At 38.8% G+C, this 144,179-nt stretch overlaps 1 protein-coding gene across 1 annotated transcript; it reads left to right on the forward strand.

Moving 5' to 3' along the window:
* Window positions 1-11,779: 11,779 nt before the first annotated feature.
* On the forward strand, window positions 11,780-102,253 carry LOC149146230 (ACT domain-containing protein ACR11-like). The gene is made up of 10 exons (XM_089447373.1): window positions 11,780-12,288; window positions 15,659-15,713; window positions 15,860-15,982; window positions 16,663-16,757; window positions 54,556-54,640; window positions 54,806-54,865; window positions 55,500-55,555; window positions 101,336-101,441; window positions 101,534-101,602; window positions 101,817-102,253. Exons 1-10 carry the CDS (start codon window positions 12,080-12,082, stop codon window positions 101,877-101,879), a joined length of 921 nt encoding a protein of 306 aa, XP_089303499.1. The 5' UTR covers window positions 11,780-12,079; the 3' UTR covers window positions 101,880-102,253.
* Window positions 102,254-144,179: the final 41,926 nt, after the last annotated feature.

The following is a 144,179-nucleotide window of genomic DNA, read 5'->3' on the forward strand; positions in this document are numbered from 1 at the left end:
TGTAATCCTTTTCTAAAATCCACTTCTATGCATAGTATTGCACATGCAAACATCCCTTCTTTTAGCTTTGCCCTATTTGTATATTTCCCTAAGTAATTGTCAATGTTTTTGAAGGTTTCATTATTCCTACAACAGAGAGGGAGATGAGGGAGTTTGACCTGGAATGGGATAGTCAAAGGAATACCATTTTTAGTGTTAAAATCATGACTCCATTTATTCAAATAGAGCCCTTGAACCCCCATGAATTAAGGTCCAATTATGAAGATTAAGTCTCCATCTTCCTTCTCTTTAAGGAGAAATGTAAAAATGCATCTTCCACATAATGTAGAGAAAGTTTACCTTTAATCAGGGGTCTACATTTTTTATTTATTTATTAATTTATTTATTTTTCCAGCCTAGTTTCCCAATGTATGGGGGGTGGAGGCCATATAATAGTAAATTGGTCTATGAGGTTACGTTCAGCTAGACTTAGAGCCATCAAGAAAGATTATGTTGCATGGAGTGCAACTTTGGGATTTCCTCGAAGCATTTAATGAATCTAGGTTCAACAAGTTTCACCGTTTTTGTTTGAGCTAAAAGAAAGGGTGTGAAAGTTATGATATCAAGGGGATGTGAGGGAGGTGGCAACGAGGAGGAGGCATGCTCCTCCTTATAAATGAACCATAGGGTCAAGGGAATAAGAGCTAGGGGTTTTGGAAGGATGTAAAAAACCAAGCAAACAGGCTACAAGGCACACACTTTTTCACACAAAATAAAATATGTTAATATAAATAAAATTTTAAGATAAAATATATTATTTGTTTTATAAAGAAGTGAAGTTTTAGTTAAATTATTGGAAAATAAGGAAATAATTTATTTAATAATGTTAAAACATCTAAATCTAAAGAAAATTGATTGTGTGATAAAGAATTAAAAAATCAAATAACATTAATATACTATAAGGAGGTGGTCAATTTTAATTTAAAAGATAAAACAAGTATCTCTTTATTTTGAGTAATGTAAGGATGAAATTCAACATTGCTAAAATAAAGACAAACTCTCTTGAGTTTCATAACGAAACTAGGTGTCAGAAGATTCCTAAAACATTGTGGGTTGAGATAATTTGTCATCTTTGTGACACTATGAGGGTTGAAAATAAAAATCACTTTCTCTTCAAGTGCTCTTCGTATACCTAATTTAAATCACACTTTCAAAATATTTGTCATAATACTAACCTTCCTAACTTTCTAAGTCATCAAAACTATGGTGATCTCGAAACATTTTCCTTAATGCTTTTTGAGGACCTAAATAACATTTTAAAGAAGTCTAAGTGATCTCTTACCTTTCTTAAGGTTAGACTAACCAATTCTAATCTCAATGGATGCTAATCATCATCATCAATGATTAATTAAATTTCTTAATAAAAGGTTAAAATGCCAGTAGAATTAATATTTGATTTCATGTATAGGATTAAAGATTACATGCTATTCAAAAATACATGACCTCACTAAAGGTTGCCTCAAGGATGACCATAGAGTATATTGACTTTCTTGCAAATATTGTCTAGGTCAGAATTGTCTTTTGATCATGGAGTAATGCTGAAATTGTCACTGATTTGCTAAGAGTTTGTCTTCCCTAGACGTAAGGAAATAGGTTAATGGCTTAAGATTCAAAGGCATCCAATAGAAGTGAAAATCCACTACCTACAAACCATCAATTGGTTATTTCGCATGGTGTGGTTTTCCTTAAATAATGACAATGAATTAGCCCACATTTATAAATAATAATCAATAATGTTTGTCGTCACTACTAATTAATAACTAAATTTTAAGAATTTTTGTCATTTTTTTTAATTACGTAAGTTAATTCTTGCATTAGATATTTCAAATAATTATAGCCTATTTGCTTGACTCTCTATCCCTGACTCACCACTTGGGAAACCAAACTAGAGACATAAGAGTATTGAGTCTAAGACAACATAACTAAACTACAAATTGCAACATGAGATAGGTTTATTGCGTATTTGTTGCCACACAATTAGGGAAACCAACAATAAAAATAAAAAAGTGTGGCTTTACAATTTCGCAATGTTTGAGAGAACGGGCTAATAAAACAAAACATAAACTCCAAGACAGGGTGTAAACATCCCCAAGGGATTAACATAAAAATCCAAAAATTGAAAAGCATGATTGATAGGAAACCTGAGCTTTCATGAGGATAGAGAGGCGTCTAGATTGATGGGCTATTCCTTAACCTTACATGCAAAGTAATTATAGAGTTGGGAGGTGGCCCCATCTCTAGCATGGCCAACCTTCTTTCCACGCTAACATGAGGTCCTTCAACTTGTCCACTTAGTTAATAAGATTCACCTGAGTTCGCCTTTTGTTAACCATTACCTTGCCCAACAACAACTTGACATGTCAATATAGGTCCACTATGTGAAGGTATTGGTTTTTCCTTCCTCGTGAGTTGCTTGTGTCAGGAACCCAAGGAGTGATACATGACATTATGTGAGAGTTCATAACTTCTTGCCTTTCTTGACAAATTTCCTCCCCCACTAGCCTAATTTCCTCTTGGATGTCGGGAGGGGTGTTCTCTTGAAAAATGTGAGGCAAAGACTCTACCTGAAACTGTGCCTTGGAGCTACCCATTGCTCCTCTTCCTGCTCCTCCTTTGCGGTAATGTATGCACTGCATGCCATTGTAGTTGGAGGCAATAAGATGCATTTAAGACCTAACCGAAGTGGACTTGGCAGTCGCAGGAGTCAATGCTGGAATAATTTAACCAGTAAATCATGTTAGAAGGGTTGGGTCATCAAAGGATTCTGGAAAAATCCCTCTTCGTTGAAAAAATCCACTAAAGATAGAGGGAAAGCCAAAAGGAGGTGGAAAGGACACCCACACTCGAGCTACTGCATAATGCTCTAGGGTCATGGTTGATGAAAGAAGTAGCAGGAGAAGGCAATGGAGGAGCGAGAGTAGAAAAATCAAGTTACCAAGAAAGGTAATGCCACGAAGCTTAACATAACGACATGCCTAAGAGCCTTTGCCACCCTCCTTGGAAAAAGAGAGCTCATTAATTAACCTTAGCATTGTGATGTTCGAGGAGTGAAACAGTAAGAGACTCTAGCTTATTAGTCCCTACCCCATCAAGACTACATTAAGACATACATTTTTCCATTTAAAATCACCTCAATCCTATCTTCAATCCTATTTTCTAAATATAAGAAAACAAAATTTAATTTTTTTTTTCTCTTATTTTACATAATAATTAATTTTAATTTAACCTACTCATCATACACAAAACATTTAAAAAACATGTTCACAAAATGTTACATATTTTATATAATATTTTAAATATTTTTATTAATATATCATCTTTTATCCAATACTCACCTAATCTATTAATGGTCTCAACCTTTCCCTCAATTTTCTTCGTCCACACAAACTATCCATCTATACTTTATTCTAGGGTACCTTATCTCCTTGTTTATTTTAATGGAACCCAAATTGACTTATGATGCCTCACCCCTTTATGGAGTTAATGACGCCTCACTCCATTTATGGAGTACACCATTATCTGCAACCGTTTGTAGCGTGGATATTCATCATCATATAAGAGGTATGGGAACTAACCATACATTAGCATTAATACTACTATGTATTCTTCTCTTTGATAGTGAGTGTAATATATAAATGTATAAGAGATATTTTTAATATATAAATGTATCTAGTAAAGTAAAAAATGAAGAAGATAATGTAAAATTTTTTATTATTGGATTATTTTATTTTATTAAATATATTTAAATTTTATTATAATGATGAGATATAAAAGTTTATAATTTTTTAATTTAATTTAGATGGTAATTTTTAATCTTATTTTATATTTCAATTTGAATTATTAAAGTAAGTGTTTTAAGTTTTCATTAAATTACAATTTAATAAATATAAATAAATTTGTGGTAAGTTTAAAAAGAAAATTTTGTTTTACATTTTTTTTATAGGATAATGTTAGGTGTGTAATTTAAAATATTAAGTATTCATGATGAATAAATTAATTGGTTTATGGGGAGATTAGTTTTTATTAAGTTATATTGGAAATTTTATGGAGAGAGGTTGAGGGTGGGAGTCATTTATAGGGAATAAAAATTATCTTGCGCTAGACTTGACTAAGCCTTTCACAATCCCAGTAACAACATTTTTTAAGCAAATAGATTATTCTTCTATCCAATATTAACGTTGATTATTACCTAAATTCAACTTAAATAAAAAATAAATTAAAATATTAAATAATTTATTAAAAAAATGTGAAAAAAAATTTAATGTAAAAAAAATTTTCCACATACATTAATGTCAGTTTTATATATATATATATAACTACTATTTTTAAAATTATATAACTATCTTAAAATACCATTTAAAACAATATTTAATATTAAAACTTAATTAAAAATATTAAAACCATTTCCTATATTATCATAAAATCTTACGCCTCAAATCACTATATACCTTATAACTAACTAACTATGTTAAAATGTGCAAAATATTATTAAACAACATTAATTCTAAATATTTGCTTGTTCAATGATAAAAAGATAATCATTTCTTATCATTAATTCTAAATGGTTTAATTTATACTTTCAATATCCACACCCAAAAGCATAATGAAAAAGATAATTAGCTTTTACTACCATGCCTTTTTGAATAGATTAATCAATAATTTGTTTAGCAATTCACTACCATTCCATGAATGCAAGAACTGAACGATACTCAAGTTAAATATAAAAAGAATAATGAGAGTTTCACTAAGTTGCTCATCTTCAAAGAATAGAGAGAATTTCGTTAAATTCGTTAAGGTGTGTTTAATGGTATATTAATAGAAGTTAGTTATGACTACTTTATGAATGTTTTTTCGAATTTTTAAATTAATATGTTATTTTTAATTAATATAAGAAAATTAAGAATTTAAATTTATTTATTTTATTATTAAATATTAATGTGAAATTAAATGTGTGGATACTTCTAATAATTACAAAATAAAATGACTTATAAATGATTAAGTTAAAACTATTTTAATGTTAGAGTTAGGGACATGATATATGATAATATGGGAATAAAGAGAATATGCTCGGGAATTAATTTTAAAATTTATTATTAAAATTTTCTGATCATGGTGTGAGTTGATAGTTGGGCATTGTTGGATCCCTGTCATGGTCATTGTTTTGATAAGAAAGGATGGTGGGCAGTCATGTTACGACCCTCACACACTTGCTTTCAACCACAAGGTGGCAACATGCATGCAAGATATTAATGGTGATTGGAGAGGACGAAGGGACATCTCCTTGTTGGGGTTTTATGCTATTAGCTCTGAATGATTACGAGGTATTGCTATTGGAATGGTTATAGGTTTGTTGGAAAGCTTTAAGACGCATGTGAAGGCTCTTCACGAGATCCACCACCCTAGTGCAGACGATCCCACCCTCTTCCCTGTGGTCGATGATAGCGGGTATGTTCTTTTAGTGTGTTTCTCTTATGCCTTTACCCTTGCGATTCAAGTCTATTTGATATTCCAATGGAGAAGAATCTCTGAGACGATGTATTGGGTTAGAAGGGCAATCTTCCGTGAAATTTGGGAGGAAAGTGTTGTTTTTTCTGACGGGCTGTCTGAATATTATAGAATTGTCTCTGTCTGTTATGGAAATTTACTTTCTCGGATGGGCATGTATGTGAGGTATGAGCACTGGATTTCAGTATGCATTTCCTGCATGGATGATTTTGTCTATTATCTTGTTTTTTCGATGTATCTGCCGACATTTAAGCGAAGGGGTCTCCTGCGTAAGGATACGCCCGAATGGATTCTATGTTTTGTCTCAAGATGGCTTGGGGAGCCCTTAGTTGATGTGTTCGGCCTCTCTCAGCAGACCCATTTCATATTCACAGGAAAAAGTTTGGTTGATTGCCTTACAACTCATAGTTATACGAAATTATGTTGTGGCATACTTACATGTTTAAATTCTCAGTGTGTGCACCGGGACCTTAATCTAGTCAAATGTCTTGAGTTTGAGGTCTTGGTTTTCTATTTTAGGGTTTCATATCATTTTTATGGTTGGCCAAATTGCAACATGGTGCGTCCTTCCTCTGGTAGAGGCACCTCGACAAGCGGAGGTTGGGGGTGTAATTGAAGTGTTGGTCAGTGACGGGGAAGCAACCAACACTAACCACATCCAAATCGGGATCTAGGTCGTAAATATACTTTGATCCTCGTTCGAGAATCTGCTTAGGCATACTAGACTGACATGTAACCTTAGATTCACCAATTAATCTCTGGTTGGGAAATCGAGTCAAACCAACAAGCAACTCGTGAGGACATGGATATGGAGGAATGGCGAGACCTAGTGCTGGATCTTGGACACTCTAGAGGTCGATCCTCTTGATACAAATAGACTATCTACCTTTACTGGTTGATGAAGACTATAATGGCAAGAGCCTTGGCGACTCCTTCAACTGGCCCTTCCAAGATTGATCCCATACTCCAGAAAATTCATAAGGAATTTCAGCTTATTCAATTCCAGATTCAACAATAGAATGCCCATCTCAGTCGCATAGAGAAACATATTCCATGTCTCCCTCAGACCGAATTACCCGGCTCGAGTGCGAAAACCCAACACCTGTGGAATCTTTGGATAAATAGTAGCATGTTTTGCTTAGTTTGACTTTAAATTTTTGCTCTGTATAGATGAAGGCTTTGCAGAGTTTGATATTATGTCTTAGTTATCTAGATACTAAGAGAATTAAGGATAATTAGACATATATAGCTTTGATAGATAGTCTCAAACTATTTTGTTTTTGGATGGCTTATAATGTGGTTAGGTGGCCAACAAGTTTCCCGATGGGCAGGTTAAGGCCACCTAACCCTCTGAATATGGATGTAACTTGCCTATTTTTTATGAAAATGAATGAAAAAGGTCTTGCCAAGCTTATATATATAAATAAAACAAGATAAAATTTTAATATAAAAATTATATATTTGTTATAATGAAAATATAACAAATATATAATCTTTATATTAAAATTTTATTTTGTTTTATATAATATATATATAATATATTATATATATTACATATTATATATATAATATATTATATATATTACATATTATATATATAATATTATATTATATATTATATATAATATATATATAATATAATATATATAATATAATATTATATATAATATATAATATTATATAATATATAATATTTTATTATATATAATATATAATATTATATTATATTATTATATATATTATATATATAACAAAATAAAATTTTAATATAAAGATTATATATTTGTTATATTTGCATTATAAGAAATATATAATAATTTAATCTTGTTTTATATATATATATATAAAGTTAGGCACTTTGCATTACATCAAATGAGAATTATATAATATATAATGAGAATTAATATATATATATATGCATTACATCAAATGAGAATTATAATATATAATGAGAATTTTATATATATAAAAAACAAAATAAAATTTTAATATAAAGATTATATATTTGTTATATTTGCATTATAATAAATATATAATCTTTATATTAAAATTTTATTTTGTTATATATATATATAAAGTTAGGCACTTTGCATTACATCAAATGAGAATTATATAGACAAAATTATTTGTGTTACTAGTATGCTTGAAGAGAAACCGTACCAGTAGACATAAGTTCAGAGTTTTGAGGTTGCTAAGATCTCATTTAACTAGAGCATCTTATTAATAAAAACTTATAAAAATAGACTAGTTGTGCGAGGCCTTGACATACATTGACATGAGAAGACAAAAAGGCCTACTAGTGCTGCAAGCAAAAAACTAGTGAGTGATAACCACTATTGGGCAAAATCTCTAGGTATCCGCATTGGCTGGTCACTATCCTCATCCAAGGAGAAGGAGATGTTGGTTGATCTCCTTGCTATAATGGCCAGCTTGATGTCCATACTATTGATTTTTTCCTCCAGCTTTGCCAATTTGAGAGAACTCTCCTGTTGAGTCCTCCTGTGCCTCCTTATGCCACTTGCAATATTCAAATGATGTTTAACCTTGTGTTGCTTTCATGCCATGATTAATGAAGTGATATGATGACATGCAATGCACTAAGTATAATAGGAGCCACAACCCCTTTTGTGTGAGTTGACATCATATTAAGGCGAGGGGAATGCTCACTCTTTAGCACAAGTTTATGATATAATTTTAGAAACTTTTCAATAACAAACATTTAATAATTTTTTTTTAAGCAAAACGGTTAGATTTCTATTATATAAACTAGATTACATGGCTAGAACCATTTACATATGCGACTTCAAAACTTGCTTCTATGATATCTGCGACTTCAACGTTCCAGTAAATCCATAACAAAGACTTTTTGCCTCTACATGCCCTTTGCACTACAGTCCTACATTGATACCTTCAGTAGACTCTGAAGAATTGACCCAAAAACAAAACAAATTTACAATACATTGACAAACAAAAATTTAAACGGTCTTTGAAGGCCCAACTTCATCAATTCCATACTAAATGACCTCCTTTCCTATATTCTTTTCGACACTTGATGTGGCATTCCCATCTCTCTCATGTTGCACCTCTGCACTAGGTCCAAAATTACCAAACATGAACTCCTAGACGTCTGCAAAGATATAGATGCCTCAAAACCTCCACTTTGCTGGAAAGAAGCTCTGCATCCAATCTTGCAAATTTTCTTTTGACTTTTGCTTCTAACCCATAGAATTTTTCCATTGCCAAACTGACTCTTGCCTCCCTCTCACTTTCCATGAGGTCCATTCTTCTTGAGGGAAGCTCCACCCTTCCCATCAGCAACTCGAACAATAACTCCACAGATTTCTTCCAACGAACTAGCTCTGGCTCTAGAGCTTGACCTTCTTTCAATGCCATTGCAAATCACTCCAATTTTGAACAGAGTTGATGAGTACACCTAGATAAAAGAGAAGGAGATGACCATATGCCAAAAGATGGTTTAGCCAGTCCTCACCATTTCTCTCGAGATTGAATGTTGTTGGCTCCATTAAAACCAGGTCTCCACTAATCCACGAGTCTGTTGCAAACATGAGCTTCACGAGGTTCCTGACCAACATTCCTTCATGTGTATTTAAGAATGACAAAGATAGGAAACATGTTTGGCTTTGCGACATTAATGAGCCCAAGTGAACTCCACTATAACCAAAACTCGAGGCCATTCATTTGTCCATGCTCCTAGGCTTAACAAACTTAGAATAGAGCACGAGGTACAACAAATTACCATGTAATTATCTAGATTTATTAACACCTCCAAGTGGACGATCCTTGATTATCATTACAAATCCCTTGTTCATGCAAAATTGGTCTGATGTAGACCATCTATTCATGAGGATGCCAACTATAATGGCCCTTCTTTCCATGTTTAAACGCATTGAATTAAGGCATGAGAGCGAATCCCTTACACTCGTCATTTATTTCAACAATTCTAGATTGAAGCTCCACTCCAAAATTTGCCATTTTGTCGACATCTCCATTTAGATGCCTTAGTATATGGAATAGGGAGACTTCTTACCACGTAATTATCTAGATTTATTAACACCTCCAAGTGGATGATCCGTGATTATCATTACAAATCCCTTGTTCATGCGAAATTGGTCTGATGTAGACCATCTATTCATGAGGATGCCAACTATAATGGCCCTTCTTTCCATGTTTAAACGCATTGAATCAAGGCATGAGAGCGAATCCCTTACACTCGTCATTTATTTCAACAATTCTAGATTGAAGCTCCACCCCTAAATTTGCCATTTTGTCGACATCTCCATTTAGATGCCTTAGTATATGGAATAGGGAGACTTCTTCAAAAAAATTCAATTGCAATGCAATTCTTCTCACTAGGGAAGGGAATGAAGAGTCACAAGATAATACCGCCTTAGAGATCATTCTAATAACAATCATCGAGTCACCAAGGATTTTAATCTTTCTCATTCTCTTACTTTTAGTGATCTCTAGGCCTTTCCACAATGTTAGAAATTCAACTCAATTGTTTAATGCTATACCTAGACCCCAAGCGAAATTAGTCTATTCATGTTCCTCGGGGCAATAAACTACCCTTCCTGCTCTTCCCACTCTTGCTTCCCAAACAAAACTTTAATAATAATAATAATATAATATCCATTTTTAAGGTCACAGCCAAGCCAAACACCAAATTGGTGTATGAGACCCCCTTGTTTGTGGGACAAGGGACCCACCTTCGCGCAGCGATTTGACTGCTAAGTTTACGAAGGCATACATACTCTACCCCCTCTGGTTTTGAACTTGTGACCTCTTAGGAGGAAACACATGCTCTTAACCATTAGGCCCAATATTGATAATATAATCTATTTATTTTTCACAATTATATATATGAATTATATACATTCATATTCAATAAATTAATTGAAAAAGATGAAATTAATGTAATTAATAAATTAGGATGAAAGTTGATTAATTAAAAAAGATGATATTAATGCAATGGATAAATTAAGATTAAAATAAAACAATTGTTGAGTGGAGAGACACTCTCCAACCTAGTACAGTAGAGATGTTGTAATGTCATGTTAAACATTTTGTAATGTTTTGTTACATATTTGGACTCCGTGAAAATAAAACAAAACAAAATTAAATAAACATAAAATAAAATAAAATAAAATGCATAAAATTCTCGAGCCTAGAGATTTGATCCCTCTAGACCCTGGATAAATCCAAAGTTAAAATAGATATAAATTGATATTACATGTAATTAGCCACTTTATTCAATTTGTATTAAAAGGATAGTTACAATGTAGATAATCAATGATGACATTATTAAATCACTATTCATATAAAATAATATCATTATTTAAAAAAATATTTTATTAAATAATGCTTTTAATTACAATGAAAAATTAGTCAAATATAGTCGTTTTTTTATGAAAATTATTTATTAATAATATATTTATTTAGTTAAATCTAACGGTTATAATATAACGGCTAATTTTTTTTGTTCTTTTCATCTATTTAACTTGATGCCAAGATCTTATTCTTCAACTTATCTTGATGAAGAACGTGTTGACAAAATTGACGAAGAACCACACTAGATGGTTCGAAGGGTGTTGACAACACTGAGGATGAACCAGAGTGGATGGTTCCAAGCACATTGACAAAACTTTGATGATGTGATTTTTACTAAATTTTTCTTACCTTTTATAATATGGATCAACTCTTTTTTTGATCCATACCTTTGAAACCGCTAAATTTTTTAATGATGAACTTTGGTAAAGATTCGAAACAAGTCGATCCACAAACTGATATGATTTATTGAAAATTTTACTTGATAATCATGAATTACATAAACCTCTATTCTAAAATAATAATTTTTATTTTATAAATTTAGATCAATTTAAAATAAATAAAATAATATAATTTTTAATACTTTGAAAAATTGTCCTTCGATTGTTACTCCATATAAATTACACAAATATACGAACCACAATAACTAATTAATATCTCACAGATCGGGAGTATACAAATTGACATGCTGCTGCAGTCAAAGAACCAGAAGAAAACCATGATGTGAAACCGAATCAACAGGCCGGTGAAAAACAAACTAGATGACGCCATGTCAAACCAACTCCACCGGATGACATCTTTGAGGTGGAAAAGCGGTAAATTATACTAAACCAGGTTTGTATTTCTTTAATCCAACGACATGGGAAGCTTACGAAAAAATAATCATGCCATGTCCCATCCAAATCACAAACCAATGGTGTGGTTGGATATAATAAAGTCATTAATATTTAAATTTGAGACTCTGAAGATGGAAATCCTGTGTGGATGGAAGCTGCACAAGCTATAAGTAATAATCTGAGTACAGGGAGAGCCGAGGTCACAGGTTCGAACCTTGAGGTCATCAACGCACAGGACACGCAACCCAAACCAAATTTAGACAATAATTTGCTTCTGAACCACTCAATCTTCATCCTAGCCTCTAATGGGGAAGATGATGTGAAAAAGAAAACAACAACTATCTTCGGCTGCCATGCTCTGTCAAATTGCGGTGTCCAGCTGGGTTGCGAACAAAATGGCCAATACGTCTGTCTGTGCAGTCGGGTTCGTTCCCGTGACGTCAAAAACCAGTGGGTATGCAGATCTGTGCATGCCCGCTTCCCGTTTGCATTGCGCCCTGGCTACCAAGCTTCGGTTTAATGGGTTTTCGGTGTCGCATGTTCGAATCCCATCGCATCACAGGTACGTGTACCCTGAAATCTAGATAATTTAGATTGCCTTGTATATCTTGTTTCAGGTTACAATTTAATGTGGGAATTTGCTATAAATGTGGAGCAGAGAGTTCAGCGTTCCAAGCTCCAATCTTGCTCAATGCTTCTTACGCGTGGCAGTCTCACCTTTAGTTTCAATGCCACTAGAATCCTTGGTCCCGTGTCCAGGGTTATTTTTATATTTGGATACCTTAAAATGGGGTGTTGTCTAATTATCAGATGTTTTGAAGTTTTTGTCGGAATTTGGCGATATATTTTTTTTTCAAATTTTGATTTGGGTGGTTTAAATTGGGTTTTTGATTACAAATATAGATTTAGTATTTAGTATTTTGAAAAATCCCTGAGGCTGTTAGATTATGAAGAGTTCATAACTCAACTCAAACTTATGACTTAGAGAAATCCCTCCAGATTTTAAGTATCCCCCAAATTTTAAGTAAATTAGACAGGAAAGTAGGCCAGAAAAAGCTACAAAATGTCGAACAGATGGACTACAGCCTCGACAGCCATCAAATTTGAAGACAGAGGACAACTCGATAAGTAGCCAGTCCAGCCTAAAACTGCCTTTTTGCTTCTCTACGCTCTGTTATTTATGCTATTTTAATTTCTTAGGGAAACATCCCCGACGGGCTCGTTGCCAGCATCGAAACAAGACTCTATAGTTCTGCCAGTACTCCGAGTTGGCTCTTCTCTTTGTGCTGGGCAGCCTATTCCAAATTCTGTCAAAACTTCTTGTCAAAATCGGTCAGACTTGGTTTTGGTCAATCGATTTTCGGAGTTTATGTTTCTTGATTAATTTTTGAGCATATGGTCTCTGATTTATTAATAAGTCAAGTTATTGCGAAGTTTTGCTGAGTCATTGAGTTGACTCTCTACTTTGTGTTTGCCAAGCCATTGCTGAGGCCAAGACAAGATATTTTGGGTGCAAGAGGAGTACCTGTTTTGTCAAAGACCTCATCCACTCTCATTCCATGCCAGTAGCACACTCCACAGCGAGAATAGAACCCCAGTTGATGGCATAGCACTTCATCAACCTTATACCAGCTCCATGTTGTGAGCTCTAAACTATTTTGGGAAGATGGTGTCTGTCCTTGTTTGTTTCCATGTGATCCTTGCTCTGATACAATAAAACTAAGTACCTGTGACTCTGCTCATGCTAGTGAAGGAGGGCTTACCTACTAGAGTAAGGTCACGTGGGATAAGTATATCCAACCATGGCCGGTAATAGTCATATTAACATGGAACGAAATCCTCATACTCATATTAACATGGAATGAAATTCTCAACAATGAATATGCACTTTAAATTTTTGTTAAGGCATCACAACGACACAATCACAAGGAAGGAACCACAAACATGCTCATGCTTGTTTGTTTCCATGTGATGCAATAAAACTAAGTTCCTCTGTGAATATGCTCATGCTAGTGAACCAGGGTTTAGCTACTGGAGTAAGGTCACATGGAATAAGTATATCCAATCATTGCCTGCAATAGTCATATTAACATGGAATGAAATCCTTCACAATGGATATCACGCTTTGAATTTTAATAAGGCATCATAAAGACACAATCACAAGGAAGGGAACCACAAACATGCTCACATAAAGGAGTGTCTGAGAAAAATGGGAGCTCTTACTTGAATGGGGGACTTGCTTTTCTTCCAGAAAATTGGTGAGATTTGACTTTTAGTGCCATTAGATATTTTTAAATCCGTGGAAATTTAAAGTGTGGAAAATTCTCTACTCAATGTTTTCTCGTTGTCCACATTACTAGCTTATAAACTAAAGTAATCCATGAGATGGTGTTTTCCTTTTTCCTCAATTGTGAGCTTCCGAAATTCAGGACTCAAACTTAACTTATGAGCCACCCATGATCTCACTATGTCATGGGCACAGCTGCTTGCAAGTTTTCAACCGTCATGAACTTACACCTAATCTCCTGAAGTTGTGGCGTTGACAGGCCGAGAAAAGGTAGCTTGGGCCTCTCTAATGTGATGGCCTTCTCATGCCTGTTGCTGCTCCTTCTAGGCTTATGGCTTCCCAAGTTTTTTTTTTTTAATATTTTCTCTATTATTATTATTTTTCTGGTCGAATTTGAAAATGAGTTGAGTCTTTACGCGTATTATACTTTCAAGTTTCATGATAAACTGCTGCATTGGATATGCTAAATATTTTTTTGCTTGTGCAAAATATTCAGGGCGGGTTCCCATGGAGGGGGTTATGATGTAACTTTATTAGGCGTTAATATTTCCATGCAAACACGAAAAGAGGTGCCTACAGATAGGAATTAGATCTGCTTCTTGGAAAAAAGGAGCCCCTACCGTTTACGGTGAGTCCTTTCCAGTCGTTGCAGGATGGGGGAAGCCTTTAGCTGCTTTAGTTAGGTGTTTTAGTCGAAAACAGAATTCTTTATCTTAATACATCCAAAGTTCCAAATTCTCCTTTTTGTCATGCAAATCAATTTCTCTTAGCAGCCAATATTGTGAAGATTTGTAAGCCATAGGACCAAGAATCGTTCTTAAATACAGGCACAGCTACAGTTCTGACAAGTTCTTAAACGAAGCGGATCCTACTGTGAAAAGGTTGAAGCCCCTGTATTGAACCCTGAGGCTAGTTTAATTTTCATCCTAGTTACAAATCTATATAAAAACATTGTACAAACTATGCGATTAGTTTGACTTGATTGTCAGCTTTAAGTTTTAACTATGTCGTATTTGGAAGACCTGTATACGATTAGTATACTCCAAAGGCTTACATCATTGGAAAAGAAGGATTTCTGACATTATTAACTGATGAGCATTGTCTTTGAATGGAGGTTGTTTCTCCAGCTGTACATGTTGTTGTTGAATTTCTGGTTTTCACCGCGGAAAGAATTTTTGAGCCAACACTTTTAAAGTGAACGCATCAACGGGGCTTATCCATATAATGTAGGAGAATATGCTTCTATTGATAGCCTTGATGACGAGTTCACTTGAAATGCATTGGCTCAAAATTTCTTTATGCAGTGAAAAGTTAGAACCATAATTCAACAGCAAGATGACTAGTGTTGTTTACATGTTTGTATCTTTTTTTGTATTTATATGCTTGCTTTCTGTGTTCTGGATTGTTTTGCTACTGTAGAACATAAGCAGTTCCTGAGCATAGAGTACTACATGTGCCTGTTGTGTGTGTTGAGATATGCTAAGTGTTCTTTACTTATCAGAGGATTGTGCTTTATGCAAAGAATGGTTGCGAGATACAATAGTTTTTTTTACAATAGCATCTGTCAATAGCATAGGATAATAAGGCATATTTTGCACATTACCTTAATTGACTAATGGCAGTTGCTATTTTGGTTTGATGCTAGATTATCATGTCATGCTGAAATAAACCCTTCCAGTGTGACAATGCCAACTTTGGAGGTATGGTTTTATGTTAGATTGAAGTTATGTTATCCATCATTGCCCCAACGTTCTGTAACTGATTTTAGACATTTAGAGTGTCTATAATTTGTTGGGCTATAAGTCTGACTTCAGATACATATGTTTGATGCCTTTCTTATGGACAGGGGGGCAGTAGTGACAGCAATGTTGAACCAATACCAAAAGTTGTGATAGATCAAGATTCAGATCCAAATGCAACAGTGGTCGATATCACTTTTGGAGATCGTCTGGGTGCTCTTCTTGATACAGTATTGCCAATATTCATATAAATCCTCAAAAATTTATAGTGGATGTAACTACAATATCAAATTTCATGAGAGTCTCTGCTCTAAGTATATCAATAGTTCTGTTGTTGTTTTCTGAAGGGAGTGAGCAGTATGATAAGATAATTTTATCAATGTCCAAAAAAAGACCACAAAAGTAGGTCAATGGGGACAAAAAAGTACACAGTGTCAACACAAAGTGGGAGTGCCAGGGCATCTCCTACAACAATGCTAAAAGCAGAAAAATAATAATGTCTAAAAGCTGGTTAAAGACTAGCCCCAACATGTCTAGCTAAAGAAAAGATAAAATCTAGAGAGAGTTAAGATGCCCCGATCAGGGTTGCATTGCCGAACAAATTGTTGTCTAATTATTTTATGGGCTGCTTTGTTTGGCAACTTAGTGCCATGAAATTATTCCTTTTTGAAGTAATGAAATATTGACTTTAGAAGTTCCTTCCTACAAAAGAAAATTTCTTTAATGCAACATTTTAATTTCTTATAGTTAAAAACATTTTGTTCTCAACATTGAACAATAGCTTTGAATTCATAGAATTGCAGTTTTATGTAGTTTGATTGACAAAATTGAGATAGTAATGAATGATATTTAGAAAATGCAGCTTTCAAATTATAGCAACTGTGAATAATTTTTTTTGTTCATAATACAGATGGCGGCCCTTAGAGATCTGGGTTTGAATGTTGTGAAAGCAAATGTGTTCTTGGACTCTTCTGGCAAGCACAACACATTCTCTATAACCCGAGCGTAAGCACTGGAATGCATTTTCACTTCGTTCATTTCTCGCTTTTTCTGGTCTATAGTTGTCCTTGTTATTTGTTCATCTTTGATCAATGTTGTTTTCTGCTTATCTTTTTATTTCTGAGCACATATACTCTCCAAAATTTAGAACATCCTTTTTTCTTTTGAGGGATATTTTTTTCCATAGATGGAGCTGCTCCAAAATCAATAAAGAGTACAATGTAATATTTTTTTACGAAATATGTGAGCCTTTGCTAAAATTGGGTTGTCCAAGGGTGGGTGTCCCCTAAAGGAATAGATTTTTAGGAGACTGAGGAAAGAGTGAAATAAGGATATTGAGATTTGACCCACCTCTAGGTGGCCTAAACCTTTCTGCGGTACTAGAAAATATGCTTGGCTGATTCATTTGCACTGCAGAAGGCACAGGGGGGGTACATGTGGGACCCAAATGAGATAAACAATGGCTTAAGGCCAACCCATCATAAATTAAGGACCAGGCAAAAGGGATTTTTTGGGTTTAATTAGGGTCTTCCAGATAGTCTCAAGTTTGTAACTACCGGTTGAGGGCTTGGACTTAAGTTTCCAGGCTTATTCAGTTTGGCATCAATTTGTTGAGTCGCCCTTGGCTGTTCATAAGCATTGGTTGGCCTATACTTTTGGAAAGGTTTGGAGTGTTTCCAACTTCCAATCCTTCCATGAATTGACTGGGGTCTTGATGCCAAGAGTGAAAGACAATGATTAGGGATGATTTGTGATGCTTTGAAGGATGACCTTATGTACATTAAATAGGATGGATTTAGCTTCAAATTTGTTTCACAATATACAGTCCCTCATTTGCTGGTAGTATAAGTCCTTGATTGTCTTAATGACCTTCATAAATAGCTGAGAAGTTGAGAACCTAGGAATGCCATCAGTAACCACCAAATTGAGTGATTAATGGAAGAAACTCTTTTGCTCTACACTATTTATCCTATCATCTTAAGTGTGACTTGGGTACTACCCAGGCCCTTCAAATGCTTTGTGCCACAAAAGTACCTCAGATCTTGATAGGAGCTGGAGTGAGAGCCAGGTCCTTAGAACTTGAGGCCTCCCTAGCACCTTTTGCCATACGTCTCACCTATTGTTAGACAAATATGCAAGAGGATCCTTGGAGGCTCTCTTTCTTCAATAGCTTGATAAGTCCATTTAACACAAAAAGCTTGAGCTTTTGATTACTCCCATCCCCTCTTTTCTCTTGGGGAGCAACAAGTGTTCTTGGCCATGTGAAAATTCCTAGATTTCACAATCTCTTGAGAACTTCTCACTTCAGAAAAATCGATTTCCTTGATCTCTTAGTGTGTTTTCCAAATGACCCTCAAGCCCATTCTTATATCTTCTTGTTAGACAACCAACGACTTAGATTAACTCCTAATCAAAGGCTCAGATCATTTTTACTTGATCTATATCTTCCTGTTAGACAACCAACGACTTAGATTAAATCCTAATCAAAGGCTTAGATCATTTTTACTTGATCTTTGTCTTTATCTAGAAGATTCACCCACAATTAGATTAATACCCATTGATATTTTAATTTTCCTAAGTTTAGATTTAGGAACTCCATTAAAAATATTAATTATTTTAATATAATCGTCTCTGGGTGGAATTTCCCAAAACGGTTTCTGGGTTTGTTGGAATGCATGTGCCCAAGCCTTCCTGCAAAATTTGAGGCTTAGAGCGCCTTTGATGCTACCCCAAATCAACACTCCCTCTTAGCGAGGAATGTGCTATAGCAATATATGTTGCAGCCTGTTGCATACTGCTCTGACTCTGAAGCGTCGTCCTTTGCACTGTTGATGTTTGACATGCTGTCCACCAATGACTGCGCTGTTGCTACTATTGTACTGTTGCCTTTGACACTGCCACTGCCACTGCTAATGCTACATCTGTACTACAACTCCCTCTCAAATGCTGCATCTGCTATGCTGCTAGCACTGCCACTGCTAACACTGCATCCATACTGCAACTCAGTTGCTAAGAGAAGCAACTGAAAACACCAAAAACTGGATAAGTATCTAGTGGATACACCTCGGTGCTGAAAGCCTGACTGCTGCTAGTCCCACGTTGTCTTCTGAAGCCACTGCGTTGCTGAAGCTCTGCACTGTGCCTGCACGCACTGCTGCCTCTTTGCTCTGCGTTGCTCATGTTCTAGCGCTACTAACTACTGCATTTGTCGAATCAACACTCCATGGCACCTCCTCCATCTCGCTACTACTGATCATGGGTTTCCGTAGCAAGGTGATGATCTAAGAGGTGGGTTCCTCAAGGATCTTGCCCATTTGTAGCTCTATCGAACTACAGTTCTATATCAGCTGATCTCCCTCTTGGGGGTATCTTGGTTGTCATGGTGAACTCCTCCTCCTGTTCAATCTTTGTGGTTGCAACCTTAGGATCATGCTTCTCATCCTTGCCCTTTTTCTTCAAAGGACGCTGGGATGCATAGTGGCCCATCTCGCCACATTTGAAACATTTCACCTTGGAGACGTCCTTCTTTTGTCTTTGTTGCCCCTGTTGTCCCTTTGATGCAAGGGCTGCATTATCCTCCTCCTCTACTTTGGGCTTCGACCCACTGCTGCTACTGCTTCCATCAAGTTTGACCTTGAGTAGGTCTCTCCTCAACTCTTCTTGTTTCAGAGCTACCCACATCTCGTCCCAATTTGGCAATGCTACTTTGCCCAGGATACTCTAGACAAAGAGTTGCCATTCATTTGAGATGGAATTTAGAGCCAGTCTCACTAACTCTGAATCCTGAGGTGTGTTCCCCGCAACTGACAACTCATCACAGGTCTCCTTCAGTTTCGTGAGGAATGGATCCACACACTCTCCCTTCTGCATCTGAGCAGATCTCAATTTTTGCTCTAAGTACATCTTCCGCTGCTCGGAATATCCCTGATACAATGTGGCCAAAGCATCCCACATGTCCTTAGCAGTCCCTTTGCTAGCAACATGGCACACCAGGTGATCCTTGACTCCATCCAGGATCATCCTCTTGGCCTTTGCCATGTCAGCTTTGTACTTCTTCAGCGGATTTGCATCCGCAGGGACAACTACCACACTATCAACATACATCTTGAAGGCATACTCATCTAGAAGGAAAGACATTCTAGCCTTCCAGATGACGTAGTTGAAAGCCTCGTCCAACTTGCCCTGATCCCTCAAGCCATTGGTTGCCATATCCTCCAAAAACTGTCGAACAACTCCCTCTTTCTCCCTACTGCATAGCTCCTAGGCTGGCTTATGCACTCCCTGATGGAGTTGGTAAGCTGCTGCTCCTCTGCTGCCCAGTAACTGAGAAACATTGATTTCCTTGGCAAGAAATCATTGAGTAAGTATTCCCTCACTATGCGATCTGCTTCCTCCTTCTGATGGATTTTTTGCCCAACACTCAGCTTGCAGAAAACTGCGTCCCTCTAGCTCTGCGCTAAGGCTCTGTGTGGCTCCCTCTACCTTGACAAATTCTCGATCTAGCAGTCTTACCTCTCTGTCGGCTCACTTAAAGAGAGACAACCTCGAAAATATAGCCCTCCTGGCTAGAATGCGCAATCCCTCAGGGGATTCGAATTGCTGCTTGCTACAACAAGCTGGTCCTTGCTTCAGTGCTAGATCTGCTCTTCTTGTTTCACATCAACAACTCTGATACCATGTGAATATTCCTAGATCTAACAATCTCAGGAATCCTATTGCAACCAGCTGAATCTACTTCACCTAGATCGTAAATTACATTACAAACTTATTTCAGATTTTTCTTATAACATTGAAGTAAATTACTGAAGCAGCCTACACCAAATTAAATATGATTCTGAAACATAGAAACTAATCAAGGAAAATAGAAACACATAGGACAATGTTATTTTTGGACAATAGTCCTCGGAAAAACCCAATGCGGGAAAACCGGTGCAGCAACTCTGAGGGTTTTATTATTATACAGGAGAAAATCTGAGTACAAGTCTAGGATGCTCAGCGAGCAATTCGATACAAAGAGAATACTGAACAAAAGACTGGTGAAATGATCTCATCTTGTCACAGGGAGAATCAGTCACTGATCCTGCTGAATTGGAGGCTCTGCGTCACCCTCTGCGTAGAACTGCATCACTGCCGACAGTTTTTGCGTCACCCCTCCTGGGTATTATGCTGCCCCTCTTCCGGATCCATTGCTGGATGAGAAAATCGATCTTCTGCCTCTCGGACTCACACCCCGACTCCTGACAACTGAATTTTGACTTCCCTTAGCAGGAAACTAGACTTCCCCTCAAGCACTGCGCTGCCTCTGCATCAGCACTGTGTGGGCTAGTGTCAGCCTTCCTTTGGACGTCTTTCTGTTCTCTCTCTGCCTTGTACTCTTTGGAAATTCCTTCTCCCGGATTCTCATTGCTCCTCTGTTGCAAGAAATCTCCTCAATCAATTTTTCCTCTTGAGAACTTCTCACTTCAGAAAAATCGATTTCCTTGATCTCTTAGTGTGTTTTCCAAATGACCCAACGGCCTAGGTTAACTCCTAATCAAAGGTTCAAATCATTTTGACTTGATCTCCGTCTTTATCTAGAAGATTCACCCACCCATTAATATTTTAATTTTCCTAAGTTTAGACTTAGGAACTCCATTAAAAATATTAAGTATTTTAATATAATCGTCTCTGGGTGGAATTTCCCAAAACGGTTTTTGGGTTCTTTGGAATGCATGTGCCCAAGCCTCCCTACAAAATTTGAGGCTTAGAGCACATTCGATGCTACCCCAAATCAATAGGCCACTCTAAGAAAACCTTTCCCATAAAACTGCACCCAAAGGAATGATTGGAGTACTTTAGTGAGTGGCCAAAGTCATAGGTAGGTCGATTGACCAACTGGTCAATGTTATAGGTAGGTAGATAAATACCTTTGATTTTTCCTTCGTTGATTTTCCATTCTGAAATGTCGCTGAGGCTTTTGCCTCTATAAGATATGAAAGGGTTGGGAGAGTGGGCATCCTTGTCTGATTCTTTTGAAAATTGATGTCTTCTATGTTCACTTTGTTAATGTCAAGGTAGAGCAAAGCATTTGTAGAGTTTTAATTGGTTTTGATAAATGATGATGTAAGGTTTTGATAAATGATGAAGCAAATTCTAGGACTTGAAGCATTGGGAGTATAAATTGTTGTTTGATTTGATCGCAAGACTTTTCAAAGCTGATTTTGGTAAATAATATATAAGTATATGCATCTTGCCTGTTACCCACCAAATGTGGGTGACCCCTTAGGCTTATGTTGCATATTATTTTATGATTATTTAGGGGCTTATAGGGTAAATAACATTTCGACCTCCTCATATAAGTAGAAGAGAGTCTCATTTGTAGAGGATCATCATCACTTCTTGGAATTTCGGCCTCCTTAGAGGAACTTGCACGTGATCTTTTGTGGATGTTTGGAGATCTATTGGATGCATTTTGTTGTTTGGAGCTGATTTTTAGATATTCTTTGGAGCTATTATTTGGCCAAATGGATGGAAATCTTGCTTGTTATCTTGTAATGTACTTACTTGTTGAATATCTATTTCTTGAATGTCTATGGAATTATTGATTCTAAGTTATGCTAAATTATGCCCTAATTTATTGAAGATCAATTTTGAATTGCTATCTAGATGAATATTGCATGCATTACTTGTGAAATTTCCACGATTACAATAAACTGGAGTTTAATCTTCTATCTACTAGAGATTATTTGTCTTCTATAATTAATTTCACAGTAAATAACGATTAAATCCTATTGCAATCTTCCCAAATAAAACGCCGCAGAATATAAAAATTGGAATTGAGAAAATATGCAAACACACATAAAAATATGACTCCGTTATTTTTGGACAATTGTCCCTAGAAAATCCACAAAGGGAAAACCAGCGCAGCGAATGAGGGTTTTATTATTATTCAACAATTTAGGAGAAATTACAAATGATTTCCTTTCATTGGCAAACCTTTGGCAAACAATGATCTCAACTGGCAAAATAATCTGGAGACTAATTGTCTCCCTTTGCAACTGGATCTTGCCTCTCTCCCGGCAACTCACGCTTCCTAGCTATTCACACTACTTGGTTGGAAATGCACACTGCTGCCTTCAGAAATTTGTTCAGCTTCTGGAACCTCCTTTCATCAAATCGTCCTGCCTCACATTGCCTCTGGAATCCACTCGCTCTGCCTACGGAAAATAGATCCGATGTCTGGCAACTGAAACGTGGTCTTTTCCGCAACACACATTGGGAAATCTGGCTACTCTCACTTGTTGATGCGGCCTCCTCTGCATATGAATTCGACCTCTTCCTGTCTCCCGGACACTGGAAAATATTGAGGAAATCTCCTCTGGACTCCTGCTCCCAAATCTTCGCTGAACCCCTGCTGTGATGCTTCCCTAGCTTCAACTATGCCCTTGCTGATTACTGCAACTGGGTATTATTATTTATTATTTATTTTTAATTTCTTTTTGACATTTTTTTTTTTTTCAAAAATCCTTTACTCTTTTTTTTTTATATTATATATAGCTTTTGTAAATGGCAAAGGGCCTAAATGGTGATACGAAGAAACTCCAAATCCTGTTAGCGAATGCTTCAACGACAATGATTTTGATAGTCAAAGACCTGGATCGGAGAACGTGGCTCTGTGTAGCGATTAAGCAGCCAGAGGATCGAACAACTCCGATACCAAATGGAACGAACAAAATTCATTCTTCAAGTTAAATACTCCAAAAGACTTGAAATATGTAGATCTCCATTGATATACAAGAATATATATATATATATATATATATATCAAAATGTATGAATGAGAATGATGTTACCAATGAGAATGAGGGTCTGCTTATATACCCCAGGCAGGTGGCTCTTCACGGATGGTCATGTCACATTTAGACATGCCTCTTCAGTACTAATTACTAATTAACTAATCATTATTACAATTATCATTATTTACATATATATTATGTATATATATTTTATTCATAACAAAAAGATCATATGCTTTTGGCGTCTCCACCCATTTGCCACACTCTTTATTGCTTCAAGACACCAAGACATTCAATCTCCCTTGGAAAAATTGAAACATCTGTACAATGGAAAGACAAAATACTCCAGGCAAAATTATAAGCGAGTTTCTATATTCCCCAACAAATGGCGAAGCCCTCCTTTATAGGAAGAGAGGCCTCCAATACCATCATTAAAAAACCACGAGCTATGGTGAAACCATAAGATAAGATAAGGTGATTTTATTAATGTCCTTGGGTGACCATAAGAGTAGGTCAATGGGACTAAAATATACATTTGGTGTAAATACAAGACATGTGGGAGTGCAATTCAACTCCATTGTAACTCCAAAGCAAAAGGCTAAAATATGACTAAATAAGACTAAAGTGAAATAAAGGTTCAATTAGAGAATGTATAAAATTGCATGGAGTGACCAAAAAAGAGAGATGCAAAGTATGTCGCTGATGCACTGTGTAACTTTAAAGAAGCAAAAATGGAGTTGAAGATGAGGCTAATGAGGTCAACATCTCCCAGATTTGATGGCCAATGGTGAGGGAGGCGAGCAAGGCAATCTCTCCCTGTCAGGGTCCTTCGGAACTGTCAGGAGATCCAACTGTATGATCTTGGGGGAAGTAGAGGAGTGAGAGTTACTCCTAACATCCGAGGCTGAAAGGAAGAAGCTGCTGATTATTCTTTGTCTATTGAGTTGTGGCTGGAAGGAGGTCTGGCAGGCGGGAGGTGCTCTGCGTTATCTCTGTCTCTAACCCTTCCCTCTTGTTGAATTTTGAGCAACTAGGAAGAAATTTCCCTAGAAACCACTTTATGTGGTTAACCCCTTTCACCCTTGAAGCGAATTATTTCTTAAGAGCAAATTATTTTTCATAAGAGCAAAAGTTATTTCAAAAGTATTTTATAATTAGACACATGCAAAATAAAATCACTTAAGTGATTCAATTAGACATGTGCAAAATAAAATCACTTAAGTTATCCAATTCAAATTGATCACTCTAGGAGCCTCCAAAACACTTAATTTGAGGTAGGGATTTTGCCTAAAAAATTTCTATATATTGTAAGGAAGGCATCATTGTGGTCATCGTCGGGTTCTTTCTCTCTCTCTCATATTGGTGCTCAAACTATATGGCTTTTGCGTTGGTGATTCATCTGGCTTCCTCATTGGTGATTTATCTCTCTCACGCATTGGTGATCAAGCTCCCGCATTTGTGATCAAGCCCTTACATTGATCTATTGTTTAGCAGATCTATTATTTGGCAGATCTACTGTTTGGCAGATCTATTATCTGGTAGATCTATTGTTTGGCAGATCTACTGTTTGGCAGATTTATTGTTTGATAGATCTACTGTTTGGTAGATCTATTATCTGGCAGATCTATTGTTTGGCAGATCTATTATTTGGCAAATCTATTGTCTGGCAGATCCACTGTTTGGTAGAACTATTATCTGGCAGATTTATCATTTGGCCTATCTATTGACAGATCTCAAAACTCTCAAGCTACAACTCTCGCACTTGGAGGATATTTCTCTCATAATTTTGGTTAGACCTCTTCCCATAGAGGCTTATTACTATTTTGAATCAGCTGACTGAAAGGATCTTATTACTCTCGTTTTGACGCTGGTTGATCTCTCACATTCAAGAGGTATCATTTCTCTTATATTGCTCTTGCATCAGAAGAATATTGCTCTCGTTCAGCTCTCACACCAGTGGTTTCTGCTCTTGCTATTTGCTGCTGTTAATGCTCTCTCTCCAGAGGTATATTGCACTAGTTTAATTCTCAGATCAAAGAGATATTCTAGTCTTGATATTGCTTTTGCACCAGAGTTTGAATGTTGGTATATTGCCCTCGCTTCTGTAGTATTCTGATGTTTCATTTGGAGAATATTGCTCTCAGTATTTAGCTCTCACACTTGTGCAGTTTGTTCATGCACTTGTGTCTACTGCTCTTGTTTTGGAAGCCTTTGGAGGCTTGTGGTGGTATTTTGAAGCTGTCATATTAAAAAGGGTTGTTACTATTGTTATTTGCAAAAGGGGTTTTGTACTTTATGTATTTCTGCTGAACATTTGAAGATGATCTAATAGAAGAGTATTTTAAAAGGGCTTTCCCCCATAGTGGGGTTTTTCCCTGGTCTTGGACTAAATATCTTGTCTTCTTGTTCACTGACTGTCTTCTATGGTTTGTGATCTCAAAAAATTAAATTTTAAATTGCAAAATTTAACATGGTATCACAGCTGAGGAGAAGACAAGTTCAAGGACAATGAGTTGAAGGCTATTATCTGCTAGAAGATTCAATTTATTGCTTTATACACATCAATTGATCAGTTCAGATGGCCACATCCTTTTTCAAGGATAGTGATAAATCGTTAGGGGCTTCAAACTATGCTGCCTAGAAACTCAGGCTGGACACAACTTGGATGGGGAAGATGTTTTGGAATATTTTCAAGGAGGTGTACCCCAGCCCCCAGAAAATGCACTTGCTATTGCTAAGGCTAAATACAAGAAAGGTGAGATCAAAGCCCGTAAAATTATCATTGACTCATTGAAAGATCATCTTCTTACCTGTATCTCTAAACTAAAGACATCCAAGGAAATGTATGATAAGATTGTGGGCATGTTTGAAGTTCAAAATCTAAATCATGTCCTTGATCTGAAGAAACAACTTAAAGATGTCATGTTGAATAAAGGGGAATCTATTGAGTCTTATTTTATAAGGATTACTGAGCTCAAAGACCAAATTTTGTCCGCTGGTGAGCCCCTGTCTGACAGGGAATTGGTACATTACTAATACTGCACTTGATGGTCTTCCTGTTGCTTGGGAAGTATTTATAACTACTGTTAGCAATAACAATGTTTTGCCAACCTTTGATGTATTGATTGGTACATGTAAGCAGGAGGAATAAAGAATGATCTCAAGGGGTGTTGATTTGGGGTAAGCATCGGATGTGCTTTAGCCACGAAAATGGGTGGAGAGGCTAAAGCACATGAGATCTCGAATACCCAGAAATGGTTTGCGCAGATTCTAAACAGTTTGGGAGATATTAAAATAATTAATATTTTTAATGGAGTCCCTAAGTCTAAACTTAGGGAAAATAAAATATTAATGTGTATTAATATGAATCTGTGTTAGAATGGTCCAAAAGACATGGATCAAGCCAAATTTAATTTTAGCTGTTGATTAGGGACTTAATCTCGGCCGTTGAGATGTCAACATGAAAAGTATAAGAGGAGGCTTGAGGGTCACTTGGAGAGCACACCAGAGTGATCGGTGATTCTATTCTTTAGAGCGGGGTTTGCTAAGAGAGGTAGAATCAGTGATCGGGAGAGAAGTTGAGGGGCATTGAGTACAGAGAAACAGAGAAGGCAGAGATTGTGTCGGGAGAGCAAAGTAGCAGCCAAGGAGAGTGACGCAGATCCAACAAGGGCTCACGCAGAGGCTGCCAAGTGCTGCGCAGAGCACCAGAGGGGCCAGCGTAGCTGACACAGAGGCTCCCAGAGCTGATGCAGGGCTCCTGGAGCTGACGCACCACGCAGAGGCAGCGAAGTGCTGTGCAGAGCACCAGAGGGGCCAGCGTAGCTGGCGCAAATGCTTCCAGAGCTGACGCAGGGCCTCCTGGAGCTGACGCAGGCCAAGGAAGGCTGACGCAGGGCCAACGCTGGGTTAAGAGAAACTGACGCAGTCTAGATTGGGCAGACGCTGGGGTTGCAGAGCAGTTTTGTGCTAAGGAATTGCCAGAAGGATTTTCCGGGGTTTCAGCCAGGAGATTTCTCTCAAACTGTGAGGTATAGCTGCTAAGGAAATTCTCCGTTGGGTAGGCTAGTTTCGGCATCCAGATTGTACTCTGATATTGCTTAATAAGAAAACCCTTAGATAGATGCACCGGTTTTCTCGCATTGGGTTTTTCTGGGGACATTGATCCAAAAATAACGGTGTCATGTGGTGTGTTTGTTCTTGTTTCTTTTAGTTGCTGATCTGTAATATGTTGAGCATGCGCTGATGTTTATTTTCAGTGATTAATTTGTAAATAACTTGTTAAAGAAAAATAACAAGTAGGTAGGAATAAATCAGAAAAAGTGCATGAAGGGTTTCTAAACTAAGTAAACTTAGAAACTTCAACATGGTATTAGAGCGTGATTATAGATCACAGGAGGATTAAAAGACATCAGCCGAGCAGAGCAATAGTAGCAGAAAACAGTTGTCCCGAGGTGACAAAAGCTGTTTCTAGGAGCGCAGAAGCCAAGAAGTGCGACGCAGAGCCAGCTAGAGCCACACAGAAGAAGTCGGGAGTTGCACAGAGCTCCAGAGAGGCTAGTATTGTTGATGTAGAGGGATAGAGGGCTGATGTAGAGGGACAAAGGGCTGATGCAGGACATCCCAGGGCTGATGCAGGACATCCCAGGGCTGACGTAGACCCATCTAGGGTGACACAGAGCCAACATGAGGCAGAGAGGGGCTGACGCAGTTCACAGAGAGGCAGTTGCTGGAGTCTAGAAGGCTGCAGAAATATTGCAGTGGCACTGGCGAGGTACTTTAGTCAGAATGGTACCTGGCAGAGCAGGGCCAGAGGAATTGTTACCGAGGGTTTCTAGCCGAGGAACCTGGATCAACAGTGCAGTTGCACAAGACAATCAGAGTAGGGGGCATCTCGACAAGCGGCAGAAGGATTTCCAGGAGGGAAATCAGGACTTAGAGGGGGTCCAGAAGAGAACTTCTCGACGGAAAGTAGAGACTCAGAGGAGTCGAACAGAGAACTTCCAGGAGGGAAGTAGGGGAGCATCATGGCACTACACGGGGTAAGAGACCAGGATAGACTGGATGGAGCATCGAAGTTCGCAGTCTGGAAGGCCATAATCTTATCAGTGCCCCATCTGGTGCTCTGCGCAGCACTTGGTTGCCTCTGCGTGGTGCGTCAGCTCCAGGGGGCCCTCTGTCCAGTCTATCCTAGTCTCTTACCCCGTGTAGTGCCATGATGCTCCTCTACTTCCCTCCTGGAAGTTCTTTGTTCGACTCCTCTGAGTCTCTACTTCCCGTCTGGAAGTTCTCTTTTGAAGAGGCTGGAAACAACAGTCAGTTGCATTGAGTTCAGCGGAGGCAAAGTATATGGCTACTAGTTTGGCTAGTTGTGAGGCCATATGGCTTCGTAAGATGTTGTTTGGTCTATTTGGTCAGGCATTGAGACCTTCAGTAATTTACTGTGATAATCAGAGTTGCATAAAACTCATGGAGAATTCAGTTTTTCATGACAGGTCAAAGCATATTGAGATCAAGTATCACTTCATTAGAGACTATGTCCAAAAGGGAGCTGTCAAGCTTGAGTACATTTCCACAAATGAGCAGGTAGCGGACATTTTCACCAAAGCCTTACCATGGGGCAAGCATGTCTACTTCAGAGACAAGATGGGAGTGGTGAGGAACACTTTTCTCGCCAAGAGGGAGTGTTAAAATTTGGGTATCAGAGAACAGGTGGTTCCTTAAGGCTTTGATCTTTGGCCTAGGAAAAAGTGTCCAAATTTATTTTTTACTTTTCTCCTAAAGTGACTTTATAAGTGGTAAAGTCAATTTAATTTAAAAGTGACTTTATAAGTGGTAAAGTTACATTCTAATTTAAAAGTGACTTTATAAGTGGTAAAGTTACATTCTAATTTAAAGGTGACTTTATTAAAGTGAATGAAGAATTAGAAAGTGAAAAAGTGACTATGGAAATAAAAGGCTAAGTGGGTCTTTATTTAAGTGGGTGAGTTAAAAAATAGAAAGTGAAAATTAAATGCACATTTATTCTCATCCCTAGATCTAAATGAATCTCAGCCATTAGATCTTAGGGTAACCCAAAAGGTCATTTAGAGAATAAAAGGAGAAGAGAAGAGGAAAAGATCAATTCATTCTTTCATGAGCATTTGAGAGAAAGAGAAGAGAGAGCAAGGAGAAAATTTCTGAGCAGTGAGGAAGTGAAAGAGAGTAGCAAGAAGACATTTCAGCAAATCTAGGCAGCAACATTTATTGGCACGCATCCCAAGGAAAAACCGTACAGCAGGAGAAAGGCACAAAAATCGAGGAAGAGGGACAGCAAGTTCTGAGCACATTTTTCGAGGTTGGCCGTACATCATTTAATGTTGTTTTATTGCTGTAATTTTTTTTGTTTTGGTTGTTTGCTGATTGGCACGATTTTCGAGGTGGAGTTCAAGCACGAAAATCGAGATAAGTTGTAATTTGTGGTTGCTGGAATTTTTACTGTGTATTTCAGTTTCTTTGTAAAAGCATTTTCAGAAATAAAGAAGAGCTCTCAAACTGGTTTTCCCCAAGAGTTGTAGGGGGTTTTTCTAGGGTCACATTGACAAAAAATCACTGTGTTATTTTCTGTGTGTGGCTGTCATAATTTTGTTGTGTTTTATTTCTGCAATTTCAGCAGTTGTGAAATCTCTAAATTTGTGTTTTCAGAAAAATATTATCATTTCCAGATTTTAGAATTTTTATCATGCTTGGATTTAAAACTAAATGCATGGAGTGATAAGGAAAACTGATAACCAGAGTGGGGGTTGAAATTTCTTCATGGTATCAGAGTTTGGTTGGCTGAAAAGTGCAGTTTGGGACAACAAAGTGAAAATTATAGCAAGCTGATTTTTACACAGAAAACAGAAACCTTTACCACAGATTTGAAAATTTCAGTTTGATAGGACAGTGAAACATGTCTTTGGGTTTGAGAGTTGAAGACAGGTTGGATGGGTAGAACAACTACAGTGCATGGAAGGAGAGAATCCAAAGCATCTTTGAGGAAGCAGAAGTCTGGGGCATTATGGTAAATACCACATAGAACCCAGTAGCAGTACCTACTGACCCTGTACAGTTGGCAGAGTTTAACAAAAAGAATGCTAAGGCAAAAAGATTGATTTTGGAAGGAATCAAAGACCATGTCATTCCTCATGTGAGAGGAAAGACTTATGCACATGAGATGTGGACAGCCTTGACCAGTCTTTACCAGAGCTCAAATGAAAACAAAAAAATGGTCCTAAAGGAGAAACTGAAGGCCATTAAAATGGCTAAGACTGACAGTGCTACAACATACCTCACAAAGATAACTTCTGTGAGAGATGAGTTGGCAGCCGTAGATGAGATCATTGCACCCACTAAGTTGGTGAGAATTGCTTTGAATGGTCTTCCCAAGGCTTGGGAGAATTTTGTGGATGGCATTGTTGCACGGGAAAACCTTCCCGATTAGGAGAGGTTGTGGGATGATTGCATTCAAAATGAGATAAGAAAGAACCATCTTGAGGCTGCCAAACAAGTGGAGGAGGATGACAATGTGGCATTGTTAGCAAGAGGCAAGAAGGGCAGAGCAAAGAAGCAAGCTTCCAACAGTGGAGGCAAAAGCAAAGGTAAAGACAAGCAACAGAACAAGGAGAAGGACTATTCCAAAGTCAAATATTGGAATTGTCAAAAGTTGGGACACTATGCTGTTGTGTGTCTGGAGAAGAAGAACAAGAAAGGGAAAGACAAACCCATGGCAGCTTCTGCAGAGATAGAGAGCTTCTCAGAGAGATTTGATCAGGAGTTTGGGTTCATAGCTTGTGAGGCCACTAGTGCAGGATCACCTGCCATACAGGTTCAGAGGGAGTGTGCCTTCCCCGCTACTAGCAGAGCATCTTCTAGCATTTGGTATGTTGACAGTGGCGCTTCCCGCCACATGACAGGAGTCAGAGAGTACTTCTCAGAGCTTTCAGAGGGTGATACTGATATGGAGGTAGTACTTGGTGATGACAGCATTGTTAGAGCAGTCGGTGTGGGGACATTGACATTTGATAGGGGACCCAAACCTCCCTTGAAAGTGTCAAATGTTCTATATGTGCCTGGAATGAAGAACTTGATATCCGTCTCAGCACTTGAGGATAGAGGGTATGATGTGTTGTTCAAGAGAGGGTAGGTACTTATATATCCTAGGGGAACTCCAGCTTCTTTAGCTAGAGAGATTGGTGTGCGCCATGCCAAGGTGTACAAGTTCTCATTCCAGCCCCTGATGGCATTGGGTAGCAGCACTCGAGACAGGACCAACAACAGATCTAGTAGTTCAGAGTTGTGTGAGATTTGGCACCGAAGGATGGGGCATATGTATCATGGTGCCTTGAGTACATTGCGGGAGATCACCAGTGGTGTGCTAGATTTCAATTCTGATCACCTTGATGTATGTAGAGGATGTGCTATGGGGAAGTTTTCCAGATCCCCTTTTCCCAGCAGTGACAGCAGATCGACCAGGATCCTTGACTTGATTCACACCGATGTGAGTGGTCAGATGTCTCATGTATCCTTGAGTGGCTATGAGTACTATGTTTTATTCATTGATGACCACTCCAGGAAGACCTGGATTTATTTCTTGAAGACCAAGAGTGAGGTCTTCAAGCGGTTTCAGGAGTTCAAAGCTCTTGTGGAGATCCAGATAGGTAGGAAGATCAAGGCCCTTAGGTCGGACAATGGAGGGGAGTATACCTTTGGTGAGTTTGTTGATTTTTGTGCCGAGGCAGGCATTAGGAGGGAGTTCATAGTTCCATAGTACCCCCAGCGGAATGGGGTTGCAGAGGGGAAGAACAGATCCATTGCAGGGGTTTCCAAAGCCATGCTTCATGATCAGGGGTTGCCTTTATTTTTGTGGGTAGAGGCCTGCAACACCGCTGTGTACTTGCAGAACAGGAGTCCACATCGTGCCTTGGGAAATGCGACTTTGGAGGAGGCTTTTTCTGGGAAGAACCCTGATGTTGGGCACTTTCGTATCTTTGGGTGCCTTAATATTCCTATGTCCCCAAGGAGAACAAGACCAAGCTAGAGCCCACTGCAGACAAAGGCATCTTTGTGGGTTATAGCGAGACCTCGAAAGCTTATCGGATTTATATTCCTACGCAGAGGAAAGTGGTTGTCAGGCGGGATGTGAAGTTCGAGGAGGAGAGAGCTTTCAGGAGGTCACGATAGTTAGAGTATCCAAAGTCACTTGACCCTCAGGAGCAGTTGAGTCAGTCATAGGGATCCAGTGGTCAGGGATCAAGAGGTACATCGATTATAGTGTCAGGTCCATCAGTGAGCAGTGGCTCTCAGAGTTAGGTGGGTGGTTCTTCGAGCAGCATGCAGGGCAATCCATAGAGTAGTTCACAGGGTAGTCCACTAATGGATAGTTCGCATGGTACTTCAACATCTACAGGCATAGATTCAGGCATGAGGTCAGTTGGCAGGCCTTCAGGAGTTCAGGCTTCTGATGATGATGAGGATTCTTTCACTCCGGTGGGAGAAATATGCTCAGGGAAGAGGAAGCCCAAGTGGCTTCAAGATACCTTGCACGAGGCCACATCAGTTGCTGGGCCAAAGAGACAGGTTAGAGAGAGTAAACCACTTGAGCGGTTTTGTAGTTACATGGCATTGGTAACAAGCATTGTTGACTTTGAGCCTTCTAGTTATGAGGAGGTAGCCAACCATCAGGTCTAGAGAGAGGCCATGATGGAGGTGTATTCTTCTATTATGAAGAACGATGTTTGGGAGGTAGTGCCGAGGCCTGAAGGTAAATCGGTTGTTACTTCCAGATGGATCTACAAGATAAAGTATGCTACATATGGTAGCATCGAGAAGTTCAAGGCTCGATTTGTGGCGAGAGGGTTCTCACAGGTAGAGGGAGTTGACTATGAGGAGACCTTCTCTCCTGTAGCTCGTTATACATCTATTTGCTCCATTATATTGATTGCAGCAGAGATGGGTTGGAAGATCCATCAGATGGATGTGAAGACCGCATTCCTCAATGGCTTCATTCAGGAGGAGGTTTATATTGAGCAGCCGCAGGGCTTTGAGGTGCATGGGAAGGAGTCCCATGTATGCAGATTGAAAAAAGCACTCTATGGCCTGAAGCAAGCTCCTAGAGCTTGGTACTCGAGGATTGATACATACTTGCAGCAGTTGGGTTTCACAAAGAGTGAGGCTGATCCGAACCTATACTTCGTTGTGGTGGGTGAGGAGCCTCTCATTTTGGTGTTGTATGTTGATGACTTGATCATCATTGGTGCAAAGAGACTCATTGAGGGCTGCAAGAGAGATCTTGCTTCAGAGTTTGAGATGAAGGATATCGGCTTGATGCATTATTTTATGGGATTTGAGGTGTGGCAGGAGGAGGGGCATTTCTTCCTGGGACAAGGGAAGAATATTGTGGATATTCTTAGCAGATTTCACATGGAGGATTGCAAACCCATGTCTACACCTATGATCACTAACTGGAAGAAGCTTCACGCTTCTGATTCCGAGTTGGTGGATCCTACTCTATACAGACAATTGATTGGTTGTTTGATGTATTTGGTGAACACTTGACCAGATATATGTTTTGCAGTTAACACTATGAGTCAGTCCATGTGTGAGCCCATGAGAGTGCACTGGGTGGCTGCAAAACACATTTTTCGTTACTTGCAGGGGACAATGGGTTTTGGTCTGGATTATAGACAGGGTGATGGAGTGACTGGCAGGGTACACGGATTCAGATTGGGCAGGTTGTGCTTCAGATAGGAAGAGTACTTCCGGGTGTTGTTTTGGGTTGGGTTCGGCAATTGTGTCGTGGATTAGCCGGAAACAACAATCAGTTGCATTGAGTTCAGCTGAGGCAGAGTATATGGCTGCTAGTTTGGCTAGTTGTGAGGCCATATGGCTTCGCAAGATGTTGTTTGGTCTATTTGGTCAGGCATTGAGACCTTCAGTAATTTACTGTGATAATCAGAGTTGCATAAAACTCACGGAGAATCCAGTTTTTCATGACAGGTCAAAGCATATTGAGATCAAGTATCACTTCATTAGAGACTATGTCTAAAAGGGCGCTGTCAAACTTGAGTACATTTCCACAAATGAGCAGGTAGCAGACATTTTCACCAAAGCCTTACCATGGGGCAAGCATGTATACTTCAGAGATAAGATGGGAATGGTGAGGAACACTTTCCTCGGTAAGAGGGAGTGTTAAAATTTGGGTACCAGAGGACAAGTGGTTCCCTAAGGCTTTGATCTTTGGCCTAGGGAAAAGTGTCCAAATTTATTTTTTACTTTTCTCCTAAAGTGACTTTATAAGTGGTAAAGTCAATTTAATTTAAAAGTGACTTTATAAGTGGTAAAGTTACATTCTAATTTAAAAGTGACTTTATAAGTGGTAAAGCTACATTCTAATTTAGAGGTGACTTTATTAAAGTGAATGAAGAATTAGAAAGTGAAAAAGTGACTATGGAAATAAAAGGCTAAGTGGGTCTTTATTTAAGTGGGTGAGTTAAAAAATAGAAAGTGAGAATTAAATGCACATTTATTATCATCCCTAGATCTAAATGAATCTCAGCCATTAGATCTCAGGGTAACCCAAAAGGTCATTTAGAGAATAAAAGGAGAAGAGAAGAGGAAAAGATCAATTCATTTTTTCATGAGCATTTGAGAGAAAGAGGAGAGAGCAAGGAGAAAATTTCTGAGCAATGAGGAAGTAAAGGAGAGCAGCAAGAAGACATTTCAGCAAATCTGGGCAGTAACTTTTATTGGCACGCATCCCAAGGAAAAACTGTACAGCAAGAGAAAGGCACAGAAATAGAGGAAGAGGGACATCAAGTTTTGGGCACATTTTTCGAGGTTGGCCGTACATCATTTAATGTTGTTTTATTGCTGTAAAATTTTTTGTTTTCGCTGTTTGCTAATTGGCATGATTTTCAAGGTGGAGTTCAAGCACAAAAATCGAGATAAGTTGTAATTTGTGGTTGCTGGAATTTTTACTGTGTATTTCAGTTTCTCTGTAAAAGCATTTTCAGAAATAAAGAAGAGCTCTCAAACTGGTTTTCCTCAAGAGTTGTAGGGGGTTTTTCTAGGGTCACATTGACAAAAAATCACTGTGTTATTTTCTGTGTGTGGCTGTCATAATTTTGCTTTGTTTTATTTTTGCAATTTCAGTGGTTGTGAAGTCTCTAAATTTGTGTTTTCAGAGAAATATTATCATTTCCAGATTTTAGAATTTTTATTATGCTTGGATTTAAAACTAAATGCATGGAGTGATAAGGAAAATTGATAACCGGAGTGGGGGTTGAAATTTCTTCAGTTAAGAACTTCGCGTTGAAGGTTATAGCTATCCCAGTCGACCCCAATGATAACGACAAGTACGAAGAGGAGATGGCGAGGGCCAAGTGCATTATCCTTGATGGGGTCAAGGATCATGTGGTACCACATATAGCCAAGAAGGAAACAGTAGTTGAGATGTGGGAGGCTCTCAAGAACCTATACTAACATACTTCTGTGCAGAGAAGAATGCTGCTCTAGAATCAGATGAAGTTGTATTATATGAAGAAGGGTCAATCGATTGACAACTTCCTTGGAGGACTGAATGAGATCCGAGACCAGTTGACTGGTATAGGAGCGACACCGGATCAAGAGCTTATGGTGAGGACAGCCTTGAACGCTGTCTCAGAAGATTGGGAAGTGTTTGTCCAGAGTATATTGGGCAGAGGGACTCTCCCACCTTGGGACGAAATGTGGGTAGCTCTTCGCCAAGAAGAGATTAGATGACAGTCGAAGACAGGTAGCAACAACAAAGGGATCAAGGTCAACCAAGAGGAGGAGGATGTGGCCCTAGCATCTGAGGGAAAGCAGGAGAAGCGGAAGAAGAAAGATCTCTCCGAGATCAAGTGCTTCCACTGTGGGGAGATGGGTCACTATGCGACCCAGTGCCCAAGGAAGAAAAGTAAGGGAGAGTCTTCCGAGACTAAGGCAGCGCCAGCACGGGCAGAGAAGGAAGTTTTGACAGACGACGACTGTGCCATGAATGCACACACGCCGCTTGAGCGGAAGTGGGGGAACATCGAGCTGTAGTTAGACAGACTACAGGTGACGAGGGGCAGGATCCTTAAGGTACCCAGCCTCTAGGATTATACCTTGCTACGGGAGCCCGAAGAGGAGTAGCAGGACTGGCATGTGTCGGTAGAGACGGATGCGGATGGAGCGATAGAGGGAGCTACAGTGCAGGAGTCCCAGGACAACGTGAGGCAGCAGTGCGAGATGCACAGAGTTGTTGCAACAACGCAGAGGTTAGAGAGGGAGCACTTGTCAGTGACAGAGGGAGCTTCAACATCGAGAGTGTTTCTAGCCTGACAGAGATGTTAGAGTTGGGAGATCAGTTACTTACTTCTCAGTAACTGAGTTGCAGTGCAGTAGTTAGTAGTGGCAGTGCTATGGGCAGCACGATGCAGCATGATGAGAGGGGTTGCAGTGCAGATGCAGCAGTGGCAGGCCACAAGGCCATGAACAACAGCACAAATGCAGAGGGAGTTGTCGTACAGATGCAACAGTGGCAGTAGAAGAGCCATGGGCAGCAGTGCAGAGGATGTTGGGCAGGGAGGCTTAGCATCAGCACAGGAACCGATGCCGGATGATCAGGGTGATACTTAGTGAGGAGTATTACTAGAGCATAGTCCTCGCTAAGAGGGAGTGTTGATTTGGGGTATCATTGGATGTGCTCTAGCGACGAAAATTGGTGGAGAGGCTAATGCACATGAGATCTCGAATACCCAGAAATGGTTTGGGCAGATTCTAAACAGTTTGAGAGATATTAAAATAATTAATATTTTTAATGGAGTCCCTAAGTCTAAACTTAGGGAAAATAAAATATTAATGTGTATTAATATGAATCTCTGTTAGAATGGTCCAAAAGACATGGATCAAGCCAGATCTAATCTTAGTCATTGATTAGGGACTTAATCTCGGCCGTTGAGATGTCAACAGGAAAAGTATAAGAGGAGGCTTGAGGGTCACTTGGAGAGCACACCAGAGTGATTAGTCATTCAATTCTCTAGAGCGGGGTTTGCTAAGAGAGGTAGAATCAATGATCGAGAGAGAACCTAAGGGGCATTGAGTACAGAGAAGGCAGAGATTGTGCCGGAAGAGCAGCGCAGCAGCCAAGGAGAGTGACGCAGAGCCAGCAAGGGCTCACGCAGAGGCAGCCAAGTGCTGCGCAGAGCACCAGAGGGGCTAGCGTAGCTGACGCAGAGGCTCCCAGAGCTGACGCAGGGCCTCCTGGAGCTGACGCAGGGCCTCCTGGAGAGGTTGACGCAGTCCAGATTGGGCAGACGCTGGGGTTGCAGAGCAGTTTTGTGCTGAGGAACTGTTGGAAGGATTCTCTGGGGTTTCAGCCATGAGATTTCTCTCAAACTGTGAGGTATAGCTACTAAAGGTAGGCCAGTTTCGGCACCCAGATTGTACTTTGATATTGCTTAATAAGAAAACCCTCAGATAGCTGCACCGGTTTTCTCGCATTGGGTTTTTCGGGGACATTGGTCCAAAAATAACGGTGTCATGTGGTGTGTCTGTTCTTGTTTCTTTTAGTTGCTAATCTGTAATATGTTGGGCATGCATTGGTGTTTATTTTCAGTATTTACTTTGTAAATAACTTGTTGAAGAAAAATAGCAAGTAGGGAGGAATAAATCAGAAAAAGTGCATGAAGGGTTTCTAAACTAAGTAAACTTAGAAACTTCAACAAGGGGCAGAATTCAGAGACATGAAGGAGGAACATTTGCCTTTGCTACATAAGCAAAGAAGAAGAAAGGGAAGGGCAAACCTTCTAAGTCTAAACCTAAGTTTTTCAAAAGAAGCATGAGGAATATTGAATGCTTCAATTGTCACAAGCATAGGCACTATGCTCGAGATTGTCCAGAAATAAGATCCTCTTATAATGAAAGGAGTAGCAACAACTGCAATAATCGATCTCCTGATCGAAAGAGGAAGAGTTATGAAGGAAGGAGTAATGAAGGAAGAAGATACGAAGGAAGAAGCAATGCTCGCAGAGATCGTGATCAAGAACTTCATCCTCAAAAGAGATATAGAAACACATGGTATGAAAATAATGTTGTTGCTTCTCAATCTGAGTACTTTCTGATTTCATCTCTATCTAGTGCTTCTCCTCCAGAGTCTTTAGATAGCTGGTTAGTGGATAGTGGTGCCTCTAGGCATTTTTCTGGTTATAAAGAAGTCATCTGTAATTTGGTTGAGAGGGAGACTGGATTAAATATTATCCTTGGAGATAACACTACATACCTTGGAAAAGGGTTTGGTTCAGTTTCTTTTCATTTGGATATTGGAGAAACTATTCATCTTCAAGATGTTTTATATGTACCTGGTCTAAGGAAGAATCTCGTATCTATATCTGCTCTAGAAGGTAAAGGATTGAAGGTGGCTTTCATAAAAGGAAAAGTGTTAACCTAGCCAGAGAAAACAAATATGAACAATGCTTTCACTCTTGGATTGAGAATCAAAGGGCTTTATAAGGTCAATGGGAGACCTATTAGAGCTATGGCCCAAGAATGCAATTTCAATCAAATTGAGTTATGGCACAACAAATTTGCTCATCTTCATTATAAAGCACTTCCCAAAGTAAAGAAGATGGTTTCTGGAATGCCAGAAATCCAATCAAAACATGATGGTGTTTTCCTTGGCTGTGAAAGTGGAATGAAGACAAGAGGGCCTTTCCCTTCTAGCAATATCAAAGCACATGACATCCTGCAGCTAGTCCATTCAGACCTATGTGGACCTATGCCAGTGACATCCATAGGTGGATATTTGTATTATAGGTGGATATTTGTATTATATAACTTTTGTGGATGATTTCTCTAGGGAAACATGGGATATATTTTCTAAAGCACAAAGGTGAATCCTTTGATATGTTTAAAGATTTCAAAGCCTTGATTGAGAATCAAACCGGAAAGAAAATCAAAGTCTTAAGAGTAGATAATGGAGGGAATTCATCTCAAATGAATTCATTGCCTTTTGTAGAGAAGTCGACATTAAGAAAGAAACTATTGTACCATATAATCTGGGACAAAATGGTGTAGCAGAAAGAAAGAATAGAACTATCATGGAGGTTGCTCATGCTATGTTGCATGATCAAAAGGTGCCAAGGTTTTTATGGGGAGAAACAACAAACGCTGCAGTATATGTACAAAACAAGACTCCTCATCAAGCATGATATGACAAGACTCCTGAAGAAGTATTTACAAGCAAGAAACTTGATGTAAGTCACTTAAGAATCTTTGGTTATCTTGTTTACTTCCATGTACCAAAATAAAAGAGGAACAAGCTTGAGGCTTCAGGTAAGAAAGGTATGTTTGTAGGTCACTATGAAGATTCTAAAGCTTTCAGAATTTATATTCCTAGTCAAAGAACAATAGATTTTAACAGAGATGTAACCTTTGATGAAGATGCAACTCTTTAAAAGGTTAAAATTTGTCCTCCCTCTATTACATCTAGACAAACAAATGATGATGTGGACCCCCTACTCATGAACTTGATCATGAGGACCTAGATGAACTTGTTAAGCCTATGGATCCTTTAGATCCTCCTCCATATGATTCTTACAGGAAAAGTCCCCTATGGCCCCGTGATACTCTACAAGATGCTGAAAGACACACTGCTCCCAGGGGCACTGTTAGGGAAAGCAAGAAGCCCTACCGATATCAAAATTATGTAGTTGCTATGAGCTCTATCATACAGAGTGAACCTTAATCATTTGAAGAAGCAGTAAAGCATCAAGTATGGAAAGATGCCATGACAGAAGAATATGAATCCATTATGTAAAATGATGTATGGGAGGTTGTTCCCAGACTTAAGGGAAAATCAATTGTGACTTCAAAGTGGCTGTTTAAAATAAAACATGGCATGGATGGCAGTGTCGAAAAACATAAAACAAGATTTGTGGCCTGAGGATTCTCTCAGAAGGAGGGAATTGATTATGAAGATATCTTTGCTCGTGTTGCTCGTTATACCACCATTTGCTTTATTATTGCTTAGCTGCCAGTCAAGGGTGGACTCTCCATCAGATGGATGTTAAAACAACCTTTCTCCATGGTGCTCTTTAGGAGGAAGTATATGTAGAACAACCTCAAGGCTTTAAGGTACATGACAGAAAGACTCATGTTTGCAGACTAAAAAAGACACTCTATGGCTTAAAGCAAGCCCCCAGAGCTTGGTATTCACGCATTGACAACTATTTAGTAAAGTTGGGATTCACAAGAAGTAGTGCAAATCCAAACCTCTACTTCAAAGTTGTGCAAGGTATGCCCTTGATTTTGGTTTTATATGTTGATGATTTGTTTTTGACAGTTAATGAACCTCTAATGGTCCAGTGTAAGAGGGAGCTTGTCTCTGAATTTGAATTTGATAATGCATTTCTTTTGGGCTTGGAGGTCTGGCAATGACCCGGTGAAATCATTCTCTCCCAAGGGAAGTATGTTGTAAAGCTACTGGAAAGGTTTGGAATGGTTGAATGCAAATCCATGTGCACATCCATGGAGATGAATTCTAAGAAACTCTGTGGTGATGAAGCAGGACCTGACTTATCTGATCCATCTGAATATCGTCAGTTGATTGGAATTTGGAGCATTGATGTTCCTAGTGAACACTCACCCTGATATTCGTTATGCTGTAAACTCTTTGAGTCAATTTATGACTAAGCCTCTTCATAATCATTGGATTGCTGCTAAGCGTGTGCTTAGATATTTGCATGGGACAATTAATTTCGGTCTTAGATATATTGTTGGCAACATAAGGTTACATGGTTATACTGATGGTGATTGGGTAGGTTACATTGTGGACAAAAAAGCACTTTAGAATGTTGTTTCAGTTTGGGATCTGTCATAATCTCTTGGATGAGCAGGATACAAAAATCAGTTGCTCTCATTTCCACAAAAGCTGAGTATATTGCTGCTAGCTTAGCTAGTTGTGAAGCTGTTTGGTTAAGAAAACTCTTTGGAGAGTTATTTGAGCAAGTCCTGGACACTACAGTGTTATTCTGTGACAATATGAGTGGGATTTGATTATCTAAGAATCTTGTATTTCATGACAAATCCAAGCACATTGAAATCAGATATCATTTTATTTGAGACATGGTACAGAGAGGAGCAGTGAGACTCCACTATATTTTGACTGATGAGCAGATCGCTGATATATTACTAAAGCACTACTGAAGAAGAAATTTCTAGTCTTCAGAGATATGCTTGGATTAAGGGATATTCCCCATCTGGTTCAATGACTTGATTGATCAAGGACATTGTGATGTGTGATCTTCCCCCCTGGTTGAGCTCCCAGGGACAAGGAATTGAGCTAGTGAGCTCCTGGGGATGAGGGACCTCCAACTAGGAGTATGCCCTAGTCATGCATCTTGTTTTCCCACCCATTTGGCCAATGGGTGGTGGCTACTTGAGATCGGATGGCGATCCTTACCAGTCATGGTAAGTTGTATCTTGCTCAAGTTTAAAGATGCTGGTGTTCTTGAACAACATGGATTCTTAGCCTTTGAGCTGAGCTATCATGGATTCTTAGCCTTTGAGCTGAGCTATTGTGGATTCTTAGCCTTTGAGCTAAGCTATTGTGGATTCTTAACCTTTGAGCTGAGCTATCGTGGACCCTTAGCCTATGTGCTAAGCTATTATGGTTTCTTAGTCTTATTGGCTGAGAAATATTCATTTCGGGTGGTAGCATGAGTCTCCCCGATGATTATTTGAACTAGGTTGAAGATTGAGACTCCCTGGTGATGGTTTCTTATCTTAGCCTTTATTTCACTGAGCTTGGATTCAAGGTGGTAGCAATAGCTCCCTTGCCATGAGTGTTCTTCTTTAGATTTGAGATGTTCAACATGAGCCATGATGATTTGACAGGTACAACAATTTTGACTTTATTGATGAAAATTCCTCCCTAGTTGAGACAAAATGTTGAATTTTAAATTTTTATGTGGTTATTTGACTGAGCTTGGATTCAAGGTGGTAGCAATAGCTCCCCTGCCATGAGTGTTCTTCTTTAGATTTGAGATGTTCAACATGAGCCATGATGATTTGACAGGTACAACAATTTTGACTTTATTGATGGAAATTCCTCCCTAGTTGAGATAGAATGTTGAACTTTATGTGGTTAACCCCTTTTACCCTTGAAGCGAATTATTTCTCAAGAGGAAATTATTTTTCATAAGAGCAAAAACTATTTCAAAAGTATTTTATAAAGCAATTAGACATGTGCAAAATAAAATCACTTAAGTGATTCAATTAGACATGTGCAAAATAAAATCACTTAAGTTATCCAATTCGAATGGATCACTCTAGGAGCCTCCAAAACACTTAATTCGAGGTAGGGGTTTTGCCTCAAATATTTCTATATATTGCAAGGAAGGCAGCATTGTGATCATCATCGATTTATTTCTCTCTCTCTCTCTCTAGTATTGGTGCTCAAACTATCGGGCTTTCGCATTGGTGATTCATTTAGCTTTCTCATTGTTGATTTATCTCTCTCACGCATTGGTGATCAAGCTCACTCATTTGTGATCAAGACCTTACATTGATCTATTGTTTGGCAGATCTACTATTTGGAAGGTCTATTATCTGGCAGATCTACTGTTTGGCAGATCTATTGTTTGGAAAATCTACTGTTTGGCTGATCTATTATCTGACAGATCTATTGTTTGTCAGATCTACTGTTTGGCAGATATATTGTTTGGAATATCTATTATTTGGCAGATCTATTGTTTGGAAGATCCACTCTTTGGCAGATCTATCATTTCGCAAATCTATTGACAGATCTCAGAACTCTCAAGCTACAACTCTCGCACTCAGAGGATATTTCTCTCATAATTTTAGCTAGACATCTTCTCATAGAGGCTTATTACTATCTTGCATCTGCTAGCTGAAAGGATCTTATTACTCTTGTTTTGAAGCTGGTTGATCTCGCATTCAAGAGGTATCATTTCTCTTATATTGCTCGTGCATAAGAAGAATATTGCTCTCATTTAGCTCTCACACCAGTGGTTTTTGCTCTTGCTATTTGCTGCTGTTAATGCTCTCGCTCCAGGGGTATATTGCTCTAGTTTTATTCTCAGATCAGAGAGATATTCTATTCTTGATTATGCTTTCGTACCTCCCCACCTGAACTGGAAGGTTGTTTTCCTTTGAGCTGTTCGACCTTCAAAGCTTCTCACTCCTTGTTCTTTGGCGCTGCTATGCTTCTTGCCATTGCTCGAATAGGCTAACACTTTAGCTTATACAAGTTTCTCTCTTTAACTCGAACGATGTGGTCCTTGAGCTAGATCCCATTGGTCTAATTAGTGCTTGTCCATCTTGGAATGCCACACAACACCCCTTCTTCCCTATCATAGAGACCGAGCGCAAACTCCACCTGGGTTTTGGCACCCATAACATATCCTTCACCTCCAACATAATTCCTGATTCAAGCTGGAATTCCACTCAGTCAGGTTGTCAAACAGTTGTCATGCCCCTGTCATATACCATGTGGCTCCATTGTTTAGTAGCCACGTACCCACTGGTAAAGTGTCGGAGGAAAGGTAGGAAACACTTGTCAACTTAGTTTCAAACTTTATGGCAAACTCTTCTTGAGCTTCTTTCGATGCAACTATAGTTGATTGCGTACCCTTTCCACCCTTCTTCCTCTTTAGACACTATGAAGCATAGTGTCCCATCTTATGACAGTCAAAACACTTGACTTTAGTCAAGTCCTTTTTCCTCTTTGGTTGTGAGGTTGACTCCTCACTCTTGCTACTCGAACCTTTGCTTTTAATTGCCCGACTGGCAAGAGCAAGATTCTCATCATCTCCACTCATATGTTGTCCTCTAGACTATGAATTCTCATAGATTTCCTTCAGAGTGAAGTCATCCCATAGTCTGCTCCAATCAGGTAGTTTCTCTCGTGATAGAACACCTGTCACAAAGGTAGTCCATTGTTTTGTAAACCCGTTGAAGGCTACCCTTACAAGCTCCCCATCTAACACAACTACCCCAACTACTCAAAACTCATCTTGAACTTGTTGAATCCTAGTGAGATATGATGCCACTATGTTTGATGCAGTGATTTGGGTGTTCCTTAGCTTTCCTGTCAACACCATTTTTCGGTTCTTGTTATCACTCTGATATAGATTCATTAGAGTGGTCCACATCTCATGGGCACTATTCTTTCCTGATATGTGAGGGATCACATGATCCTTTACCGCATCCATGATGATACATTTGGATTTAAAATATTTCAAAATATGGGCAGCCAAAGTTGTAGCATCTAAATGAGGTGTAACCAGAGTTTTACAAACTCCCATAGGTTGTTCTCCACAAGAGTCAGTGCTATTCTCTCCTTCCATGGATTGAAATTATAAGCACCCTCCAACTTGTCCTCAAAACTTTTAGGCTGGTTGTTTCCATCACTGGATTGAAATGTCAATTAAAAAAGTTCTGGTTCTCACACCTTGATTTGTACGGTCCCCCTTTCTCCCTTTGAGTGCTGCCCTCCGCTAATCACTCTAGGCCCTGATCACACTTTTGGCTTGCTGCTCGTATTTGTCACCCTCACACGCCTTGACTGTCTCACGTATGGTTGTAATATGCTCTCAGTGTGTTTGGCTATTAGCGTCTCCACCAATAGCGCTCAACTTCGACCCGTTTGTAGAGCCTCTAACCCATGCGAAGGGTTCCTTGCAAACTACGATCTTGCTGCCAACAAGTTATCTGTTGCCACCTGACTGTCTTCCCTTGCGTGCACTGTTTTGTGGGTTGTCGCTGTGTTTGTGTCTTGGCCTTGTAGTGTTTGACTAATGTGCAGTGGCTTAGGGTCCTGTTGCCTCAAAATCTAGCAGGTCTTGTAGAGGGGAACCCTACAAGACAAGCACTAGACCAAGTGGCAACAATGAGGTGTGGCCCACTGTCACCACAACCACTACCCCTCCCTCTTTATGGACTTTCACCAACAGGAGGCTTCTCGTTAAAGGTCACCTATGAAAGATATTCTAAGTTTAAGGGTTTAAGGTGACAAATTGCTTACAATGGATACCTCAATCAATTTAAGAGAGGCAATTCACATCCTTTAGTAAGACTAAGGAAAGGCACAATTGACCTAGGCTTGAGGTATAACAAGTCTAAAGGGGTATCCCAGGTTAAATAGGCCAAGAAAAGGTTTCCAAACAACGAATATTAGCAAGCCAATGGCATAAGAAACCTTCAAAAAAGTCCTCAAGTTGAAGCTTAACAAAACTAGGGTTTTCCTAGGGAAAATCCACCTAGGGCAAGAGAATTAGGGTTTAAAATGGAAAGAGTGGCCACCAATGGAGGTTGATTTTGTGGCAACCTATCCTTGCCTTGATGTTGAATCCTTCCACAACCTCAAATTCACCTTTTCGGCTATTCGCACCAAGCCCTAGCTTGGCCGCTTATCCTTAAGAGGGCCGAAATGAGAGAGAGAGAGAGAGAAAAAAATTCAAGTCTATGGATAAAATGAGGTTTGATCACCAAATTGACAAGGCTAGTGCCTAGTCCTTAGGATGATGGAGTCTATGGGTGTGATAGATTAACTAAATCTTGCAAAGGAGTAAGAATGTTTTGATGCCCTAGCACAAAACCCTAACTATTAACTTTGTGAGGGATCAAGGTCACTTGAGAGAGCTATTATAAAGTTCACCAAGGGGATTGACATTCACATTTCATACATGATAAATTCATACAATGATGATATCTAGATTCCATACAATAGATCTTCAATAATAAAAGAACACTAGAAAAACCCTAGATTATCAATTCATTCCATACATTAGACAATAAAGTCAAAAATTTATCAAATACAAGGCTCACTTACAAGAAAAAACACATGTACAATCCTTTATTGATCTAATATAACTTCTCCAATGCCAAGAAAATAGCTCCAATAGGCAAATTTCTCCATAGAATCACATCTCTTCAAGATACAAGATGGCTGAAATTCTCAAGGAGGATGAATTATGTCACAAGTGATGATGATAGAAATGAATGATCCTCTCCTCTTTTTGTATGAGTACAAGTGCTAATTAGCCTAAAAGCCCCTAGAAAACAAGTTTGATCACAACACAACCTTCGGTTACAAGTCATCCCACTAGTTTAAACATAAAATTCCCTAACTAGTCCACACGTGTGAGCTGCTAGCTCTGTAGGGATGATGTCGTGCAAGAAATGTGCTCCAAATGGGATGTCCAAGTGATATGAGGTGTCCAAGATGATGTAGAAGCATGTAAAATCAAGATTTGAGGGTTGGCCCTAAAATCCACCTCAATGGCTCCTATGGGATCCCAAGATCTGGTCGGGGCAACAAAAAGTGGTCTCCATGGGTCTCCAACTACTCAAAGTGGCCTCCTCTGCTCCAACGTTGAGGGCTTCTAAGGTGCAACTCGCCTTCCGTAGTCGTTGAAGGTGAGACCATCCTCATTTGGGCCCTGAATTAACTTCCATCCATCAATTGGTGTTAATGCCGACTTGGGGGCGTGCTGGTTCTAGGTGTGTCATGTTGAAGAATCTTCAAATCTGGTTCAAAGTAATCCAACATCCTAGGTGTAGGTTGTGCCCTATAACATGTGTCATCCGCTGCTACTACTAGGAGGCACAAGAGTTGCTTCACCTGTTTGTGCCAATATACTTCTCTAAGGGCCTGTGTATTATGGAGAGAGTGCCCAAGACCTGCGTTGCTGAACCACCTGATGATAATCACAATAAATATTCTAGTGGAAGATGTGAAAATTCTAAAACCCGGAATCCCTACTGCAGTGAATTGATGTTACTTCTCTTGTTTAATCCATGCAAGTTATTTACGGTGTTCTACGGTAAATATCGAATTAAATACAATTGCAACCCTCACTTAATCAAATCATATGCAGAGACAAGAAACTGAACAAGAAAAAGATACAACACATCTACACAGTTATTTTTGGACAAATATCCTTGGAAGAACCCAATGCGGGGAAATCGGTGCAACAACTTTGAGGGTTTTATTATTATGCAGTATTAATTCCTGAAGACAACTTTTGGATGCCTTCTCGACAATCCAGTAACATAGAATATCACTAACAAAGAAATTTGTGAGATTACCTTAGAATATCACTAGAAGTCCTGGCTGATCCAACCCTTGAATGAACAGCCTTTGGCTGCATCTGCGCTGCCTCTGCGCAGTGTTTGCGTCAGTCCAACGTCACACTGTCTAGGACTTGCGTCACTCTTTCCGGTTGATCGATTTGCCTTTGAGATTCAGACTTTTGCTCTCACGGTCTCCCACCCCAGCTTCCAGCTACAGAAATCGAACCCTCCAACAAATTTCAGACTCCCTCAAGGCTTCTGCGTTGCCTCTGCGTCAGCCTACGCTGCCTCTGTGTGGCTCTACGTCAGCCTCTTCTCGCTCAGCACTGCCTCTCCCGGATCCCTCTCTGACTCCTTTGCCGGATCAGGAGAAATCTCCCACTGGAACTATCCCTGTCCTCACTGCAAAAGCTCACTTCGAATTTCTCACCAGTAGCTGCTCTACTTCAAAAATTCGGTCATCTGAACTCTCTCTGTGTGTTCTCAAGTGCCCCTCAAGCCTCTTCTTAGATCTTTCTATTGGACAACCAACGGCCCAAATTAACTTCTAATCAATGGCTTAGATCATTTTGGCTTGATCCTTGTCTTCTTTTAGAAGTTACACCCACAGTTTAGATTAATACCCATTAATTATTTTAATTTCCTAAGTTTAGACTTAGGGTCCCATTAAAAGTAATTAATTATTTTAATAGAACTATCTCCGGATGGAATTTCCCAAAACTATTTATGGGCATTGGAGAATGCATGTGTCTAACCTACAAAATTTGAGACTTAGAGCACATCCGATGCTACCAATTCATCTCGGTTTTCTTGAAGCTTCGTGAGGAACGAATCCATACGTTCCCCCTTTTGCATCTGCATAGATCTCATCTTCTACTCCAAGTACATCTTCCGCTGCTCAGAAGATCCTTGATACAACGTCGACAATGCATCCCACATCTCCTTGGCAGTGTTTTTGCCAGCTATGTGACAAACTATATGATCCTTCACTTCATCAAGGATCATTCTTTTTGTCTTCGCCATTTCTCCCTTGTACTTCTTGAGTTGATCTGGATCTGTGGGCTTAGCTACCATGCTGTCGACGTAGACTTTGAGAAAATGCTCATCCAGAAGGCATGACATCCTTGCCTTCCAGATCACATAGTTGGATGCCCCATCCAACCTATCCTGATCTCTCAGTCCACTGGCTGCCATCTCTGCCAATCGAAAAAGTCAAATAGCCTCCTCTCTCCTCTACGCAACACTGGACTAGCCTACACACTACCCCTTTCCGCTACTGCTCAACTAGTGAGAATTCAGACTCCTTGGCTGGAAGTCCTCTAAGGAAGAATTCCCTCAACCGTGTCTCTCTCTTCCCTTTGACGTCTTTCTGCCCAGCAATTGCCTGCAGAAAACTGCGTCACACCATAAAACCCCTCTTTGCTGACGCTTCTGTTGCACTGCTCCCTCTGCCGCTGACAAATCTCGAATTGGAAAACTTACCTCTCTGTCGACTCACCCAGAGAGAGATTTACTGCGAAAATCTTGCCCTCGTAGACTAAACTGCGCAAACCCTCTAGGGATTCAAATTGCTGCCTCTGCAGGAATTTCGAATTCCCTTCTTCCTTCAGCATTGGGTCTTCCGACTATGCTCTTCTTACTTCACCTCAGCGCTGATATCATGTGAAAATTCCAAAACCCAAAATCCCTACTGCAGCGAATTGACCTTACTTCTCCTACTTGTTTAATGATTAATCCATGCAAGTTATTTACGATCTTCTACTGTAACTAATAAATATTGAAGTAAATACAACTGTAACCTTCATTTAATTAAATTATATGCAGAAACAAGAAACTGAATAAGAAAAATATACAACACATCTACATAGTTATTTTTGGACAAATGTCCCCGGAAAAATCCAATGCGGGAGAACTGGTGCAGTAGCTCTGAGGGTTTTATTATTATGCAGTAGTAATTTCTGAGTACAACTTCTGGATGCCTTCCTGACAATCCAGTTACAGAGAAGATCACTAACAGAGAAATTTGTGAGATTACCTCACACTATCACTGGAATTCCTAGCTGATCCAGCCCTTGAAATGAACAGCCGTTTGCTGCCTCTTCGCAGTGTCTGCGTCAGCACAACGTCACACTGTCTAGGACCTGCGTCACTCTTTCTGGCTGATCGATTTGCCTCTGAGATCCAGACTTCTGCTTTTCGGGTCTCACACCCTGGCTTCCAGCTACAGAAATCGAACCCTCTAGCTAATTTCGGAATCCCTCAAGGCTTTTGCGCTGCGTTTGCGTTAGCCTACGCTGCCTTTGCATGGCTCTGTGTTATCCTCTCCCGAACCTCTCTCTGCCTCTCCCGAACCTCTCTCTGCCTCCTCTGCTGAGTATTCCCGCATTAGGAGAAATCTCCAACCGAAACTATCCCTGCCCCTCACTGCAAAAGCTCACTTTGAATTCCTCACCGACAACTGCTCTGCTTCAGAAATTCGATCTTTTGAACTCTGTGTGTGTGTTCTCCAAATGCCCCTCAAGCCTCTTCTTATATCTTTCTGTTGGACAACCAATGACCCAGATTAACTTCTAATCAATGGCTTAGATCATTTTGGCTTGATCCTCGTCTTCTTCTAGAAGTTACACCCATAGTTTAGATTAATACCCATTAATTATTTTAATTTCCTAAGTTTAGACTTAGGGTCCCATTAAAAATAATTAATTATTTTAATAAAACAGTCTCCAGTTGGAATTTCCCAAAACGATTTCTGGGTATTGGAGAACGCATGTGTCTAAGCCTCCCTGCAAAATTTGAGACTTAGAGCACATTTGATGCTACCAGAAATCAACAGAAGAATCCAATCATTAGGGACAAATCATTATTGCATCTAAGTGAACCAAACTTGAATGTCATGGGCTATTTAATACTTCAAATAAAGACCCTTTTCCAAAATCAGGACTTTGATCTCGCAATGGTGTTTTCTCCCTAAGTAGGAGTGGCTAAAGGTCAACCTTATTAGGTGTTTCTAAATTCCAACCCCTAAGGGGAAGTGACATTTCTGTTGTCCACCCTTCAATTGATAGGTGTTAGTGAATAATAATGATGACAACGGAGGGGAGAAGACTTCATGGCGAAGTGCCATGGTCAAAGGGACCAATTGATAGGGTTGCCCACATCTTGAGTGTATCGATGTGAGGAGGGAGCATTTGTGGATGCATGAATTACCAACTCGGCCTTTGTTTTTCCACCCCTCTTGTGTGCCTTTTACTTCTTGATTTTTCTTTGTATTATTGCTCATAGCTTAAGGGTTAGAGCTTGCTTTGAATGATGTGGCAGTTACATTACCCCTTAATGATGTGTTAGTTCATTGCTCATTGGGTTTGGAACATGGAAGGGTTCCTTCTTTTGATGTAATTGAGCAACACGTGCTCAGGAACTGGGTGATGGCCATAATAAGTGAGGTAGAGCTCATTCTAGGCTCTTGCCCATGTGCTAATCTTTATGTCCCTGCCCATCTTTTGCATTTTGATTTTCTTTTCTTTTGCTATGGTCATGATATGCTCTTTCTGTTTCTTTTAGTTGCATCAACCTCCTAGGGCAAAAGTTTCCAGGCCTTACCCAAGTATGTGGACCTAAGTCACCTGACATGGGGATTCGGGACACGTAGGATTCGAGATTCGTGGTGTCGGATTCGGACACGTTGACCCCCCGGAACAGGACACGTGATATATATATATATATATTAAAAATTAGATATTATCATATTTCTTACACAAATTTTAATTAATAATACAAATTTATTGATTTCAAACATAGATCTTCATCTATAGCTATTAGCATGCATAGTACATACAAAATTCAAATAAATGTCAGTGGTATTGGTCACATAAATGATACATCTATTAAAAATTTAAATCATGATTCATAATTCATAACTAAAAGACAACTTACAACTACAAGATAGTAAGATAAACACACTGACAATTGTAGTTTTCTCATTAAGTCATCAAATCAAAATGTGTTACATAGGTAGTGTTGGTGCAATGCCAATGGAAAATAGAAATAGAAAATATAAAACAACTACAGGTATACAAGCCTCAAGGCATCAATCAACATTAGAATCAGCATCACTGTCCCCATCATCATGGTCCCCACTGCTCTCCTCTGCATCCTCCTCCTCCCTTGTATCCATAGTCGCCTCTGCATCTGCTGGTATGGAGGTTGACCCCTCTAAGTCATCAAATCTAACAGGCTCTAGCACTGGATCATTGAGATCCATGTTGGCCAATGCCAACTCAACAGTGGTGTCCAGACCCATATCATCAGGAACAGTGTTACTTGGGAGCGGGAGCGAAAGCGGGGAGCAGGAGCGAAAACGGGAGCGGGAGCGACATATTCAGAAGCTCTTGGTTTGGTGCTCTTGATTAAATACGAGTTCCATACCCTAATACATGACAAAATTCAATGGAAACATTGCAATCTCCCAATCCTAAAATCCTGAAACACTGATAAGTCTGCTGGATTTTGAATGAAATCTAAAATTCTACTTTCTCCATATGAAATCCAATGAGGCTGGAACCACTCTCAAACATCCCGAGTCATTTCATGGTAATGTTAAAAATTTAAGTAAAAGGATGAAAATGAAGATTAAGGAGAATGTCACTTTTACTTTAAGAATTTAACATTACCATGAATAGCATATCAATACTAGGGCCTAGACTTGATCATGAAGCTGCCAAAATGCTCTACTCCTTGCTGCAACAGCACAAATCACTTGCCAACAGCACAAATCACTTGCCAAATGAAAATATTAATGAGCAAACACGCCCTTTTCTTTCCCGCACTAAGCTTAGCGAGTCCTGGAAACAGGACACGTGTCCCAAAATCGTGACACGCTTTTGAAAATCATGACACGACCTCGGATTCGACGTGTCGGAAACGGACACGATGTGTCATATGATTTGGACACGAATCCGGACCGAATCGTGTCAGATTCGCTGGATTCAGGATTCATAGGGGGTTTAGGACGAATCCGGTGACTTAGATGTGGACATATGGGTGCCAAATCCCAAAGAACTCATGATGGGTTGAAGTCGAAGAACAGAGATGAGATTAGGGCTTATAATGTGAGATGGAAAGTGTTATGTATGACATAGAGGTAGATGGAACTACGCTATCTCAATCAGGGCTTCCCAAGTAGTGCCCCTCCTATACCCATTGGGCCATTAAAGGAGGTCCCATTGGACTAGGATCAAAGATTATCCCCCCATTTAAGGTGAGAGAAAAAGATCACGGTCAATGCCCATCATTTTTCCAGATCACCCCATAATCCATACCAAATGCCCAAGAACAAACAAGCATAAGCACCCGATTGCAAAATGACCAAAATAATTTTGAGAGGAAGCCCACCTTTGTCCATGTGCTCATGCTGGATGGGTGAGAAGCAAATTGCTGATGCAAGTGGTGGAGATATATGGTATATCATCAGCTAGTGGTGGCTGTCAAGGGCTGCTGGCTGCATGGCTGACCGGCTGGTTGTCAAATGTAGGAGAAAATTTCTCCTATGGGGTTATCCATTTTGGTGGGTAACATCTGACTTTAGTGCACTAATAGATCTAGGACACCCTTTCACATGGAGAACATGTCACAAGGCTAATACATGGCTTTAGACTTGCATTCCTTGGGCTTACAATGGTGCTGCAAGGAAATGAAAGTGCTCATATTTACCAATGCTGAAAGAGGGGTAACACTCACCATTAGTGCTAAACATTCATATTAAGTCTTAAAAACTAATAGATTTAGACTTTTATTGGACCATGCATCTTGTGGTTGCTAGGAGACACAAGTTTTGGCCTTCACAACTTCATCACAACAATTTGCTATATTTCCCTCTAAATCATTGACTGATAAATTACACTGTAAATATTAGCATTGACAATCTACAGTGGTAGAGTGGGCAGTCATATAGGATGATGGTAATGGTTGGTTGCCTTTTTGCACCCATTTCCAAAACTAAGTAGAAAACCGAGTTTGGGATCAGGTAAGGGATATCTTTTAGATTTCTGAACTTCAGGTAGCAACGTTATCCAAAGTCTTGACCTGATGCATGTCTAGGGAAATGCATCACAGGTTTCCAAGGGCTACTCTTTTTCTAACTAGAAAGTTAAAACCTTAAGCATTTATCTGTCCACAGTTTATTGCTTAAAAATAATGGGGGACTTCCTCATCTTAGATTGCATGAACATCATTTCTTGTCAACTTCAGACAACTTAAAAAGAAGCTTCTGAGAAGTTTCATTTCCATTTTCTAGATTATTCTCCTTATACCGGTGTTTTGCTTTGTCAAATCCTAGTTTGCAGGAAACTCATACCTTATGTTATTACCTTAAACCCAATGGCGTTTTATTCCAAGATTTTTCTTACATACAAATATGCTTTACAGACAGTCTAAAGATACTAGTTATCTTACTTCCCCTCAAAACATACAATTACTACCTTGACAATTACTTCCCCCCTAAAAACCTACAACCACTAGCTTATTCTCCTTATACCGTTGTTTTTGCTTTGTCCAACCCTAGTTTGCAGGAGACTTGTACCTTATGTTATTGCATTGGACCCAATGGTGTTTTTTCTAAGATTTCTCTTACATGTAGATATGCTTTACATACAGTCTAAAGACATTTGTGATCTTACTTCCCCTCAAAACATACAATTACTACCTTTACTGTCATTTAAAAAATTTAAAGTATCCCTTAAAGAGCACCTTTCAAAATTGCTAGGAATGAAAAGTTGAAAACTAAATTTTGAAGTTGGTTATGATCTCTATCACATGAAAAAGGATTTAGGCATATGAAAGCAAAATAACAGATATGTAGGACCGCTGCTTCTGGACTTGTGAACCATATGGTAATGCTTTTGAAAGTGTTGCAGGGACACAGGCAGGAAAGTGGATGATCCAGAATCACTGGAACAAATACGTCTTACTATTTTAAACAATTTATTGAAGTACCATCCAGTATGGAGTTTGAGGATTCTTTTCCAGAAATTCTCTTTGCTGTTGAAGTTTTGCTTTATGCTATTACAAGTTCATTCTTGGATATATTTACTTTCTTGTGCATTGTCAATCATTGCTTCTACTGTAGCAGCTTGAAGATTCCTTTTAACTTGAAATTTGAAACAGGAATCTTCTGCTCAATTGGCCTTGGGAGAGGCATTTGGGATTATGCCCCCAAAAGAAAAGGTAAGTTCATCATATATGTTACGTTCTTTGATAAAGGATAGCGTATTTACCAAGGGATCAGTGAAATATTTAATTCCATGCATGGTGTATGATGCATAAATATGGAAGGATGACATCTGTATAGTACTTTGCATGCGATTTCTGTATGAAGCATATCGATAGACTCAAAGTAGTAAATAGCATTTCTATGACAACAAATTGTTGCACTTATTTATGCAACTCTAAAACATTTTGTTCAACCTTCTATTTTCAATCTTTCGTAGTTATCAGGATTCAGCATTAACTATTTTTGGCCACATGGCCGATGAACATTTATTATGCAACATCTAATGCATACCAATTTATACTGGAATTGATAAATTTGTTGCAAGCACTCACTCCAAGCAAGTGCCTTGAGATGTTCATAGGAAACCTCTTTCTCTGCTAGCGCACCAACTTGATCTGAAGTTCTTTTGTTGCCATATTATAAGTAAACCATTTCAGGTTTTATGTCTATATTTTTGGCGTTGAAATTTACTCTTGTGAAATGTGATATACTTTCATGTCCTTGTTACCTAGAAGTTGAAATGCCTTCTTCTTTACTTCTGCTGCAATTATTGCTACATTTAATTTATTTTATAATGTTTACTTGCAGCCCGATGTGGATATTGCTACACTCGTACGTATATATGATGATGGTCCAAACCGCAGGTAATTTCCAATTTTTGCTCCTGATCGTAAACTTTCCTTGTTGTTTTCAGTTTTTCCTAGTTGCTATTGTTCTACTTTCTATGCTTTTAGCATTATTGTGTGAATGCGTAACATGCAGAAAGGCTGTTACATAATGCTGGGAAGACATTCATGTTGATAAATAATAAATTTAGTTCAAGCAAGAACTTCTTGCTCAGGTTCAGTATGAACGTGTAGGAAGTGGTTCAAGACATTTCTTTGGTGACCATCTTGGAAAGGTGATCACTAGTTCTCTTTTATAATTTTACTTGCAAAATAAAATAAATGTGGAAGTCTAATGTATTGAAGTCAACTAGTCTTAGATAAATGAAATGTTCTAAAAGTTCTGGAACATTAGTGACTTTAGATTATGACTTAATCTTAGCCATACATTTCATGATTGAGATAGGCGGCAGCCAGGATTGAGGAGATTAGTTATCTTTTGTCAAAGCAAAAGTAGAACAAGATAGGGGAAGTCAAACACACACATGAGAAGACAGCAAGAGAGATGGAAGAAGGTGGAGTGCATTCAAGGAGAAGAAGAGTGGACTGCTGAAGTGACCAGCAAATACAGTAGATCATATAGACCTATGTCACACGATTTGGGTTTGAATTCAAATTTGGAAACAATTAAGTTTGATTTGAATTCGAATTTTCTGATGAGGTTCGGCAATAAATTCGACTATACATATTTTTCAATATATATATATATATATATATTTTAATAAAAAATCAAAATCAATTAATAAACATATATGAGTAAGAATTCTGATTAGTAAACATACATGAATAATTTAAATCATAATAACATCTAATTTTCAATGACATTAGTTAAAAACTTAAATGTAAACATACACCATAGTGGTTTGCAAATGCAAAAATAAATGGCATAATTTTCGATCTTCAAAATTTAAAAGAATGTCTCCCCGATGGGGGTGAGAAACATAGTAATAAACCCAATGCGTGGAGGATGATGCCAGACACTTGGCCGATGATGCAGGGGCCGACAAACCCAACCTCTCACGGTGATCTTCGTACAGGGGATGTTAATGCTGGGCGTGCGAACCATCCATCAACCTTGATGGGAGAGGAAGCGGATGAGCAACGTGGGTATTTGGAAGGTGGCGAACATATGCTTTGGCAAATGTTGTGGCTATTGTGGCAGGTTGATGGTCGAGACTGGAGCTCGGGTTGCAGAGAGCACTCCTGTGTTTGGCATCTTGAATGGGACTGGTGGTGATTCCGCCATCGGTTCCTTTTCCTTAGCGTTGGGGATATTGAATTGGTTGCTTTCTTTCCTTGTGGGTGGTTGTTGGCTTCTCGGAGAAGGCTAAGGGTTCGACTCACTACAATTGAGGCGACCAGTGAGCTTAGCAGTGGGTGGTTGGGTATTCGAGCTTTTGGCTCTCTTCTGGCTCTTCAGGGTTGCTGGTTTTATCCCTTGAGTATCCATATAGGTCTCTTGTGGTGGGGAGGGGGCAACTCACAAGGTGTCTGGTTAGATTTTCATCTGCGAGGTGTTGGTGTCTGCAATTTGCCGACTAATAATCTCCTTGTCGGTTTGGGTTCTTTGCGTTTGGTAGTTACCATAGTCGGAGCTAATAGTCTCCTCGTCGGTTTGGGGCCTTGGTGTCTGGTAGTTACCATTGTCGAACTTCTCGGGGTCGTGGTGGTTTGATGGCTGGTCACGGTGGTTGTGGTGGTTCTACGGTCGGTCGAGGGAGCAACCCCGTAGACTCTGAAGTGGGGTGGGGGGTCGCGGCGAAGGGGAACTGGTGGCCGAGGGACAATGCGACGACCTGGGTGTGGAGGCATGGTTGAACAACATTGCTGTTTGGATGCCTGTCGAGATTTGATTCAATCTTTGCTGGAACATTTGGAAACTTCGGAGAGGGCGCAATAAGAAGAACATGCTGCACTCATTGGTACTTTAAACAAGATGCATTACTTCCAGTGTCATGTTCGGGAATAGATCGTGGTGGTTTGGCGTGGCCAAAATTTGATATCAGAGAAGGTGGAGAAGTTAGAGTCATGGATGGCACACTTTGAGTAGCATGTCCAATGTTCCTTCCGCGCTCCTCCTCCTCTAGGGACATGTTGAGCTTGGTGATGATGCGGAGTATCCTGTAGCAAGGGTTAGCACTATTACATTCTAGGTTGAGGCAGGTAACTCTTTAGATTTTGATAATGTTTTGTTTGTTCCAAGTCTTGGAAAAAATTTGCTTCCAATATCATTTATGGAGGATAAGGGCTATGTTGAATCTTGTAGTAGCTTTGGAAGGTCTTCTGCATATGCTTGGTGTCTTTGCATGTGGAAATGATTTATTGCCTCTTTAGGTGCGTGCTTGGTGGACTAAGTGATTTATGTCTTCTTTCCTAAGCTAACTTAAGAAACATACATTAATTAAGTCAATTAATTATCGTGGACTATTAAGTCATTTTTTGTAGATAAATAATTTAATTATTTAAGTGACTTGGCAATGATCTCAACCATTGATCTCCAAGATCTTCTAGAAGGGAGATTAGGGTTAGGGATCTGGGCTTAATGAAGATTATAAAAAGAAGCTTAAGGAAGAGGTGAAGACACAAGAGAGGAGACACAACAAGAGAAAATGATTTTCTCTAGTGCGAGTGGCTCAGTAGAAAGAAGAGCAGAGGAGGAAGAGTACATGATGATTCTAGGGTGTATCCAAGAGGCCAAATTGCTGGAGGTTGTAGGACAGAGTCGTTGAAGAGAGAGGGAGGTCAATTTGATTGGAGAAGTCGATTTTCCAGGGTCAAATTTCTTAAGGTGTAGTGGCAGCTCGAAGGGAAGGAGCAGGGTTGATTTGCTAGCAAATTGCTGGGCTGAAATTCTCCAGGATGAGTTCCTTCAGAGGCCAATTTCCTTACTCTGAACTCATCTAGTGGGGGCCGAGTTACAAGTTCCAGTAAATATATTTTTCCTTTTAATTCTATGTGGGTTGAAAACCCTGATTTTCCATATTAATGATGGAGAATTGTTGTGGGTATTTATCTGTTACAATGTGTGATTGATCTCTCCTAATTTTTATTTTCTGTTGCATATAATTTCTAGAAGTGAAAATATCAATGATTTTTGGTAATTCAAAATTTATTTGGTTAAATAAATTGTTAGGAATAAATAATTGTCGTGAGAAAATAAATCTAGGTTAGTATTAGGAGATTTAACATGGTATCATAGCTTTCTAGATAACTTTGAGAGAGAGATTCGAAATCACTAGGGTTTGCAACAACAAATTTCTTCTTTTTATGATAGTAGAATTATTTTCAAATTTTGCAGTTGGGGTTTTGTGGCCAAGGTCGATTTATAAAAATGGAGTCACCAAGTAGGTTGCGATATGAAGACATGTGGGGATGCTAATTTCGGTGCCTTCAAATCCAAACATTCAAGTTCCTTCAAATCCAAACCTTGCAGCCGAGCATAATCTCAAGGTTATGAAAGCGAGGTGTATAAGTTTGGATGGTGTGAGGGTCATATAATTCTTCACATATCAGGGAAGGACATGGGAGCCATAACCAGTCTTTATTAGAGCACAAACGAAAATAGGAAAATGGTGCTGCAAGAAAAATTAAACAACATCAGGATGAATAGGTCAACCATAACATCTTTCCTCACGAGGATCTAGCAAGCTCATGATGAGCTTTCAACTATTGGAGAAACCATGATTGGTTCAGAGTTGGTGAAAGTTTCTCTAAAAGGTTGCGTTAAGAATTGGACCACCTTTATGGATGGGATCCTTGTGTTGAGAAATCTAGAGGCAACTAGATTAGGTGATTTCTCTTACTTTGATAACTGCTTGTGATGTATATTACTTAACTTGATTTAACTTCTTTCTCTTGATTATAATTAGTGTTCTTATCATCAAACAACTACCAAAACAATGAAGAACAATGAGACAAAAGGACACAAGATATAGGCGATCAATGAGGGCCAAAACCTCTCCTGTTGAGAGGAAAACCCACAAGAATTCTTCTCTTCTTATAAAACTTCAATTGACGAATTCCAAGACCTATGACCCTTGACCAAGACCCCTCCAAGACCAAGTCAAACTTTCTCCTTGAAGCACTTTCTCAACCCAAGTCAAACTTGCCTTCCAGCAGCTTCCACTTCACCTTTGACCAAGATTTTGGACTTGCAACTTTAATTGCAATTTCAACCTGCAGTTTTTGGGCCCCTGCTACAGAAACCCTAGGTGGCACGTGTGAGAGAATTATGGTGATTTTGTTCTCTTCTCTTCTTCGCTTGGACAACCCTCTCTTCCTTGATTATTCGACTAGCAAACTTGACTTCTTGTCGCTGAAATTTGACTTCTTTTGCAACTTAGATTTAATGTAGCAAAATTATGCCCTAGATCTTGCACGTGTGAGGTGATTGTTGATTTTGGGTAGTATCGGATGTGCCCTAGCTCCGAAATTTTGTGGAGGGGCTAGAATACATGAGATCTCCAGAACCGAGAAATCGTTTGGAGAAATTCCACTCGGATGAGGAGTTATTAAAATAATTAATATTTTTAATGAGTTCCTAAGACTAAACTTAGGAAAATAAAAATATTAATGTGTATTAATAAAAATATGGGTGAGAAGGTTCTAAGTGACGAGGATCAAGCCAATTCTAATCTTAGACGTTGATTAGGGACTTAATCTTGACCGTTGATTCATCAACAAGAAAAGTATAAGAGGAGGCTTGAGGGTCAGTTGGAGATACATCGAATTGATCAAAGAGTTTGATTTTTCTGGGTCGAGGTTTGCTGAGAAAATCGAATTAGTGATCTGATTTGCAGTGGGGCAGTTTGGCAAGGGAACTTCAGTTCGAGGCTGAAGAATACATAGCAGAGAGGCAAAACAATGCCAGGAGAGACAACGCAGTCCCAGAGAGGGTGACGTAGAGGCCGTAGGGGCTGACACAGGTGCAAAAGCTGTAGGGCCTGATGCAGGGCCTTAGAGGCAGCACTGGAGAGATTCTGTGGGGTAGAGAGGGAGCAGTTCAACAAATCGACTTTCTGAGCAAGGGAGGCTCACTGTGGGGGTGACGCAGCTCCTAGAGGAGGTGACGTAGTTCCAACGCAGAGCTTGGAGCAGCCATCGCTGCCCAACACTAGGAACAACCAGGTCACTTGTGGGGTTTGATCATCTAGTTGTTGAATTTTATCCATCTCCTGATAGAAGTACTTCTGCCAGGATTTTTCTCTGTTGGGTGAGCCATATCTGACACCCTAGTTGTATTCAAGAATCTGCTTAATAATACAAACCCTCTATATGTTGCACTGGTTTTCTCGAATTGGGTTTTTCCGGGGACGATTGTCCAAAAATAACGGTGTCCCTTGTGTGATTGTCTCAGTGTATTTGAGTTCATGATTTGTATGTATGTGTAGGTTGCAATAGTGTTTTATATCGATATTTATGTAATGAAATAACTTGTTAATACAAAGAACAAGTAGGAGATGTTAAACTAGTAATTGCAGTAAGGGTTTCTGATGTGTAGATTCAGAAATTTTCACATGGTATCAGAGGGATTGCAGATCATAGGCAATTGAAGACAACAGCCAAGAAATAAGGAGAATTTGCAACAAAAAAGCAGTTGTCCTGAGCGACAACGTTGTTCCAGAGCCAGAGACGCAGAAGGAGGAGTGACACAGTGTAGAGAAAGTGACGTAGAGGCTCATGCAGTGCCTGTGTCAACACTCTGAGCCAAGTGGAGGTGACGCAGTAGTTGGGAGGAGCCCACGCAGTAGCTGCGTCAACTGTTAAGGCCAACGCAGAGGCGGAGGGGGGCAAATTAAGCTCATGCAGAGCACATCATCTTTCTGAGCTAGGAAGGATTGACGCAGTTGGCCAGGAGGAGCTGATCCATCCCAAGCAGTAATTGCGCAGAACTTGAAGGGCTCAGATTCTTCAAGTTGTCGGGGCTAAGGACGCTGAGCAGATTTTTGGTTCGAGGAGCTGGTGGGACGCTGTTTCTGTTAGTGCAGAACAATGTCCAAGGAGACTGAATCAAGGTAGAGGCTTGACAAATTTCTTGCCAAGAAATCTAGATTCGGGTTGCAGTAGTAAAGGAGGATTGGAGAGGAGCGATTCGATAGTTGGCAGGAGGATTTCCGAGAGGGAAATCAAGACTCAGAGGGAGTCTAGAGAGGAGTTGTTCCTTAGAGGGTTTTCTTGCGCCCGAGGAATCTAGATCCAAGTCTTGCTCGATTGACAGTAGGAGGAGGAGGAGAGAACCAATCCTCTTTTTTAGTAGAGATGGCAATGAATGGGTTGAGGGATCAGGATAGATTGGATGGAGCATCCAATTTTGTCATCTGGAAGGCCAGGATCCTGACAATCCTAGACAAACATCGCATCAAGGACTATGCTTTGAAGGTTGTTGCTAAACCGGTTGACGCTGATCCATTGAAGAAATACGAGGAGGCCCAGGCTAAGGCCAAGTGCATGATCCTAGATGGGGTTAAAGATCATGTAGTACCACACATTGCTGAGAAGAACACAACAAGGGAGATGTGGGAGACCCTGACCACCTTGTATCAGGGCTCTTTTGTGCAACGGAAGATGCTATTAGCAAATCAACTGAGACAGTATCGGATGCAGAAAGGGGAGGAGATAAATCCCCTCCTTCTCAGGTTGTAGAGCCTCTATTCTACACCTACTTGTCTACCATTTTCCTCAGTTTTTCCTTATATTTCCTTCACTTTTGCCTCATTTTCACCATAAAACCACCCAGATCATTACATTAGGTGTCATTAAGCATGATCAAGCAAGTTTTGCTAATGAATGACTATTTGTTTAGATTTTGACTTACTTGCAGGAATCCCGCAGCTATCTGATGATCCTGCAGCTATCTGAAGATCCTGCAGCCTTTTTGTTAAACGCAATGTTCCACGTGTCGGTTTGCCAGATGAGCCACATGGGCACTTAGGTATCAACGTGCTCGAGGTTCCTGTCCCATTTTTCCAGCCATCCACGTCATCTTTACCCATGGTCAAAGCTGGTCAAGTTACGGTCAACTCAAGGCTGTTTAACGGTGATTGTGAGCTGCTTGGTCACGTCATCTTAAACGGTGACTTGTCCACGTTCTACAGGTGGCAGGGGACATGATCCAACATGGGATTCACTACCCATGACGACAGAAGCATTAAACTCATCCACGCAGCCGTATGATGTGTCCAGGGACCATAAATACGCATGACTGTTTGTTGTTTTTCAGTTAATTAGCTGTACGAGTAGGCTATCTTAGAAACCTCTATAAATAGCCGCGTCTGCGTACGCTCATCAGACTTTTATTAGTTGTAATTTCTGAACTTGTGTTAAATTTAGGAGCGTTGTGAACTCTGTTTTTTTAGTGCTATCCTAGCACTCTGTTTTGTACACTTTTTGCAAATGGAGGAATAGACATAGCACTGTTTTGAAGTTTCCAGATCTTTGAGTTTTCTTGTGGCTGAATGAATAGAGGGCCCCTGCTCATCTCAGCCTCTGTAAAGTATTTTATGTGCAGTATTTCTTTATTTTCTCATTCATTTCCTTAAGCATGTATAGTTTCATTTACTTGTTTTCCTTTCTTTTAAGCTGATCAGTGTTATTTCTTTGCAGGTTTCTTTTAGCCCGGGATTTATTTTTATGTGTGTGTGTTTGCTTTACAAACTAATGGTATTTGAAGTTGACAAATTCAAGTGCTGCTTTTGTTTTTATAGCTGATTTTTATCTTATTTCTCAAAGAGCTGCTAACACATGAATGATCTTCATCATAAACTGTTATCTTTTAAGATTAGAATATCACTAACCTGCAGTCAGTTTTGAGTGCTTTTTGGACTATTCTTTCACTACTTTCTAACCATACTTTGCATAGTACATATGGCTGAAGTAGAGAGTTAGAAAGAGCAAAATATTACTACTAGTCTTTAAAGTAGAGTTTTGATTTTAAGTGCTTCTTAGACTATTCTTTCACTACTTTCTAATCATACTTTGCATAGTACATATGGCTGAAGTAGAGAATTAGAAAGAGCAAACCATCATCATTAGTCTTTCAAGCAGATTTTTCTCACTTTTCTAATTCAACTTAAGCTACTTTCTATCCGTGCTTTACACAGTACATGTGCTTTGAAGCATCGAGTTAGAGAGAGATAATCTTTATTTTTGGGTTTTAAAAGTGATTTTCTTTTCTTTTATTAGCAGCAGCTTGAACGGTGTCTAGTGCCATTGGAAGTGGTCATTTGCTTTCAATTTTATTTCAAGTCATTTCAGTTCACTTATTCCTTTCAAGCAAGTAGTTAGAGATCACTAAACACACACTTTCACTCATTTAGGATTCACTCTACACACACACCATCACTCACTTGTTTATAAATTATCACTTCATCTTAGGAACATAATTAACCACAACAACACCCCCAACGATAAGAAAAACTCTAAGAGGTTACTTAAGTACATATAGTACACCTTCGCTTCATCAGCTTACGAGCCCCGGGTTGACAATAAATACTAGCAATTTAGATAACACTAAATTGACTAAACATTTTGGCGCCGTTGCCGGGGAAGTGAAATTAAGTAGCCATATTCTTAGAAGAAAAAAAATATAAAGTTTCAAGGAAAGAAGTTAATAGCCTATCTAAGTATGCTCTCCTCTTGCACTTTGAAGTGATCTGGAGGATCAGAAAGGAGAAAGTTATTGATTTAATAGTTTCTTGAGTATGCTCTCTTCTTGCACTTAGAGTGAACTGGAAGATCAGAAAAAGAACTATTTAACTTGACTTGAAGATAAAATAAAAAATGACATGCATAGAGCTAGAGATTCTAGGGGAAGGTTTTTAGCTAGAGCTCGAAGTTCAATTTTTACAAGTCCATCTGCTTCAAGAGATAGACAAGAGACACCTCCCTTATCTCCAACCGAAACTCCTAGTCCTGAAATTCAAGAGCCAAGAGTTGACTCTCCTATACCTTCTATTGAGTTTGAACTAGGAAGAGACTCTTCTCTTTCTCCTACAAGAAAACCAATTGTAATTGAGGAAATAGACTCACCTGAAGAGGAAGGAGAAATCTCTTCTCATTCACCCTTTGTAGAAGAACCAGAAGATTTTGAAATCCCTAGGAGAATCATCATGGCAGAGGAAGAAGGAGGTGGTAGAGGTAGAGGTAGAGGAGGAGGAGGAAATAACAATAATAATGGAGGAGGTAGAGGTCCCATTGGAGGAAATAGAGACGGGGATAATTCATTTGGGTTTCCCATTGTTAATGAGGACTCCCGAGCCACCATGAAAAATATATCACCATCCGTCCTCCCAAATTTTCATGGATTAAGAACTGAGGACCCTGAAACATTCTTGTTTGAATTTGAAGTTGTGTGTCGAACCTATGACTATCTGGATGATACTCAGAAACTCAAACTGTTCCCATCAACATTAAAAGATCAAGCTTTGAAATGGTTCATGGGGTTACTTACTCAATCCATTAGGACCTGGGATGAAATGAAACAAACCTTTTTGGATAGGTATTTAGACTATTGTATGCCTACTAATCATAAGGATGAGGTTTTTAAAATGGTGCAAAAAGAAGATGAGAGCTTAGAAGATTTACTTGAGAGATTTCAATATAATTTAAAAAGAGCAAAAATGAGTACCTTGGATGAAGAGACCTTAAAAGCCCTCTTATTAAAAGCCATTAGGGATGAATGGATAGATATCTTAAACATGATGGGAAAGGGGGATATTTCTCAACTTTCTCTCAATGATATAGCAGAACTTTGTATCCATCTCTCAAGGGGCAAATCAAAAACTCAAAAAGGGCCTAGAGATCCTTCTCTCCTTAGGGCAAATAAATCTGCAACAGGATCAGTGAGTAGGGCTGAAATCGGTAATATGCTAGATGAATTTAAAACTGACATCTTAGGGAGTCTTAGTGAACAAATTGATACCCTTAAGATTCAAAATAAACAAAAAGCAGAAGCCGAGGCTATGACTATCTTTTGCCCGAAGTGTAGAAAGAAGCATGCTTTAAGGGAATGTCCCTTGGAAGCACAAGTTGTGGAAACCTGTGTAATTTGCTCAGAAACCCATGAGACCAAGGAATGTCCTTCAATCCCTGGCCTCAAAGCAGTCTTTCAAGAAGATCCAAGTACGCTTGAATCCCTTTGTTTTGTTGCAAGAAGACCTTGGCAGGGGCAGCAACATCAAGGGTTTAATAACTCTATGAATTTCCAACCCCCACCAAATTGGAATCCTTGGCAACAACCTTGGTCACAACCACAAAATCCTTTCCAAGCATGGTTGCAAAGCATGCAAATGCAAAATCCTTATGGGAGATTTGCCCAATTCTATCAATATCCTCAATCCTTTCAAAATCAGCAAGCTCCCCAACTTCCAAATCAAGGTCAACAATTGTCATTACCATTCCCTCAACAACAACAACCTCCTCCACAAAATCAAAATTCTCAACTCTTGTTACAATCTCAACAGAGGCCAAATCAACTTCCCTCTCAACCTCAACCAAACCCCAATAATAGGAATCCTCAAAGTGCTTATGTGATGGAAGGTCAACCACTCATGGAAGGTCAACCATTCCCTACCTATATGGTTGTTCCTCTCAATGAGGTCCAACTCAGATCAGGTAGAATCCTAGACCAACCTTCTACAAGTGCTCAACAACCAAGCATTTCTGAGGAAGAATCTCTCAAAGCCAATAAGGGTTCTGAAGTATCCCTTCAAAACCCAAGCATTAAAGAAAAAGAAAAAGAATCAACTCCCTTAGTAGAGCAACCCACATCTTCAGCTATTCCTCCTTTTCCTGAAAGATTGCAAATTGATAAAGGAGTGGAGAAGCAGATTTGGTTGCCTGACTATAGCTTTCTAGATGAATTGAAAAATGTCTGTATCAAGATTCCCTTGTTAACAGCCATTAAGGAGATTCCCATTCTAGCAAAGACAATAAAGGAGATGAGTTTGAAAAAAACAATAAAAAGAACCAGAGATACCAAAAGGATACATCTAGTTGGAAAAATTGCAGACATTATGATGGGTAAAATTACCATGCAAAAATATGTAGATCCCGGTAGCCCTATTGTTAAAACTCATATTAATGGGGTTGAAATCCCAAATACCTTGATTGACTTAGGAGCCGCTATCAACATTATGAGTAGACAGACCATGGATCAGTTAAAACTTCCTAACCTTCTCTTTACACCTACTTTGTTGCAACTTGCAGATAGGTCAATCATTAAACCTGATGGTGTATTGGAAGACATTCCAGTCTCACTAGACTCTTGGGAATATCCAGTTGATTTTATGATTTTAACTCCCTAGAACAATCTAGGAGGACATCCTCTTATTCTAGGAAGACCTTGGCTGGCCACAGCTGATGCTTTCATAAGTTGTAGGTCGGGAGACATGTATATATCAGATGGTAATTCTACCAAGAAATTCAACTTGTATCCTCCCGCAAAGGCAATAACAGAAATAGGAGAAGATGAGTGGATTGATGATGAGGATACTCTTCAACCTGTTCTAACCATCTCTGAGATCAGTGAGGACAGTCAAATTCTAAATACATTAGAAAATTTTGAGGTACCTTTAGAATATGACTCTTCACAGTTTCAGTTAGATGCAGATATTGAATATCTCTCCTCTAGACAGATGTCTCTCTTCTCAATGGAAGAGTTTGGTAGTTCTACAGTTGAAATCTTTCCAGGAAAAACATTAAACATTAACAAGAACTTGGAAAGACTACAACAAGAAGAATTAACTAAACTGTTGCAAAAACATTCCACTGCCTTTGCATGGGAATATACTGACATGAAAGGAATCGACCCTAAGACTTGTATTCATCACATTTATATTGAAGAAAACAGCAGACCCATTAGGCAGCCACAAAGACGGATGAATCCAAATCTTAGGGAAATTGTGAAAGAAGAACTTCAGAAATTGCTCAAGGTAAACTTCATTTACCCCATTTCAGATAGCCAATGGGTTTCTCCCTTGGTTATAGTGCCCAAAAAGAATGGTAAATGGAGAGTTTGCATTGACTATCGAGAATTGAACAAGGCAACCTTAAAGGATCATTTTCCTCTACCTTTTATTGATCAGGTATTAGACACTTTAGCAGGTAAAAAGTATTTCTCATTCTTGGATGGTTTTAGTGGTTACAATCAGATTCAGGTAGCACCTGAAGATCAAGACAAAACCACCTTTACTTGTCCTTGGGGAACTTTTGCCTATCGAGTACTCCCTTTTGGATTGTGCAATGCACCCGCTACATTTCAAAGGGCTGTACTAGGAATCTTCTCAGATCTGATTCATGATTGTGTAGAGGTATACATGGACGATTTCACAGTCTATGGTAATACATTTGAAGAAGCTTTGGCAAATTTGGAAAAAGTACTGGTAAGATGTAAGGAAACAAATCTTTCTTTAAGTCATGAAAAGTGTTTTATGATGTTTACTGAAGGGATTGTTTTAGGACATCATATCTCAGGAGATGGAATCAAAGTTGATAGATCTAAAGTAGAAGTCATCTCTAAGTTACCTGTTCCAAATTGCCAAAGAGATGTTAGAAGTTTTCTTGGGTTTACTGGTTATTACAGAAGATTTATTGAAAACTTCACTAAGATAGCATCCCCTCTTTTCAAACTACTTACTAAAGATTGTGAATTTAAGTGGGATCCTGAATGTCAATCTGCCTTTGAAGCTTTAAAGACTAGAATATCTGAAGCACCCATTTTAAGGGGTCCAAATTGGAAACTCCCTTTCCACATTTCTACTGATGCTTCAGATACAGCTTTAGGAGCTGTTTTGGGACAAAAGGATTTGATCCCTTATGCCATTTATTACACAAGTAAGAATTTGACTCCTACTGAGTTAAATTATACTGTTACTGAAAAGGAATTTCTAGCCGTTGTTCATGCTATAAACAAGTTTAGACACTATATAACCGGCTATGAAACCTTTGTCCACACTGATCACTCTGCCATTAGATACCTCATGAACAAACCAGTCACTAATGGTAGAGTTACAAGATGGCTTTTGCTTTTACAAGAATTCAACATAACTGTGTTAGATCGACCAGGTAAACAGAACACAGTAGCTGACTTCTTGTCTAGAATCCAAAACACTAATGAGGACTCTCCTGTAGAGGATAAATTTCCAGATGAGTATTTGTTTGCAGTAACTACCAAAACCCCTTGGTATGCTGATATTGCTAATTATTTAGTTACTGGAAAGTTACCTTTACATTTATTTCCTAATGAGAAAAGGAAAATCATTCAGGATAGTTCACATTATTCTTGGATTTCTAATGAATTGTTCAGAACAGGGCCAGATTTGATGATCAGAAGATGTGTACGGGAGGATGAGATGCCTGACATCCTTAAGGCATGTCATGACGAACCTTGTGGCGGACATTTTTCTGATAAGAGGACTGCCTATAAAATCCTTTCATCAGGATATTATTGGCCTTCTCTCTTTAAGGATGCGAAGCAATATGTTAAGAGGTGTGACAGTTGTCAGAGAATTGGGAGACCAACTCTTTCAAATGAAATGCCACTACAGCCACAGGTATGCATCGAACCTTTCGAGAAATGGGCTCTAGATTTTGTTGGACCAATTAATCCGCCATCCAAGCAAAATAGATATATACTGGTTTGTACTGATTATGTTACCAAGTGGGTAGAAGCTATAGCATTAACTTCTGCTACTGAAAATTCAGTTGTTCAATTTCTTTTCAAGGATATTTTCACTCGTTTTGGTGTCCCAAGAGAAATTGTAACAGATCAGGGAAGCCAATTTACATCAAGGATGATAGAGAAGCTGATGGAGGAATATAAGATCAAGCATAGAACATCTACTCCATACCATCCGCAAGCGAATGGTCAAGTAGAATCTACAAATAAAGTTCTTGAAAGCATCATCACAAAGACTGTTCATCTTCATAGAAGAGATTGATCATTGGGCAGAAAGGCTTCCTGAAGCCTTATGGGCCTATAGAACTACATGGAGGAACACCACAGGACATTCTCCCTATGAACTTGTTTATGGGAAGGAAGTCCTGTTCCCCATTGAGTTCCAAATCAAGACCTTCAAGACAGCAGTTCAATTGGGGATGAGCTTATCAGAAGCCCAGAAGCACAGAATGGACCAGTTAAACGAACTAGATGAAATGAGACAAGATGCAATTCTAAGAACCGATCTAGTTCAGCACCAAAGAAGCAAATGGCATGATCGACATATCAAAGAAAAGAAGTTTCAAAAGGGTGATTGGGCACTCTTGTTTGATTCAAAATTTAAGGACTTCAAAGGAAAATTTCAAACTCATTGGCTTGGGCCATATGAGATTGATGAAGTCTTTAATAATGGAGCAGTTAGAGTGAAGACTATTGATGAACTTCAAACTCCCTTTATTGTGAATGGCCACAGGTTGAAAGTCTACCGCAAGCCACTCTCAAAAAAGGAGTTTGTTAAGTTATTCCAAGGCGATTTTGAAATGAGGCTGGTTGAGAAGAATTCTTCTCCTCCATCAGCCTAATCTCTGTTTCTTTCAATTTCAATGAAAAAAAAAAAAAAAAAAAAAAAAAAAGAGAAAAAGAAAAAAGAAAAGAAAAAATAAATAAATGTATGAGCCTGAAAACCAATCTCTGATTGGCAGTCTCATGCAGAAAACATGAGGTGAAAATCAGGGTCACCTGACACCTCATGTTTTCCAAAAAAAAAAAAATCTCTCTCTCTCTTTCATCTCATTTCATTTATTTCATCTCACCATTTCCTTCCATCTCGCCATCCTCACTTCACCTCACTGCTTTCCACCCACTCATTCATTCATTCATTCCATTTCATTTCATTAATAAAGTTTTTTTTCAGGCAACTAAAGTATTTTATGCAGCTGGAAGACACCATTACAGTTCCTGCAGCTATTTGGCAATTCTGCAGCCGTTTAGCCTTTCTGCAGCCTTCTGCACCTGCACAAGAAACACAGTCTGTCTGAAGAAATATGTACAGTTCAAAATCATCAAAGACAAGGAGGAAAGAATCATGTGCTAGCAATAAAGTTAACAAAAGGTTAGTAGCAAATTATCAGAAGCCAAATCAAATGCGGATCTGAGGTATGTTTAAAATTTTAAACCTATAGTTATTTCATTACGCGGAATTTTCTGGGTTATGTCTTGTTGGCCACTAATCGTAATGATTACCCATTTTCTTTTCCCATGCGACCACAAATCCACGAATCCTCCACGTCTACCAGTTCATAATACCCATGATTTTTGAAATCACATATGGCTGTTTCTGTCATTAAGGTCTCGTACCCTAATGACGTAACCTACCGTATTACGTCTCTCAGTTCTCATCCCGCAGCCATGTGTCAATCCACAGCCGAAATCGGAGAATATAGCCGTTCCATTCATCATTTCGAAACCCTCTGCGCTCATAACACTCCATTCCTCGCTATCATCTCCCTTATTCCGTTTCACTCACTACGATTACCTCCATAAACCATACTCTGTTTTTCCCTCTGCTGTATAGCCAGTAAACGTGTGATACAGTTGTATTACGACTGCTAGTCACCGTTTCACTGTGTTCACGCTGTTATCCACCACTTAACTCTGATTCAAGCCGTGAATTCTCGGTGTCTGAGGCTGTTGATGCACCCATATATCCTCTGTTCCACAAAGTCTGAACAGGAACCGAGGAATTACTGTGTAAAGTCACGGAATTACTGTGTAAAGTCACCATCAAAGTCGTGTTTTAAACAGAGCTGAGGAGTCGATGGGAAAACTTTTAAGGGCTGAACCAGAAGGTTCGAAATTCTTGGAGGCATACCCTCAGGTTGAGGAGGCATTGCAAAAAGCCAATTGGCTACAGTGCATCAAGAAGTTTAAGGGCTATCACAAAGAAGTAACAAAAGCCTTTGCAAGGTCATTCAAGGATAAAGACAGTCAAGTAGAGGTGGGTGATTTAACATTTGCAGTCAGTGAAGGAAGCATAGCAAAGGCTACATCTCTTCCACAAACCGGTGAACGTTGGTTCAAAAACCGGGCAGTCCAGGATCAACAATGGAAGCGGATTTTTAAAAACCCAGGTATGAATACAAGTGTTTTCACCAAAGGAATTCCTATCTCTCATGTTAAAGAAGAATGGAAAGTTCTACTGTTGTTAGTGCAAAAATTTTTCACGTGTGAAGGGAGATTTGGAGTATTGTACGTTTATCATGGTAAAATTATGCTGCAATTTCAAGGAGAACATGATATAAATCTTCCCTACTTTCTATTCCAAAGCCTTAGGAAAATGTGTTCCATGGCTCAACGGAATCCACGAAACATAGAAGCTTACCTCTGTCACCATAGTCTTGTTAAGTTATTGATAGAAGAACAATTAAAAGAAAAACAAGACACATGGGAGAAATTCCTTGTAAGGAATCATTTTGAAGAACCTGGAGAATCTTCTATACCTAGGAAAAGTAGAAGGAAGAGAAAAGAAAGTATCTCTGAGACTGTTCAAGGACAAACTGTAGAGGAAACAGAAGTATATCATCCTGAACCTGAGATTGAACCTACTGAAGACAGTGCTCAAGAGATTATCTCAGAAACCCTCGCTGAACTTGCCAAAGAAGCTGCCAAAAAGAGAAGAGAAGATAAAAAGAAACAAAAACAAGACAAGGGAAAATCCGTAATTCAAGAAACTGATCAGACTCCAGAGCATTCTAATGATGAAGAAAGAGATAGCCAGCCCTTAGCACAAAGGTTAGCTAAACTCCATGAGAAAATTGCCCTCTCCAAGAAAGTAAAAGTACAAAAACCAAGGAAAAAGGCACAAAAAGAAACACAGAGTGCTGCCACTGTAAGAAGGAGTAGTAGATTGCAGAATAAAGGGAAAGCCACAAGGACACTTTTCGTTGATCTAAGCACACCTGAGAAGGGTGCTATAAAAACAGACCTTGAGGATAGTCCACAACGTGAGGCAGCTACTCCTCCAAGGGAGGACAGTCCGTTTCAGCCGGAGTTTGAAACTGAAACTGAGCATGAATATAGTCCAAGGAAGTCACCAATTGTTGACCCAATTCAACAAGAGGTGTACAACTATTTTGAAACATTGGAGCAGAACACTGCTGGCCCAAGTAATGTCATACCTCCTGAGCAGCAAATAGACTTACTCAAATAAGAGATCTATGAACTTGAGGTGCTAAACCGTCACATTAAACAGAGAAATGAAGAAATGAAGCAGCAAGCTGATATTGCCAAAGCAATCCAAGATAACACCTTTCTTCAAATGAGCATGTGGCAGAAGAAACACAGCAGACTCAAGAAGAGATGTAGAAGGCTGAACAGAGCCTTAATCAATTTGAAATTCAGATGCATGTTCAAGAGACCAAAGGTTAATGTTTCCACACAAAGGAAGAGGAGGAGATTGGATGTCTTAGCTGAGGCATCCCAGCAGGTGGATTGAATTGTGTTTTCATTGCATGAGGACATGCAATACCCTCGGAGTGGGGGTATGTAGAGCCTCTATTCTACACCTACTTGTCTACCATTTTCCTCAGTTTTTCTTTATCTTTCCTTCACTTTTGCCTCATTTTCACCATAAAACCATCCAGATCATTACATTAGGTGTCATTAAGCATGATCAAGCAAGTTTTGCTAATGAATGACTATTTGTTTAGATTTTGACTTACTTGCAGGAATCCCGCAGCTATCTGATGATCCTGCAGCTATCTGAAGATCCTGCAGCCTTTTTGTTAAACGCAATGTTCCACGTGTCGGTTTGCCAGATGAGCCACATGGGCACTTAGGTATCAACGTGCTCGAGGTTCCTGTCCCATTTTTCCAGCCATCCACGTCATCTTTACCCATGGTCAAAGCTGGTCAAGTTACGGTCAACTCAAGGCTGTTTAACGGTGATTGTGAGCTGCTTGGTCACGTCATCTTAAACGGTGACTTGTCCACGTTCTACAGGTGGCAGGGGACATGATCCAACATGGGATTCACTACCCATGACGACAGAAGCATTAAACTCATCCACGCAGCCGTATGATGTGTCCAAGGACCATAAATACGCATGACTGTTTGTTGTTTTTCAGTTAATTAGCTGTACGAGTAGGCTATCTTAGAAACCTCTATAAATCGCTGCGTCTGCGTACGCTCATCAGACTTTTATTAGTTGTAATTTCTGAACTTGTGTTAAATTTAAGAGCGTTGTGAACTCTGTTTTTTTAGTGCTATCCTAGCACTCTGTTTTGTACACTTTTTGCAAATGGAGGAATAGACATAGCACTGTTTTGAAGTTTCCAGATCTTTGAGTTTTCTTGTGGCTGAATGAATAGAGGGCCCCTGCTCATCTCAGCCTCTGTAAAGTATTTTATGTGCAGTATTTCTTTATTTTCTCATTCATTTCCTTAAGCATGTATAGTTTCATTTACTTGTTTTCCTTTCTTTTAAGCTGATCAGTGTTATTTCTTTGCAGGTTTCTTTTAGCCCGGGATTTATTTTTATGTGTGTGTGTTTGCTTTACAAACTAATGGTATTTGAAGTTGACAAATTCAAGTGCTGCTTTTGTTTTTATAGCTGATTTTTAATCTTATTTCTCAAAGAGCTGCTAACACATGAATGATCTTCATCATAAACTGTTATCTTTTAAGATCAGAATATCACTAACCTGCAGTCAGTTTTGAGTGCTTTTTGGACTATTCTTTCACTACTTTCTAACCATACTTTGCATAGTACATATGGCTGAAGTAGAGAGTTAGAAAGAGCAAAATATTACTACTAGTCTTTAAAGTAGAGTTTTGATTTTAAGTGCTTCTTAGACTATTCTTTCACTACTTTCTAATCATACTTTGCATAGTACATATGGCTGAAGTAGAGAATTAGAAAGAGCAAACCATCATCATTAGTCTTTCAAGCAGATTTTTCTCACTTTTCTAATTCAACTTAAGCTACTTTCTATCCGTGCTTTACACAGTACATGTGCTTTGAAGCATCGAGTTAGAGAGAGATAATCTTTATTTTTGGGTTTTAAAAGTGATTTTCTTTTCTTTTATTAGCAGCAGCTTGAACGGTGTCTAGTGCCATTGGAAGTGGTCATTTGCTTTCAATTTTATTTCAAGTCATTTCAGTTCACTTATTCCTTTCAAGCAAGTAGTTAGAGATCACTAAACACACACTTTCACTCATTTAGGATTCACTCTACACACACACCATCACTCACTTGTTTATAAATTATCACTTCATCTTAGGAACATAATTAACCACAACAACACCCCCAACGATAAGAAAAACTCTAAGAGGTTACTTAAGTACATATAGTACACCTTCGCTTCATCAGCTTACGAGCCCCGGGTTGACAATAAATACTAGCAATTTAGATAACACTAAATTGACTAAACACAGGTTGCAAGGGATTCACGACCAGTTGACTTCGTTTGGGTCTACACCAGATCCTGAGTTCATGGTCAGGACTGCCCTGAATGCAGTCACTGAGGACTGGGAGACATTTGTCCAAAGTATTTTGGGCAGAGCGACTCTCCCCAGTTGGGAGGAGATGTGGGCAACTCTTCAACAAGAAGAGCTCAGGAGATTGACCAAGGTAGGGAGTAGCGGCAAGGGAACTCGGGTCAAGAAGGAGGAGGAGGAGGATGCAGCTCCTGTATCAGCTGGATAGCAGGGGCATCAAAAGAGGAAGAAGGAGTCAGGACATCACCAAGGTCATATGCTTCAACTGTGGGGAACTGGGACATTATGCCACTCAGTGTCCCCAGAAGAAGGGCAAGGGGGAGGCTTCTGAATTGAAGGCTGCTCCAGCGAAAGCAGACAAGGAAGGGGAGGATGACGATTGTGCCATGAATGCTCATGTGCCTCTAGAGAAGAGGTGGGGCGATATGGAGTTGTAGTCGAGAGGACTACATGACGGGCAGGATCCTTGAGGTGCCCAAACTCTTGGATCACATACGGCTATGGGATCCTTTAATGACAGTTGCAAAATGACAGGTGTCAGTTGGAGCGAGGTGTGATGGAGCAACAGTGGCGGAGCTAGTGTGCCAGAGTCTGAGGCAGCGCAATGGATGTTGTAGCAGCGCGAGAGGCACAAAGTAGTTTGCAACATCGCAGTCGCTGCAGAGGGTCAGAACATATTAGCAGCAGAGGTTGCTTCAGCATCACGAGGCCATCCATATTGACCAACATGTCAGTTTTTGGGTGAATTTTCAGTTGGTTACTTCTCAACAACCGAGTTGCAGTGCAGCAATTAGCAGTGGCAGTGCTATGGGCAACATGAGGCAACATTTTGAGAGGGAGCTGTAGTACAGATGCAACAGTGGCAGTGGCAGATTCATGGGCAGCGGTACAGGAAGTAGCAGTGCAGTGGATGAAGGACATAGGGCCAAGCATCAACAACACAGAGGACCGATTCAGTGGATCAGTGTAGTACTTCTGTTGATAAGTTTTACTAGAGCACATTTCTCGCCAAGAGGGAGTGTTGATTTTGGATAGCATTGGATGTGCCCTAGCTCTGAAATTTTGTGGAGGGGCTAGAATACAAGAGATCTCTAGAACCCATAAATTGTTTGGAGAAATTCCACCCGAATGAGGATTTATTAAAATAATTAATATTTTTAATGAGCTCCTAAGTCTAAACTTAGGAAAATAAAAATATTAATTTATATTAATAAAAATATGGGTGAGAAGGTTCTAAGTGACGAGGATCAAGCCAGTTCTAATCTTAGCCGTTGATTAGGGACTTAATCTCAGCTGTTGATTCATCAACAGGAAAAGTATAAGAGGAGGCTTGAGGGTCAGTTGGAGATACATCGAATTGATCAAAGAGTTTGATTTTTCTAGGGCGAGGTTTGTTGAGAAAATCGAACTAGTGATCTGAGTTGCAGTGAGGGGTAGTTCGGCAAGGGAACTTCAGTCCGAGGCCGAAGAATACATAGCAGAGAGGCATAACAACGTCGGGAGAGACAACGCAGTCCCATAGAGGGTGACACAGAGGCCGTAGGGGCTGATGCAGGTCCTTAGAGGCTGCACTGGAGAGATTTTGTGGGGCAGAGAGGGAGCAGTTCAACAAATCAACTTTCTGAGCAAGGGAGGCTCACTGTGGGGGTGACGCAGCTCCTAGAGGAGGTGACGCAGTTCTAGCGTAGAGCTTGGAGCAGCCATCGCTGCCCAACACTAGGAACAACCGGGTCACTTGTGGGGTTTGATCATCCAGTCACTGAATTTGGCGGAATATCTGTCTCTAGATAGAGGTACTTCTTCAAGGATTTTTCTCTGTTGGGTGAGCCATATCTGGCACCCTAGTTGTATTCAAGAATCTGCTTAATAATACAAACCCTCTATATGCTGCAACGGTTTTCCCGAATTGGGTTTTTTCCGGGGAAGATTGTCTAAAAATAATGGTGTCCCTTGTGTGATTGTCTCAGTGTATTTCAGTTCAGATTTGTAGGTATGTGTAGGTTGCAATAACGTTTTATATCGATATTTATGTAATTAAATAACTTGCTAATACAAAGAACAAGTAGGAGATTTTAAACCAATAATTGCAGTAGGGGTTTCTGATGTGTAGATTCAGAAATTTTCACAGAGATGAGGCCCAAAACAGATAATAATTTTTGACTTTCTTGTGCTTAACTCTCATTCCTTTTCTTGCTCTTCATTAGGTCTCCTTCTTACCTTGATCGAACATCGTTATTGTTGGATGAATGCTTCCTTGAACAAGGCCGAGTGCTTCTATATATAGGCTTCCTTGAGTCCCCTAATAGGCTGACTTTCCCTTCTAGATAGGCCAACTTGTTTGTAGCACTATGACGAGGTCTTGGAGGGTCTTTTGAATCTAACAAATTTTCTTTACAATATACATCATGCCCAAAAGGGTCGTCCATACATGACAATGACTCAATTGACTTGTAGACTAAATGACAAGCCCTATAAGCACTTAATGGGTGCTTGACCTAAAAATAAATTTCCCTTGAGCATGAAACCCATGCCTCAAGAATGACAATAATAAATTTATTTTTCTCTTTACAATAAATACATAAAATCATGATTACATATGTCATTATGAAGACCGAACCTAGTTACATATTTCAACACTCCCTCTTAACTAGGGAGGTATTCATAATCCATACAAGGTACTTGGACATTCTCAAATTGAAGAATTCTCATAAGAAGAGTCAGATTGGTAAGCCATCTCATAAGCTACTTCCTTAGCTTATGCCAAAGCATCTCATCAACCAACATTGTCACATAGCAAGGCCTAATAGCTCTATTGTAATTCCCCCTAATAATAATAATAAATAACATAAATAAATAAAAAAATAAAATAAAATAATATATAAGTAAATAAGTAATAAGTAAAAAAAGAAAAGATAATAATATTATATAAATAATAAATAATGAATAAAATATAATAATAGTAAACAAATAAAATAGTAAATAATGAACTGGGGTTCTAAATAAATATATATATATAAAAAAACTATAATAATAGTAAAAATAAGTAGTTAACAAAAAGTAAAAATGAATAAAATAAGAAAGAGTTAAATTAAGAGAAATATTGAATTAAGTAAAACTTAAAATAAATAAATAAAGAAAAGTTGCATGTTGACACACGGATTGTGTGCATGTGTAGCCCTTTCCAATTCCCTTCCATTTTTGGAACAATTGGTTTTATTTAATGGACAAATCATTCTTTGGGAGAAGAGTGTTGAGAGGCAAAGGAAACCTTGGTAGCAATACATTGATTGAGGGCTCGAGGGTGGACAACTGTAGAAAGATTATGTGCACTCCAACTGACTTGGAGGAATTCGAATTGGGTGAGAGGAAATTTGATGGGTGTAGCCCACAAGGAGCATGAAGGATGGCTAGCTATAAAATGGAGGTGAGACTCTCATTTTAGGGGCTTTTGATCATTTGACAAACTTTGTTGTTGATCACGCTGTTTAGTTGAGTTACAATTGCTATTGAGTGTAGGAATTTATAGGGTAAGTTCCTCAGACAGAACATCAAAGGACACCGCTCACAAACAGATCACAGATCAATACACCAGTATTGTTGACGTGGTTAAAACCCTCAAAGAGGGAAATAGTCCACGACCTGAGCCAACGCGGCCACTTCAGGCAATTTATTAATAAAAGAATGAAAATTTACATAAGCTTCTCTCATGAACGGTTACGCTACAAATGACCCTCCATGCTCTTTAAATAGAGATCATGGACCAATCGGGTGTTAAGCCACGAATCAAGTGTCGGTAATACTGAGGAGAGAATGAACCGTCGAATCACTACATATCGTGACCGTCGAATTGTAAGTTACAAAAGTACATAGTAAAGAAACACACTTTACCTAACTCTACACTAGACCAAGTTATACTTAACTATTTCCTATGTGTCAGAATATCCTAACATCCCCCCTTAAGAACAACTTGGGATAGGATTGAAGGATGTACAAATATGACACAATAGGAGAAGGAAGGAGGCATTAGAGCCTATCCCCCCTCAGTGACAACTTCTTGAACTCCAACCATAAATCGAAGTTTAGTAAACTTCTCATCTCTGAGAGCCTTTGTAAAGATGTCTGCAACTTGATCATCTGTTGAACAATATTGCACTTCAAGAACATGGTCATGAATGAGCTTTCTGATGAAGTGCATGTGCAGTTCAATGTGTTTGTTGCGCTGATGTTGGACTGGATCTTTGCATAGTTGAATGGCACTTTGATTATCACACCAAAGTGTAGTCGGATGCTGTTGCTGAAAGGCAAACTGTGATAGGATCTGACGAAGCCACAGGGCTTCCTTACTAGCTTCTACGGCACCACGATACTCTGCTTCTGCTGAAGAAAGAGAAATGGCACCTTGTTTCTTGCAAGCCCATGTAATAGGTCCTGAATCAAGCGTGAACACATAACCTGCAGTAGACTTTCGATCATCAGGGTCACTAGCCCAATCGGAGTCAGTGAAACCAACCAATAGAGGAGATGCTTCGACACTATAATGAATCCCAAACTGAACTGTACCTCGAACATAACGAAGTATTCTTTTCGCTGCTTTCCAATGATTTTCATGTGGGTTTTGCATAAACCGAGCAATAAGGCCAACAACAAAGGAAAGTCAGGACGAGTATGGGTCAGATACAAAAGTCTTCCTACAAGTTGGCGGTAGAAGGTAGCATCAACTTCAGGTGAAGTACAAGTGACTGAAAGTTTGGCTCCAGACTGAAAGGGAGAAGGGGTTGGCTTATAGTCTTCCATGTGAAAATGGCGTAGAAGATCACAGGCATACTTGGACTGGGAAAGGGAAATACCTTCCTTGGATTGCAAGACTTGAAGACCAAGAAAATAATGCAAGTGTCCTAAGTCTGTCATTTCAAACTTATTTTTAAGGCTGGACTTCACATGGTTTATAAGGTTGGGATCACTATCAGTAAGGATAAGATCATCAACATAAAGAACAAGAATGATAAGGGACTTGCCCACTTTCTTCGTGTAGACAGTATTGTTAGAATGACACCTAGAAAAGCCAGTTTCTAAAAGAAAGCTATCCATTTTGGCATACCAAGCTCGAGGGGCTTGCTTGAGACCATAAAGGGATTTCATAAGTTGACATACAAGGCTGGAGTCTGTTTGTATAAAGCCAGTAGGTTGTTCCATATAGATTTCTTCATGCAAGTCCCCATGCAAGAAGGCAGATTTAACATCCATCTGATGGAATTCCCATTTGAAAGAGGCAGCAAGGGAAAGATCAAGGCGGATAGAGTTCATTTTGGCAACAGGGGAGAAGGTTTCAGTATAGTCAATGCCTTCAACTTGTGAAAAACCCTTAGCAACAAGACGAGCTTTATGTTTATCAACTTTTTCATCTGGTCCATACTTGGTTCTGTAAACCCATTTGCATCTAACAAGTTTTCGTCCCTTTGGTAGAGGAACAAGATCCCATGTATCATTTGCTAATAATGAATGATATTCTTCATTCATAGCTGCGTCCCAATCTGGATGGCCTGAAGCTTCTGCAAAGGTGTCAGGATCATAATTCGCTGAAGCTTGAGCCAGTAAAGAAGAGGTTCTATCGAACTGAGAACGTGTACGTCGCTGATCTGTAGGATCACCGATAAGAGTGCTTACTGCATCCCGAGTAGCACGGACCCATTTTGGAAGTTGAGGAGCTGAAGGAGGATCCTGAGAAGGTGGGGGAGGATTGTCATCCTCGCTTTCATCATCTGAAGAAGAAATATTTTCAAAAGTAGAAGAGATAGAGAGAGGTGGCACATCCACTGAACTAGGCTCATAGGCCGATATATTTCAGCAAACTTTACATCTCTTCTAATGAGAACATTTTTGGACTTAAGTGGAATAAGTCTATATCCTTTGACATCTTCAGAATATCCAACAAAAATACATTTTTCACTCTTAGGTTCTAAAGCTTTATGTTTCTCATTTGGAATATGGGCCCATGCTTCACTTCCAAAAACACGAAAGTGACTTACATCTGGTTTAATTGAGCTCCATGCTTCTTGTGGAGTGATATTCTTTAAAACCTTTGTAGGAGTGCGATTTATTATGTAATTTGCACAGTTAATTGCTTCTGCCCAAAAATTAAGATTAAGTCCTTTAGATTGAAGCATACAATTAGCCATTTCCTTTAAGGTGCGATTCTTCCTTTCAGCTACACCATTTTGTTGTGGAGTATATGGAACAATTTGTTGCATTTGAATTCCATTCTCAGTGCAAAAGTTGATGAATTTGTTGTTAACATATTCTCTGCCATTATCATATCTTAGCTTAAGAATTTGATGTCCAGATTGTTTTTCAACAAAGGCCTTAAAGGCCAAGAACATGTTAAATACTCCACTCTTGAGTTTTAAGAAGTATACCCAAGTGCATCTGGAGAAATCATCAATGAAAGTTAAGAAATACTTGTAGCCAGAGAATGAAACAACTGGAAGTGGACCACATAAATCACTATGCACAAGCTGTAAAGGGGCTGAGGTGTGCCAAGAGGCACGTTTTTCAAAACTATCCCGATGATGTTTTCCGAGTACACATCTGGAACAAACACCATCTCTGCAAGATACCATTGGAAGACCTGTCACCATGTTTTCTTTACATAGATTCTGAAGGGAGCGATAGTTTAAGTAACCAAATCGCTCATGGCAAAGTTTTCTCACTTCATCATTATGAGCAACAAATACCGAGGGAAGATTTGATGACCCAAAGTTGTTAAACTTATACAACCTTGTAGAATCATCAGCAATGCCAGTGGCTAAAATCTGTCTAGGATCTCTTAGGTCCTTAATTACAACATCATGAGGTGAAAATTCAACGATTTTACTTCACCTGAATGAGTTATCTGGTATATAGATAGAAGGTTGCAGGATAAGGTTGGAACACATAATATCATTAAATTGACCATTGTCTATATGAACAGTTCCAATCCCTACAACACTAAGAGATCTATCATCACCAACATATATATTTTTGGTGTTACAATCATTTAAAGAAGAAAACATGGCTTTGTTTTTGGCCATGTGATAAGAAGCTCCAGAATCAATGAGCCACTCATGAGAATTAGAAGAAGAAGATACATTTAGTGCATATCCAGACCGAGATGTTTGACAACCACATGTCGGAAGTGCTATTCCTGAAGATGAAGTTGAAGTTGAAGAGTGCTCCAAATGGATGTTATGTTTCTTCATTGCTGCTTCCAAGGCTTCCATCTTCTTAAAGCATTTGGATTCTAAGTGGCCATCTCGATTACAAAAGTGGCAATGTCTATCAGTTTTCTTCCCTTTGTTTTTATTTGTCTTATCATTTTGTTGAAATGATTTTTCATTTTGAGGCTGAAATTGCTTAGGACCCTTGTTTGGTTTAGGACCATTCTTTTTAGGATACGACTTCTTAGGATTCTTTGAATTTGGTTGCTGCTGGGCAGCTAAGGCTTTCTTAGAAGAGTTTCCAAGATTAAGAAGACCAAGGTGTAAGAGTTTTTCTTGTTCTCTTATTAAAGAATCACAAAAGGAATCAAAGGAAGGGGACTTGTAGTCTTGTCCTTGAGAAATGAAGGCTTCTCTTGTAGAATGGAAGGTGGAAACAAACACAGAGTAGGCTGGTCCCAACATAGTAAGAATGGAATAGATAAGGTTACCATCTTCTTTCTTACGTTAACACTTTCCAAGAGAAGTCTAAGGGTCTTGAACTTGGACAGAAAATCTTCATTGGAAGAATAATTATTGGGGTCCAATGTAAGCAACTCATTTTCGAGTTGATGGGCTCTAAGTTCATTTTTAATTCCAAAAACTTTAGTGATCTGTTTCATTGCTTCATTAGGAGTATCAAGTTCTGCGATATGGAATCTAAGGTCTGGAGAAATAGACATCCCTATCAACCCACGTGCTTGATCTTGCCTATTTTCTCATTTGGCTGCCTTATTTTCATCTTTCGGTTTGGTTTCTTGGCCTGAGGCTATTCTGTAAAGACCTTTACTTCTAAGTAAATCCACAATGTAGGATCACCATTGGAAGTAGTTGGTGCTGTCAAGAATAACTTGGCATGGACTTTCCATTTTAATAGAAACTGAAGTTATAGATGCTGAAACTAAGTGTTCCAATGGAAAGATCTTGAAAAATTAGGTTGATAAAAAAAACGGCTCTAAAAACGGCTTTCGAATGAAGTTATGGCTTTTTGAAGAAAAGTTATTGAAGATGCCGACGAAGTGCGGGAATGTGCGGAAATGAATGATAATGTTATATTTGTTAGCTCTGCTATACAACGAGGATTTTCTATGGTCAGAGACAGGCCTGGTCTGCTTGGTTGTGCTCAAATAGGATGCTAGTGTTAGCCTTGTGGGAAAATGGCCCAAAAAATGGATTCAAAACACTCTTGAACTCTTCAAGAGTTGATTAAGATCTTCCCAAGGTTGAAACAATCATATGCCAAAAGCCCTCAGGAGAGCGGAAATACACTATCGGGAGGGAAAAACACTCCAAAACCATGAAAAAAGACCAAAATCGCAGGCTTAAACAATGGTTGCACAACAGCCGTTCGATCTGGCCGATCAATGGTCCAGATCTAATCGGCAGAGGCGAATCGACGGTATCGGCACGGACAGAAGGGGCATTGTGATTGCGATCAACGATGCAATGTGGACCGTCGATTGCGCGCGCGGATCGACGGCCCACATCGCATCGCTATATCGCTGTCAGCAAAAACCAAAGGAGGACTTACGAAGGGGCACAGGACACTGCCGATCAGCGATCGCCGATGATCGGATCGGCGGGTCGCATCAGCGGAGGCTATCGGTGCAAACAAAATACAAAGGAACCTTGGGGCAGTGCGATAGCGATGAAACCCGGACCCGATGGGTTTCCGGAATGAAATTGTTTAAATATTTGAAGTCTGGAGGGAGGCCTTTCTTATGTATTTCCCGTGTTTTTCAAGTATTTCAAGGAACAAAGGGAACAAAGGGACCAGGCCGAGTGCGACATGCGACAGCGACCCAAGGGTGGACCCAATAGATAGTTAAACCATACTTGAGGACTTTTGAAGTTCGAAAGACGCAGAATGGGCAAGATTTCTCAGTATTACAACGTTTTCTGTATACAATAGAAAACAATCATTATTAATCATTTTTCAAGAGGTCACATCACCTAAAAAACGCCGAGAGACAGAGACAGAAGGTTGGAAGTGGAAAGGCGACAACACAACACGATGCAGCCCGCAACAGAAGTGATCAAGGAGCATAGACAACGCAACATAGCCATTTCATATTCTCGAAAGGACGAAGGTGGCTAGTGTTCACCACTCCGCGCAGTTACTCTTCAACCACCGCATTCAACAAACAGGATGGCCGAGAAGGGAAAGGACAAGACTCGGGCAGATCAACACATCCAACAGTTAAGGGATTTCATCCTTTACGACACTCCACCTGCTCGAGGAGTACAACAGAGCACCAGAGAATGTCAAATTAATTCATTGAAGCAAGCAGATTGCAGCAGAGACGCCATCAGATAGTTAAGGTGGTTGGTGGTCAATTATGACCCCTCCACGCATAGAATAGCAGAACATTTTGTAATGAAACTCTATATATACCCAGAACACAGATGTAATCAGGGTTGATGGTTGTTGTTTTGATGTAAGGTTCAACTTCTGGAGACTGTAACTACTTTGATACTTGCAGCGTCTGGTCTTCATTTTCAGCTAATACAAGCTTCTTTTGCTGTTAATTGCTCACTTTCCATTTCTACTCTGTTCTAGGCTGTGCCTGTTATGCATTTGTTCATGTGTTCTTGATATTTAGCATTAGAGGGGCTGTCATCCCACCTCTGTGTTGAAGTCTAGTATGTATCATTGAATGTGTTATGTAAGTTTCTGTTTACTTAGTGCCAGAGAGTTGTCATCCTGTTTGTGCATTAGGAAATAGATTTGTAGACCTCTTTACTGGTTGCAGCCGGCCATCACATGGTCTTGTGCATTTGCTGGTGTGGTCAGTATTCTCCATGTTCACCTAATCCTCAAACTGTGAGTAATTGGTGGTCTAAAGCCTTGTAGTCTGGGGGTGTTCACCCATGTTTAGAGTTAAGCATAGTAGAAGTGGTTATCTGGCTTGAATATGCATCATTCTTTCCATTCATCCATTTCAAACATTTTTGTTGAGTTTGTAATGTTCCTGAGCATCTCCGAGATACAACTTAGGAGAGTTTCTTGGGGTGATAACAATATTTAAAAAAAAATTCGCCCCCTTTCCAAAGTTAATCTAATTAGCTCAACAAAGAGAAAGATTGGAACTCAAGATCTCTATTCTCATAATGTAACTTTGGACCAAGTGAGCTAGTTTAAAAGGTTAGTAATTTTTGGAAAAGAGGAAAATGGAGGTTTTTTTTTTTGTTAGTTACCGAAGCTTTGGGGTGCGTGCTTACTCGAGAAAGCTCTTTTTTGCTTGCAAAACAAAAACCACAAAACCCAAAATGAACATACAAAAAAAAACAAACCTTATGGTTTGAAGTTAGCTTTACCCGGAAATTAACAATTTTCCTCAATGTTTCTGATTTTCCGAGATCACATTAAGGCGCGACGAAAAAGAGCATACGCATGAGAAAAAAACTTCTTTCGGTTTTTTATTTGCCCAGATCGCACAGAGTCGCGGGGCAAAGAGCATACACAAAAATGAAAAGTGTAGATCCGGTAATAAAAAACAAAGAGATAAATAAACTGAAATAAACAGAGAGAAAAAAAACTAGAAACTGCAAATAAACACTGTATACCTCAAGATCTTAAAAATGACGTAGCTAGGGCTACCAGAAACCTTTTTGCGTGAAACCAAAGGGGTTCCTCACTGGAATAGATGCTCCTAACACAATAGAGCAGTCCTCTCGGCTCGAAAACAGTGGATCTAGGAAACGACAGTCAGATGCAGTTGTACCGGCTTCAGATTTGGATCACCAACGGATGTGGCCCTCAAATAGCTCTGATACCATGTAGGAATTTACAGGGTAAGTTCTTCAGACAGAACACCAAAGGACACCGCTCACAAACAGATCACAGATCAATACACTAGTATTGTTGACGTGGTTAAAACCCTCAAAGAGGGAAACAGTCCACGGCCTGAGCCAACGCGGCCACTTCAAGCAATTTATTAATAAAAGAATGAAAATTTACATAAGCTTCTCTCATGAAGGGTTACCCTACAAATGACCTTCCATGCTCTTTAAATAAAGATCATGGACCAATCGAGTATTAAGCCACGGATCAAGTGTTGGTAATACCGAGGAGAGAATGAACCGTCGGATCACTACATATCGTGACCGTCGGATTGTAAGTTACAAAAGTACATAGTAAAGAAACACACTTTACTTAACTCTACACTAGACCAAGTTATACTTAACTATTTCCTATGTGTCGGAATATCCTAACATTGAGCACCAGAGTTTCCCAAGGAGGAAACTCACCCTTCTCTTCGATGGACTATGAGTGCCACCCTAGGAAGGTTTCACCATTGTCTTGTGGAGGTAGGGAGAGGCATAGCATAGGTGCCACGAATTTTCTGAGCTAAATTGGGATGCAGAATCAGAGCTACGCTATCCTTTGGGGAGTTGGTGCCGGGAATTAGAAGCCACACCATTTGTTGGACACTACTTGCAGAATTTGTTGGAGGAGAGGAGAGAATTGCAGAGCAGAAGTGAGCCCTTCTCACCAGTACAAATTTCTCTTGCTGAGCCTACGCAGTTACTACCCAGGCCTGCACAGTAATTGAGAGGGAGTTGTTGTGGGTGGTCTTGGTCAGAGGTATTTGGAGCTGGGTTGTTGTGTGGGAGTTAGAAGGGAGCCAAGGGGAGATTTTCCACTATTTTGGAGGGCTGTAAAGACAGAAATCCCTGCAGACCGAAATTCACTAGTAGTGGAGAAGTGCTGGGAATTTGGGGTCAATTTTGGAGCGTCAAAACTAGAGAAAACCCTTTCTGGGTTTTTGACAAGGATCTCATATCTAAATTTGCAGAATTTTCTGGGCAGATTTGAGGGGTCAAATCAGGGTTTCAACACAGCCAATAGTGCAAAATTACTAGGGCCAATGCATATTTTTGGAAGATAAACTCCTGCAGCAATTGGACATTGATATATCGACCACCTGAGGCTTGTAGCTTGCCTTGTGCAAGCCCAGGTGCACTCATTCTATTTCACATTGTACTCCAGCAATTATATATAATAAAATTGCCAATTTTGGCGTGTTTGGGAGCATTTCTCGTTTATTGGTGTTTACTGAATTTTTTTTATGCTGGATTGTCTTTCACGTTTTTGTTATCACTGTAAATTTTCCCATTAGAAATATTACACAATTTCAAAGATTTTAGAGAACAATACACAAAATTAGCTTAAAAAAAAAACAACGAAACCTATTTGAGCCAACATGGTCTTCAAGAGGGTGGTTTTGAGGGAGTTATCCATAAAAAGAAAAATAGCATTAAGAGTATTCTCAGAAAATAGGGATGGTTCAATAGCTTAAAAATTTTATTATTTTTCAGGGACCATTAGATGTGAACTTTTAGCGTAAAGCATTCTCCAGGGTAGCCAGGGATATTTCTTATTAAAACAAAAACCAAAAATTACCGTTATTTGTATTTATGGGTTGGTTTTTGTCAGGTTCATATTTCAATTCAAACTTGTGAAGTAGATGAAAGCACCTTGACTCTGTAGTTGATTGAAAACTTTCGCTCGTTCGCAGTGACTGGAATTTCAATCGCTTGTGTTGACAGTATAATGTAAACCTCATGAATTTTAAGCAACTCCTCTGTATTCTTGCCCAGTTCACCCTTCATAAGGATATCTTGATGCCAAACCTTAACCAGCCTCCGGTATGCATCCTTTATATGTTTCTGAAGTGGCGTCCAGTGGAAGCCCTAAAAAGTCATACAGTATGCAATTCTGCAATCTGCCTTTGGTCACAAAACGTTGTCCTCGGCCTATGCCATGCAACTGCCAGGGTCGGAATAACCTTCATTAATCTGGGAATTATAATATTAAACATAAAATGTAGAGCCGTCTACGGCTTAAATAGTTTCTAGCGCAGACCCTAAATTAGGGTTCCAATGTCAATTACTACACAATTTATTTCCGAACCAGGGGGAAAATTTTATGCACGAGGTTTCGCGCTCATACCCCATTACCAGAGTCCAAGACGGCTATGTCATTGCTGTCTCATTTTTTCATGAAATCCTCAAGCTGGTCTCGGCTTTGATTCTAGTGAAAATATAAGTCAATTTTTCCTGTCTTGATACAAGTCTAGATTAGGACAGCAAAAACACAAGCGCATGTTCGGTAGGCAGTTCAGAAATTTTGGGTTCCTTCGAGAGGTCAGTTTGGAGTTGTGACTGTGTGTAAGTTTAGGTTGTGATGGCAGGAAGTTTGAATTTCTTTTATTTATTTATTTTTCTTCTTCTTCTTTTGTTCAGTCCAAAATAATTGAAGTTTGCATAGATTAAAATTTTTATTCGTAACTGGAGGTGTGTAAACGTGGGATAGAATTTAGAATCTCCAATCCTCCAAACAATTTGAGTGCAACTGGCAGTGTAAAAAAAACTCAGTCAAAAAAAATATGACATTTTATTTTAAAATCTTTTTAGATAACTCTCAGTCAAAAAAATATGACAAAAAAACAGTTTAATGTTAAAATTGTCGAATCCTCTCCGGAAAAGCAACCATGTCATTATGAACACGCGCAGATTAGTGGAAAACACAATTTTGGATACCAATATTTGTGTCACCATTTATTATTACAGAAATTTCATATGGTATATTGGTAATATGCCTTATATGGGTAGGTAGTAATTTAGTTACTTAAGTAAATCCTGGAAAAGGTTGTAGTTATTTAAAGTTCAGTAAGTAGGTACGATTTAGATGTATATTATGTATTTTATTTTACTATTATAGAATTATATATTTTTATTTAATATTATGTTAAATATTTTTAATAAAATTAAAATATCAAGTAAATTTTTATAGAAGGCATGTTAATAAAAAATTAATATTCATAAAAAAAATAGATATAAATATTGTTGTTATTAATACTTGTTACCTTTTAGTATTATTAATAATTAAAAAAATAAAAAAAAAGAAAAAGAAGAAAAATAATAATTAAAAAAGATGTTTTTGATAACTAGAGATTGCAATACGTTTTAATGGAGACATCCACGTTTCTTTTTCAAACAGTTTGTCATTTTTTTTGAAGTATCCTATGGTTGTCCCTTTCTTTTTTGATTTTAGTAGAATGTATTTTATTTATTTTATATACTTTAGTTAAAAAGTAATAAGATGAAGTTGGATCGATAAACTCATTACAAAATATTTTATTATTACCCTAACGGTGTAAGTAAAGCACCGATAGGATAGGTTTATGATTAATGTTTAAGAAAAGGGTTGGAAGTCATATAAATGTTTATGAAACTAAGAGATAATCTAATGATAATATTTTTTTTTGTAAGTCAAATTTCTATTCATAGTTTCAAAATGAAATACATTAGAGGAAAAATGCAGGGAGTTTCACCCCAACCAGGTTTGTTGACTACTGCCGAAAGTATATGGCAATGAAACAAAAGACCAAAGAGTGACACAATACGCAATTTTGAAGGCCATAGGCCGTAGTAAACAAACATAACATATAAAACACCTGTATCCATGCTAGTCGTCAGAGGTGATGGAGGCTGGGTTGTTCGGAGTTGTACCAGGAGGTGGCAGAGGATGAAAGGAGCATTGGACATGCTCCTCGAAATGGGCCATCCAGGCCTCTAGTTTCTCGACCTTCTCTGATAGCAAATTCTGGCCGTGCTAGACCACCACAACACGCTCCTAGGTATGACATTGAAAATAATGCATTTTGTTCAGAGTTGCTATCAATTTGGTGTGCTCCTCCTGTCTAACCCGCTCTGAATTCTCCAGACGATCCAGAATTGACTGAACCACATCTCGACAGTGCTCCACGTAGTAGCCTTGTCCCTGACCGTGACCACCCTAACGCACTAGCACATGATGCCCAAAACCACCACGACGAACCGAACCCCTTTGTTGCAGAACGGGAAGAGCGAGGAGGCTTGACTCCCTGTTGAGCCCCCGGATCTACCACCTCGAGCTGCTGACCTCACGCGTCCAGAACGTCTCGACTGACCACCACCTCTGCCTCCTGAAGCCTCGCGACTCCAACCCTTTGCACTTAGACCTTCCGGACTCCCTCCACCACTGCCAGACACTAGCTCTAGCCGAGGCCGAGACTTAACCATGTCTAGCTTGCCCGAATTAGGCGGCACCTGGACTAAGGACCGCCTTGAGCAAGGAACTGACCGCATGCTTGAAACCTCGACACCACCTAAGCGAGATGAAGACCACCATTCCAATAGCTCCCAAACAATCCACACAGGGGTCAAGACCTACAGCTCTGGTTGAACCTCCTCTCCCTCCGGTGCCAAGCACCCACAACTTACAAAGCTATTTCCCACGTCGAACTAGCAGCATACACCCCCACTGAAGCGACCCCTCACAATTCCAGCAAATCAAAACCCACGACAGGCTCGCCAATGGCACCACCCTGCAGCCCAAGACCCTGTGAATTGGCTAGGGAGGCACACTTCAATAATCTCGCTCCACTAAAGGCAAATTCGCAACCAGTCCGGACTGAAACCGCACCAAACAAACCAAAAGCCACAACAAACCACCCCCGTTAGACGCACATACACCACGTTCCTTGCAGACTTGCTCTTTCCAAGCCTAATTTGGCAATTGACAACTACCCACACCCACCAGCAAGGGCGGAACATTCTACGACAATGCTGACCCTTCGGTTGCCTCGGAGCACCTTTGCAACACCCTCCTCTTCTCCCAACACTCCACACACAGGCTCCAAAACTCTCTCCGCTGCAGAATGACCATCAAACACCCCCGCCACCCTCCATAACATTAATGCACTCACCACCCTCTGCAAGACCCAATGTGACTTGAGGTTTCCCACGCCAGTATTTACTGTCTCTCGTACTCAAGGTAATATGGGAGGGCCGTGAGGCCAACCTGCCATCCTGTAGCCACGTGCTTACCATAGGCACCCATGCATTCCCTCGGGAACATCTGCCTCTCCGTTCCTCACCCCCATCGGGGATAATCCAATGATAATATTGAAATAGCAATGGAGTAGGTTTTTTTATATTGATATGGTGAAACTTGCAATTAAAGAGACTGTATCAGAACTATAGCACACTGATAGTGTGGTTATGCCTATCCGATAAATTTTGAACTTTCTTATAATGAAGAGGAAATGATTATTGAAAGCAATCAACATCTTGTTTAGAACACAACACTAATAATGTTGATGAGACATACTAGATCCTAGATGGATGTTGAATAATCTAAGTTCATTGTTGGTGTTCAATGTTTATACAAGCAAATGAAGTTGTTTTTTCTAATGAATCATGGTAAGCATGCTTATTGTTGAAGTTTCTATGTCTAACAGTTAGAAACCCTCCATGCACTTTATTGATTTATTCCTACCTACTTGTTCTGTTAATTAACAAGTTATTTACCATGTAAATACTGAAAATAAATACAAGTGCATGCTCAACACATTACAGATAATCAACTGAAGGAAACAAAATCAAGCACACAAATGACACCATTATTTTTGGACTAATGTCCCCGGAAAAGCCCAATGCGGGAAAATCGGTGCAACTATCTGAGGGTTTTATTATTAAGCAACTCTTTTTTGAGTACACTGGGTGCCAAATTGGCTAACCCGACAAAGATAAAAAATCTGGCAGCAATACCTCTCTTCGGAAACAGGTATTCGAAAAGCCTGCTCCACGAAATCCCTCTCCAGCACAATCTAAAGCTCATCGTCAGCCTTGCTGGCCTCTGCTTCATCTTGAAACCCTTTGAGTCAGCTTATTGAGGCTTTGCGCCAGCCTACCGAGGTTCTGGACAACCTCTTTGGCTCTCTGTGTCACTCCTACAGCCTCTGCGTGGATGACGCAGGCCCTTTTGGCTCTGCGCAGTCTCTGCTGCCTCTGCATGGCTCCCTCTAGCTCTGTGTCTGCCTCTCTCTGCTTCTGCGCTGGTCTCTCGGCACTGTCCCTGCCTCTCTGCCTCGTACTCACTGCCCCTCGTTGCAACTGATCACTGATTCTATCTCTCTTAGCAAACCCTGCTCTAGAGAATAGAATGACTGATCACTCTGGTGTGTTTTCCAAGTGACCCTCGAGCCTCCTCTTATACTTTTCTTGTTGACATATCAACGATCGAGATTAAGTCCCTAATCTACGGCTAAGATTAGATCTGGCTTGATCCATGTCTTTTGGACCATTCTAACACAGTTTTATATTAATTCACATTAATATTTTAATTTCCCTAAGTTTAGACTTAGGGACTCCATTAAAAATATTAATTATTTTAATATCTCCCAAATTGTTTAAAATTTGCCCAAACCCTTTCTGGGTATTGGAGATCTCATGTGCCTTAGCCTCCCCACCAATTTTCGTGGCCAGAGCACATCTGATGCTACCCCAAATCAACACTCTCTCTTAGCGAGGACTGTGCTCTAGCAATACTCCTCACTGAGTATTACCCTTATCATCCAGCATCGGTCCTTGTGCTGATGCTAGGCCTGCTGCCCAACATCCTCTGCGCTGTTGCATCCTGTACTGCTGCCCATAGCTCTGCCACTGCCATTGCTGCATCTCTACGACAACCCCCTCTGCATCCGTGCTGTTGCCCATGGCCCTACCATTGCCATTGCTGCGTCTGCACTGCATCTCCTCTCATCATGCTGCCCATAGCACTACCACTGCTAACTGCTGCACTGCAACTCAGTTACTGAGAAGTAAGTAATTGATCTCCCAACTCTGACCTCTCTGTCAGGCTAGAGTACTCCTGACGCTAAAGCTTCCTTTGCCGCTGACAAGTGCTCCCTCTCTGACCTCTGCGCTGTTGCAACAACTCCTTGCATCTCGCATCGTTGCACACCTCTCTGTGCCATCTTGCACTGGTGCAACAATCCCGTGCCTCTCGCACTGCTGCAACCTCTTAGCCTCGCGCTGTCCTGGGAATTATGCACTGTAGCTCTCTCTGCCGCTTCATCCGCATCCGTCTCTACCCACATCCGCCAGTCCTGCTACTCCTCTTCGGGGCGCCCGTAGCAAGGTATAATCCAAGAGGCTGGGTACCTCGAGGATCCTGCTCCTCATTGCCTGTAGTCCATCTGACTACAACTCAATGTCTCCCCACTTCCTCTCAAGTGGCGTGTGTGCACTCATGGCACAGTCATCGTCTATCTCCACTTCCTTCTCTGCGCTTGTTGGCGTTGCCTTGGTCTCGGAGGCCTCTCCCTTACTCTTCTTCCTTGGACACTGGGTCGCATAATGACCCAGCGCCCCACAGTGGAAGCATTTGATCTTGGAGAGGTCCTTCTTCCGTTTCTCTTGCTTTCCCTCAGATGCTAGGGCAACATCCTCCTCCTCCTGCTTGACTCTGATCCCCTTGCTGCTGCTTCTTGTCTCGCTTAGCCTTCTGATCTCTTCTTGGCGAAGAGCCGCCCACATTTCCTCCAACTGTGGAAGGGTTGCTTTGCCCAGTATAATCTAGACGAATACCTCCCAGTCTTCTGAGACTGTGTTCAGGGCTGTTCTCACCATCAATACCTGATCCGGTGTAGCCCCTATGGAAGTCAGCCGATCCCGGATCTCATTCAATCGACCAAGGAAGGTGTTGATCGGTTCTCCCTTCTTCATCTAGTATGACCGCAACTTATTTTCTAGTAACATCCTTCTCTGCACAAAAGTATGCTAGTACAATTTCTTTAGGGCTTCCCACATCTCATTTGCCGTTTCCTTCTCGGCAATGTGTGGTACTACATGGTCCTTGACCCCGTCAAGGATGATGCTCTTGGCCCTCGCCATTGCCTCCTCGTACTTGTCGTTATCAGTTGGGTCAACTGGGATCGCTATTGTCCTCAAGGCGAAGTGCTTGACACGATTTCTGTTAAGTACAGATAAGATTCTGGCCTTCCAGACTACGAAGTTTGAGGCTCTGTCCAGTCTGTCCTGGTCTCTTACTCCGTGTAGTGCCATATTGCTCTTCTACTTCCCTTCTGGAAGTTCTCGATGTGACTCCCTTTGATCCTTGATTTCCCTCCTGGAAACCCTTTTGTCGATGTCGAGATGCACCCCTACTTTGATCGTCTGTGCAATTGCACCACTGATCCAGATTTCTCGGTTAGAAACCCTTGGTAGTAACTCCCTCCTCCTTGGCCTTGCCCTGTTAGGTACTGTTCTGACTACAGTACCCCACCAGCTCCACTCTGCAACTTACCCACAACCTGAAGGTGAGAGCTCCTAGGCTCTGCGCAGTCCCGACACCGGCAAACTAGCTCCCTTAGCCAATTGCATCAACCCTCTTGTTAGCCAATTGCGTCAACCCTCTTGGCCTCTGCGTGGGCCTGTCTTTGCCTCCTTCAGCCTCCGCGCAACCTCTTCTTGGCTCGAACTTGATGACGCAGGCATTGCGTCACCCCTTCCTTGCTGCTTTGCTGCTAGGAACAACTTCTGTCACTGGGGACAGCTGTTTTCTGCTACTGCTGCTCTGTTGTGCTGATGTTCTCAGTTCTCTTGTGATCTGCAACCACACTCCCATACCATGTTGAAGTTTCTAAGTCTAACAATTAGAAACCTTCCATGCACTTTACTGATTTATTCCTACCTACTTGTTCTGTTAATTAACAAGTTATTTACCATGTAAATACCGAAAATAAATACAAGTGCATGCTCAACACATTATAGATAATCAACTGAAGGAAATAGAAACAAGCACACAAATGACACCGTTATTTTTGGACTAATGTCCACGGAAAAACCCAATGCGGGAAAATCGGTGCAACTATTTGAGGGTTTTATTATTAAGCAACTCTTTTCTGAGTACACTGGGTGCCAAACTGGCTAACCCGACAGAGATAAAAAAATCTGGCAGCAATACCTCTCTTCAGAAACAGGTATTTGGAAAGCCTGTTCCACGAAATCCCTCTCCAGCACAATCTGAAGCTCAGCGTCAGCCCTGTTGGCCTCTGCGTCAGCCTAAAACCCTCTGCGTCAGCCTATTGAGGCTCTGTGCAGCCTCTCTGGCTCTCTGCGTCACTCTTGCAGCCTCTGCGTGGATGACGCAGGCCCTTCTGGCTCTGCGCAGTCTCTGTTGCCTTTGCGTGGCTCCCTCTGGCTTTGTGTCTGCCTCTCTTTGCTTCTGCACTGGTCTCTCGGCACTGTCCCTGCCTCTCTGCCTCGTACTCACTGCCCCTCGCTGCAACTGATCACTGATTCTATCTCTCTTAGCAAACCCCGCTCTAGAGAATAGAATGACTGATCACTCTGGTGTGTTCTCCAAGTGACCCTCAAGCCTCCTCTTATACTTTTCTCGTTGACATATCAATGGCCGAGATTAAGTCCCTAATCGACGGCTAAGATTAGATCTGGCTTGATCCATGTCTTTTGGACCATTCTAACACAGTTTTATATTAATTCACATTAATATTTTAATTTCCCTAAGTTTAGACTTAGGGACTCCATTAAAAATATTAATTATTTTAATATCTCCCTAACTGTTTAGAATTTGCCCAAACCCTTTCTGGGTATTGGAGATTTCATGTGCCTTAGCCTCTCCATCAATTTTCATGGCTAGAGCACATCCGATGCTACCCCAGATCAACACTTATAGTGTATTATTCTTCTATATTTGATAAGTATTAAGATGACTCTCATATTGATGATGTTTCATGACAGGATGGTATGCGAGTAATGATGCACATGTGGTTCTTATTCATTTAGTTTGATATGATAATGATGTTGTATGCTCATGATGGATATGATATGCATAGTGATTATGATGTTACATATGATATGAGGTTATTTTGACATGTGGTTAGTTTATTATGTGATGTCTTGATATATGTTTGATGCAAACATGTTGATGTTATAACTTATGTTGGTATTTTATATATAACTTTTATGACATGCATGGGCATACAATACGTTATTATTCAGAATCTTGTGGTTAACAACGATGTGATGTTCTGATGATGACATGCAAGACTTGGCATGTGGATTATTTTCCATGATACTATGATGTTATAACTAATGCATTGGTTGCATGTTGAAACGTGGTGAGTGGCAGGAAATCGACAAATGGGCCGAGAGGATCGGTTTATTTTATGATCTCGTGGGAGCCCATACCTGTGAGGGAGAATATGTAACACCATATGGGCTGGGGACAGACTCAATCAACACTACATACGCCAGTGGTTCCTTTGTCTTGTATAACTCTTGAGGGGCTATATGACCATCTTGAGGAGGCTGGGTGACTGATATTGGATTGAGATGTCGAAGTCTAGTGGGGGTGTAAGGACTTCGATGCCTGGGGCTGTGCACCTTAGTGAGTGTGGAGGGAGTGGGCCAACCTTTCGATATGTCTGGAGTACCACTACATGGAGTATTGAGCCGGGTGCTTGTCTTGGAGCAGATGAGTTCTGAGCTTAGGCATGAGCCTAGGGCTACAGTACAAACCGATGAGGCTTTATGCTTGGTTTCGAAAGTTGGGAAAAATGACAGAGATTCCTTGGGATTTTTTTGGTGATGTGAAAACTTTCGATGCCTGTTGGTTATACTACTATAACAGAGGGTGTAAAGCAAACATGAAGTAATAAATAATTAAATAAAATAAAATGTTAAATGATTCAACTTAACTTCGGGACGAAGTTCCTTAAAGTGGGGGGGAGTATGTAATGCCCCTAATAATAATAATAAATAAAATAATAATATATAAGTAAATAAATAATATATAAAAAAGAAAAGATAATAATATTATATAAATAATAAATAATGAAGAAAATATAATAATAGTAAACAAATAAAATAATAAACTGGAGTTTTAAATAAATATATATAAAAATAGTAAAAATAATTAGTTAACAAAAATTAAAAATGAATAAAATAAGAAAGAGTTAAATTAAGAGAAATATTGAATTAAGTAAAACTTAAAAAAAAAGAAATAAAAGTTGCATGTTGACACATTGATTGTGTGCATGCGGATCCCTTTCCAATTCCCTTCCATTTTTGGAACAATTGGGTTCTATTTAATGGATGAAGTGGGGAATGAGATGATCATTTTTCGGGAGGAGAGTGTTGAGCGACAAAGGAAACCTTGGCAGTAGTACGTTGATTGAGGGCTCATGAGTGGCCAACTGTAGAAAGATTATGTACCGCTGAGCCTACGGTTGGGTGGAGAGTCTTCCCCAAAACTTTGTTGCAGTTAGTGGAATTCAAATAGCGATCAACTCTGAAATCACAAGTAAGGAATGTTGTCGCTATAGGTAAGTTGAAAATTCTATGCAAATTAGTTAAATAGTTGTGTTGATTATTAATCACATAAATTGATGTAATTAGTTGTATAGTTTAATTTTGGGGTTGTTACATCTATCTCTCCACAAGATCAGAGCGCAATGCTGGGGCGACCAATGACTGATAGGCACCATCATCATTGTCTCTTAAGGCACATACCCCACCCGGGTGTTCATAGGGTATGTCCTTTTAGGACAATTCCTATCTTGGAATAACACATCCTCAAGGAATTTCCTCTTCGACTACTCTTGCCTATTGGATGCCCTACCACACCCTCAAAGAGTATCAAAATCAATCTCAAATGCTTACCCAATCCTCCATTCTTTCTTCACAATATGCAAACAAGAATGATGTGTCTATTTCTCCCTCTCAACTAGGGAAGATATAATCATTCCTATAAAAGGAATATACCTGAGGTCTCTCTTATCCAGGGACTTGTTCAAGCTCCCTCTTAACTAGGGACTTGTTTCCAACAACAACTCTTTGCTCTTTGGTGGAGATCATGGTACCTTTAGCTACTTGTAGAGCTCCTCCTTTCGATGTCATGAATTTCATCTTCATCATTATGGAGCCTTCAAGTTCAACTTCTAAGTTTTATTCGTAGGGCATTGTCTATCCATCACTTTCCTTCACAAACCATATTAGTCATGTCATCCTTTTCTTCATCGGAAAGTGATCTTCTAGTCCACATCTGGCTTTTCTTCATCCAGCTACCTTTTCCAAGTCATGTTACTTTTAGGATCTTCCATCCATTCTCAGTTGTAGGTGACATCTACAACTCTCTTTCGGTAGCCCTGTTTCAACCCAACCAGATGTTGTTCAAAAATCAAAATGAACATCAAATCAAAGTTACCTTTTATGATGGCCTTTCATCATGACATTTGCTTGCTTGCAACATCAACATCCCGCACATTCATAAACACATCTCCAAGACATTCAATGTTTCTCATCCATATTTTATTAATACACATTAATATTTTTATTTTCCTAAGTTTATACTTAGGAACCCATTAAAAATATTAATTATTTTAATAACTCCTCCTCTAGGTGGAATTTTTTCAAACGATTTCTGGGTTTTGGAGATCTCATGTGCCTTAGCCTCTCCACCAATTTTCAAGGCTAGAGCACATCCAATGCTACCCAAAATCAACAATAAGTACATTTTTATTATAACTCAAATACAATTATGAAGACCGAACCTGGTTACATTTCTCAACAAGTTGTAGACTAGTCTCTATAGGTGTTGCATGCAGTGAGATGATCAACTTTGAGAATTGCGCAATCCATTTTGGAGAAATTCCTAAATAATAGGGGCCTAATTTCTCAAGGAATTGCGCAAGGAAATAGAGGCTCAAGTAGAGGCAGAAATTGATTAACTTTGGGTTGGAGCTTCTCAGTGAGAAGAGAAATATGGTATTCACTTGCAGGTTGTGCTTAGTTGAGCAAGGCAATTGTAATACATCTCTATTCATCAGAATAATGCAAACAAACAAAGGGGTTTTTAGCAGATTGCTTTCCCCTAGAAAAATACTGTGTGCATGTGTGTTATTTCTCATTGCATGTTTGTGATTGATATTCTAAATTGTGAATTGAATTCCACAAAGCAATAGAGTAGGTTTGTGTCTTGTGATTTTGATTAAAACTTCATACACAGTTGCAAATCTACATCATAATTTCTACACGTGGTATGCTCTACAATGTTTCTTAACCACTCCACTTTGCCTATGTCCTCAAGCATGAGGTCTATGCAATGTGCAACAGATGGTGTCCAAAATATGGTTCTATATTTAGACTCTAACATCTTTCCAACAAGAACATAGTTTGAGGCATTATTTGTGATGACCTGCACAACATTCTGCTCCACCACTGTCCTAACCATCTTATGGAAAATCTCAAATAACAGGTTGGCATCTTTCACACTATAAGATGCATCATCTGATTTCGAAAACATGGTTCCTTGAGGGCAAGAGACAAGGAAATTTATGATAGTGTGGTTCTTCCCATCAGTCTCTCCCTCTGACATGGTGGAACAACCTGTTTTTTTCCATGACTCTTTAAACCCTGTCAAAGATTCTTCAATGGACAAAACCTCTTTTTGCAAAAGAGATCCCCTCAAGACATGCATACTAGGAGCTTTGAATCCCTTTCTTGCAGATATTACAGAGTTCCACATAGCTTGGTAATGAGGTGACTGGGCAACATTAAAGGGGATATACACATCTTACCACCATTTGGCAATGTATTGAAAAGTAACATCTTTCAATTGTTTTTTCCAAAGGGTATCCAAAGTGGGTTGAGTTAGACTTGGTTGGGAGGCAGTGGCATTAGCAAAGGTGGAGGTGGGGAGAGTTGTGAAATAGCTCTTAATCTTCATCTTCTTTTTATCTTTAGCTTGACTGTGAGACCCAAGAGGGGAAAGAACATAACAGAAGGGCTCATGGACATTGGTGGAAGGGATAGAGGAGAAGTTTTGAAGGTCAAAATCATCACACTCAGTTGCACCTTTCATAGCTTCTGCAAGTTCCTTCTGCAATTCCTGCTTGTATAGCCTTTTCCCTAGCATTCTCCTCCTCAAACTTCCCAATCTTTTCAACGTATTCTGCCCTAATAGGCCTTTTCGCTGCATTTGGTGCTTCACATGGGGATACTTGGCCTCTTATGCCAGCCAAGTGTTGTTTCAACCTATAAATACCCCCCTTCCCCCCTTTCATTGGGTGCCTGCAATATTTGCATAACATTTTGCCATCAACATCACAGTGAAACCATGCAGCATCTTTCGCTTTGGGGGCCATGGTGGATGATGAAATTTCAAATTTGAAGGACAAGAAATATGCAAATAGAGAAAAGAAAATGCAACCAAATAAAATACAAAACCTATGATAAATTTGAAAACAAAAAAGAGGAAGATTTAGCCTATAAAAAGGTGTTTTTAATTTGAAAGAGGGGGAAAAAATAAAACAGACACAACAATCCAATCTGGATTTTTTTTAGGAGAAAAGGCATACCTGGGAATGGAAACCAGCTGTCAAAGCCTCCTTCCAAACATGGGAGCTCCACCAGACAGCTCCAAACCAGCTATAAGATGACAAACAACTTCCAAACTTGGTGCTGTTAGAGACTACAGCAGCAAAACTTAGTGCTGTAGTAACTAGCAGTGTAGAGCACTGCCATCTATCTCTTTCTTGAATGGAGGGATGTTTAGATTGATATGTGCACCTTGAAAAGGTTTTGGCTTCTGAACTGTTAGTTGAAGGTCAAATTTCTATGCGGAGGAGACATTTTGGCTTGTACAATGCAGGCAAATTGGAAGGTTATGTTTTCTCTGTTTGTAGGGTGCTTTTTAAGCTATACTTGGAAACTATCCAGGTTTGCATGTAGTGGCTAATATCCCATACTTGCAAGCTGCAGGTTGAGTGCTTCTGCACTTAGGTACTAGACATTGCAGTGGGTTTTACGGCATAACTCTCTCTTCATTGTTTAGTGACTTTGTCTAAATGTACATATGCTTTAACAGTTTCTTGAGGGTTTATGCTCTGATACCAAAGTGATCCAAACCTATTATCAGTTTCTTGAGGGTTTATGCTCTGATACCAAAGTGATCCAAACCTATTATCAGATATGGAGGGCAATCCAATTCCTGATTGGATTTAATGCATACAGGAAATGTAATTTATTTGTGCTTGTAGAAAGTGTGTTTAATTGTACTGAGGTTAGCTCAGCCTTTCTGATGGTCATTGTAGTTAACTACTTAATCTTTATATTTGCTCTGTGGATACGTAGGATGATCTGTAATCTGTATAACTTTAAGGTCAATACAAAGAATTGAGATAGGCTGTTGAGCTGACATATATTATTCACAATGCTGGTGTGCCCATTGGTTTTCAGTTTGCTTTACATTGAAACAGCTGATCGACCTGGTTTGTTGGTGGAGATCGTAAAATCACTATCTGATATCAGTGTAGCTGTTGAATCTGGTGAATTTGATACGGAGGTGAACTTTAATGCCTTCTTGCAATGGAATACTCTATAGCTTATCATTTGATGAGTGAATTGCATCTTAAAATTGCATGCGTGTCTCTGCAGGGATTGCTGGCCAAAGCAAAGTTTCATGTCAGCTACCGGGGTAGTGCACTCGTCAAGCCTCTGCAGCAGGTACAAGATTACTATAAATGTTTTGCTGCTAAACTTTAATAAAGTGGTTATCTCTGCATTTCCCAGTTCTTAATTCTGCATCGGTTGATATTCAGTTTTCTGAATTTAGAAAAGTTTTCCTTTGGTTTGAATTTCTGTTTATTGATGTCATCATAGATCTTAGTTTCAAATATCTGACATAATTGTTCTGGGTTGTGTTTTCACATGTGCTCAGGTTGTGGTTAACAGTTTAAGATACTTCCTAAGGAGGCCTACAACTGAGGAGAGTAGTTTCTAAAGTTTTTATATTTACTCGTCATAGTATTAGTAACTGCAGAGAATGCAGCTTTGAAATACTCTTGACATTGTACAGTAGTTGTGCATAGTCACATTGAAGCAACTAGCCCAAGCGTGCCTGCAAAAAGCATTTTCAGCAGCGAAACTATTAGTTGTCCTCTTATTACCCAGTGAGGCCCAAACACGATTTTCTCATTTTTATCTGTTCAAATTTGAAAATCATCTACATGCATACAGTAATCATTTTGAAGTCAATCCACCCCTGCCATCCGTTTGTCATCGTAGACATATATTCATATGGTTGTTGCTTCAAGTGAGAGTCCGCTTATAAGTTTAACATCGTCTCAGTCTTTCAATAATTGAACTGGTTTTACATATTATGAGCACTCTCAATGCAAAATGAGTGCAATGACAGCTATATTTTTGGATTTAGTATATTTTAAACAGCACTGTTTACAATGGAAAATACTCTTTCGTAAAATTTAACTTTGAAAAAATGTTTTGGAATAATCTGTTCAGATTTTTATTTTTATTTTTTTTTTTTTTTTTAAGTCATTTTTTCCGACTTCTATGTAAGTCCATATGCAGGGGAACACCCAAATTTGAGAAGATTGGTGTGGATTAGGGCAAATAAAATGCAAGGATATATATAATGATAAATGACGGGAGTGTTCTGGATTCAGTGGTTAAGAATTTTAATTTTAATTTTAATTTTTACTATAATTTATTAGGTTAATTTAAGAGATAAATTTAATTAGTTAGGAGATAATTTATTATTATGCAAGTCAGATGTGTCAATAATCTTTCTTTTTGATTAATTTATTAATTCTGTGTATCTATTATTCTCATAATAATACATATAATTAATTATGATTCATTATTCAAAAACTATTTTATAATAATTATTTAATAATGTAAAAACCATTATGTGATGAAACAATTAATATAAGTTCATATGATTTATAAATAAATTAATATTAAGTTTATTAGATTTTATTGTAATGAGTTAAATTTAATTAATTTGGATATAACTATTCTATGTTAATTAGAAATGTGAAATAGTAACCTTTTTTTTTAATATGATTCTTAATTACTAAGTTTAATTCATCAGATCTATTTTTTAATTATTCTCTATTATAGAGAGTAGTTTTTTGGATTAATCTCATAGTAAGGATTGGGTCTACATTATGGATCACAAAAGTCTTAGATCTAATATATTCTCTATTAATTAAGTAAGAAAAAGTCATTATGAGTTAGAATAATTGATCTAAGTTAATAAGATTAAAATTATAAGTTAATGTTAAAGTTATTGATTTGTTGTTATGAGAGGTATGATTTAATTAAGGGTTTCTAGGTCTCACTGATTATAAGACCTTCATCTCGGTTCATATTGTCTTTCTTTTTTTTTGATTTCTATGGCTTCTTTTATTTTTCGTTTTAGGTAGTGCTCTTCCTTGATAACAAGTTTGGCATCTTCCATACAAATGTAGTGTGAGGAGGAGAAAGCATGATCTGCAACAACGGATTTTGATGTTTTGTTTCTAGATATGTCTGCAGCATGCTCCTTAAGCCTAATGTTTAATGATTTTCCGCTTTCACGTATGTATTGTTTCCCACAAGAGCAAGGGACATGATCTGCCGGTTTCACCTATGTATTGTGAGGAACCATACATATACATAGGTGAAACCGGCAGATCATTAAACATTAGGCTTAAGGAGCATGCTATAGACATATCTAGAAACAAAACATCAAAATCCACTCTTGCAGATCATGCTTTCTCCTCCTCACACTACATTTGTATGGAAGATGCCAAACTTGTCATCAAGGAAGAGCACTACCTAAAACAAAAAATAAAAGAAGTCATAGAAATCGAAAAGAGAAAGAACAATATGAACCGAGATGAAGGTCTTATAATCAGTAACACCTGGAAACCCTTAATTAAATCATACATCTCATAACAACAAATCTAATAACTTTAACATTAACATTTAATTTTAATCTTATTAACTTAGATTAATTATTCTACCTCATAATGACTTAATTTAACTCATTACAATAAAATATAATAAACTTAACATTAATTTATTTATAAATCATATGAACATAGATTAATTGTTTCATCTCGGTTTTTACATTATTAAAAAATTATTATAAAATAGTTTTTGAATAATGAATCATAATTAATTATATATTAATATTATGAGAATAATAGATACAAAGAATTAATAAATTAATCAATTTGTAAAAAGAAAGATTATTCAAATTATCTCCTAACTAATTAAATTTATCTCTTAAATTAACCTAATAAATTATAGTAAAAATTAAAATTTAAATTCCTAACAGCGGATTCCAGAACACTCCCTTCATCTATCATTATATATATCTTTGCATTTTCTTTGACCTAATCCACACCAATCTTCTCAAAAATTTGGGTGTTCCGTGAAGATGGGCTCACATAGAAGTTTGAAACATTGAGTTTAATAAAAAAAACTGGTTATTCCAAAACATTTTTTCAAATTTGACTCACTTGTATGAGTTCTCTCTTTAAAAAATTTAACTTATTTCACTGGCAACATCATTATTGTAAATATTAGGTTTACACAGAAGAATGGTTGGAAAATCAGAATAGAGAGGTGTGCTTCATATATTATATAATGCTTAAATTTCCTTTAAAAGACACGAGAGAAAGAGACAGGTTACATAACTTGTTTCTCATTTCTTTTCAATTTATAACTTTTTTCCCATGGAAAAAGTCGTAATTTCCTTTATTAATAAAAAATTACATTTTGTAAATGTGGAGCCTATACATATGGAGGCCATGCCTGACAAAAAACAAAACTGTTGCTGGAATACCACATCCCGTGTAGGAACTATTCAGAAAATAAGCCTTTAATATGTTGTTCTCTTTGCAGAGAGACAAGTTCTGATAAAAAGCAGGAAGTTATATAAATATTTACATATGATCAAAATAAAGACTGTTCATAATTGTGCCTGTCTCAGAAACCAGGTTCTATGTATGGTCTATGGTAGCACTGATATGCGCTGCCCTCTCGATCCTCTTGTATCAGCCAAGTAGCATCATCCCTGATTGTTGCTTCCTTGGATAGTTGGTCGACAACGGTGTTGCATTCCCTGTAAATGTGTTGACAGGGAAATGAGTCAAAAAATGTGGTGAGTCTAAGAGCTTCATCCAGAATATGCCTTAGTGAATATGCATTGCATTGAGATTTTTTGTTTAACCAGTTGCAGACTATTTTAGAGTCACCAAATAGTTGTAAATCTAAACACTGTTTGTTCAATGCAAAGTGTATGAGGTTTTTGGTTGTTAAAAGCTCTGCGTAGTTATTTGTCCCTCTGCCCAGTCCCATTTGGATTTTGAAGGAGTGAGATTCAGATAAGTATAGTATAGCACCCCCTCCACATCCAGTCTCCTGTGCTGAACCATCAAAATAAACCCATGGTTGGGTAGTGTTGATGGATTCCGAATGTATGCTTCTTTGGGTTAGCTGAAGGCCTTCATTAGGTATGGAGTGGTAATCAACGAAGATTCTGGTCAAAGTAGAGGGCCAATTAGGGGACTTCTGCCGAAGAATAATGCGATTTCTGGCTATCCAGATAGCCCAACATATGAGAAGGGGAAGGTTCCTTTCTTTTTCAAAAGCTTCTGTCCACCATTGATTCCAAGCTTTTGTAGTGTTGTTCCCCTGCCATCGGGGAGTGATAGGGAGCGAAGTGTATATGCTGTTCCAAATCTCTTGTGTACAGGGGCAGCTTAAGAATAGATGATCTGTGTCTTCACAACTGTTCTTGTAGAGATGACACCAAAAAGGGCCGAGAAAGGATCGTTTCATCAGGTTAGCACCAGTCGGGAGCTTATTACGTTGAATGGACCACATGAGAAGCCTCGTTCTGGGGGCCGCCTTCAATTTCCATATGAGATTCCACCATGGCTCAATAATGGGAGGCTTGTGAGGTTTCATCAACACCTGATATCCTACTTTGGGGGTGTATATCCCGTGTTTGGCGAAAGCCCAAATCAGTTCATCATCTCCCTCTGCGATTCTTATGTGAGCTTCAGTTAAAGCTTTTATGAAGTCCCTCCATTCTTGTTGTCCCCATTGTGGAATGTTAAGCTGGGTTCCTGTTTTCCAGGCCCGTTGAAGAGTAGATTGAGCATTGTCGACAATATGACAAATGTGCAAAATGCGTTGCTCGGATAGAAAAACTCTTAGCTCCTTGGATAATCTGTGGGTGTTGATTTTCAATTTATAACTTGTTTCTCGTTTCTTTTCAATTTCTATTGAAGTGCTTATTGCACTATCATTAAATTAACATAACCTAAAGTAAGTAGTAAATGAATATTAACTAAATAGTTTCACAAACATTCTCCCTGAATTGTCATTCTAGATATTACACCAAGTTCATCTCTAAATTTGACAAACATATCTAGACTAAGTGGCTTGGTGAGAATGTGTATAGTGTGCTCCTGTGGTAACAATCTATAGTCCAATTGCTTCATCTTCTACTAGTTATCTAATTAAATGACAATATGCCTTTATATTTTCGTGTGTTCATAAAAGATCAGATTCCGTGCTAATTTTATAACACCTTGATAGTTACAAAACCACTGTTGGCCTAGTGTGTTTAACGAGTAAATCTGCAAGCATTCTCCAAAGACAGATTGCCTCACATGCCGTTTTTATTGCTGTCCTGTACTATGCCTTGGTAGAAGAAAGTGAAATGACATTTTGTTTATTGCGAAATGCTAACCCACAAATTGCAATTTTTCCAACACTGAGCACGTATTGACTGTTGATTTCGGTCCTCCAGAATCTCTGCAATTGAACTCATAATAGTGAACCAACTAAAGTTATTCACTTTTTCCATATGATATTCCGAAATTGATTTCACCTCTTACATATATCAAACATGTGGTTCAACAATCTTCTTTGGGATTTTCCATTATTTTGAGTTTGTAGTTCACTATAAAATTGAGATTAGGGCCAGTGGTTATAAAATAAAGCAAACAACCCATTAATTATATATAGACTAGCTCATTTGCTATTTTTGAATCTGTTTTGCTGAAAGTTTCAGCGCATTCTCCATAGGTTTAGATGAAACTTTACAATCAACGACTCTGAGGTTGTTTAACAAAGCTTTTGTGAATTTAGTGTGTGAAGAAAAACCAAAGTCGTTAGTTGGCAAAACTTTTGCATCTAAATAATGATGTAAGAAACCTAAGCATGACATGCGAAAAATACAACATAATTCATATTTTACATTTGTCATTGCTTTGACATCTCTGCCTGTGATGATGATGTCATCTATGTCCTATATCACCATTCACCATCCATCCTTTTGACATATAGAATGGAAAATAAGAGTTTCCTCTAAAACTACTATTTGCCAAATATTTGCCAGTTTTGATATACCAAGCTCTAACAACCAGCTTTAAAACATAGATCTTTAAAACATAGATAGCCATAACTAGCATGCATACCAAATGTTCCCTTCCTTTTGCTTGAAATGCTTGAGGTTGATTCCTTTAAATTATATACCAAGTTGTAGCAACTAGCTAAATAGCCATAACTAACATGCGTACCAAATGTTTCATTCCTTTTGCTTGAAATGCTTGAGGTGGGTTACTTTAAATCCTTTTGCTTGAAATGCTTGAGGTTGGTTCCTTTAAATTACCATTCAGGAAGGTACATTTAATATTCATAAAATAAATATTCTAGCCAAATTGTGCAATAAGAGCTAGAACTAATTTGATTGTGGCCAACTTTGTAGTTGGGCAAAAGTCCTCATAATTTCTCTTCTTGTGCATGGAACACCTTTGTAATCATTGTTGCATTAGACTTGTTAAGTGTCTCATCTACATTATACTTGATCTTGAATACCCATTCACAACCAATATTTTTTATTCAACAGAGAAATACCCCAACACCTTACTTCGAGTTCTCATGCCCATTCACAACCAATATGTTTTTATTCAACAAACAAATACCCCAACACCTTACTCCGAGTTCTCATACCCATTCACAACCAATATTTTTATTCAAAAAACAAATACCCCAACACCTTACTCCGAGTTCTCATTAGGGCATAATCTTCTACTTGCATTGCTCTCTTTCATTTTGGTGTGTTACGAACAAAGTTCGTATATGCAACATAATACTTAAAAGATTTGAAATATGTAAATATCCATTACAGGACAAGTAATATATTTATTTAGAAATGTTAAATACAGGAGAGATGAGATGATGGAATTGTTACAAATGAGGGTTTTCTTATATACCTAGGTAGGTGCCTTTTCATGAATGGTCATGTTCTTAGAGACATGCCTTTTCTATACTAATCACTAATTAATCATTATTTTTGATATATATATATATAATTGCTTTCCTTGTCAGAAATCTTTGTCCTCGAAGCTTATTGCTGAAGAGGTGTGTCATCTATTCTTTGTCCTGTAATCTATTCACATCTTTTAGACATTTTCGAATTGTCATTTTCAATGATATACGATGATAGGATTCTCTGAGTGATAAAAAAAATTGTCGAACCGAGAACGGATCTGTGTTAGAAAATTAAAAAAACAAAATGTTGGGTGTGGAGCATGATTATCATCCTAATTTAGAGGTCTTTGTTTCAGCCGGATGTATACCCCAGGAAGATTGTACACCCCCCATGCGGGGGGGGCGGGGCGGACTTGTCCCCCCCGCGGGGGTTCCGGGGGGGGGGGGGGGTGCCATCCCCCCCGGCTAGGGGGTCCAGGGGCCAGCGGTCTACCGGCGGGGGTTTCGGGGGTGCTAAAAAAAGATGTAAAATTTCCTTGTAAAAGTATAGTAATTTCTAGTCAATCTGGGCCGTTCATTAGGCGAATGATCTGACGGTAGAATTTATGTTCATTTTAGGGTTTTTTCCCTAGAATGCAACCCCTCTCTTTGTATGAGGGTATTGTATTGAGGCTGTTGTATATATGTGTATTCTCAGAGTGAGAAACAGAGAGGTGAGACTGTGAGAGAAAGCAGAGGATATTACAGTGGATCTGCTGTAGGTTGTGTCTCTTCATTTTTTGCTGGATAATAGAAAGGAAGGGCTGGCTGTTCGGGGTGGACGTAGCCCAAACTGGGTGAACCACGTATATCTGTGCCTCTCTGGTTTTATGTGTTTGTGTTTTTCTGCATATTATATGTTTTGCATTTCTCTGTCATATATAACATTTTTCTAACAACTGGTATCGGAGCCGAAGGTCTATTTCGCTGATAAACTCGCAGGAAAGAAGGGTTTCTCGTTCGAGTGGGAGCAATGGCAGAAGATGGTAAGTTTAGGGTCGAGAAATTTAACAACGAAAACTTCCCGCTGTGGAAGATGCAGATGGAAGATTATCTGTATCAGAAAGATCTGTAACTACCATTGAGAAGAAAAACAAAGATGTCGACGGGTATGACAGATGAAGAATGGAACATTCTTGATAGAAATGCACTCAGAACAGTACAGTTGCGCCTCGCAGCATTGGTCGCCTTCAACATTTCGAAGGAAACAATGACAGAGGGTTTGATTAAGGGATTGACGAAACTATATGAAAAACCCTCGGCCTCAAACAAGGTATTTCTTATGAAACGATTATTTAATATGAAGATGTCGGAAGGTGGATCTGTTGCAGACCATTTAAATGATTTTAATACAGTTACAAGTCAGTTAAGTTCTGTAGGGGTAAAACTTCGATGATGAAGTTAGAGCTCTGTTATTCTTGTGCTCATTGCCAGAAAGTTGGAATGGTTTAGTAATGGCCATTAGTAACTCTGTTTCTGGATCTAGTACTTTAAAGTTTGATGTTGTTTTCGGTGCTATCCTTAGTGAAGAAATGCGACAGAAAAGCTTTGGTGAGACATCAGGTAATGCTTTGAGTGTAGAGTTTAGGGGAAGAAGAATGGAAAGAGGAAAGAGCTCAGGATATCAAAGAAAGACAGATCCAAGTCTAGATCGGGGATAGTGTGCTGGAAATGCGAAAAGAAAGGACACATAAAGAAAGACTATAGATCTCGGAAGGGAAAAGAAGGAGATGCACAACAAGAAAACAATCATGAAACAAATGTGACAGGTGAGGTGTTACAAGATGCTTTGATTCTTTCTTTCGAAAATATTATTGATTCTTGGGTGGTAGATTCAGGGGCCTCATTCCATGCCACCCCTGATAAGAAACATATTCATGACTATGTTCAAGGAGATTTTGGACAAGTCTGTTTGGGTGATGATAAACCCTGTAAAATTGTTGGAATGGGTAAGGTTCTTGTAAAACAGCAGAATGGAAACCAATGGCTACTAAAAGAGGTAAGGCATGTTCCAGATCTGAAGAAAAATCTGATTTCAACAGGGCAGTTAGGCGGTGAAGGTTGTGTGACAATTTTCACAGATAAAGCTTGGAAGGTCACCAAAGGAGCCCTGGTAATAGCAAAAGGCGAAAAGGTTGGTACATTGTATTTATGCAATGGTATTTCTAACTCTATTAATGCTTTAACTTCCAAAGGAGCAGATGCAGCATTATGGCATCATAGGCTCGGACACATGAGTGAGAAGGGGATGAAGGTTCTTCACTCAAGGAATTTGTTGCCGGGTTTGAAGAATGTTGATTTGGACTTCTGTGAGAATTGCATTTATGGAAAACAGAAGAGAGTCAGATTTCTCAGAGTTGGGAAAGAAAAGAAGAGCGAAAAATTAGAGCTTGTGCATACAAATGTATGGGGACCTGCTCAGGTATCATCTCTCGGTGGCTCTTGTTATTATGTTACTTTTATTGATGATGCAACTAGAAAAACTTGGATTTATTGTATTCAGAATAAATCTGATGTATTTGATACTTTCAAGAAATGGAAAGATTTGGTTGAGATTGAGACATTAACAAAATTGAAGTGTCTCAGATCAGACAATGGAGGTGAATATTGCAACAAAGAGTTTGATAAGTACTGTTCAGAGCATGGAATTCGCATAGAGAAGACGGTTCCAAGAACACCACAAGAAAATGGTGTGTCAAAAAGGATGAACAGAACAATCATGGAGCATGCAAGGTGCATGAGATTGCATGCAAGATTGCCTTTACAATTTTGGGCAGATGTTGTAGATACTGCTATTTATCTAATAAATAGAGGGCCTTCAAGTTCCTTGGATGGTAGTATTCCAGAGGAAGCATGGACATGTAAAAAGGTAAACTATTCCTTTTTAAAGCCTTTTGGTTGTGAGGCCTTTGTCCATATTAATAAAGAAAATAGAACAAAGCTTGAGGCAAAATCAAAGAAATGTACCTTTATTGGATATGGTGTTAATGATTTTGGTTATCGCTTATATGATTATGAAAATCACAAAATCATTAGGAGCAAAGATGTAATATTCAATGAAAAGGTCTTGTATAAGAATCAATTGCAGGAAAAGAAACATGAAAAAGAAAACAAGGAATACACAGTTTTTGATGGGATCACTGAAAAAGTGAATGTGTCTGAAAATAATAATAATCAACAACCACAACAACAACAACCACCACAACAACAACAGGCACCCCAAACACCTAAAAGTGGTGTTAGAAGATCTACTAGGATAAGTATACCCCCTGAACGATACTCTCATTCATTATATTATTTATTGTTCACTGATTCTGGTGAACCCGAATGTTATGAAGAAGCAATGCAGGTTGAAAGCAGGAAGAAGTGGGAGCTAGCCATGGAAGAAGAGATGGACTCCTTAATGCATAACTATACTTGGGACTTAGTTAGGTTGCCTACAGGTAAAACTACATTGCAGAATACATGGGTTTACAGGCTGAAGGAAGAAGATGGAGGAAAACAGAGGTACAAAGCTAGATTTGTGGTGAAGGGGTTTGCATAGAAGAAAGGTATTGATTTTGATGAAATATTTTCTCCTATTGTTAAAATGACTTCAATCAGAACTATTTTAATTCTAGTAGCAGTTGAAGATTTGCATCTTAAGCAGTTAGATGTAAAGACAACTTTTCTCCATGGGGATTTGGAGGAAGAGATATATATGCAGTAGCGACAAGGATATGAGGTAAAAGGGAAGGAGAAACTAGTGTGCACGTTGGAGAAGAGCTTGTATGGCTTAAAATAGGGCTCCAAGACAGTAGTATCTAAAATTTGATAAGTTTATGTCTGAACAAGGTTATACTAGATGTCACTCTGATCATTGTGTTTATCTGAAAAAGCAAAATGATGGCAGCTATATTATATTGTTATTGTATGTAGATGACATGCTTGTTGTAGGGTCTAACATGCAGGAAATAAATGTGCTCAAAAGAAAATTAGCAAATTCATTTGCAATGAAAGATTTAGGAGCTGCAAAACAAATCCTTAGTATGAGAATAACTAGAGACAGGAAAAATCGCAAATTAACATTGTCTCAAAATGAGTACATACAAAAGGTGTTGAAAAGATTTAATATGCACAATGCAAAACCAGTTAGTACACCTTTTTCTAGCCATTTCAAACTTAGTAAGGAGATGTGCCCAAAGACCCAAGAAGACATGGATTATATGTCTAAAGTTCCATATGCATCAACAGTTGGAAGCTTAATGTATGCAATGGTTTGCATAAGGCCTGATATTGCACATGCAGTGGGAGTTGTAAGAAGGTACATGAACAATCCAGGAAAAGAACATTGGATGGCAGTGAAATGGATTCTCAGATATTTGAGAGGTACCACAAATCAAGCATTATGCTCTGGTGGTTCAAATATTTCTCTGCAGGGATATGTTGATGTAGATATGGCAGGTGACAAAGATAACAGGAGGAGCACTACATGATATGTATTCACTGTAGGTGGAACAATTGTCTGTTGGGTTTTAAAAATCCAAAGTGTTGTTGCACTTTCAACAACAGAAGCAGAGTATGTTGCTGCTACAGAGGCTAATAAAGAAATGATTTGGTTTCAAAGGTTTATGGATGAATTGGGTAAGAAGCATGATATGGGCACGTTATACAGTGATAGCCAAAGTGCCATTCATCTTGCAAAGAACTCAACATTTCATTCTAGGACTAAACACATACAGCTCAAGTACCATTTCATACGATCAGTGTTGGAAGATGGAGAGTTGAAGCTGGAAAATATACACACTAGCCAGAATCCTGCAGATATGCTAACAAAAGTTGTAACCAGGGAGAAACTGATAATATGCTCAGTTTCAATTGGTCTTCAAGGATGACGATGAAGATGAGAAACAACCAGGTCCAAAGAGGAGTCATTGTCTAGCAAATGAAGTAGCGATGGAGTTGCTACAATCATTCTCCAAGTGGGAGATTGTTGGGCGTGGAGCATGATTATTTAGAGGTCTTTGTTTCAGCCGGATGTATGCCCTAGGAAGATTGTACACCCCTCCACGAGGGGGGGGTGTGGGGGGGACTTGTCCCCCTCGTGGGGGTTCGAGGGGGCCGTTCCCCCCGGCTAGGGGGTTTGGGGGCTAGCGGTCCCTTGACAGGAGTTTCGGGGGCAGCGCCCCCGAAGCTAAAAACAGATGTAAAATTGCCTTGTAAAAGTATAGTAATTTCTAGTCAATCTGGGCCGTTCATTAGGCGGATGATCTAACGGTAGAACTTATGTTTAGTTTAGGGTTTTTTGCCCTAAAAGACAACCCCTCTCTTTGTATGAGGGTATTGTATTGAGGCTGTTGTATATATGTGTATTCTCAGAGCGAGAAACAAATAGGTGAGATTGTGAGAGAAAACAGAGGATATTACAGCGGATCTGTTGTAGGTTGTGTCTCTTCATTTTTTGCTGGATAATAGAGAGGAAGGACTAGCTGTTCGGGGTGGACGTAGCCCAAACTGGGTGAACCACGTATATCTGTGTCTCTCTGGTTTTATGTGTTTGTGTTTTTCCGCATATTATATGTTTTGCATTTCTCTGTCATATATGACATTTTTCTAACACAAATATTTTCTCTAGTTGATAATTACTTGTGATTTCTTTGAGTTCTTATTATCTTTCTTATGTTCTTCTTTTATCTTAGTTCATCAAGCAATTACCAAAACCAATACACAAAGATCAAGGACACTAAATGTAGGCACTCGACTAGGGCTAAAACCCCTATGTAGGGGAAAAACCAGTCAAGAAATCTTCCTTTAGTAATTCAAGATGAGATAGATCATGACCTTAGACCTACAAACCTTCCTCCTCAACCAAGTCATCCTTCCAATGAGATACAACAACCTTCAATAGTCTTTTCTTGTCCAACAACTACAACCCAGAAATTTTGGCCCCAACTTCATCGACAGCTACAAAATTTTGGCCTCCCCAGCAACTGTAGAATTTTGGCCCCTCCAACAGCGTCACAACTTCACACGTGTGGGAAAAAGAGAGAGAATTTTGACTTCTTATGTTTGTGGGAGACCTCCTTCTTTGCTATCCTCCTCTTTCTTCTTCTTTGAAATTCACACTTTTTCCGGCCCTAGAAGTTGCAGATCAAACTTGTGTGTGAGTGACAAATGAGGTCGAGTTGCTACCTTTATATAGTGATTTTGCTGCCCAATTTAGGATGACTTGTTCAGTTTGAGGCCGAATTGGTGGAGGAGGCTTAATTGACCTATTTTTACAATAAAATAAATTTCTTCTTTGAAAAATAAATCCCAAGAAGAGTTATTTACAATATGACATGGACAAGGACACTTTACATAAACCATAGAAGGCTTCAATTGAGGCTTTGACCTAAAAACAATTGACCCAAACATGAAACCCATGCTTTAATAAGTCAATTTATTTAATAATAAAATTTCTTTTTCTTTCTTATGACTCAAGTCGAATTATGAAGACCAACACTAGTTACATTTTTCAACATTCCCTCTTAACTAGGGAGGTATTAATAATTACATATATATAGAGGCACATGCAAGATCTCCAAAATGAACTACAAAGAGTTTTAGCACACCCAGTGCTGCAGATTAGAAACTTGACAAGGGTATTCTATTTGGGTGGGACTAAGATGGACTAAAGCTTTCAGCCAGTTTAGGTACCATTAGACTTACTAGCTAACCATCAACCCAGGGATCTAGGTGTGTATCCAAGGTCAGAGCTCTAAGACCAACGCCACCTTCCCTCTTCGGGCTCTAGACATCAACACACATAGGCCGACCAAATGTCCTCCCAAGCATCCACCATTAGATGCTTCAACTCTCCCTAATAAATTAGATATATCCATTTGTCCAAGCATGCTTCCAGAGTGTTTCATCCTTCTTATGGAGAGATTTATCTGTACAAACACAAACCCCAATGAACAATAATCTTTCAAACATACATACAAGTAAACACAAACCTTCGAGGTCCTTAATCATCATGATGCCACTTATATAAAGCTATTTATATGCAACTAGTCGGAAACTCTTCTTCTTACATTTCTTCAGCAACATGAAGACATCCTCAATACATTGTAGTATTTTCATTTATTCTCCGATTTCTTCTTCAAGGTATCCATCATGACCATCATAATATGCCCTCCCTCTCAACTAGGGAGATATACCCTTTCTTCTATCTAGGCTCCCTCTCAACTTAAGGAGATCAACTACTTCCCTTTTCGATAATAGTAGAGAGTCTTTCATGGCTCCATTTCTTCTTATGGTATTAACGTCATCTTGATCATCATCATCCTTACAACTTTCTTCGTCATGCTCATACAAACATCTTCACTATCTTGAAGATTGTGTACCTGCAAAACTTTAATAGCAAGTACCACCAAATACATATATAGAAGCATGAAGTTAGCTGTATCAAAGTTATGTCAATATAATGGAAGCGTCAAAACAATCAAATACTTTAGACATCAAATATCCTAACCTAGTTAGGTTCATAATAAGAAAGAGACACATGCCTTTTGCTAGGGTTATTGTCATAAACCCTAGACTACATCATAAATCAAATCAGTCTCATTCTATCTAGGGCCTCAATATTACTTTCAGAGATATGACAGACTCTACTATGATTTACCGCAAACCCTAGATTCCAATTTTGAGACACAAAGCCTTATATCTTAGCAGTTAATTACAATCCTACCATGCATCTAAGGTTTCAACAATGTTAGACACTACTAGGGTTTCTTTGCAAACCCTAGATTTTATCATCAAAACTAAATTATATTGGAAAACAATATTATCATATCTTAGAATATCAATTACTAGGGCTTTGTTACAAAACTTAGAATGCACAATCTATGAGCATCAATAATTAGGTAAGCATACTTTCATGCACTAGCAATTCACACCAATATCTACACAAACATCAATACATCAAAGATAAACTTATAACAATTTTGATCACGCTAGGGTTTCGATCAGAGAGACGAACATATACCTAAGGATTCATTCATATGACCTTGCTATAGATATTACCCATGTTTAATTCATAAACCCTAAATTACCTAAAGATATAGGGTTTCAATACATGATTTAGATATTAACAGCGAACCCTAAATGACTAGGGTTTCTATAACAATACCAAAACCCTAAACATAAAATGAATAAGTTTTCTAGCTTTTATCAACAACCCTGAGTAGTTTCATTCAATATTGACACACCTTTAGGTTAGGGTTTTATAGTGAACCTTTTTAGGGTTCCACAATAATGATAATATAATGAGGGTGGATTCAATCTAATGAATAATCACCTTAACAAGAATCTTTTTGATTCAAAACCCTAGACATAACGATGTTAGTAATGTAAAGCAAATTTTCAAAGAAAAATGATCATACCTTTTATATGAAGAGAGCTTTATAACAAAGTTTATAGTCTAAGGAATACCTTTGAGTTGTTCCTAAACAAATCTTGTAGGACATCAAATCTTGACAGGATTCAATAGAACTTCTTTCATGCTTCAAGTCTATCTTTCGAAATCTCCTCTATAACCCTAGAGCAATCAACAAACTTTCCTATCCAAGGAAAATATAAAGAGAAAGGTTATTAGCATACAATAAAAACAAGTCTTGGTGTAAGGAGGAAACCAAACGTGAAAAGATGAAACCCGAAATAAAATACTCATCTTTTGGTAAAATGGTGGAGGCTCCCTCTTAACCTAGTCCTTTTGAGGAATACCTACAACCTTATCAAATGAAAAATGTTCTAATAAGACATGTTAGAACTATATACTCTAAGATCAAAATGTAAAGGAAAACAATTCAAAACAAAAATAAAAGACTAAGAGGGCTATGTGAGAGAGAGAGGACTTAGTAGTATAAGTCTTTGACTTCTGATTCTTCGGTCTTGTTCTTCTTAGGTGGATCTTCATCAACAACATTTGCATGTTCCCCCTCTCTCTTCTTATTTCTTGGATTCTCTGGAAAATGGTTTTTGTAGTGACCTATTTTGTGAGAGTTGTAACATTCAATCTTGGATAGGTCCACTTTCTTCTTTGGTTCTTTGAGCTTATTGAAGGTCCCCTTCTACTTGTGATGAGTAGAACAAGCATTTGAGGTGTTTTCTTCTTCCTCCTTGTTGTTTACCAATGATATTATGGCTTCTTCTTGACTACATGCATTCCACATTTGTTCAAATATTGGAGTATCCTTCCATCTGTTAAGTCCTGATGCAAAGGCACTCCAAGGACAACTTCATCTATTGCTTGGAGTTCATCTCTGATTCTAGATATCATTATAAAATATGATGAAACAATATCATCATTTGTCATCTTAACAGTTCTTAGTTCATTCTTGAGGCTTGCTATTTGACCAATTTCTTGATTGTGAATAACTTAGATAGAACCTCATTCATTTCTTGAGCGAAATTTATGTTGGATATGTATGGAATTAGGTTATCATTAATTCCATCCACTATAAGGTTCATAGCTAAGATTTAGATTTCTCTAAACTTTTCTTTTTCTGCTTCACTTGATTCATCTGTAGGCTTCTTGATTTTTCCTTAAACGAGATCCAAACTTTGTTCTTTTCAAGAATGAGGTCTATCCTCTTTTTCTAGGCCTTGTAGTTGGAGACTCCTTCTATTTTGTTTTCTCCCTTCATTGAGTTTGACATAATCCCCGTAGATAGTAGAATTTTCACTATATATGATCCCCTTGAAATTTCCTTGATCTCTTTTCCTTAATAGATCTTTAACTTGCATTTTTCTTCCTTCTTTACCTCTGCTCTGATACCATGTTAGAAAATCAGAACGACAGAAAGATTTTTTCTAGTTGATAATTACTTGTGATTTCTTTGAGTTCTTATTATCTTTCTTATGTTCTTCTTTTATCGTAGTTCATTAAGAAATTACCAAAACCAATACACAAAGATCAAGGTGTTAAATTATGGTATGTTCTATGCTTAGAGCAGTTTACTTATTTTTCTTCTTATTATCCACAGATTAGTAATCACATATACATCAAGTAAAGTGTAGATAGAACATTAAATGATCAACAGAAAACAAGCCGAGACAAGAGACACAAGATGTGGCAGCTATCCAGGGACAAACCCCAATGCGGGGAAACCCTTTGATCAAATCTTCTTTTATCTTTAATAGTTCAGCAGAGAGAAATAGTACAAAATCTAAATTCTGTAATTTTATATCAGCAGCAGCAAACCCTAGATCAACAAAGTCAAACTTGGTCAAACTAGTTGAAATTGACCTCTAAAATACTTGGTCAATTTCTGGTCAACTTGTCCTCGAACAACTTGAAGAAACAACCCTTGAAAATCCCCAAAAGTTCAGTCAATTTGCAGATTTCTGAAGTCAAATTGCAGCCCTAAACTAGGGCAGTCAATACCGGCCGAACCATAGGTTAGATCACCTCGCTTTTCACGCCAAAAATTGCGGCTTGCATAGGAGAGGCAACCACACCAAATCCACACTCTTGGAAGGTCAATGCTTGGTCAACGCTGGTCAAAGAGATGACCTACTGCCTTATCATCCTTCTTTCTACGTATTCCTTGCCCTAGGATGTCTTCCTTTTAGCCACATGTGTGAGGGAGAGAGAGAGGCTCCTTTTATGTGTAGGGGGAGAGAGAGAAGATGAGTGAATTGAATTGTCAAAATGAGTAGAATTCTCCTTGTATTTATATGAAAATGTTGAGGTTGAATAGACATGACTATTGGGCTTCTGAGCCTACATAAGTTTGCTAGCCGACCTTGACAATTTGTCCTTAATCAAAATAAATTCATATCTCCATAAATACTTATCGGAATCGGATGATCTTTAGATCAATCCTACACCTCTTGATGAGAGGAATCTAGGAAAAATATTAGAAGCCATAGATAAGGTGATCCACATGGAGTTTGGCCCTAGTTGACAATTTTAACACTCCCTCTCAACTAGGGAGAACTTCATCTGCAATCCGTCAGACCGTCGCTGCTATCCATCCATCAAATGCACTGTCCTGTACAACTTTACCCCACTCTGCTCTACTCTGCTTGAACTATGAAGAAGAATAAATGATCGAGGATGTATCATACCATCCTCCACTAACCCGAAGTCAGTCTCAGAGCTTGAACCACTCTCATTGATCCCATATCAATATCATTGATCCCAGATAAATGGAGGTCATCCTAGCATAGGGAGTACGGTAGATACATCGATGCGTCCATCGATAGTACTACTATGGTCCCTATCCTCATTTCCCTGCTTATTGATTAGATGAGAGGTACTTCCCATGAGTCCCAGACTGCATGGGTAGGATGCCTCGACAGGAGAACTAATCATCCTGTCCACAGGAGAACGAATCATCCTGTCCAGTGGATGCCATAGAGAACTAATCATCCTGACCTACAGGAGAACTAATCATCCTGCTCCACAGTCACCACGGAGAATGAATCATCCTGGCCCACAGGAGAACTAATCATCCTGTTCCACAGTCGCCACGGGGTGTCACAGGGGAAGGTTGAACCTTTACCCTGTACATAGTGCACCACCAGGGGATGGTGAGTTTCCCTGTGGTCACATGTTGCTCCAAGAAGCACCTCGCTCCCCCCTGGAGCTCCTAGAGCTCAATACATCATACTCGACTCTCATAAGAGGGTCTCTGAACGACACCAAGTCGTTCTCAGAAAGTCAGGAATTTGACCTTTCCTAAGGGCTTCGTCAAAATGTCAGCAACCTGTTCATTTGTACCAATATGTTGGAGCCTTATTGGTCCTCGCTGCACCATATCTCGAATACAGTGGTACCTGATATCGATATGCTTGGAGCGATCATAAAATACGGGATTCTCTGATAAACGGATCCCGCTCTGGTTGTCACACAGGATCACGGTGGTATCCAATGTAAATTCAAACAACTCACTGAAGAGATTTCGCAACCAGAGTACCTCATAGGAGGCCATGCTAGCAGCAATGTACTCTACCTCGGCAGTGCTCAAAGCCACCGACTTCTGCTTCCTGCTCATCCACGATATCGAGGCAGATCCCAAAGAGAAACAACACTCGTAAGTGCTCTTTCGGTCCACCAAACTTCCCGCCCAATCAACATCAGTATACCCAAGTAGTATCACATATCCAGCAGTGTATCTCAACCCATGAGTGATTGTGCCACAAAGATATCTCAATAGATTCTTGGCACCAATCCAACGTGAGTGGTGAGGCTCAACCATATGTTGACTCAATGTGTTGACTGCAAAGCATATATCTGGACAGGAGTTCACCAAGAACATTAATGCTCTGACAAGTTGATGATACTTAGTAGCATTTCGTAAAACAGGTCCAGTAGCACTACCGCTTAACTTATTGAAGTCAAGCTCCATTGGGGTAGTTACGGGCTTGCAGTCCACCATGCTGAATCTCTCCAATATCTTCACCACATATTTTCCTTGAGATAGGAAAATCTCCCTTGGCTTTTGCTAGACTTCCAGCCTAGGAAATAGTACATAAGTCCTAGGTCTTTCATCTTGAACTCAGAAGCCAACTCCCTCTTACATTCGTGAATGAGAGGGTCTACACCTGTTAGAAAGAGGTCGTCAACATATAGTACCAGTATGACAGGCTTGTCATCTATAACCTTAAAGTAAAGGTTAGGGTCAGCTTCACTCCTAGTGAATCCCAACTTCATCAAGTAGCTATTGATCCTCTCATACCATGCTCGGGGTGCTTGCTTTAGCCAATAGAGGGCCTTCTTCAACCTGCACATGAGATTCTTGATCATAAATCTCAAATCCTTAAGGTTGCTCCACATAGACCTCCTCTTTAATCGAACCATGTAAGAATGCAGTCTTGACATCCATCTGATGTAAGTTCCATCCTTGCGAAGTAGCAAGGGTTATGATCGAGTGGATGGTGGTATATCGGGCAACAGGGGCAAATATCTTGTCATTGTCTATACCTTCCTTCTGGGAGAAGCCATGAGCGACAAAACGAGCCTTATACTTTTCCGCACTTTCATCAACTGCATGCTTTATCTTGTAAAGCCACTTTGAAGTGACAACTGCTTTGTCCTGGGGTCTGGGGACCACATCCCAAACATCGTTTTTCATAATGGACTCGTATTCCTTGGTCATAGCATCCTTCCATACTTGATGCTTGACGACATCTATGAATGACGAAGGCTCATTTTGGATGATCGTGCTCATGATGTCAGGTATCCCTGATACCTGTTTGGCTTCTTACTTTCACGGAAGGTTCCTCGGGGTGCAATGTGTCCTTTAGCATCATCAAGTGTCCCCCTAAGCCATGAAGGCCTCTTCCTAGAAGTGGAAGGCTCTTGCGGAGGAGGATCAATAGGATCCATAGGTTCTTCCACATCGGGCATCATCTCATCTTCTTTTTCCTTCGGTTCCCCGGTGTCAGCTTCTTTAGATCCCCTTAAAGTAGGAAGATTGTCTACTTTGCTAAGAGCTGTATCTTCGTTAAAGGTGACATCATGACTAATCTTGACTTCCCTTTGACCAGCTATATAGATTCTATAGCCTTTAGTATTTTCGCTATAGCCCACTAAGATTCCTTTCTTTCCAGATGCACCCAATTTATTCCTTTTTTCTTTAGGCACATGAAAATATACAGGGCTTTCAAAAATTCTAAAATGAGATACATCAGGTTTCTTACCGGTGAACATTTCGTAGGGAGCTTTGGAACCCAATGCTTGATGAGGGCATCCGTTTTGTACATATACGACAGTGTTTGCAGCTTTGGCCCATAGAAACTTCGGAAGTCTTTGATCATGGAGCATAGCACAGACAGCTTCCACAATTGTACGATTCTTCCTTTCTGCTAGACCATTCTATTCAGGAGTATATGGTGTAGTAGTCTCCCCCTTTGTTACGAATAAAATATATAAAATAATGTAAATAATTGTAAACAACAATAATCATAAATAATGATTAGTTAAACTAGTAACTAGGTTGAAGAGGCATGTCTAAATGAGACATGACTCTCCATGAAGAGACACTTGCTTGGTATATAAGCAAGCCTCTCGTTCTCATTGTAAATCATTCTAATTCTTATTCATATATTTAATATAATATTTATATCCTCAATGGATAACCTCATATTCCAAGTCTTCTGGAATAATTAATCTGTAGAAGGAACTTTGTTTGCTTCATTTGGTATCGGAGCCACGTTGGCTGATCACTAGGCCTTTGGCCATCAACCTCCCGACAACTTTGTTGTCATAATTCAAATGTTTCGCTACAATTGGAGTTTCTCCGTCTCGCCATCAGGCTTTTTTCCACATAGAAAGAGTAAGATATATATATATATATATATATATATATATATATATATATATAAGTTTTATATTCCAAAAAGAAAAAACCTAGTGTACAGTCACAATTTAATTTCTGCTACTTAAATTGAAGGTTTGTACAAAATTAATAAATTGGCAGGTCATACCAGTTACATCAGCTAACGTAAAAATTGAATTGGGTGAGAAAATAAAAAGCAGCACAACCTGAGCCTTCCGCTACATGTCACAAAAAAGCCACAGTGCAGCTCGCGTATTCCACCGCATCTAATTTATTAAGCCACCACATCTGTTGCCCGTCGAATTCCTATCTACTTAGCCGCAACACGCAGCCTCACTGACCTCCACCACTGCACACCACAACCATCGCAGCAACCCTTCCCGCTCTGTAGCCCATCCTTAGACACAAAACCTTCTACCCAAACCATCGTTCCCTTGCACCGCACAATTCATTGAAACAAAACTCTATCATTCTCGTTTCCCATGTAATTGAGGTCCAAGGGGAGGCATTATAGGTTACCGAACTATATTGTTGGAATACGCTACCACCATACTCTACTAATCAACGCAACTATTCACCATTTCCTACCAATCATCGCATCCATTCAAACTGATTCAACATTTCATGATAGCAAACACGATTTGATTTCGAAGGTATTGGAATTACACCAAAGTAATCCGTATATCTCCACTTCGGATTTGAGCATTGAACATTAAAGCACCAAAAGAATATTTAATAAAATTATTAAAGGGTTAATTCATTTAAAAGTGAAGGCTATATTAAAAAGTGGGATATTCTTAAAGCGTTATAATAGGGGTTCTTTTAAAGTTATAAAAAAAAGAAGAGAGAACTTTTTGGCTTCATATCAAAGTTAGAGAGTGGTAGTGAAGGTATTTAAAAAAAGAAGAAGAAGATAAAAGTTAATAAAATTGAAGGTATAATAACCAGAAAAAAAGAAGAAGAAGAAAGAGAATATATCATAAAAAATAAAATAAAATAATAATATATATAGAATAAAAAAAATAAAAATTTCTATACAAAGATAAAAGAAGTGAAAAAATATGAAATTTCTAAGTAATAAACAAAAAAAATTCCAAAGAGATGTAGAACAAGTAATCACAATACTTAAGTGACAATATGCTGAGGAGAAAAAGAGAAGGGAATCTCTATTCCATTCTCTACATCCATCATCACTTCCACAGAATGATGTAATCCAGTGTACCGAGAAAGTGCAGCTAAAAGATCAAGAGAATGGAAAAATAGCCAAAATCCAACAAAACAAGGAAGCGTTAGAACACGAACATAAAGATCTTGTGGATATGCATTACAAAGAAATAATGGAAAAAGACGAAGAAATTTCTCGTCTCAAGGACCACGTCGAAAAATTACTGGCGCAAGTGAAGAAGACTAAGGTCACAAAGAAAGAACTCAAGAAGCACTTATCAGAACAAGAAGATGAAACTTTGCGTTTAAAGAACTTTAATAAAAATTTATTAGAACAAATCAGAGATCTAAAAGATGAAACTCTTAAAATTCAAAACATTGAAAATAAGGTTGATAATTCAGAAATCAAAGAACTTTTATGACTGAAAAACCATAATCAAAGTCTACTCACTCAAATTAAGAAACTTAAGGATGATAAGAAGGCACTAAAAGATAAGTTAGAACAATTCACTCAAGAAGAAGTATCAAAATCTACAGTCGCAATAGTTCAAGTTGAAAATAAGGGAACAAATACAGATCAATGAATATGACTACTCAAGAAGACAAGTCAATTGAAGAAACGACACGCTTAGATGTTGCAGTTCAAACAATGAAAATCCCCAATGAATGTTCCATAACCAAATCAACATCTTCGCCAGAAGAAAATATAAAAATTGCCACATGCCCAATAAAGAAAAGTAAAGTCCCATATCGGCATCTGAATCATGAGAATAGATGAATCAACCATGCTATGTATTTGAACCATTCAGAACTAAAACAACAAATTGATGTTCCAGATAATAGTGATGTAACCTCAATCCCGTCTTATGCTAACAAGTCATTACAAAATTCCAGTGATCAGAATATTATACAGAAGATTAATCTGGGATGGTCTGGTCGCTTCTCAGTGCGACAATTTTATTTGTCACTAAGAAGATCATATCAACTTGTATCAACGAGGATGAATATTTCGAGAGAGAAAGACGTTCGAAGCCGAAAAAGAGATCAAGCCTTTTTCATCGACAAGCTTTGAGGACAAAGCTTTTTGAGTAAGGAGGAAATGTTACGAATAAACTATATAAAATAATGTAAAATAATTGTAAACAACAATAATCATAAATAATGATTAGTTAAACTAGTAATTTGGTTGAAGAGGCATGTCTAAATGAGACACGACTCTCCATAAAGAGACACTTGCTTGGTATATAAGCAAGCCTCTCATTCTCATTGTAAATCATTCTAATTCTTATTCATATATTTAATATAATATTTATATCCTCAATGGAAAACCTCATATTCCAAGTCTTCTGGAATAATTAATCTGTAGAAGGAACTTTGTTCGCTTCACTCTTAATGCCAGCCTCTTTGCAAAAGTCATGAAACTCATTGGATTCATATTCAGTCCCATTATCAGTCCTTAAGATTTTGATCTTCTTTTCGGTTTGATTCTCGATGAAGGCTTTGAAGTGTCAAAACTAGGAGAACACTTCATCCTTCTTTTTCAAGAAGTATATCCAAGTCTTGTGAGAATAATCATCTGTAAAAGTGAGGTAATATAAATATCCTTCCAAGGAGTTCACAGGCATCATACTAGATATGTCTGAGTGAACCAACTACAATATATCGGAGGTCTTGCTTTGGCTTGAGGGGAATGGTCCCCTTTTGACCTTCCCTTCGACACATCTTGGACATACACCTTCTTGCTCTAATTTGAACTCGGGCATCTCGGTCACCATTTTTCTTACAACGGGTAGAGCTTTATAATGAAGGTGAGAAAACCTCCGATGCCATAGTTCGGACTGAAGAGATGTGTCACAAGACATGACACCCAGCGACTTCCTCCAACCTGATATAATGAATCAACTCCAAACCCAAGAGTAAATACATCTTTAAAGTTCTTTTTCCATACACGTACATTGCCATCGCTGAAGGCCACCTTGTAGCCTTTGTCTTCCATTGCATAAATGGACACCAGGTTCTTTTTGAGATCAGGTACATATAATACATCTTGTAAATGGATGGTATTACCCTGATTCAATTGAGGAGTGACATTTCCTACGTATTTCACAGGATATTTTGAATTATCGCCAAGAACAATTTCTAGGTTGGTTTCCTTCTCTATAAGATTATAGAGAGATGCTTGGTAACCAGTGAAGTGCCTTGAGGCACCACTATCAATAAGCCAATTTCCCAGCGATTCCGGGGGAGCAGTGGTAGATAGAGCTGCTGGTAGATAATATTCATCTTGCTTATTGTTAACAATGTTAGATTCATACCTGGAATTTCTTGCCTTCTTGAATGGTTGTCCTCTTCCTTGATTTCCAACACTTCTTTTACCTCTGCGATTTGACCCTAGCATAGTGACCCGTTTTATTGCAATTGTAACATTGTCCTTTTCTTCCACCCTTTGGTCTAGCCTTTCCTTTGAGTTTAGTCCCGGAATTGTTTCTTCTTTTAGTATGAGAAGAAAAGGTAGAGGGATGACCTCTAAGTATGGGCATTTCTTGTTCTTCCATCCTCGTTTCTTCTTGGATGCATCTAGCCATTAATTCCTCAAATCCAGGAATTACGTTATTCTTGAGAAGAGTAATCTTGAATATATACCATTCAGATGGCAGTCCTCCAAGAGTTGTGAGTGTCATTTCCTTGTCAGGAATTACTTCCCCAATAGATAGGAGATCGTTCTTGATCTCAATGATCCTTAAGAAATATGCTTGCATACTCTCATCTTTGCCCTTATTAATTTCCTTCAGCTTATTTCTAAGAAACAAGACTTGATTTGCATCATTAACTTTAAATAAACTCACCAGTCTATTGTAGATTTCCTTGGAGGTGTTCAGCTTGGAAACATAGCCCACCAAGCGCTTGTCGATAGAGTCCCGGATGATCTTCCTTGCTTTGAATTCTCCCTTGGTCCATTTGTTCCCAGCAGCAGCGGATGCATTTGATGGAGGCTCAATAATTCCTCCTCTCACATGGTCCAACACTTCATGTTCTTCTAATGTTAGATCGAGAGACATCTTCCATTCGTGATAGTCAAACTTCTCACGGAGGTTTTCTTCAACAGGGAAGTGTGTTGAGGACCCCATGATTTCTTTAAGATAGCCTTGTCAAACTTTTCTTCGGTGATTTCTCTTGCTCTTGCTCTTGCTTGGGCTTTGTCTTCACTTCAGCTCTGATACCATGTTAAATTATGGTATGTTCTATGCTTATAGCAGTTTACTTATTTTTCTTCTTATTATCCATAGATTAGCAATCACATATACATTAATTAAAGTGCAGATAGAACATTAAATGATCAACAGAAAACAAGCCAAGACAAGAGACACAAGATGCGGTGGCTAGCCAGGGATAAACCCTAATGCAGGGAAACCCTTTGATCAAATCTTCTTTTATCTTCAATAATTTAACAGAGAGAAATAGTACAAAATCTAAATTCTGTAATTTTATATCAGCAGCAGTAAACTCTAGATTAGCAAAGTCAAAATTGGTCAAACTAGTTGAAATTGACCTCTAAAATACTTGGTCAATTTCTGGTCAACGTGTACTCGAACAGCCTGAAGAAACAACCCTTGAACAACCCCAAAAGTTTAGTCAATTTACAGATTTCTGAAGTCAATTTCCAGCCCTAAACTAGGGCAGTCAATACCGGTCAAACTAGAGTTCAGATCACCTTGATTTTCATGCCAAAAATTGCGGCCTACCTAGGAGAGGCAAGCACACCCAATCTGCACTCTTGGAAGGTCAACGCTTGGTCAACACTAGTCAAAGAGATGACCTGCTGCCCTAGCCTCCTTTCTGCGTCTTCCTTGCCCTAGGACGTCTTCCTTTCAGCTACACATGTGAGAGAGAGAGAGAGGCTCCTTTTATGCGTAGGGGAGAGAGAGAGAAGATGAGTGAATTGAATTGTCTAAATGAGGAGAATGCTTGTTGTATTTATATGAAAATGTTGAGATTGAATAGACATGACTGTTGGGCTTCTGAGCCTACATAAGTTTGTTGGCCGACCTTGAAAATTTGTCCATAATCAAAATAAATTCATATCTCCATAAATACTTATCGGAATCAGATGATCTTTAGATCAATCCTACATTTCTCGATGAGAGGAATCTAGGAAAAATATCAGAAGCCATAAATAAGGTGATCCACATGGAGTTTGGCCCTAGTTGCCAATTTTAACACAAGGACACCAGATGTAGGCACTCAACCAAGGCTAAAACCCCTATGTAGGGGAAAACCTAGTCAAGAACTCTTCCTTTAGTAATTCAAAGTGAGATAGACCAAGACCTTAGAACTACAAACCTTCCTCCTCCACCAAGCCAACCTTCCAATGAGATACAACAACCTTCAATAGTCTCTTCTTGTCCAACAACTACAACTCAACATCAACCCAGATATTTTGGCCCCAACTTCATCGACAACTACAAAATTTTTTCCTCCCCAGCAACCGCGAAATTTCAACCCCTCTAGCATCTTCACAACTTCACAAGTGTGGGAAAAAGATAGAATTTTGACTTCTTATGTTTGTGGGATACCTCTTTCTTCTTTGTTGTCCTTCTTCTTATTCTTCCTTGAAATTCACACTTTTTCTAGCGCCAGAAGTTGTAGATCAAACTTGTTGTGTGTGTGACAAGTGAGGTCGAGTTGCTACCTTTATATAGTGATTCTACTACCCATTTTAGGTTGACTTGGTGGAGGAGGCCTAATTGACCTATTTTAACAATAAAAAATATTTCAACTTTGACAAATAAACCCCAAGAAGGGTTCTTTACAATATGACATGGACAAGGACACTTGACATAAATCCTAGAAGCCTTCAATGGAGTCTTTGACCTAAAAGAATTGACCCAAGCATGAAACCCATGCTTTAATAAGTCAATTTATTTAATAATAAGATTTCTTTTTCTTTCTTATGACTCAAGTACAATTATGAAGATCGACACTAGTTACATTCTTCAACAATCTGACCATCCTAAATTAATCTTCTGCAGAGTCTTGATGTTATTTGATACTTCGTGTGAATTTTTATCACAATACTGAATTGCACTAACATTAGTAGTCCTCAGAACATACGTTCATTGTTTTCATTTTGAGTGATACATGTTGAAAAATATGGGGCAACATAGTTAGGGCTTTTTTTCCCCAGGAAAAACGCGTAATTTTATTCGTGAAAATAAAATCACATGTTACATTTTCAAAGATTCATAACAACATCAAGTCCATGATTGATGATTGGCTGAAACATACAAAAGTAAAAAGAAAAATAATGTACAAAAGGGGATGAAAACCTAGGCTTTTCTCCCTTTCTTTTTTTCCACCTTGCGCTATTCCCCTTGGGATGGCGAAGAAGAGACAAGTGCACGCTGGTTACCAGGACCAGGCACTGCATTGTCCTTGTTTGAATCTGAAGTGTCTGATGTGTGGGTATGTTTATAACCACTGGTTTCCATAGATTCTGGCATGGATGTTGGTTGTACTTGATTGTCCTAAGTTCCCTTGGGTTCTTGAGCGAACTCCTCCTGTTTTTCTGGTACTTGTGATGTCTGGTTGGTCCCGGGATGTGGGGAATCCTCCTCAGCTTCGTCTTCCTCCACTTCTTGTTGGGTTGGATGGAAGTTCCACCCTTTTGGTTACTTCCCCTTCTTCTTCCTTCTGACGTTGTCTTTTTTGGCTTCCAGGCATATATTTTGAAGATTCGCTGTTTGTCTACAGATTCTACATTTGAAAGCTGTGTTTTCATAGTCAAGTGTCTGAGTCCAGTTCTTCTACTTGTGGATCAGATGAATATGGCCTGGCAAGCCTTTGCTGAGGTCTACCTCCACACAAATCCTGGCAGGTGTATAGATCCTTTCATCCAATCTTTGGGAATCCATCTTGAGATATTTCCCAATGCTGTCCCCGATACCTGAAAGTATGCGCTCGTCCTAGAAATGAAGAGGGAGGTTGTGCAAATGTATCCACACCGGCATTCTAGAGATGACCATGGTGTTTGCATCGAAAGCTGGGAGCCAAGGAGTGATGAAAAGACCCGTTTTTCCCCAAAACCATGGCCTTTCCTACAGAATACAGTCTCTGGCCTGTGGAGAAGGGATTTTTACTATGAAAAAACCTTTAGAGCAAAGGTGTATTTTACAATCGAGGGACCAATTGGTCACAATCCAGTGAAAACGTTCCTTAGGTTTTGGAAAAAAACAATCAAATCGACAAATAATAACTTGTGATTCGAAAGAGGCACATTGCACATCTGCTTCTGTATCCTCTATATTTAGTTATGGGATTGAGTTCATGAGCTCTGCTATGTATGGGATAGGGACTGAACTTTCTTGTGTTTGTTTTTCTATCGTTGTTCTTTTCCATTGCAGTATGTTCTTAAACAAGGGGCCTCCGTTCATTTGGTTCTTATTGACTTCTGAGTTTTTCGATGTATTACTCCTTAAACCCTTACCTGCATTGGAAGGTTTTTTGACAGACCCTGCCTCCCTCCCCTTAATCTCAGGTTGAGGACAATGGTGGATGCCGTTTGTATATTGTAATCATGCAGAAACCTGCAATCTTGTAAAGCTCTGCCTCCATAAATAAGGTTTTTCATGTGTGTTGGATATCCAGCTTTATGCATAATGGAGTGCTTTAGGAAAAACACACTATCTACATGACTAACCCAGATCAAAAGGGAGAACCCCTTTGGCTGTTTTATTAAAATTTTAAAACTAGAAGGGTTTACTCGGAACTGGGAGCCATCCTCCCACATATTGCCCCCAGGCCGTGCAACAGGGGGAGGTGCAAGAGCCACCATGGGTTGGTCTGAGTGATAGATAACAGATGAATAATCCTGGGACATCGCTACGACTGTCAAACCCAGTGAACGGGTCAGTTGTGTCGTGGGGAACCATGGCCTGAAGGGAAACTGCGTCGAATAGAGGCATGTAATCAGATAGATTGCCTCCTCTGTTTTCCTGGAGTCCAGAACCGACTGGAGGAGGAAAAGACTGAAGCCCGAGAAGACAAGAGATCGGAGCAACCTGGGCGTCCGACTAGCGCCCACCACCAAGCCAGAAAATCTGCCGAGAACCTCCCGCAAGACCCCCTGCAATGTGCCTTGAGCAACAAAATCTAAAAATCATACCCTGGGCCTCCACTGGATGCAACCCAAGCTTGGCCTGCATCTTGAGCGTGTAGCATCTTGGGGAGGGAAGCCCGCTTCATCCGCCAGGACTCTAGATCCATTTGGTTCAATGAGCAACAAAATGCCCACCACAACAATCTAGTTGGCTTGTAAGAACAGACCACCGAAAGCCCATGGGGTGAAAATAAAACAGGTAGATAGGTCAATATCTATGAAGCCACATGGGACAAACCCATCCATCGTGGCCATGTAATATGACCCCCATGATCGCCCTTTGAACCATCCAGAGAAAAGAGCAAGGCAACCACATCCAAAAACTCATTCTTGCGGAGAAAACCCCTAGCTCCATTTTTCCTCCTCGCTCCTGGGTCGATATGTTCTTGACTATTTCTTAAGTTGTTATTCAGGAGACATTATGAAATGCTTCAGTTAGGGTTCTTATTAAATTGAGTTCTCTATTACTTGACAATTTCTTGTGATTAGTCCATCAAGTCAGCCTTTTAGGTAGATAAGTCATTTTTTGGTTCACATCTTCCAAAACAACTCTTCAAGAATAAAGGCTTTGACCTTATTCGAATTCAAGCTTTTGTGATCCATATTTGAAATATTTGAAACTAATTTCGAAAGAAATCACATTTTTAAATCTAGGCCGACGCGTTTCGAACCAACCAGTGTGGTTCATCATCAGGACAAGATGTCATCGTTTATCTTTGGCTTTTGCAGTCATACTGAAAAATTTGGTCTTGTGATGTCTTGGACAAACTTCGGTAGCTTCTTCATTAATGCCTCTACAAACTCCCTTTCTCAACTGAATCGCAGATCGTAGTTGTATCTTCTCTCAAAATGAGTCGAGTAGCACTTATATTTATAGTTGTTTGTAGCTCCATAAATGAGGCTGACTTGATGGTGGAGGGGTTAGCATGACTTAAATAATTTTATTTTCTTAGATATAATGAGCCCAAGAAGGGTCTTATAAATGATATTGACTTTTGACACATGACACAAACCCTAGAGCACTCAATGGGTTCTTTTGACGTATTGACTATTGACCCAAGCACAAAACCCATGCTTTAATAAGTCAATTTATTTTACAATAATTTTTCATTCTTTCTTTCTTTTTACAAATACAATTATGAAGACTGACACTAGCTACATTCATCAACACTCCCTCTTAACCAGGAAGGTATTCATAATTACATATATAAGTACATGGAAGATTTAAAAATGATATGATCTATGAAGAGTTACAAAAAAAATAGTGCTACATATTAGATACTTGTCTAAGATATCTAATCTAGTTGGGACTAAGGTATGTTCCAAGCTTTAGCCACCCTAGGTACCATCAGGCTTCCACTCTAACACCAACCCAGGGATCTAGTTGCATATCCAAGGTCAGAACTCCAAGACCAATGCCACCTTCCCTACTTTGGGATCTAGACATCATCATGGGTTGACTAGATGTATTACCAAGCATCTTGTCGACCCAAGATGCTTCATATCTCCTTATTAACTAAACCAGATATATCCACCAATCCAAGCATGCTTCAAATGTTCAACCTTCTCATGGAGATATTTGTACAAACATAACCCTAATTAGTAATAAAATTTCACTATATATACATATTTAACACAAACCTTCGGGGTTCTTAAATATATTGATGCTGCTTAGGTCATCATCATATTAAACACATCTTTGTCAGAAGGTTTCTTCTTTAACTTCTTCAACACACCCAACTTAGCCTCAACACTTCATCCAAGTCTTGTTCACAACTTTATCAATCACGAATAACTATTAGTAGTGCTTCAACTATTCTTTGATCTCAAACATCCTCATGACCTTTTCATCAAGTCATTCCGTTCTCTTGTTCTCTTTCCTTTATCCAAGGAAAAGTCCATCAACTATCTGATTCTTCACACAAGCTCTTCCTTTTGCATCAACAATTTATTGAAGGATTTAGATATTTCAAAACTTTATCATTCCTTCATATGAAAACAAGGTCATCTATTGAACTTTAATGTCATCAAGGTTCTCACCACGCCCTCTTTTCATCATGTTCAACATCATCTTCAAATTATCATCAAATATAAGGTAAGAATCTTCATCATCTTGAAGACTATGTACGTGCAAATTTTCAAGTATAACCAAACACAAACATGTATGTATGGGAGCATGAAATAAAAATTATGTCATTACAATGGAAACATAAAAAAATATCTAGACCTAGTTAGGTTCACAATTAACAATGGTTATATCTTTTATATTCTGGACTTCAACAACTTGCTAGGGTTTTTGTCATAAACCTTAGATTCCATCATCGAGGCTTAGATATCAAGTTATTGATCGGATGATAACATTTGACATTATGCTCTTAGAATTTCATGTCAAACTCTACTAGGGTTTTGACACAAACCATATATTTCATCAATTAAATTGTAGATATCATCAACAAAGTTAGCATCTTAGCATTTCATATATAGGGTATTTTTTAAATATCATAAAACCTAAATACACACATCAAACTTCAACAATTTTGTTCAGACCAAGGTTTTAATTGTGAAAGCTCATACACTTAGGGTTTCATTCCTAGGATTGACTATTGAAGGGTTTTATCATAATCCCTAATTCATCAAACTCCAAAAATTCAGTGTTTCATCATATAAACTAGATATCATCAAAAAACCCTAAAAAGGCTAGGATTTCTTTATAACATTACCAAAATCCTAAACATCAAGAGAGTAAGATATCATTATGTGTTCTAAACTTTCTCATTGAACCCTAAGTAGATTAGGGTTTCTTCATTATTGCCAACACACCCTAATCACCAAAAGATTAAGGTTTTACAGTGAAACCTAAAGGTTAGGGTTTCACAAGAATGATCAAACAATAGTTAATATGATAAGGGTAGATTCAATCTAATGATTAATCACTCTAACAAGAATCCTTATGATTCAAAACCCTAAACATAAGAAAGTTAGTAATAAATTTCAAAATGATCGTATCCTTTAATGAAGAAGTTCTGATGGTCTTAAACATACCTAGAGTTGCTCCTTTTACAACCCATGTAGGGTTTCCTTCATTGAGGTGCTCCCTTTGAATTTAGCTATAATCTCTATACCTACAATACTTATTGACAAATACAACCAAGAAAAATATGTGATACCAAAAACATGATGTCAAATTTGTCAATCTAGGGTTTCTATAAGGGAACAATCGAATATGGGTTAGGGTTTCCATAAAGCTAGGGTTTTCCTAACATTTCATGAACCATCGAAGGTTTACGATTCCTAGATATCAACAACAATTACAATCCCTAGAGTCATCCAAGCAATCAAAAACGTTTTAAGTTAGGCTCTTAATAAATCGATAAGCTATACATACCTCATGAATAACATACCTTTGTCATAGTGGCTTCTATAAGGGGCCTGCTTCTCTGGATGCCAAGTGTATGCCAACTCAAGGTGTTCTTTTATGACAATTTCTCAAATCAAGCAATAATGTTGTTGTTCTGCTACAAGACTTCATTATAGGTTTCAACCAAGGACACAATGCTATAACACTCCTGAGTATAAATTCCAAATCTCTTGTGCAACTTCACCAATTCAATAGGATCTCTTAGAAATAATATATATCTTGTCTAGAGATCTTTACAATTATCCTTGCTCTGCAATCTTCTTGAGATGAGGAGTTATCACTATCAACGCAAGATGATCTATTCCACTGCCTGTAGCTTTCCTTGACTGTCTTTAAGTGATATAAGGATAGACTTCAAATGTCATTTGCAAGTCCTTGTTGTAGGAGAAGAGATATGGTATATATATGCTCGGAACAATGTTCTTATCACTGCCAAAAATTGTATTCTATGCATAGAACAATCACTACTTTGTGGATCCTATACCACTGCAGGTATGCACAAAGTTGAAGTAGGAATTCTCGACTCTTTTTCTTGGTGACTAAAGCTTAAATTATTTATTTGAGGTCTTGAATCCTTCCTCTTAAGATGTCTGTGGCCTTCCAATTAGGCCTACAACTCGGATTTTTCTTTGCAAGATGATTAGGCCTAATTCTTCTTCAGTCAGTTCAAACTTGGGTTCCTTTATATATTGGTATAAAGAATAGATCTTGATCCTCTTTCAACAAGACTTATGCTCAGAATGATCCTTCAATGAAACCCTTAACAAACTTAGTCTTGGATCTCATTTCTGCACAGGTGTAGACAGTGGATCTCGATCCTCTTTCAATAAGGTTTGTGATTATAACTTCAGCTCTTTTGAGAAGGTAATGATATCTCTTTTAGGGTTTCCAATGTTAACATATACTAAAAAATTCAAGAAGACTTAGCCCCTTTTCTAGGGTTATTGGAGGTGCCAATAAATAGGCCTTTGATGCCTTGCAAAAACTTATAATACTCTTAACAAATTCGCTGCTATAAAGAGTATAGTTATTAAGTTGAATATACATAACAGAGATTTGAACTTCTCAAGTTTCACAGAAATTCAGACCTTGTAAGGTCCCTTTATATCCTCACTCTTTAACTAGGATGTGCAACCCTCCTTGGAATTCTAGATCAGCCTATCGGTCCTCCAAGACCAAAGCTTATTAAGCCCTCACTCTCCTTGTGTATATCTACGACCTTATTACTATAGTTAGGGCTTGTTTGAGTGCCCAAAATTTTGATCTTTTTTCCTCTAGGAGCTCGGTCCTAGACATATGTCCTCCTTGAGATATAATGGAGCCCAATTGATCCTTTTTATTGTGCTTTCTTCAAAGCCGTAGCTTTGATATCATGTTGAAAAATCAGGAATAGCATAATTAGGGCTTCTTATTGAATTGATTTCTTTATTACTTGACAATTTCTTGTGATTAGTTCTTATTTCTTCTTCTTTGTTATTACATGTTTATCATCAATACAATTGCCAATTCAAAGAAACCAAGAGAACACAATATGTAGGAACTTATTCAGGGATAAACCCCTAAGGAGGGGAAAATAAAATTGATACCATCCTAGACCCTTTAACTAGACCTCTCTCCATCCATCAAGTCAGCCTTTTAGGTAGAGAAGTCATTTTCTAGTTCACATCTTACAGAAAAATCTTCAAGAACAAAGGCTTTGACCTTCTTTATCATCCTTTATCTTCGACTTCTATAGTCATATTGAAAACTTCGGTCCTGTGATGTCTTGGACAAACTTTGACAGCTTCTTCATTAATGCCTCTACAAATTCCTTTCTCAACTGAATTGCAGATCAAAGTTGCATCTTCTTCTCTCAAAATGAGTTGAGTAGCACTTATATTTATAGTTATTTATAGCTCCATAAATGAGGTCGACTTGATGTGCTTGAGGCTACTTGAGGCTCACTTGATGGTGGAGGGGTTAACATGACTAAAATATTTTTTTTTTCTTAGATACAATGAGCCCAAGAAGGGTCTTATAAATGATATTAACTTTTGACACATGACACAAACCCTTGAGTACTCAATGGGTGCTTTTGACCTATTGACTATTGAGCCAAGCATGAAACCCGTGCTTTAATAAGTCAATTTACTTTACAATAAAAATTCCTTTTGCTTTATTTTCCACATACAATTATGAAGACCGACACTAGTTACATTCTTGAACACTACATATATGCAAACTAATTGAGTTGTCCACTCTTGTGATTTAAATGTCGATAAAGAGTTCTTGTGGTTGAGATATTCCTTTTTCATGTGTGTGGAAATTTCCTAATTTATTTCAAACATTGATGTTGTTAAGTTGGTTACAAAATCTTCATTTGGTTTTTTCATCATCTGAACTGCAATATCAAAATATGTTTTTACTGCAAGTAGCTTGTCATCTTCTTGAGTTGTGATATTCATTGGATTAGTCTTGATTCTTTTTTTCTTTTTCTTTTTGACTTGGACTATTACATCTGAATACTTTGATTCTTATTTCATGATAAGTTCTTTTAATTTGTTTTTCAAACATTCTTATCATTTTTAAGTTTCTTAATTTGCATCAATAATTTTTCGTTGTGGTCCTTAAGGCGATTAACTTCTTTGTCTTCTTTTGCAATAATATTTTCAACTTCTTTTTGCATATTTTGCATTACCTTATGGTTTTCTTGAAGAATTACTTTTGAGATATTGTTTACGTCCTCTGGTGTTACTGAATTTGGTTTCAATGTAACATCTTGTAGTGCTATTTTTTTCTCTTTTTGTAAGAAAATGTCAAAAACTTCTCTTTCATATTTAGGATGGAAGATCTTAGTGATTCCATCCAGGGTGATCCTAGAATTAAATCACTATTGTCACAATATAAGGTTTTAACACTGAGTTTTGAGATAAAAGTATAATATCCAACACTCAGTTGTAGATTTCTTATGTCATATTGTTTGTTACTCGTCAAATCCACCGTTTCAATTATATTCAATTCAGGAATCACTAATTGGTTAGCACATTTAGTGCTAACATAATTATTATCTTGAATAGGATTGATAAAGATTATAATATCCCTTCCCACAAGTGATCATTTGATTTTAAATAATGCACTAACACATTTTCTATAGGTTTTAAGAAATCTTTCATTATTAGCCCACATTTTTTCTTTTTGAGATGAGCGTGGGGTTTTAAAAGTAACCCTCTCTAATTATTTATAATAAAATATTATTATTTCTTTTTACAAACTTTCATAACTTTACCTACCTTCTTTGAAAACTTAATACTGAATCCTTAAAAATTCTTTCAAAACTTAATACTGAATCCTTAAAAATTCTCCTTTTATATTTTTATTTGGACCTTTTTCTTTTTCTTTTTTCTCTTAAACTTTGAAAACCCCTTATATATTTTTGATCAAAATGTATAAACTTTATAACTTATATCCTTTGATAAATAATCCTTAATATAATCTTGAATATTATAAATTTATAATGTGTATTATAATAACCATTTACTTTGAGTTCAGATTTTTTTTTTTCTTTATTCCTCTAATAAATTTTGAATCAAAACTTTGGAAGGTCGTGATCTTGGAAGTATGGGTAGTAGTAATAGTTCTTTACTCAATTCTTTAATCAACGTCTTGATGGGTGGCAAAAGTACGAACTCAAATTTTGGATTGAATAATAAATTGGTACCTAATACAACAAACTATTTTTTGGTGATGACCTTTGTCAACTCTAAAAGCCATGGTTCCAATTTGCAGCGTGATGTTTGACATTTAATTATTCAATTGGTGGCAGATTACATTGTACAGACGCATTGAGCGATTCCTACGACCACAACCCTATTGGCTGCAATGCTACGATTGTATTAACTTTGCGGCTTCAATTATCTCCACATAATGGTTTAAGATTGACCATAAACGAAAAAGGATGACCCATGGTGGTGGAGGCCTCTTGCTATTTATTTACTTATTTTTAAATTTTTTTAAACTCTATTTTTTTATTCTTTTAAACTCTATTTTTTGTGTATTTTTTTTTTTAATTATCTAATTTACATATATAGAGATATATAATCATATATTTTTTCATTTTATTTTTTCTATAATTTTTTTTTAATGAATATATGTATATAATATTCGTCGTTTTTGTTTTTTTTAATGGCTAAAGGCTTGATGATAAAATGGCGAATCTGCAAAACTATGTAGCGAAGCGCTCCGGTTACAACGATAACAAGGTTGACATAGAGTTGATGGCTAAAGGTCAAATCATATTGGCTCTATGCAGCGGTAGAACAATCAAAGGTTCGAACAACTATGATACCAAATGTTACAAACAAAATTTGTATACGCAACAAAATACTCAGAGGATTTGAAATATGTAAATATCCGTTATAGGACAAGTAATAAATTTATATCGAAATGTTGAATATAAGAGATATGAGATGATGTAATTGTTACAAATGAGGGTCTACTTATATACCTAGGCAAGTGCTTTTTCATGAATGGTCATATCATTAGAGACATGACTCTTCTATACTAACCAATATTTACTAATTATTTATGATTGTTATATATATATACATATGGTGATCCATAAATTGTTATGGATATTCCACTGGAATAGTTTGTCACAATATATCTAATAATATTACTAAAATCTTTATTGCTAATCTTTCCTTTAGATTTCAATTTATTTAGTTAGTTGTTTTTTTGCTAAATTAATGAAATAGATGAAATTCAAGAAACAAAAAATAAAAAATAATATACACATGATCCACAATAGACTCAAAAATTGTTTTGGGGAAACCCTTATGAAAGAAAACCTAGCTAGAAGGGCTACTACGCTCTCTTTTCTCTATCATGGAAAATGTGCGAGTACAAAGAAAGAGATACTCTTTATGGAGTTACTTGAGAGCTATGACCTGTATGGCTATTTAAAAATATTAATCCCCTATGTTTTGCTCTCCAACTTACCACTCCTAGTTGCTCTGCTCAATTATGGAACAAAATACAATACAATAGAATGTAACTCCTACTCTTCTTAGTGGCTTGGTATTTAACATAGCCTAATAACCAACTAGGGGTAATGTTTGACTCCCTCAACCTTCAACTAGAGTTACCGGTTTGAGCAGTTTAAAGTCTTCTTGAAATTCCACACATGTCTAGCCCCATATACATGAGTAATGGGGGCTACCATGGAATCCACTCGTAACATGGTGGTCAACATGGTAGGTCATCTTGTGGGACGCATATATTTTGCATGTGAACTCCATTTGATGTGATTATTGCATCGTTGGAATGGTTTCTTAGTGTAAAACAACATGGGGACTGGTGCAAGTGAGAGTTTTTGAACCCCAAAACACTTCGTTTAATGCCCTCAAAATGGTTCTAGAAGGTTTCAGACCCCAATTCTCCAAACTAAGACCCGTTGGTAAAATGACCTCACAATCTAATTCATCTAGCTTTTCCACTTAGACATCATTGAGATAGATGACAAATAATATAATTATCCCGTTGACACCTAATCTTTAGGGACTAGGAAAATATTATAAATATGAGAATAAAGAAGATGGAGAGACATTGGAATATGAATTCCAAGGGTATCCCTCTCCTTGTATATATTAATTTTTTTTCTTAATGGAAAAGTAACAATTTGTGGAGTTACCAATGCCTGGACTGACATGGTATCAGAGCATAGGTCCATAGGCCTTATTTTAACCTTGTAACTCTTGCTATTTTTCTGCTCCCACTTAGAGTTGTCCCTGCTCTGTCCTCTGTCCCTCTTCGAAACTTGGAGCATTAATTCTCTGATTGAATTTTGTGCATTGGAATGAGGAATACTTGCGTGTACGTTGGTCAAGGAATACAAATCATTGAATATAGTGGTGTTTGTTGAATATATACAATTCCGGTGCATTGTATTGAATGCCTCTATATTGGAGATGTTGTTCACCATTGAATCTCTACATTGAATGAAGAGCACCTAAATACCCAAACGATGTATTGAATCTCTGCGATTGAAGCAATTGAAAACTTTGCGTTGAATGAAGTATGTTGTTGAAACAACGCACTTGAATCTCTACGTTGAATCAACGTGGGAATGCCTTTCTATTCCCAGCGATGAAGGTATTACATTGTGTACGCTGGTTGTGAAAGTTGACTTGTAATGTAATGTCCCAAATGGAACAATTTGGAGTTTTCTTGAAATTCCAACTCAAAAATACTTCAGAAATTTAAGCCGTCAATACCATAAACAAATTGCACAAATTAAACCACAAATTTACGAAAAAAATGGGAAATATAATCTGCAACTGAATAATAGACAATATAAACATGCAGAAGGTCTCAACCTTATTTTATTAATATGTAAATAAGCTAGTACCGGAGCAGGAATATAGCTAAGATGATGGCCCCAAATAGATCTACAATAATGTTGCAATTGGCCTCCAAAACAAGTTGAAAATCAATAAACTGCAACCTGTCACAACCCTAAATGGATCCACCAAGGGAAGAGATGGGTGCTCACCCACTCTCACTGAATCACCTGAGCGTTTTTTTCCTAGGGCTATTGCTGAAGTAGAGAACTAGGTTCTCAAAACCTCACCACAAAGACAATATACAAATCCAAGATGTCTCCAAATGACCTCATCTTCCTCTTTTATAGATTTGATGGATAGATCTCCAAGCCTCTAGAAGCATCTTATTTTATTATTATTCTAGGAGCTCCTCCATTGCCTTTATATTAAGTGACTTTTTAATTTAATTTAATTTCACTTAAGTCACTTTTGGGCCTTTCCCTCGAGTTAATTATTTTTCCTTAATTAAATGACTAATTAAAGTCATTTTTAATTAAGAAAAATGGTAAAATTCCCACCATACTCTCTCCGGCCACTAGAAGTCACTTCTCGACATCCCATCATGTAGATCTTCTCATTATGGTTCCAATGAGCTATTACATTGAGGTGTTCCATCAAATAATCTTCTCGGAACACCACCTCAAGCATAATTAATTAAGTTAGGCTTCATAATAATGATATTTTTTTGAAAGTTGTCAGAATGCAACGAAACAAAAGGAAAATTGTGCGGATGATGGAATATACCAAGAGAATGCCATTAGATCTCATAAAAACTCCTCAAAACCCCATGAAGAACCTCCAAAAGCCCCTGGGCCTGCTTATGAAGTAAGTTTGCACTTGTGACCTGTCTGCCCCAACCCTGAAAGTCCATCCTAACCATGCCACGAGGAACACAAAAAAAAAGGTACATTACAGTCCACCTTCCCCAAGATTTCTTTCCCTCAAGCAATCCAAATTTGTGGACCAATCTGGTGGCCCAACGCAAGTAAGAACCAGTTCCTGGATCCCATACGAACCACTGGGTGATGCTCTGCTCCTGTGTCAACCCACCATGAATGGACCCCTCAGTGCCTGGATCCCAGACCAATCTCTGACTGAACCTATCATCAACAAATCCTCCTAGATCCGAATGTTACTAAGCACAAGTATCAAGGCTCCGTGGCTCCTGCTATGCTATAACTCCAACCATGAATGCTGCTCCATTTGCCACGTACCAAATCATCACCTCTCTCCAATCCAACCCTTGGCATAGACCAAGGTCAATCTCATCATGCTGATGCTGTGATGAAATACTGATGAGTGGCCAGCCTACATCCTGTTGCCAACTCAAGCATGTAATATCCCTCACCTCCAAGGCTCCTGCAATACAATGATTCTGACTAAAAATGATATTCCTTCAATAGGGTACCAACTCAGGATCTCTCGCCAATCCAATGCATGGACACCTGCTCAGTGGATGATGCTCTATATGGTCAGTCAACTAGATCTATCTAATGGAACCTTTCCCTCTCACTCTAATAGGCAAGAGCAGGCAAGATGTGCTATAAGCCCTATTTATGTGTTCTTGGAAATACTACATCTCTACCAGCTTCCACTGTACCTATCTGCACCACATCAATGGGTAGGCCCAAAGATGGATGCACCACCATCTCCAACAACTCCTCTCTCCTCTGATTGGAAACTCCACGCTCCTCCCGTCTACTAGCCTCCTGCAAAACTACTATGCCAAGCTCCAACACCTCTTGATGACAAGTGTCTGCACATACTACCATCATGCTGGTTTCTTGTACATCTGTCCACTCCTCATCAATGGCTAGCCCCAAGGATGTCTGCTCATCCTCCTCCATCATGGACTCAACATGAGCCACTAGCTCACTCTCAAAAAATGACCCATCACACATCCTGTGCTCCACTATGGGTTGCACATGCTGAATGAGTACAAGATGATACTCATCAATATCCTCCACCAAACATGGCCGCATCACTGAGCCACTGTGAACAACCTCCCCTGACTTCTCATGCTCCTCAGAGGTGTCCAAGGACTCAATTATAGAAGAAGAATCCTCATCTTGAAAGTTATAAGGAATCCCTTCCTGATCTGACTCATGCTCCACCATATGCCGCTCATGTTGAATCACCACTGGTGACTCATAATATTTAATGTCTCACATAAGGTCCACTGACTACTCATCATATGAATATGGCCTATTGTCAATGACTCTACATGACTCATGCTCCTCGGAGGCATCCTCATATGAACCCATGGACTTGTCCAAAGAATAATCCTTGCCATGAAGGTTAGAAGGAATCTCCACCTGCTCTACCTATGTCATCTCCTCAGTGTCACTCAAGCATGAGTGGTCAGGTCCCCAAGTTTCCTTGTAAATGAAGAAAAGACATTTACTCATCAATCTCCTCCACCAAACATGGCCACATCGCTGATCCACTGTCAACAACCTCCCCTGACTTCTCATGCTCCTTAGAGGTGTCCAAGGAATCAACTATAGAAGAAGAATCCTCATCTTGAAATTCAGAAGGAATCTCCTCCTGATTTGACTCATGCTCCACCATATGTTGCTCTTGCTGAATCACCATTGATGACTCATCATCTTGAATGTCTCCCATAGGGTCCACTGACTACTCATCATATGAATCTGGCATGCTGCCAATAACTCTACATGACTCATGCTCCTCGAAGGCATCCTCATATGAACCCATGGACTCGTCCAACGAAGAATCTGTTGGATACCTATACCAATAGGATTCATATTTCATGATTGGCAAGAGAAAGTCCAAATATGCTCTGCTCTGATATCACAAAGATCCCATATTTCCTAGAGAACAAGAGGTGTGTAAAATGTTTCAATGTTGATGACCTTATTTCAATTTTGATGGATGATCCAACAGTTTAATCTGGGTCATGCCATGTTTTCAATTTTCTGCTATAGACTAGAGAAAGAAGTCTGTCCAAACTGCTTAATCTTGGCAGACAACTAGTTCAGGTAGAGAAGAAAAGGCTCCCAACAGCTTAATCTGGGACCTTGGAAGAGATAAGGGTAGAAGTAGATAGAAAAGGCAATAGAAAAAGCAAAAGAAAAAGCCGAAGAAAAGAAAAGGCAAGTAAGGGTTTGCAAGTCCAAATGCACCCTCCAAGAAGAAAAAATGCTAGGCAGGTAGTTGGGTAAGTAGTTGGGGTTGCAGAAAGGTTATCCCTACCACTGCAGAGATGGTAACTGTGGGTATCAAAGCAAAGTCAATTAATTGATTAAGGTGTTCTTCTTCATCAAATTGTAGCAGGAAGCATGACTAACTTCCCTCATTCCCCTCCAATTTCATTTCTAACATTCCCCATCAGCTAAGATTCATGGAAAAAGACTAAGCTTTCATGGTGGTTCATAACCTTCAAAAGCCACATTTCTTGTCTAAAAATCTTTTCATTTTGATCTACTCTCAAAACCAAGTTTGTTTCACATAAACTTAATGGTTTCCCCTCCACTCATCCTCTATCCATATTAACTCTAATTCTACTATGTAAATCCCCTATATTACCTTTTCCCCT

This window comes from Pinus tabuliformis, chromosome X (assembly GCF_031772625.1).
Source record: "Pinus tabuliformis cultivar Carrire ecotype Pingquan chromosome X, CPIR1, whole genome shotgun sequence".
NCBI classification, from domain to species: Eukaryota; Viridiplantae; Streptophyta; class Pinopsida; order Pinales; family Pinaceae; genus Pinus; species Pinus tabuliformis.

Coding starts and splice junctions, on each gene's coding strand:
- LOC149146230 (XM_089447373.1), top strand. CDS start 12,080: ATGCTCTGTCAAATTGCGGTGTCCAGCTGGGTTGCGAACAAAATGGCC. Junction 15,983..16,662: donor TGGGTGCTCTTCTTGATACA/GTATTGCCAATA, acceptor TTCATAATACAG/ATGGCGGCCCTTAGAGATCT. Junction 101,442..101,533: donor CTGGTGAATTTGATACGGAG/GTGAACTTTAAT, acceptor GTGTCTCTGCAG/GGATTGCTGGCCAAAGCAAA.